The following is a 144,179-nucleotide window of genomic DNA, read 5'->3' on the forward strand; positions in this document are numbered from 1 at the left end:
GTCCCAATTACTTCTTTCTAGAGATATTACTGCACTTTCCTACTAACTGTGCCTGTCCCTGCAGCAAATAACATTTGCCTCCCTCAAACATTCCTCCAGGGACTCCTGTGCCCAGCTTCTGCTGTTGCTAGGCAGCTTGAAACACTAACCAGTTTAATAGAAAGACCTACCATAATAGTAAAACTATGCTTACCAGTTAACCATTTACAATCTTGCATCCATAGTAGAATGACCCCACAGGCTGCTGTTGAAAGCTCGTAGGAGGTCTTTACTAAGGAGCACTAAAAGCTGAAACGCTTATCATGGGGTCCTTTTACTAAGCTGTACAAAAAAGATGGCCTCTGCTAGTGTAGACGTGTATTGGACGCGCGCAGGTTCATTTTTCAGCGCACCTGCAAAAAAAAGGCCTTTTTATTTTGGCCGAAAATGGACGTGCAGCGAAATGAAAATTGGCCATTTTGGACCTGAGACCTTACTGCCACCCATTGACTTAGTGGTAAGGTCTCACATGTTAACCGGGTGGTAATCGTCATCTTGCATACAATGCCGATTACCGTAAAAAAATGAAACTACTGCCCAGGCCATGCGGTAGCCACGCAGTAGTTCCAAATTGGTATGCATTGGGCCTACGTGGCTTAGTAAAAGGGCCCCTCTATTCCTATGGGCGTCTCAGCATTTATCGCAATCTAAAAAAGCTAATACACCTTAGTAAAAGATCCCTTAGTTAGCAACGCTATATACTACTGGGATTTCTGTTTGTGTTGATGTTTAGAAGCTTACATATTCTCAGTCTCATTCTTTTCTAAGCTATTTCTCCCTTTCTTCTCTGTTCTTCACTTCTATTGCACTTTGATAGGTCTAGTTCATAACTTACCTTATTTTTCTTGCAAGACTTTGTTTACCATTGTTCTGCTTACATTTATATTGGGACAGAGTACCTTGCAATTATAACTAGAATCATTTCCTCATACAGTCTCTCAGATCATAGTTGTTGCTGGTTTCAGTTTTATCATAATTTATCTGCATTATCCTATTATCTAGATGGATCAGGTTCAGCGGACTGCCACAAAACATTTTTTTGTAAAGCAAGTGTATTCTTTTTCCCCCCCCCCCCCCCCCATTCAGGAGTCTCCATTTTCACTATACAGTAGTTGGTTCTTAGAAGACGACACATCTTCTATTGCCAATGTACTCTGGCATGACTGGCCTCGCAGCACATCAAGTCTGGCACAGATTCTCAGCATCTGCTCTTGGCTATCCAAATGGTACGATAAGGCATGGACAAATCAAACTCGAGTATACATATAAAGTATCACATACCATGTAAAATGAGTTTATCTTGTTGGGCAGACTGGATGGACCGTACAGGTCTTTATCTGCCGTCATTTACTGTATTACTATGATGTGTTCACTTTCTCTTAATTTCTTCCACACCAGTCTCCAGCAAAGCTGCTATTTCTCATGTGGATTGAATACCAGAGGAAAGATGCTCCTAGTTCTTCTAGTGCTGTGCATCTTCATCCTTAATTCACACTAGGAGGAAAGTCCTCATTTCTCATTAACTGGCTAGCTTGAAATTTTGGAAACCATTTACTAGACAGCAAGTTTAGATTTTAATTACTTAAAAAAATCCTGAAAAAGAATTATAACTTGGAATTTGGTATTAAAGACGGAGACAGCAAAAAGAAAGCACTTATCTTCAACAGTGGCTCTTTAGCACCCACAAAACTACCTTTATTTTCTCCTAAGAAGTACATACATATGAAAACACACAGTTATTACAGCTGTAGTGCAGCCATAATACACATTTCTTTAATTAGTACACAGAATAATGCCAGCCATTTTATATATGGGTTAAATTGGAAGATCACCCGCAGCAATCTTTTGTACATTTAAGGAAATTTAGAACGTAGAGGACAGATGTCATGGGGTCCAAACGCAACAAAAAAAGAATCCCAGGGAAGGGTAAGCATATATTTTACTGTGCTTTGACAGAAACAGGACCACATCTGACAACTGATGAAAGACTTACACTTAGGGCCTTGTTTACTAAGCTACGCTAGTGGTTTTAGCACATGCTAAAAATTATCACGCACTAACACTAGAGACACCCACAGGAATATATGGATGTCTCTAGCGTTAGCGTGTGCTAAAAATGCTAGTGCACTTTAATAAACAGGGCCCTTAAGAATTTATATATTTGCTTGCATCAAATACTGTGCAGAAAACGTGGAAATACTATGAAAAAAAAAGACATTTGGCAGAAAGGAAGTCATTCAGAACAGCAATATGGTTCACTGGATGTGGATAGCAATTAGATTAAATGCAACAAGACTACTTTGGTTCTTTAAGTAGGAGGCAGCTCTGTGAGTGTCGGCAAGCTCCTTCGCTGTGTCCAGGGATGGGTAATTTGTATAGTATTTGGCACGCCTAATCATTTGGAAGTGTTGGTGCCTGTGCCTATCCATTTCACAGGCCTAACAAAAAAGAAATTCTAAATGAAGGAGTAACAATGGCAAACCAGAGCAAAATATAATAAAAAATCCCAGAGGACAGAAACAATTCCACCGAACAGGAATGAGAAGGGGAAGGAGACCACCACAAACAAATACACTTGCACATTCAAGTGACAATACAAAGGGGGAAAAAAGGAAGAGAGGCAAAAGACAACTGCAATTTTTAGGCATAAAGAATTCAGAAAATGGATGGCGAGGAAGTATAAAGAGGGTAACAAAAGGAATATTGGATAAAGTCCCTTAATGAGACCAGAGAAAGCTGTAGAGCTACAATATCAAAATGTAGTGAAGACCAGTCATACATGCAAAAATGTTCTTGCATCCCAGTTACTGCTGATTTTCACTTCCCACAGTTATTACTGAAAATATATAATGTTTGAAATGATTGAAATTGGTTAAATTGCATCATACCCCAATATTCAGAAGCAATTAACCAGATAATGCTGTAATATCCAGGTAAACTGTCTCTGATCTCTCCAGGTAGTGCCAGGGCAGTCTGGAGTCTGAGTGGAACCAGGAGATACTCATTGTCATCCCCTAGGGGTGGACATTGGTAAGGGACCTGTTGTTACAGCGGGAATGGAGGAGCTGACTGGGCCATCTCAAACCAGAGGCTTTGAAACAAAAAAAAAAAAAAGTCAAAATTCAGGATTCATATATTACTGACTCAGTTCTGTTAAGCTAACAAATCAAATATGCTAGCTTTAGCAGGTCTCAGTAAAACAGCACAAAACTACAAAGTTCTTCTTTGCAATGACAAAAGTTTAAAGTTGGGACCACTTAGCACTTCGGTGTCTCGTTCAATTTCTTTCTTCCACTCCACTGCACTCCAGTCCAGGCAGCTCCGGTCTCTGAGCATGCTCTTAGCTCAAAGAGAATACCCCCCACCAAAAAAAAAAACACACACACACACAAAAAACGTTTCATATCTAGGCCAGTTGCCTGCTCTCAGGTGGCTTCCTCCCACTATAATTCCACAGTGTAGTGTTTTCACTTATTACACTTTACACCAGCAAACATTCACAAGCTTTAACTTCCAGGCCTTTTGCCTTATCACCAGCAGGCTCCTCAGTCTGCAGTTTCCCAGAGTAGTCTTTCCCTGAATAAATTTCCTAGGTTACACCCTAGCAAAACATTTATAAATACAAGTTTCCTTTAAAGTTCAGCTCTCACCTGGCTGGCCACATCCCTCAGAGAACCTTCATCTCCTCCAAAGGTGTCAGCAAATCTCCAGCTCTCATTCCAGGCTTCCTTTCTGGAGTCAGGAGTCTCCCTCCAAGACAATCTGGGAACTCCTCTGCCTCCCCAGCTGTATACTTGTGCCACTGACCCTTTTCTGCTTTCCAGAGTTCAAACAAGGTATCAACTGCTTGCCCATGGTCACCTCTCCTGAAACTCTCTAGCATATATCTCTACCTTACTGGTCACACTTCCTCTTCTGGGATACACCCTTTCTCTCTAGCATTCCCTCAGGCGGCTTTTAACTTTATGGTCCATTCCCCTAGGTCTCTCAGCCTGAATGCCTAACGTTCTGGGGTATTTTTTTAGGGTTCTCAGCCCTAGGAGATCATGCCACTACTACTACTACTTGACATTTCTATAGCGCTACTAGGGTTACGCAGCGCTGTACAATTTAATAAAAGAGAGCAGTCCCTGCTCAAAGGAGCTTACAATCTAAAGGACGAAATGACAAATTGGGATAGTCTAGGTTTCTTGAATAGTGGTTAGGTGCCAAAGGCGACACTGAAGAGATGGGCTTTGAGCAAGGATTTTAACTATGTAACTATTTCTAAACTATTTAACTATATAACTATTTCTAAAAATTCTGAATCTGTTAGATTCCTTAAAACTAAAGTCAACCATCAACCCCTCTGAAGTCTCCAAAGAAATTCACATAGAAGTGCTAAGTACAGCTATTTGTTTCTCTACTGCTGAAAGCCTTTGATCTCACAGGCTTGGTCTGAACTTACAACTTTAAAAAGGTCTGTTCTTTTAGATTATTTAAAGCCTTAACTCTGCATTACCAACTTGTAAGACTGCTGATCCACTGGGTGGACTATAATGCCACCCAGTGAAATTTTACCTATCTTCTGACTCAAAAAATGTACCTTGGTTCCGCAGACCACGAAACCTTGGAAACCATAATCCCCACCAACCATAATGCCCCCATCTATAAGCTTTTCTTCTTTAAGAGCTTTTCCTGTTCCTCTTTTGAACTGCCCAAACTGCCCTTTATATTCCCCAGCTGGGCTTGTGTAGGCAGGGCTGGTCTTAGCAGTAGCAGGGCCCTGTGCTGTTACTACTAGTACTATTTAGCATTTCTATAGCACTACAAGGCGTACGCAGCGCTGCACAAACATAGAAGAAAGACAGTCCCTGCTCAAAGAGCTTACAATCTAATAGACAAAAAATAAAGTAAGCAAATCAAATCAATTAATGTGTACAGGAAGCAGGAGAAGAGGGTAGGTGGAGGCGAGTGGTTACAAGTGGTTATGAGTCAAAAGCAATGTTAAAGAGGTGGGCTTTCAGTCTAGATTTAAAGGTGGCCAAGGATGGGGCAAGACGTAGGGGCTCAGGAAGTTTATTCCAGGCGTAGGGTGCAGCGAGACAGAAGGCGCGAAGTCTGGAGTTCGCAGTAGTGGAGAACGGAACAGATAAGAAGGATTTATCCATGGAGCGGAGTGCACGGGAAGGGATGTAGGGAAGGACGAGTGTGGAGAGATACTGGGGAGCAGCAGAGTGAGTACATTTATAGGTTAGTAGAAGAAGTTTGAACAGGATGCGAAAACGGATAGGGAGCCAGTGAAGCGACTTGAGGAGAGGGGTAGTATGAGTAAAGCGACCCTGGCGGAAGACGTTTTGAACCAATTGGAGAGGGAAGAGGTGACTAAGTGGGAGGCCAGCAAGAAGCAGATTGCAGTAGTCTAAACGAGACTAAACTGTGCAGACCAGTTTAGTAGGGTCCCCTGCCCCTTGTTGACAAGATGTGTTTTAACACTTTTTTTATTTCAAATAAAGACAAATCAAGCAAAACTTGTACAGAAAAACTAATTAAAATAAGCACAATGCTATCATAGGAAACCTTTGGGTTTAAAAAGCAAACCCATGTGCATGTAAGGACTGGTTAAATGAATTAAAACAAATGCCCTTAATATGTAATACTTGGTAGCAATAATGAAAGTGACTGAATATTCACATAGCAAGCAGCCTGAGCCAACAGATGTATTTTCCACTGAACATAATTAACATTTTATAAACTTGGTGGCTAATAGTGAGCTGAACTGGACAATATTGGCACATTTAAACTGACTCTGGACGGTTCTGCACGAAGGAAACCCCTCATTATTCAATACCTTCTCTGTCAAATAGTAGTAATAAAAAAAGGCAAGTGCATTTTTATAATATACAACTGCATTCCAAAAAGCAAAAGGAGCAACTTCCCACATGCCATCTTTTTCTTTTTATGTAGGCACTGGAAAAAAAGATGTTAAATGCAGGTCTCAACCTAATTAATGATTTTTCTAAACTGTACTTATAAATAGTAAGTCTGATTGTTAAGCACCTGATACTCATAACATGATATCTGTTTTGGTGGCCCTTTACTAGTTGAAAACATGAAAATAGAATGAGTCCCTATAAATCTGCCTCTCCAAATGATACAATTATGATTTGGAACTAATTAAATGAAACCAAAACTTCCTCTGTGTACATCAGTACATAAGTAGTGCCATACTGGGAAAGACCAAAGGTCCATCTAGCCCAGCATCCTGTCACCGACAGTGGCCAATCCAGGTCAAGGGCACCTGGCACGCTCCCCAAACGTAAAAACATTCCAGACAAGTTATACCTAAAAATGCGGAATTTTTCCAAGTCCATTTAATAGCGGTCTATGGACTTGTCCTTTAGGAATCTATCTAACCCCTTTTTAAACTCCGTCAAGCTAACCGCCCATACCACATTCTCCGGCAACGAATTCCAGAGTCTAATTACACGTTGGGTGAAGAAAAATTTTCTCCGATTCGTTTTAAATTTACCACACTGTAGCTTCAACTCATGCCCTCTAGTCCTAGTATTTTTGGATAGCGTGAACAGTCGCTTCACATCCACCCGATCCATTCCACTCATTATTTTATACACTTCTATCATATCTCCCCTCAGCTGTCTCTTCTCCAAGCTGAAAAGCCCTAGCCTTCTCAGCCTCTCTTCATAGGAAAGTCGTCCCATCCCCACTATAATTTTCGTCGCCCTTCGCTGTACCTTTTCCAATTCTACTATATCTTTTTTGAGATACGGAGACCAGTACTGAACACAATACTCCAGGTGCGGTCGCACCATGGAGCGATACAACGGCATTATAACATCCGCACACCTGGACTCCATACCCTTCCTAATAACACCCAACATTCTATTCGCTTTCCTAGCCGCAGCAGCACACTGAGCAGAAGGTTTCAGCGTATCATCGACGACGACACCCAGATCCCTTTCTTGATCCGTAACTCCTAACGCGGAACCTTGCAAGACGTAGCTATAATTCGGGTTCCTCTTACCCACATGCATCACTTTGCACTTGTCAACATTGAACTTCATCTGCCACTTGCACGCCCATTCTCCCAGTCTCGCAAGGTCCTCCTGTAATCGTTCACATTCCTCCTGCGACTTGACGACCCTGAATAATTTTGTGTCATCGGAGAATTTAATTACCTCACTAGTTATTCCCATCTCTAGGTCATTTATAAATACATTAAAAAGCAACGGACCCAGCACAGACCCCTGCGGGACCCCACTAACTACCCTCCTCCACTGAGAATACTGGCCACGCAATCCTACTCTCTGCTTCCTATCTTTCAACCAGTTCTTAATCCATAATAATACCCTACCTCCGATTCCATGACTCTGCAATTTCTTCAGGAGTCTTTCGTGCGGCACTTTGTCAAACGCCTTCTGAAAATCCAGATATACAATATCAACCGGCTCCCCATTGTCCACATGTTTGCTTACCCCCTCAAAAAAATGCATTAGATTGGTGAGGCAAGACTTCCCTTCACTAAATCCGTGCTGACTTTGTCTCATCAGTCCATGTTTTTGTATATGCTCTGCAATTTTATTCTTAATAATAGCCTCCACCATCTTGCCCGGCACCGACGTCAGACTCACCGGTCTATAATTTCCCGGATCTCCTCTGGAACCCTTCTTAAAAATCGGAGTAACATTGGCTACCCTCCAGTCTTCCGGTACTACACTCGATTTTAGGGACAGATTGCATATTTCTAACAGTAGCTCCGCAAGTTCATTTTTTAGTTCTATTAATACTCTGGGATGAATACCATCAGGTCCCGGTGATTTACTACTCTTCAGCTTGCTGAACTGACCCATTACATCCTCCAAGGTTACAGAGAATTTGTTTAGTTTCTCCGACTCCCCCGCTTCAAATATTCTTTCCGGCACTACACAAGCTGGCATCTTTGAAAATATAAGTGAGGTCCAATAAAAATGCTACCAACAATAAAGAACAACGTGGATAGAGCAGCTCATCGATTTGCTTGCTTTGTTTGGGTAAGGGGATCAGGGGTGCGCAGAGGAGAGGGAAAGGGAGACCAATCTAATGGGCTTCAGCAGCTGTCTCAATCTAACCACCTTCAGCTCTCTCCTACCTGCTCCTTTAGTTCCAGTTAGCAGCACCGCTGCCTTCTTCAATTTTCCAAACAGCCGGCAGCGTCAGTGAGGTAAGCACACTGCCTTTGGTGGCCCCAGAAGCTCTCCCTCTGTTGCAGCATCCCGCCTATGTGGGACAGGAAATTGCAGCACAGAGAACGCTTCCAGGCCACGAAGGCAGTGTGTTTCCCTCATTGACGCTGCCAGCAGCCCGGATTGAAGAAGACAGTACTGAAGGGAGCCGAAAGGGAGTAGGAGAGAGTTGACAAAGATGGTTAGATTTAGAACAGGAGACGGCAATGATGGCTGAAGCAGGGAGCAGGAGGGAGATGCTAAGGCTGCTGCGGAGCCCCGGAAATGCAAGGTCCTGTGCGCCTACCGCTGTCTAAGACTAGCCCTGCGTATAGGGTTTTGGCTCTACTCCTTTGCCTTAGTCCTGGGACCTGCATCAGAGCTGCTTAACTCCCTCTATGCTTCCTATAGCTGCCCTCCCCAAGGATTACAGCAGTTCCTTGCACACAACATTAAAAAAGGATCTGGCTGCTGCTTTGCAAGTTCAAGTAGGCAATTTTCCTTTAGCTTCTTTGCCAATTGTCCTTGATTATATGACTGGGTTTTAGGGGGGAGGGTTGAGGGGGAAATAACCTGCTTTTCTTGTGGGCTCAGGTTTTAATTCAGTTCCTGCTGTCCACTCATCCTAGGGAATTCCTGTCTAGACCCCCCCCCCCCCCCCCCACACACACACACACACACCCCTTGGGTTCTAACCCTTTCTGGGATTCCTCTAAGCTTCCCCCACAGGACAAGCGGAAGCAGGATGACAGTGTCACACTGGTTTGCAGCTTTTTTTTAGTCTGCTAACAGATATCTGGATAAGTTAAGACACCATAAAGGCTGCCCTAACATTATCTGATTAGCAACAGTATTAAGGTACCAGGCTGAATATCATTAGTACCCAGATAAATGTTGGTATATGCATTATATCTAGATATTTTTACTTTGACCTGACGGGAATGTGGATTTGTATATTTAGTCCAACAAAAAGATATTTCCGCTACAACATGCCTGTTGATCTTTATTTGCACATTAATGCCTTCATCACAATCTAATATGTGGGGCCTACACTAAAGAGGGGCTGGGATTTTATGGATTTATTGTTGTTATTATTTGTATCCCAAATAAGCTCAGGTTCAATGTGGCTTACATTCAAGAAAAATATAAAAAATATAATAGATAATTAATCATAACATTTTAACATATTAGGAATAATTGTGTTTTTGACATGATTTATAAAACACTTTCCAGCTTTCTAGTATATAGAAGGTCAACACTTCCTGGTGGTATAAGCAAAAAATGTTTGCTGCAGCTACTATTTTACTCTGAAGACTATGTACAATGACTGTTCACCTTTGTATTAAAAAAAATGAATGTTACAACCCCAAGAGGGCATGTAATAAGGTATGAAAGTCTTTATCCTCAATCAAGCCCTGAATCATACTTAACCTTTGTAATATAGAGTACCTACTCATTATTGCTGAAACCTGATCCGCAAAAGTAAGATGTGAATCTATCAACACCCCCAAATATTTAAATGAATCAACTGGTACCAAAATATCCAGAAGATCCATAACCACTGAGGAACATTCCATTTTCCCAGTGATCCAACAAGCCGTAGTCTTATTTTTATTCAACTCCAACTGGTGTGTCTCAAGTCAAGCTAGCAGACTTCCAGACAAGTCTGTAAAGGCTCTAAATCACAGGACAAAGGAGAAACTAGTCACCAATACATTATCAACCGCATGTACATATCCACCAGTAAAAAACTGGTCTATCACTTGGAGTAAAACACCATTAAAAAGTAAAGGGGAGAGGGCCAACCCCTATGGAACCCCACAGTTAAAACCACGGGGCCAAGACACCTCAATGCCAGACATCACAACAAAGGTACATCCCTGTAGAAAAGAGGAAAACCACTGCAGCGCTGTGTCACCCAGGTCCAACCACCACAGCTGATCCAGCAACAAATCAACCAGATCAACTGCGGAGACTAGGTCCAATGACACAGCCAATGCAATATATCTGGAATCTAAGATCTCTTTAAATTCACTGAGCAACTCCACTAACATCGTCTCAGTACTATATCCCACTCAATGGATGTAAAATTCCATGAGACTCTATAAAAGTTGTCAGTTGCAAAGTCACCACCTTTCCAATCACCTTCAATTTCAAAAATTTATTTTCTGTCAAACACATTTTTGAAATTGGGCGATAATGAGCAGGTTACAAAGGGTCCAACCAGGGAATACTCTCATTCACTATCATAGCTAAGTGGTGAGAAAGACCATGCCACGGAATAGTAAGCCACTTTGGCAGCACTGGGTCCAACCTTGAAACAGATTCATTGTTGGCAACAACTTTTTCAAGGCCACCAGAGAGAAAAGCTCAAATGTGTGCCACTCTGCTGGTGCTACCTGATCAACAATATCATCAGATGAACCAATAGGCGTTCAGCTTATAAAAAAAGGGCCCTTGTCAGAGACCTGGAAAAAGCTTTGAAAATTTGTAGCACATGTATGCATGCTAAGGGGGTAATTTTATAACAGGGAAGAAATTGAGTGGTTTCCTTTGATAACTGGCTGCAATGTTTTTGGGCTAAAACCATTTATAGACATGTCAAACAATGCAAGCTATTCAAAAATTACACTAATAGCTGTTATGGGACAAGTTAAACCTATTCCGGATTCATTTTCATTTTTTAAGCAAGTTATGAGTCCAAGTTAAAGCCATTGCCCAGCTTCTTAATAAAACAAAGACATATTTTTTTCAATTTAACAAATATAAAGAAAATAAAACACAGTAAGTCAGTGGAAAAGTTGAAACCCTGTGTTTATGAAAATAAATCTCTAATTTTACTATTTAAAAATGATTACATTTTGAATTTCATTTTTTTTCCTGCATACAGGCTAAGCACACTATTTTACCTAGCATCAGTACAAAGCACATGTTTTTATAAGAGCAAAATTATTCTTGTTGTCACCCAGTTCATTGGCAGATAATAGTCCCATTTCTTGGACAGACATTGACTGATGGAAATGCAATACTTGAGTCTGTAATTTTCACAATACAAAAATAGCTCCCAGAGGTACCCTGTAACATTGTCTACAGCAAGCTACAACTAAAAAGTCAAAAGTTTGGGCTCAGATCAGGTTACATCTTCATTACTGCCATCCACGTTGGGGAAGCCCCGTCTGCAATGAAAATGGTGTTCCAGATGCTGCAGAGTAATTGGCAAAGCCATCAGGCTGGGAAGAAAAGCTCTCCAAAGCTGGAGCTGAATGTGCCTGAAACAAAAATCCAGAAAATGGAAGCTTAAAGACTGAGGGAGATGCACCCTTGTTATATAATAAATACGATGGGGTCAAAAATTTGCTAGAATGTGTCCTCCATGATATTAAAGCGCACATCTACTACATGATCAAACTCATCAACACTGGACTAGTTCTGGAGTAAAAAACAAAGACTCTACAGGGCCTTTCAAAAGGAAATGGAGTGGAGGAGTGGCCTAGTGGTTAGGGTGGTGGACTTTGGTCCTGGGGAACTAAGGAACTGAGTTCGATTCCCGGCACAGGCAGCTCCTTGTGACTCTGGGCAAGTCACTTAACCCTCCATTGCCTGCCATGAGTGGGAAAGCGTGGGGTATAAATAAAATAAATAAATAAATAAAAAATGTCTACCTACTTTAAGGTTTAGTGGCAATGCTGCATTAAAGATATCCAAGGGCTGAAGACACCATGAAGTCTAGCTCCTTCAAGCTGACTCCTAAGCAGAACTATTTAGTTTAAAGAAAAACTGTTGCAACCCATTGAATACACCAGGCATAAACTGACCTGCAGATATACCATGTATATTTCTTCTCTCACTGAAGAAAATGCAGCACTGATATTGCTTTTCAAACTTGGCATAATTCCAAGCCAATGTAATGCAGCCTACTGGTAGTCACGCTAGTCCTGGTGAAAACTGAATTTTTTTCTTATGTTTGGTCCAATAAACTGTCATGCCTAAGACGTAACTAAAGAAGCAGATGTACACGAGCATCTAAAATCAGAAAAAGGAACCTACATGGTCTTAAAAGCTCAGGTAGAACTTAATCTTTGGAAAATTATTTATGTTGACTAATGACAAGGTGACAAACTACAGAGAAAGCAAAACATCACACATTCTTAACACAAGCATTTAACGGCTCTGGTGTGTATTTCTTAAACTGAATTTGCAATTACATTTGAAAAATAGGGAAATAATAGTTTTTTATATAGGAAAAAGCAGGTGTTTTGACTTCTCACTGTTTTTGTAACCAAAAAGATGCTAACTAAAATCAGTATGAAGTAGAATACCATTACAAACACTGAACAGCCAATATCATAAACGTTAGTCCACTTTGCTAAAACCAGAGGGGTAGCTGCTACTGGGCCACGGGGGCCTGGGCCCCCATAGATTTGGCCCTGGACACCCCTGCCGGCGACCCTCTCAATCCCCCCTCCCGCCGCCAACCCGCCGCCTGCTACCTTTGCTGGCGGGGAAGCCGAACCCCTGCCAGCCAAAGTCTTCTTCCTTCGTTTGGTTTCTGACTCTGACATCCTGCATGACATCAGACTCAGTCAGAAACCAAACGAAGGAAGAAGAGTTCAGCTGGCGGGGGCTGGGCTTCCCCGCCAGCAAAGGTAAAGGTATCGGCAATGGCGAACGGGCCGGGTCGGGAGGGGGGGGGGGGGGTCGGTGTTGGCAATGCCTGGCTGGCTGGCTGACTGGCGGGGGGGATTAAAATGTGCCCCCTCACCTCGGCTCTGGACCCCCCTACCGTTGAAGTCTGGCTACGCCCCTGGACAGATGAGCTGGTGCAGATGGAAACAAAAGCTGAACTGGAATGTGGCCCTAAAACCAAAATGTCTGTTAAAAGGGTTTTTAAGAAACAGCCAAAAGGCTGAGTTGGCAATAAATAATAATGGATTTATTTTGATTTTAGAGATGTTCAAATTCCCACTTTTAATAGTAGTCCTCTAAACTTTAAAAAACTACTTGTAATGTTCCTACTGAAAGTGGACATTTGTCACACGTTTTTGTAGGTTCCACAATTAATAGCTGAAAAGTCTCTTTACCTGCAATAGTGCAGACTGCGCTGCTGCTGCCACTGCTGTATTCTGCTGCAGGCCTTGCAGGGTTGACTGGGAGGGACTCTGAGAAAATCCAGGCAGTGCAGAGAGAGACAAGAGCCCAGGAAAAGAGGTATTGCCTGCTGCTTGAAGACCTGTAGACAAACTGAGAAATCAAAACAAAAAGTTATCTTGGAATATTTTGTATTGGAAATGTATTTAAAGAAGGAAGCTATGCTCTCTTTATGTGGAACAGTATTTCACATTACACAAAGCAAGCTGTAATGTGTGCACTGAATCAAGGACATGTTGCATTCTTTCAGCTGCTTCCAGGCATTTTCCGCAATCCCCAGGGAAACTATGCTCTGAATGGTGTCCTAAATCCATGGCAGGTGCTTGCTCACAATGTGGAATTTACTTATTTATTGCATTTGTATTCCACATTTTCCCACCTCTTTGCTGATTGATATCATATTCAACATGGACTAAACAGGTTCTAAAATTATGAAGTAAAACTGGGGCTCTTGCTTTAAAAACAAAGGGACTCTTCCACTAAGCTGTAGTAAGCACTACCATGCACTTACTACAGCTTAAAATGGCGTACTGTGGGATGCGCTCAGGTGTTCTGCAGTAACTGTCAAATCAGCACGTGCTAACCTCATGCTAAAAAATACTTTTTATTTTTCTTGGCGGGCATTAGCATATGGTCATTAATTGAAAAAAAATGGAAAATCATCCATTTTACTGGATCTTTGTAAACGGGGGGGGGGGGGGGGGGGAGGGGTTATGTGTTGAATTCGATATAATCATAAGAGCATAAGATTAGCCATACTGGGTCAGAACAATGGTCCATCTAGCCCAATATCCTGCATTCAACAGTGACAAGTACCTGGCAGAAACCCAAATAGGAGCAACATTCCATACTACCAATCCCGGGGACAGAAGTGGCTTCCCCCATGTCCAACTCAATAGAAGACTATGGACTTTTCCTCCAGGAACTTGTCTAAACCTTTTTTAAACCCAGATACGCTAACCGCTGTTACCACATCCTATGGCAATCAGTTCCAGAGCATAATTATTCTTTGAGTGAAAACAATATTTCCTCCTATTTGTTTTACAAGTATTTCCATGTAATTTCATTGAGTGTCGCCTGGTCTGTGTACTTTTTGAAAGAGTGAAAAATCAATTCACCACTCACGATTTTGTAAACATAATCACTCAAAAATACTTCAGTATCACAACTTTTCTCCACCTGGAAAGAGATTTTGGATAATGCAAATTGATGGTTAACTGAGTTTTACACCTATATGATCTCTTGCTATGCTGAAGATTGATTTATCAATTTGTATATAACATGAATAATGAACACATTATTTTGGTTTGCAACTTCCCTTTGCCCATGAAGGTTACACACATGTTGGCAGTGAAACAATAAATGCAGGAAGTTTAGATTCTGTAGTGACCTCCAGCTGGTGCTGAAACTCTCCCAAAAAGTGCAAGTTGGCAATACTGCACTTAAAAACACTCCTCCTTTGTGGCTTACAAGAATACAAATCTCAAAGACTCTTGTCAGCTCTCTGGCACAACAGAGCTCCAGGAGACACATTTATAAGGAGTCAAAGAGTGCAAAAAGGGAAATAAACAAAATGTGAAGTAAAATCCTGGATTAAGGCTCTCTGCCTACCTGGCCCTTCATTAATCCCCCCAACCCCCTACACTGAGGTTCACTACACATGGGTTAATGGATAATCCCTGAAACCAATTTATCAGGTTCTTCTATTCTCCTCTAGGATTCATTGCAAATTTTGGGATATCAAATTGATTCCAAATTGGTGTCCAATTCTCAAATTTATTCTGTTGCTAATGCTAGCTTTTTCTCCATACTATTAGATCTATACTTGATGCTAAAGAACTGTGTACTTTGCATTACAGCTACATTTGAATGGATTATTCTAATTCATTATAAATGTATATTAAACTTAGATTTAAAAAAAAAATACTAAATGAACAAAATGCAAATAAGGCTAGTTTATAACACATGCAAATTTGATCATATGTTACCACTTTTAGGAGCTTGGCACTGGCTGCAAGTATCATACCACAAAATCCTAATCTTAAAGAATAGGGCACGTCTGGAATTCCAGAATATTTGTCTAAACTTCCATATAAACTCTCCAGCTCTTCATTCAACAGAAGAATCTACTATTCTATCTCTGGTTTATACTCGATTCAAATGTACATGCAAAACTGCCTTATGTTATTTGACTCCAGCTCTTTGGAATAATTACCCTTGTATCTCTCAGAGAATTACTGTATCTCCAAGAAAATTTAAAAATTAGTCTAAAAACCTTTTCTTGAACAGTCATTTGATGGATTACGTGGTACCTAGTCCATAAGAGGTGACGAGTATTGTGTCTACTTGTATTTAATTTTATTCTTACCTTTGTTTTATTTTTACAAAAAAACAAATTAAGCGTAAAAGAGCATATGTAATATTGGAAACTGTTTTGATATGCTATGATGAAAGGCAGTTAAGTAAATGCTGAAATTAAAATAGACTACATGATTGAGGTGCAGGCATTGTTGTGAGAGTGGGTTACTGGAAAAAAAAAAAGAGGGTAGCCACGTTAGTTTGATATAACAAAAGTGACAGAGGACGGCAACTTGTACAGTAACCAATTTATTGAGGCACTGGTTAGTCTAGAACAAGGGTTATCAACCCAGGATATCCACAATGAATATGCATGAAACAGATTTGCATCGAGTGGAGGTAGTGCATGTAAACGTATCTCATGCATATTCATTGTGGATATCATGAAAACTTGACTGGCTACATGTGTCTCGAGAAATGGCTTGAGAACTCCTTGTCTAAAAGGTGCCACCTGCCTCTGCCAAGTGGGTTATTGGTTCATAGGCTTAAATCAAGAGACTACAGAAATGTTTGCCTCAAAAAATGTGTAAGCCTGCTTTTCCTTCCATTCTCGCGTAAAGAAAAGTCAATAATACTGATACCTGAAAAAATGTGATCTCTAAAGACACACTATAGATTTTGCTGAGAACAAAAGGAAAAGTTAGTTCTTACCTGATAATTTTCCTTCCATTAGCTCCAGCAGATCAATCCAGATGTGTGGGTTATGCCCATCTACCAGCAGATGGAGATAGAGAGAATGCCGGAGCTCAGCCATATAGCTCCCTGTATAGCAGCCTCACTCTCAGTATTTTCAATAACAAAGCAGGACAGACAGAAAGGAGACCAAAGAACTCTCCTGCCTATAACAGGAATCAATTAGCATAAAAAAAAGTCAGAAAATATCTCAAGGAAACAGTAACAATCATCATTGATCATGAAACAATCTGATGAAACTTGTGTGTGTGTGTTTTTTTAATCTGCAATTGCAAACACAGATCAGCTGTGGACACACAAGAATCAAGCAGGAGGCACACAGATATAGTTACACATATAGACAGCTTTCAATCTCCAAACACAGGGCGAGCATCTGGATTCATTTGCTGGGAGTAATGAAAAGAAAATTATCAGGTAAGAATGAATTTTTCTTTTCATGTCATCCCACAAATCAATACAGAGATGTGTGGGCCGTAACAAAGCAGTCCTCAAGTAGGGCAGGACCTGGTGATCCAGCAGTAAGGACAGGGGCACTGAAGGCCGAGTCACTCCAAGCCAATATGTCCAATCTATAATACTTTTAAAAAAGTGTGCACAGAGGACCACGTCACCAGCCTGCAAATAGCCTCAACAGAAATGGAATGTGATTCTGTAAAGGAAGCCGCCTGTGCTCTCATAGAATGCGCTTTCAGCTTAAGTGGTAGGGATTTGCCCGCTAACAGGTACTTATACGCCTGGTGAACTTTTTTTGGGACCAGAAAACAGAACAGAGAGATGGTCAGATCTCCTGAACTCATTGATGACCCAGGCATCTGAGGAGAAAGCGTTGAATATCAAAGTGCTGAACATCCAAACACCAAAGGGCATGAAAGTCCTTTGGGTAATCGTCCCTGCTAAAGGAGGGAAGAGAAATTAGCTGATTCAAGTGGAAAAGGAGACCACCTTTGGGAGAAAGGAAGGAACCATCCAAATCACTTCTGTGAAACAAAGGAACGGATCCCAGCATGACAATGCTTCCAACTCTGACACTCTGACAATAGTCGACGTAATAGCCACCAGAAACACTGCGTTTCAGCATGAGGCCCTTTAGGGTGAATCCTGAGGCTCAAATGGAGTCCTCTGCAAGGCGTGGATAATGACATGAAGATTCCAAGATGGACAAATCATCCACCTGGGAGGCTGCAATTGGTTAACCCCTCTAATAAAATGAACCACATCTGTATGAGCTGCCAACTAAGTTCTTTGCACCTGCCCCCGAAAACATTCCAAAACTGCCTCCTGGACCTTCAAACCCTTTTTTGAGACCTTCCTACAAAAAGGACAGAATATGTGGCAAGTGGGCTGAAAAAGGCGCAATATCCCTGGAACCACACCATTTTCTCAAACATTCTCCAAACCCTGGTACATGCCACTGAAGCAGACCTCTTCCATGCCTGGAGAAGCATAGCAATCACATCCTCCTGATAACTCCTTTCTTCTCAATTGCGACCTGTCAAGAGCCATGCCGTAAGACCAAAGGGGGAGGGATCCTCCATTAGTACTGGACCCTGCATCAAAAGCCCTTTCCAGGATGGCAGGCAGAGGGGGCTATCAATTTGCAGCCTGACGATGTCTGCATACCATGGTCTTCTGAGCTAATCTGAAGTCACTAGAATTAATGGTCCCCGGTGAAGAGGAAAGCTCTGTCGATCATGGGCTAAGTAGGAAACACAGAAAAGTGAGGCAACCGGCAAAGGCTGGAGAAAAGCATCTATGGCAGTGATGTTCAACCTTTTTTTTTATCTCGCGGCACACTGATAAGGTGCAAATATTGTCAAGGCACACTATCAGTTTTTTAAGGATACATATGTTGTTTAAGTATTAAGATTGTGTTTTAAGTTAAACAATTACCTTTTTAATCATTGTGTTATCTTTATAGTTGAATATTTTTATTGAAGACACAAGTGGGCAAAAGGGCAACAATACACTTCAAAGATAGTGAAACTAGCCACAAATAGCATGCATACAAAAACGTGGATGGCACCATGAAAAAAAATATTCCGATTCTCATGTCGTCTGAGCTATAGCAAAATAAATCTCTCCACTACTAAGAACATTGTGAAATACAAAACCTGAAAAAAATCCTAACATTCATGTACAAATATGTCATACAACAGTAGAACTAATTCCTATGATTCAAATAGCAAGAACCCTACATATGAATAGGCAGCACTTCAAATATTACACTGGGCCCAAAAACACCAATACACCTCCTCCTACTTGTAAAATAGAATAAGTGGGACAGCTACAGATCTCTACACAGAAGCTAAATGTCCAAAGAATACCATTCCTCAGTCACACACAAAACACAGACGAACCCTCACCAAATACAGAATGGGATCACAAATTAGAAATAGATATGCAAAGACAAAAATTGAACTGGGAACCCAAAGAAGTCAAACTAGGCATGTACCACAACATAGGAGAAATAAAACCAGAAATGCATTTCCTCTTATACTGAACATAATATAAAGACATCCACGATATACATTTCCTAAACTAACATAGTTAATAAATGCAAAATAAAACACTTTTTTCTACGTTTGTTGTCTGGACATTTTCCCCATTTATTTATTTTTGTTACATTTGTACCCTGCGCTTACCTGCGCTTTCCCACTCATGGCAGGCTCAATGGGGCTTACATATTATATACAGGTACTTATTTGTACCTGGGGCAATGGAGGGTTAAGTGACTTGCCCAGAGTCACAAGGAGCTGCCTGTGCCTGCAGTAGGAATCGAACCCAGTTCCCCAGGACCAAAGTCCACCACCCTAACCACTAGGCCACTCCTCCACATCATGTTGATTCTATTTTTTCTTTTCTGTTTTCTGCTCATTCCAGGGACTGATGTCCATTTCTCATCTCTCCTACTGTTTTGTTCCATTCCCTTATTATACCTGTCTCTGAGATATTGATCTTTCTGTTTTAGTTCTTTCCTCCCCTTCTTTTTCTGCCTATCAACTCAGATTTCAACCACTTTCTCACCCCTCAGTCCTCCATCTATTTCTTTTTACTTTTCAATTATCTATCTACTTTCCATCTCCTTCTCTCACCCCCTAGCTCTCCCAGGTGCCATCTCATTCCTTCCCCTGCCTCTTAATCCCTTCTATCCTTCCTCTATTCCCCATTACTGCATTTTTACCCTATGTACATATTATCCTCCTCTTGCTAATCTCCTTGACAACCCCCATGACATCCCCCTCATAGTTCCCCTAGTCCCAGTTTCTCCCTTCCTTTCCTCCCTTGTAGCCCGATATTTACATGTTTCTTCCTCCACTCCCCCCACCCCAGCATCTACCTATATCATTTATCTCACATCTCTCCTGCCCCTGTGGCCCAACATCTCTTCCTCTCTATTCCCTAACTCCCTTCCCTGTGGTCCAACATCTTTCTCTCTCCTTTCTACCTTCAAATACATCATTTCTCTCTCTCTATTCCCCTCCACCCCTCTCTCTTTCTTCCCTCCTTCCCTTCAGACCCATCAGTTCTCCTCTCCTCAGGTCCATCACTTCTCCCCCATGCCTCCCCCCCCCCCCACATCTTCCCCTTCAGTCCATGGCTTTTCTCTTTCTTCCCTAACTCCCCATGTCCAATATTTTTCTCTTCCCGTCCTCTCCCACAGATACAGCATTTTTCTTTTTCTTCCCTTCCTTCTCCTTCTCACGGTTCCAGCATTTTCTTTTTTTCCTTTCCCCCTCCACCCCCAGGTTCAACCTGTCCCTTTCTCTTACTCTCCAAACCCCCTCCCTCATCTACCTAAAACCATGTCTTCAAGGAAGTTCCCCGGCAGCAGCAGTAATTCACAGCTGATGTTGCAGCCTGCTCAGAGCCTCTCTTCTGTCCCGGTCTGCCCCTGCATAAACAGGAAGTTGTATCAGAAGGGGACAGGTTGCAGCAGAACAGAGGCAAACAGTAGGCTGCATGCAGTGGCTGTGAATTACTGCCACTGCCAGGGAACCTTCTTGGAAGATGTGGTTTGAGGTAGGGCGAAGAGGGAGGAGAGTGGGAGAAATGCTGGTTCACAAAAGGGGAGGCACTGGACTCATGATGCTCTGGGTTCTTGGGCACTGCTCAGCTGCCCGAACGGTCAGTCCGCCCCTGCCTGCTGCACACCTGGGGAGCAGTCACGGCACACCAATATGCTGTGGTACACCAGTTGAAAAATGCTGATCTATGGCCTCAGACCTTAGCACTTTCCTTCTGCTGAAAAACCTGGGAGCCCTGGCGTTGTCCTTTGTGGCTATCAAGTCCATGACAGGAATCCCCCACCTAGCTGTGATCATCTGAAAGGCATCCTTGGAGCGAGACCACTCCTCCAGATCTAAAAAATTCCTGCTTAGGAATTCTGCCTACACAATCAGCTCTAAAGATATCATATAGCAAGTCAGCCAAATAAGCCAACCCAGAATCCAAGGACGGCAAAGACTGGACCAAGTCCTCAGCCAAAGATGCCATCTGGACCTAACTTAAGCAAGATCGTGCTGCATAGGAGCCACACACTGTGGCATGTAAACACAGAGCCACCACCTCAAAGGTCAGCTTAAGAGAGGATTCCAATTTACGATCCTGAACATCCTTGAGGGCAGTCCCCCCTTCCACAGGCAATGTAGTCTTCTTGGTGACCGTCGTAACCAGACAGTCCACCTTGGGCAGCTGCACGGAGTCCAATTCCTAAGAAAGAAGAGGATACAACTGAAATATAGCTCTGGCCACTCTCAAGCCTGCATCTGGGATGTCCCATTGTGAAGATATCAGCACCCACATGGCTGCATGAATGTGAAAAGATTTGGGTGGCTTTTTGGTGCCAGACGTCATAGGGTGAGAGATAACATCCAAACTGAGCAGCTCAGGGGAAGAAATGTTTAGCCTTAGCGATGAGGAAAGGCAGCTCCGCCTTGCGGAACAACCTAGCAGCCACTGGATCATCCTCCTCAGGGCTGTGAGGGGAGTGGCCTCTTGAGCATGAAAAGAATGGAGAAAAAGAAGTGCCCAAAGTGCCTTGGTCCAATTCCCTCAGATCCGGCATACCTGCAGGATATAGGGGAGCTGTTAATTGAAAGGAACTCAGTAACGGGCCTGTGGGAGAGGAGTGTGCTAGCATCTCAACAATGGTGGCTGCCAATGCACGTACCTTTTGAGGTACTGTGGAGCCCACCAAATTTTCAGCCAGCGGGCCCTCCAACATAATGGGAACGGTCTGAAGAAAGGTCAGTTGACGGGGTCTGCATGGAGAGAGGAGTGTGCTAGCATCTCAAAAATGGTGGCTGCCAATGCATGCACCTTCTGAGGTACTGTGGAGCCCACCATATTTTCAGCCAGCAGGCCCTCCAACATAGTGGGAACGATCTGAAGAAAGGTCAGTTGACGGGGTCTGCATGGAGAGACACTAGCACATGACGGACACACTGCGATGCCAGCCACTGTATCCCACACCAGGAGCAGCGCTTTGCTGTTTCTGCAGGTGCAGCCATGCAGTAAACAAAAGAAAATACAACTCTCATAGTTGTCCCAGATGAACTTGTTGGCAGAGGCACTGCGAATGAAGAACAGTGCTATACAAAAACACTCCCAGGAGCTGCCAGCAGCAGCACTGCTCATTTCCTTAAGGGGCCAAAGCCCTGTATTTCTGTTTATTTAAATTGTTTTTTTTTTTAAAGAGGCAGGAGAGAAACCTTGAAAATAACCTCAGAGCAGAAGGAGCAGCAGGGGGAGGGACCTGGCACCACTACATGTACCCCAAAGCCCAAAATGGACACTGATCAACCTCCAAGCTCAACTAAGCCTGCGCGACAGACCAGAGCCAATACAAGAGAGCTGCACGGGATATCCAGCCACCTGCTGAGATAGAGAGAATACTGAGAATGAGGCTGCTATACAGGGGGCTATATGGCAGAGCTCTGGAGCTCCGGTGTTCTATGTCCACCTGCTGGTAGATGGCCATAACCCACGTCTGCGGGATGACATGAAAGTGACTGTACATTAATTTCTCTCTGATGCAATAACCTACCTTGCCTGAGCAACGAGTGCAGAGTTGAAGTTTGAACTAAATGCAGATGCGAATCCAGGGAGAACTGAAGCTGGAGATGGAGTCGGACCTGTTGAAGGTAGAGATGTAACAGATGCCAGTGTGGAAGGAGGCTGGAGCCCTGGGAAGGAGGGCAAGGTAGGTATGGCAGGAGGGGTGTTAGACACTGGCAATCCAGAAAAGGCTGAGCTTGATGAGACGAGAGATCCTTGAGTGGCAGAAAAAAGAGAGGGGACAGCAGTGGATAAGTCAAGAGGAAATGATGAAGCAGATACTGGGGTAGTTAGGCCAGAAAACACAGCCGATGTGGAGGGGATATGTGAAGGAGAGGGAGTTGAAGACGTAGCAAGAGGAACAGTTAATGTCCCCGAAGTACTGGCAGAGGTGGTAAGGTCTGAGCTGCTAGTAAAGGCAGCAGTACTTGAGAGAGATGTGAAATGAGGCAGTGCAGTAAAAATAGGGGGAAGAGGAGTTGAAGATCCATGAGGTGCTAAGGAAATTGAGGAAAGACCAGGACCATTTAAAGAAGTACCCAAAGAGGGCAGGTCAGGTATTCCTGCATTTACAGAAGTTGATAAACTAACTGGTACTGTGGTGGCAGAGGGAAAGACATGACCCAATACCGCAGACAGATTTAGAGTACCATGAGAGGGTGTAACTGAATGAGAAGAATCTTTAAAGGCAGATGGACTAGGACTAGTAGGTTCAGTTTTGACCTGGACAGAAATACTTGTGGTGGTAGGGGAAACTGAAAGCTGTTTGTCAAGATTAGAGGAAACTGGGTCCTGAAAAAGAGCTGAAACACAACTGGCTGGTACAGTTGCTAGGGATGGAGTGTTTAAAGGAGACTGAGTGTGCATTGCTGGAGGAGTGGAACTAGGGTTCATCAATGAAGTGGAAGGCAGGCTTTGGAAAACACTCAACCCTGGAGTGGAAGAATTTTGTAGTGTAGGAGTGGTAGAGGGAGTATAAGATTTGTTATCAGAGGAGCCAAGCTGGTCACTGCTATGATGAGCAGGAACTGCTAAAGAAGAGAGCCCAACTGGAATAGCTGAAGGCAATGCAGAAGAGTTCATTAATGTAGGATCGTTTGATGTCAGAAATCCCTTCAACATGGACAGCAGTGGATTGCCTAAACTAAGTGCTCCAGAAGCGCCAGCAGTGGAAGTACCCACAATGTCAGAGAGGGCTGGAGAAGACAACCCTTGTAAAACAGAGGGCAAGGGTAGACCTGCAAAAACCGGTGGCACTAAAGTAGGAGTACTAGCTGAGGCAGTAGAGAAACTGGTAGCAGGGAAAGGAAGCCCTGGGAAAGGAGTACAAACTGAAATTTCATTGGAGGCAGGAGTGGTACATGGTATGGAAGACCCTTGAGGAGCTGGAGTGACAGCAGGAGGCATACTAGAGAAAACTAATGGCATAGGGGTAGAAGGTGGATTATTAGCAGGTGCAGCAGCTGGCAGTGGAAGACTTTTGATGACACTGGGAGTTGGTGTTAATGGCTGAGCTGGTAAAAGAGTCAAGCCTTGACCAGAAAAGGCAGAAAGTCCTGAGGTAGACATGTTGATTCCAGATATGACTGGGGTTGTTGGTGTTGAAGGATGAGCTGAGGACTTTGCAGGAGAAGGATTTGGGGTGGCAACTGGTGTTGAAGAAGCAGAAGAATTAGAACCAGGGGGAGAGAAGAGTTGATTTGCTGATGCAGTAAAAGCTGCAAAAAAGAACAAAGATCATAATGAATACATCATGCATTATGGGGTAATTCTATAACTGGGCACTTGATAAGAGCCTACTGTATAAAGGAACGTAGGCACTTATTTTCCTTTACAGAATACTAGCATAGCAGCAAAAACATATACCTATATGCTTGTGTGACCACTTACAACAGCCACAGAGCTGACCCGAGTGTGCTTGCCTAAGTTCTGGTGACAGGCGCATAACTTATCTGTAAGTTATGCTTGTGTGAGTTCTGCCTTTCCTTCAACTATGAGTATGCCTACCTGTAAAATACACACTATATAAAATGTGCATATTTACAGAATAGCGATTAGGTGGATTCTGGCACTTATGGACCTATGAACACACATGCACATACATGCCATCATTCTAATCATTTACTATTACCTCATACTTCATAAAATTACCCTTTATACGCAGATAACACCTGCTAGTTTAACAGCAGTTCACAGCCACTCAAAGACATACAGTGCTGTACAATTTCTGGACAGACAGAATGGAATATTTCCCTGTATTCAATTTCACAATGCAACAATGATTTTGCTACTGAGAGAAAAACATGTGATTTATACTAAATTGAACCCGCCGATTCCAAATATGAACTCCGAATTTGTCTGACACGACTAGATTTTAAGTTATACATGCAAAGCCTATTCACTTATAATATTAATGCATTATATATTGGAAACATGGAGAGAGGTTCCATAAAGACATTTCTACAATGGAGAACAGATATCAAGGCCGCTGGAATCCCAACATGATGGGGGACTACCGCTGGTTTTTGCAACGGGAAAATATGACCGGTCAGAAACGCAAAAGCAGATGCCTGAAGCACTTTTAACAGTACTGGGCCTTGCTGAAGTAAGACTTTTAAACTGGAATACGAGCCTTTTTTAAAATTTTGTTATTCCATTACATTTTCATATACTGTTTACTATGAAAACTTTGATATAGATCAGGTAATTGTTGGAGTAAAACTCATTCTGTAAAAATTATTCAATGCTTTCCAAGTGATTAATTCATTTGGGCAAACTTATGCATAACAAAATTTCCTGACGTGTTACAATAATTCTGACTTCGGATTTGGAATATGCACACTGAACTTAGTATAGGACAAATGGTTTTTGCCCAGTAGCATACGAAAATATTTTTTTGTTGTGCTGTGTTTTTAATATATGCAAATTATGTAGATTAGGAGGCTTGTTTTTAAAGCACATAGACTTAAAGTTACACAGTAACATATGTAACTTTGTAAGTGTATGTGCTTTGAAAATGAGCATCTATGTAACTTTGTGAGTCTATGTCAGTGGTTTCCAAACCTGGTCCTGGAGGCACCACAGTCAGTTAGGCTTTCAGGATAGCCACCCTTAATATTCATGAGAGAGATCTGCATGCACTGCCTCCACTGCATGCAAATCTCTCTCATGAATATTCATTGACGATATCCTGAAAATTAGACTGGCTGGGGTGCCTCCAGGACCAGGTTTGGGAACCACTGGTCTATGTGCTTTGAATATGAACACCTAAATGTTTTACTTAACAGATAATCATTACCCCAACTTCCTTGCGCATAACTGCGGAGAAATAAATTTAGTCACAATCAAAGGGAGAGAAACTATTCTTTGCAGATACCTGTCAAAACACACAACTGATGAAGGTCCCCTGGGTAAGAAAAAATGTATTACATGCCTGTTCGTATTTCACTAACCTAATTTGACTCATCTTATCCTTATTAAAAGCTGATTAGGAAATTTCTGATGCACAAAGAGAAGAGGATAACAATCATATACTGAAAAGGCAAATGCAGTCTAAAAATGCATACATACAGACAGACATAAGGCTTCAAAAAATATCCTAAATCTCAGCTTTTCTACCAAAAAAAAAAAACATGCCCAGTAACATATGCAATTCTTGTACTGCAGCACCAAGTTCCAATAAAAGTAATATCCCATTATCCACTTGTTTTGGAAGACAGACTCTAGGCATCAGCACAGCCACATAAAATTTGGAATTTCAAAAGTTACAAATGTGATAGAGTTTTAAAAACACACTATAAGTCAGGCAGAGTGCCTGCAATTTTTATTTTTGTAGATGTGTGCATCCAATTTACAAAAAAAACAGACTAAAATAACATTTCAGTACAACAAATCCAGATATTGTCAGTTTGATGCTCAGCTACTTCCCCATGAACCCAACTGATCTTCTGACAGTAGCTCACCTTGATTTTGAGATGATTTTCCTTGACTAGTGAGATCTTCATTTTCTAGAACAGAACCATACATGCCTTTATTTAGGAGACAAAGCCCTTTTTTTGTCTTTAGTGCCAACATTTAAATATATTTACTTATTGTTTTCAGAAAATACACATTTATGTTACCTGCTCCTACTTGATTCAGAGTAAATGGACCTGGTATGCCTGGGGCTATGACATTAGCCAAGGGAACCAGACCAGCATTATTATAGGCACCTAAGTTAAAAGAAAAAAAAATACAAGCATCAGAAAATCTCTATAGGAAGTCAATGGATTTCATTCTTTGTATATTATTTTCTGATGACATCTTATTTGTGATGTCTTAGTTACCAATTTTATTTCTTATTTTTATACATTAATCTGCAGACCTCCTTCCAAAAAAGAAAATGTTATGAGATGGGATGATAAAGTCCGACTCTGTGATCTCAAATCATGTACAAAATCCAAGAACTCAAGCATGGGTAAAGGGGTTTCTTCAATTGTGGTAATATGAATCCAGGAAATCAGGATAAAAACTGCAACATGCCCGACCATTCAAGCACGAAGAAAGGACCACAGTTCCATAATACTTGCATCTTTGGTTGAACTTATAAAACGGTATCATTTAGCCAATTCCTTTCTGGGTTATCATCTCTATTTTGGTACATAAATGAGGTATTCCCTCGCTATTTGTGAATATCTGAAAGACTTCACACTTAAAAAGGAAATACAATTCAGCTTACACCCTTCTTCGGAGAGGGTTAAAGCACTGGACTCCTCTTTTTAAGAAGCAAAGTTTTTAGTCTAAGATAATGAGGGATAGCATCCCAAATTTCAAGGCTGCATAAACACGCTTCTTCTTCCATGCCACTGCAGCTTGACTGACTTGATTGGGAAGCTGGGGAGGAGAAGCTTTCTGCTTTTTTTTCTACTTTTTTTCTCCACTTAATTGACTATTGCTTTATTTGTGAAACACTCTGGTACTGATCAGGGTGACATATCAAGTACTAAAATAAATGCAAATATAAACAAACTATTTAAATTGATATCATCTGCATTACTATTACTACTACTACTATTTAGCATTTCTATAGCGCTACAAGGCGTACGCAGCGCTGCACAAACATAGAAGAAAGACAGTCCCTGCTCAAAGAGCTTACAGTCTAATAGACAAAAAATAAATAAAGTAAGCAAATCAAATCAATTAATGTGAACGGGAAGGAAGAGAGGAGGGTAGGTGGAGGCGAGTGGTTACATGTGGTTACGAGTCAAAAGCAATGTTAAAGAGGTAGGCTTTAAGTCTAGATTTAAAGGTGGCCAAGGATGGGGCAAGACGTAGGGGCTCAGGAAGTTTATTCCAGGCATAGGGTGCAGCGAGACAGAAGGCGCGAAGTCTGGAGTTGGCAGTAGTGGAGAAGGGAACAGATAAGAAGGATTTATCCATGGAGCGGAGTGCACGGGAAGGGGTGTAGGGAAGGACGAGTGTGGAGAGATACTGGGGAGCAGCAGAGTGAGTACATTTATAGGTTAGTAGAAGAAGTTTGAACAGGATGCGAAAATGGATAGGGAGCCAGTGAAGGGTCTTGAGGAGAGGGGTAGTATGAGTAAAGCGACCCTGGCGGAAGACGAGACGGGCAGCAGAGTTTTGAACCGACTGGAGAGGGGAGAGGTGACTAAGCGGGAGGCCATTGATTACAACTATTTAAATTGTAATCATCTGCATTATCCTTAAGTCTAATGCAGTGCCCTTCACTTGTAAAATCAATGGAATAAATCAAGTAAAAAAATGTAAGGAACTTTAAAGGCAGCCATTTATGTGGACAAGTAGCATTTTGCCAATGTGAACTGTTTGAAATTTGCCACCCTGAATATAACTAAAACTATACACACTCTTGCACAACATGTGAACTTTCAGCTACATTTATTGGAGGAATTATCAGGGATGCAGAGAAACATGAGAAGGAAAATTATATAACCTGCATTTTCAAATAGAAGTAGACTTTCCACCAAAAATTACACCAGCAAAAAAGGGATGCATATGACTGTATACACCAATGATTCCCAAACCTGTCCCTCTCAGGTCAGGTATGTTAGCTCTCAGGGGGACTTGTGGCTTTCATCAGCCGGGTCAGTACTACACTGAGATCCTAAGACACAGCAGATAGCTTGATGGAAGGTCCAAATAAAACACACAAAAATTGTACAGGGATGGGTTTACCTTGTTTTACATGGTGGTGATAAGCACCAATTTCACTAAGGTGAACTCAGACAGAATTGGTTATTAAGGCTTGCTCCAAAAAAAATAGAGTGTATTTAGTTTGTGCATAGGACTGGAAAAGGATCTAAGGCATGTCCATCACACCAAATAGTAAATCTTCTCCACCTGAAACCATATAGTAATGTAGTTCAGGCTCTCCTAGAATAAAGAACCTAAGACATGCTATCAGGCAGATACAAGGAACCTGTTACCCTCTCTACATTCAGGTTATGAGGGCTAGGTGACAGGATGCAACACAGTCCCCTGCATCTGTGTGATTAGTGTTAAGGAATTCCCCAACTTAATCAGTTCACGGGTGGACAGCTCCCAGAGAAGGGAAAACCAGATTTGTCTTGGTTAGTGGGGAGCTACAAGTATCATAGCCCTCACTCCTCTCTGAATTTTATAAGAATCCTTGCTTGAAGCAGGATCAAAATGATATACTAAAGACTCCCTTTTACCCTCTACTCCAATACTAGTGGAAGGCATCAGAGGCTAATGTGCTGCATGTTCTTTTCCTGGACCAAAACTGAGGAGCCTTCCTGTTCTGAAGAGATAACAAAGAGGGTCCATTACAAATGGACTTCAGTTACAAACATTTTTTTTTGCTACTCCTGAGTCCAAGGACAACTCATCCCGTCTCTCCCAACCAAATAGCCCCACGTCATCCTTTGAAAGATGGCCCAGTACCGTATTCTTACAGTTTTCTAACATAGGGAGCCATTAACCTGTTCCCCTGCTCGTTGACATAGTTTTGTGGCTAGCTGATTGTCAATCTGGAAGAGGACAGTTTTGCTGGTAAACCAATCTCCGAAGGCCTTTAGAGAGTGTTCCAGCTCATCCTTAGATTAAGGAAGTTTATATGATAATGTTTCCTGAGTAGACCAAATGCTCAGAGTGTGTGTGTGGCTGGAGAGCTTCTACATGAAGTTCTCCAGCCAATGTCCATAGTTAGGGCAATCTGGAAGGGAATTCATTTTGCCAGATTTGATTGGATTAACCACCAAGATAGAATGGGATGGGAGTCTTTGAGCTGCTTAGTGACCTGAACAACACCTTATAAGCTTTGGGTCATTTAAGCCCACTGGGAGCATAGGACCCGATGGGCTTGTCTCATTCTGAGACATGCCAAGGGAGTTACATATACAGCTGAAGCCATAACCACTAATCTGTTGTTATCCATCTGTAAATCGCTTTGATCTACTTGACTAGCAAAGGTGGTATAGTAAGTTTTAATAAAGCATATACAGCCTAACAGTCTTAACATGTGCTATTTTTGTCTGCTGATTCCTTGCCATCTTTATAACCCAAACATTTGCATTGATGATGCTGTCTGACTGGAGAAGGGCTTTTGCTTGAATTGTTTCTAGCAGCGCTCAAGGAAGGTGGAAGGTCCAAGCATTATTTTCTGGATAATTTATGAACGGTGACACCAGAAACTACATAAATTTGCCCTTTGATCATTGAGCTCCTTCCTGAGATGAGATCTTGACCAGCCAATAGCCCATATTGGGGAAAGACATGCACTCTCACTATACGAATATATGCTGCCATCATGGCTAAGCATTTCATGAACACACATGTAGACAGTACTAAGACCAGTATGTGATACTGATAATGGTGGTTCTCAGAAGCGTAGCCAGGTTGAGGCGTCAGGGGGAGTGGACTGCCAATGGCACCTATTTTTCACATGACAGATCGCGTGAAAATTAGGCGCCATCAGAAGTCCATTTGGGGTAGCAGTCGCTCCCCTGGTGGCCCACCTAGCTATGCCTCTGGTGGTTCTCTATTATAAATCCAAGATGCTTCCTATGACTTGGAAGGACCACTCTAAGTGTATGTTTCCTTTAAGTCCAGAGCTAAATGGGAAGAAAACATAGCATTCTGTAATAAAAAAAATAACACTTTCCGTTCGTGTCAGCCCAGTGTAGGAACATCCCTCCCTGGGGTTGCTGAGGAGTGAGTTGTCATATTTTTGTACCTTTTTGAGAGCAGATTCAACCAACAATGAATGATGCGACAGTTGCTGCTTTTCAAATTTGGAGCCTTTTGGACTCTATACATAAAGTCTACCTCCAACACTGTCATCTGTGTATCCCTGAGATTTTTACAGTCACACACCTTCCTTGGATGGGGGAGGGATGGAAAGGGAAAGGTCAGGAATTGGAGGATATCCAACACTACTGCCCTGGGTTCCTTCAATTTCTCTAACCAAAAACAATATGGTCTGTTAGCCATTTGCTTGATAACATTAGTGAAAGTGAGATCATCAATTGACTTGAAAAGGGGTCCAAGGAGAAACCAGTGAAACTCTCCTTTTCCTAGAGATCTGCTGGTTCATAGTTTGATCTCAGAATTGCTCTATAGAAATTTGAGTGTGTGTCTACCTAGCAGTCAAGACATCAGTAAGTGTTTCTTTTGACTGATTTGAATTGAATGACAAATTAATGCCTCAGGGATATTTTTTCCTCCAGTAGACACTGTGGCAGTTGACAGACTGAAGCCCTTCACTACAGGTGCTAAAGAGGCAGAATTCTTCACATTCTTTGATTCTGTTGGGGTCTACAGAAGCTTGATGTTGAGAGAGATAAATAGAGAGATCAAGTTTTCCTTGATGCCAATCCAGCCCCAGCTCCTTGATCCTTAGGGTCAGATTTTTTTTTTTTTTAAAGTTTGAAACATATGGATCAGACTTAAATGCACCACAGAGCCTTTCTGCTCTTAATGGTTACACAGATCTCTGTGTCTCAAACTGACGTAGAACTGTGATCTGGTCCTAGGCACTATAAGCACCAGTTGTATTGGCTCCTGATATGGTTTTGCTGGATTTCCGGAATTTTGTGAAGTTGCTATGGATCTCGTATCACTGCTAACAAATTGGCAGTGCAGTTTCTGGAAACCAACAACAGGATCCAAGGTAGCAAGGTTTTACCAAATATAAATTTTGTCAAAAGATTCTGATGAATGTCTTGGATTGGGTGACCACAGAGTTGGAAGAAACGGGGAGAACATTAAATGTGGTGTACTCAGTTTAGGCCTTGCACTAAAGACGTTGTTTATTTGTAAGTTGCTCATGCGAAGGCTTGTTAAGTTTTGCTGATCTGACTAGCTTAGAAATTGGTTAAGTGGGAGGCAAAGTGTAATAGTAAATGCAGTTCACTTTGAGAAAAGGGTCATTACCAATGATGTGCCACAGGTCTCCATCCTTGGTTCGGTTCTTTGATATCTTTTTGAGAGATAGTGTGGAAGACTGTCAGGAAAGGTTTGCTTCTTTGTAGATACCAAAATCTGCAACACGGTAGAGAGGCATATTTTCAAAGCACTTAGCCTTCCAAAGTTCCATAGAAACCTATGAAACTTTGGAAGGCTAAGTGCTTTGAAAATATGCCTCTAGATCTCTCAGAGTCCAAGGTATCTGGAAGGATGGCCTAGAGTTTGATAGCTAAAATTTAATGCTTAATTCCCCCCCACACACAAACACACAAACAACCAGGGTCATGCATTTGGGCTCCAAAACACCAAGGGAGCAGTACAGTATAGGACATGAAGTTCTGTGCACATAAAACAAAAAAGTGTGATGTATAAGTCATCATAGCTGAGGAACTTATTAGCCAAATGTCTAGGTGGGGTCAGTCCAGAGAACAGTTACTAAAATGATCAGTGGTCTGTTCTGGAATAAGAGGTAATATAATGAGGGTGAAAGTTAAACTCAGGAGTAATCTAAGGCAATATTTCTTTAAATAAAGGATGGTGGATGTGTAGAACAACCTCCTAATGGAAGTAGTGGAGAAAAAGGACAGTATCTAAATTTAAGAAAACATAGGACAAGCACAGAAGATCTGATGGAGACAACAAAGCTGAGCAGCTGGTATGGATGGGAAGACTGTATAACCATATGGTCTTTATGTGCTGTCATTTTCTATATATTTACAACAAAAGTATAGCCAAGGAAAAAAATCAAACAACTCAATACTGGTAGCCCTTACCAAACTGCCCAGGAGCACGAGATCTGGTGACAACAATGAATGGAGAAAAATAAAACAAGACAAGAAAAGTTAAATTCAAGAAAGGAAAATGTTTGTGAAAAAGAGGCAACCAGAGCATGAAACAGAGAAAAAAAAACCTGCAAAGAAGAGAAAGGGATAAGTCTCACTGGCTCCATGATAAACAAGAACCAAGGAAGACCCATGTGACATCACAGTACAGAAGTACTGTATATGCATGGTTGAAATCTAAGGTCCTTTAGAACTGTAAAGCTAGGGAAGGTTCTCCTGCACCTGCCTCTACTAGATAACACCATCATTAGTATTTACTATCCTGCTTGTCCTTGGAGAACAGTACTTGTACCTTTGCCAGTTTGATAATTGTCACCAATATGCGTTAAGGCCCTAAAACTTGCCAGTACAATTAGACAGAACATGCATATGGATAAATGTACCCCAGACAATTCAATATTTGAAGCAGAAAAATCATCTGATTTGCCCATGACAAGCTAGTATCTGAAAATGCAACCACTTTACCATAAAAGCTAAAATTAACCGACATCAGCTACCAAGTATTAAGTATTCTTTAACTATGCTCGTACTATAAAATTATTGCAAATAAATATTCTGCTGCCATTTGTTTTCTGATGAAAACTCAAATGTAATTCTTGATGAAGCAGCCCCAAAAAAAGTTACAAGAAAAGGACCCTTACTTGGTGCAATTGTTGCATGTGGCCGACAAGGAGGAATGGGATATGGAACAGGTTTATGAGGATTGTAAGTTGTAGGAGGCTATGTTGGAGAGAAAAAAATGCATAAAAGTGTTACATTTTTAAGAACAGAAAGGTGAGTATCTAAAACCTGAACTGTTTCTACTACTACTACTTATCACTTCTATAGCTCTGAGCAGTTGTCTAGCTGTACACGAATACTGTACATGGGGAGGGGGGTAACAAACAGGATGCCTAAGTAAAAAGTCCAAAAAGATGCTTGGAACCAGCACCAATAGCATGCAAATTTACATGCACAAATTTACCCCCCCCCCCCCCCCCCCCGACACCATGGTATAAATTTATGTGTGTTTTCTGTATGCACACATAATCAGAACTCTGCCTCATCTCAGCTGAAACTATACACCCAGGGCCATCTATATGTAGTTGCATAAAAATAGAGGCACACTAAGTGCAATTACTTTTTAAACACATATAACCTGCACAATTGTATACGAGCCCTTTCTGGAATGTAAAACATGCTTTCCATGCAGAAAATCCTTTATAAATCACCCACATGAAGTACATATTCAGAAGGCCCATGTGACTAACTTTGGGAGACTGACAGACTGCCTGGGGATGGAGAATTTCAAATCCCAGCAGGTACAAATTTTTGCCATGTAAAGAGGCAGTATTAGGGTGGTTCTACTTTAGCCAGGCAGCACTGATCTTCAATGCTCAAAATTACCCAAATAACTCTGGTGGGCCAAATAGCAGGTCTGAAGCTAAACAGTCAATTTATTTTGGTTAAAGTTAGATCAGATGTTCAGCGCACTGCTTTAGAAAGAATATCCAGGTAAAGATAACCTAAGTTGTCTGGATAATTTTTTCTAAACATGACCCGCTGAATACAGGCGTCCTGATAAATGCAACCTTCCTTTCTCACAAACTATCCTCAGTCAAGTCTACTTATGAACAGAATTAACAAATTTAGTTAATATTTTACATTTAAATTAAACTCGGAATAAAATGCTAGTAAGTTATGTTTAATTTAGGAACAAACGTTAAGAACATAAGGTTTTAGGTGTGTCTGATGCCATCAGAAGTGTACTGGAGAGTGAGTATCATGACTATCTAACTCTCAGCAACAAAGCCTGTTTCACTTCCAGTGGTTTAAAGGAAGCCATTCAGTGTTTACTTGCTTTTAAAGCTGAAAATATGTAAGAAAAATATCTTCCATTTGTGCCTCTACACGAGTCCAATGAAACCCTGAAAGACTGGAAGAAAGCCATTTAATTGTGTATAATGCAAAAAAAATGATGCAGAATGTAAGCATATGATGCAAAACAAAAGCAAATAACAGATTAAATTTCTGTTTATTAACAATGTGAATGAAGCCTTAGTGGTCTTAAAGAGTTGCTAAACATGAACAGAACTCTCCAGTGGTTTCATTCAAATGAAGAATGTCAAATATAGTATACTAATTTCTTGCAACAAATTTTGGACTGTTACCTCTTGTGCTTCTAATAAGGGAAGATTTGCTTATATCATTGAAATGTGAAAGGTAACTTCACTAATTTAGGAGGGCTTTACATGGCTTCCACTGAAAATTCAAAAAACAAACAAACAAAAAGCAGGATTTTAAAAAAGTGGCTAAGGCACCACTTCGAAAAACAGTTATTTAGTCTTCAAGGATTCACTTTGCCAAAACAGTTTTTCAATTGTTCTTTCTAGACATCAGAAAAATTTTTTGTGATATTACAGTTTGGTCTAATTCTTCATACATACTGGTTTGCAGGGTCCAAGTATCCGTGCTGCTGTCCCCTTGCCCTCATTAGTGCATTCTTCACCATCCTTTTTCACAGGGGTTCCCTAAACCAAGGGAACATTAGTACATCTTACAAAATATGAAAAAAAGGTTGAGAAAATGAGAATAATCTAAAAGATTAATTTAGCTGCACAGTTCCCGGATTACCTCTCAGGTCAAGGTTAACTCCTTTTATGCAATGAGACCCTGTGCTAAAATAACCCGATTTAACAGTAGCCCATGATAAGTTTCCCCCCCCCCCCCCTTACTCCCAGATTCTATATATTGCACCTAGTGTTCTGCATTGAAATCCAAAAGTATTCTATAACAATGCACATAACTTAATTGGCTTAACAAGCTAATCAGCATTGATAACAGAATTTAATGAGCACTAATTAGCAAGAATTAGAATTTACATGCACAACTCGCTAAGCATATTCTGAAATGCAGAGCGCTTCAATTTAAATGTGCGCTGCCAAAAAAGGGCACGGTTATGGGCGGAGAAATGGGCGTTTCAAAATTTACATGCACTGTTATAGAATATGCCCCTCTGCACCTAAATCTACATGCCGGTATTTACACCATAATTTCCCTGGTGAAAATGAATGCACGTAGTTCTAGGCACTAGGATATCAACTAAGCATATTCAATATACCATGCCTAAATCTAGGCACCACTTACAGAACACACTTAGGCAGAGATTTGCTTTGCATGGATTTTTCAGGTGACATAAATAGAATCTGGACCTTAGTGTCTAGTTAGGTTCAAGTGCCTGTCAGACTAGACAGTACGTTTTTGACCCAATCAAACTCTCTGCTACAGAACCCTTTTATCTCCAGACCATTCTCAACCAGCAGGTATATGCCCTCCTACCAGCAGATGGGGAGACTGAGAACAATTGAGTGACGTTACCCAATAACATAGTTAGCAACCCTGAACCAGCCAGTATTTCTCAGTCTCCTCATGGTGCCATGTTTAATTACTCAGGCCCTGCAGATCTTGAGCTTAGAGGATGACCAGCCTCGGATGCCAAGGAAAGGTGATCTCCTTCTGAAAGGTGTATGTCAGCCCTCCAAAATCTTTCCATTTAATGCTGATCTCAAGGAAACAGATAAGGAGGAGTGGCAATATCCTGATTCTGCTCTCTGCATTGGGAAGCTATGGATCAGTTTTACCAGCTTTCCTTGGTCATGACAGTCGCTAAGAAGACTGCTATTCCTGTGGAAGGTGGCATGGCTCTGAAGGATCCACAGTACCACCATTTGGAGGTGCTTTTGAAGTGCTCCTTTGATGACTCTACCCTGGCCTTACAGGCAGCCATTTGTGAAGGTTGCGTGGCCAGAGCCTACTTTTGCTGGGCAGAGTGACTCTGATTGTTCTGGGGAGAGTTCAGATGGACATTAATTTGGAGAAGGACGTGGCTTTCTTGGCAGATGAATACTATGACTTGGTCCACACCTCAGCCAAAAACCTGGCACTGGCTGTGTCTGAAAGACATTTCCTTTGGCTCAGGAATTGGTCTGCGGACATGGCTTATAAAGTGCAGCTCAGTCAGCTTCCTTTTCAGGGAAAGCTTTTGTTTGGTGAGGACTTGGAAAAGTTAGTGAAGGATTTGGAGGAGTCCAGGAGGCCTTGGCTTCCAGAAGGTAAATCTCGTCTGGCAGCTCAAACTGCTGCTAGGTGTTGCTTCAGAGAGGCTCGGAGGTACTGCCCCGGCAGATCAGACGTCCTCCCCCAGAGGGGGCATTTTTTGGTTAAGAGGCCAGTCCTTTCAGTCTATGTTTATTTCTTTACTTGATATACCGCTTTTACATAAGTAAGGGCAAAGCGGTTCACAATTTAATAAAAAGGAGAAAATAAACTCCAAAAATGACAGGAAAGGGGACTAGTGCTACAGATATGAATGCATACATACAGTTTAAAAAAAAACCTAAAACAAAACAAAAAAAAGTAGAATTAAAATACCAATAAAATCACTAAAAACAATAAAAATTGATTTCTTCTCAAAGTCAGCCCCAGGTCAAGTTTATTCAGTGGTGCCTAATGCCTGGCTAAAGAAGTGAGCTTTAAGGGATGCTTTCAATCTAGGAAGGGAAAGCTCAGATCAAAGAGAAGGGGGCAGGTCATTCCAAAGTTTAGGGGCCAGAAAGAAAAAGGCAGCAGTCCTAGTTGATTCAACTAGGCAAGGTGAGGGGAGGGTAGGACCAGACAGTGCCCGTCCAAGGAGCAAAGGGGGTGTGCAGGGGTAAAGGGAATAATAACTGAAGAAAAATATGAGGGACAACCAGAGTGAAAAATGTTATGGGTGAAAACTAAAATCTTAAATCAGGGCCTAAATAGGGAAGGAAGACAGTGTAACTGGAGAAACAAAGGAGTTCTTTCGAGGGGCTGAGAGAAGTGCTTGGGAGACTGGGCAGGTCAGTTCTACCCCCTCCTGTTCTACCAATGAAGGTTTGGGCGCCCATGCTCTGATCGTTCCCATCAGAGGTTGTTTCATCGGAGATGGGCCCATATCACCTCAGACCAGCGGGTGTTAAGAGGATGTTCAGTTGCAATACACATTGGATTTTGTCCACCCACTTTGAGATGCCTCCTGGTCTTTCCCTGCAAATTACTGGCGAAGATCTTTGGCAGTCTGCAAGACCCTGGACAAGCTCTTAACCTTGGAAGTGGTGGTCCCAGTCCTTCCGGAAGAGAGAGGTTCTGGCAAAAATTCTGTTTATCCACTCCTACCCTAGCTGACATAATATTTAACAATTTCTCTGACCGCATGTGCAACTTTTTTTTAAATTAGTCACCTTACTTTCTAACTCTTCTTATTCTCTTACCTATCTATATGTTCCATCTTTGCTTATACCTTTCAGGACCTGAATGCAATTATGAGATTATATTTCAAATCAACTAACCGTATTTTTGCAGGTCAAAAGATTTGGCTTTACCCCGACGTGACAAAATCAACTCAAGAAAAAAAGAAAAATGTTTCTTTCTACGAGGTCAAAAGTTGTTGATAAAGGGGGAACTTTCCTCTTGGCTTACCCGTGTAAATGTCTCATAAGGCTAAATCAGACAAAATATGTTTTTTATGTTCCTGATCAGCTTAAATCCTTTCTGGAAGTAGAACAGAGTCAGAGTTAAAAGAAATGTAGAGAAATACGACACCATAATTTTGGAGAAATTAATTGATAATTTGAATTTTGTTAAACTTCTCTAATTCCTGCCCCCCGCTTTTCTTCGCCTCATTAGGCTTTGAGGTCTAAGGAAGCCAAATTGTAATGGATTGCAAGTTTGAAATGACTATATTTGTATGACTGTTCTGGCTGTGTCTAACTTGACAGTTTGTTATATCTGTTAAAGTATAATGCAAATAATAATAAAAATTATTATACATAAAATGTTCTATTACATATTGTGTTGACATAGTAAGTAGTATACAATGCCATACTTTGTATTGTTATTTGACTATTGCTCATGTTTGATCTATTCTTACTGTACACCGCCTTGAGTGAATTCCTTGAAAAAGGCAGTAAATAAATGCAAATAAATAAATAAATATATGTTGTGATGCCATAGAAGGAGGGATCCTTCAGACCTATTCTGGACCTCAAAGTAGCCGACAGGGCCCTCAGGATTTCCCCCTGCCGCACAGAAACTCTCAGATTGGTCACTGTGGCAATATGGTGAGGAAAAGTTTTGACCACCTTGGATTTTTTGGAGGCATATTTTCACTTTCCCATTCGCCCGGGTCGCCAAGGATTCTTATGTTTCGCAATCCTAGGGCAGCAATTTCAGTTCAAGACTCTTCCCTTCAGGCTCACCACAGCAGCTCCTCAAACCTTTTCTATGCTGATGGTGGTGGTGGTGGTGGCCAACTTCCACGAGGAGGGGCTCTTAGTCCACCCCTACCTACACAATTGGCTGATCTGAGCAAAGTCCTATGAGAAGAAGAGACAAACCACAGAGCAGGTGGTGGCTGGGTAGTGAATTTTTCCAAAAGCTCTTTGCTTCCTGGTCAGTCCCTAGAGTACCTCGGGGTTCAATCTGACACCCGCCTAGCCAAGGTCTTCTTTCCAGAGGCCAGAATCTGCAAACTTCAAGACTAGATCAGAACTCTTCTTCAGAGATCTAGGCCATCGGTTTTGGAGATTCTCCAGGTGCTTGGGTTGATGTTGGCTACCATAGAGGTGGTACTTTTGAGCAACAGCAAATATGAGATCCCTTCAAGGCATTTTAGCCTCTTGGAGGCCCCAGTCAGATGACTTGCATTGTCTGATTCTCCCACACTCAACCAGATGGGATCTCACATGGTGGTTGGACAAAAATCACCTGGAACACAGGATGGAGTTGGAAACACCAGAATGGACGCTGGTCACTACAGATGCCAGTCTTTTTGGTTGCATAATTCACCAACAGGGCCAGTTGGCGCTGGGCTCTTGAACTTCAGAGGAGAAATTGCATATCAATCTCCTAGAGACCAGGGCCCAAAAAGGTCCCTCAGATCGGACATGCCAGGCGACTGCCTTTGGATCCGATAGTTCAAACTCATTATGCAGAGACTAGAATATCTGATTTTACTGTGGCTGCGACACAATTATGAATTGCCCTTTCCGGGCACCTGCAGTTATGCAGTAGTGTGGCTCAGTTCAAAAAGCAGTACAAAAAACAGAAGAAACCAGTCTTCGCAAGGAAATCAACAGGAAACAAAACAGCGAAGATGACTAACAAAAACAAAAGCAAAAAACAAAAAATAAAAAATATTAAAAACATAAAAATTTAAAAATAATCATAAAATAAGTATTTAAAAAATACATAAAGATTAAAAATTACATAAACAAGATGACACTTTGGATATAAAAATTAAAAAATCAACTTTATTAGCCAAATGATAGCAGGGAGAAAGGGACTCGACACAGCTGTGTTTCGGCCGTACTGGCCTGCATCAGGAGTCTATACAAATCAAAAAACATAAACAATGTGAAATAAACAATAGCGTATAGTAACGTAAAGAGACAATACAAATATCTAAAAAATTGTACTATTGCACGAGATATCTCAGACTTGAGATAATAGTATTTGATCACTGTGTTTGGTTTTATGTCGATTTAACTATTATCTCATGTCTGAGATATCTCGTGCAATAGTACAATTTTTTAGATGTTTGTATTGTCTCTTTACGTTACTATACGCTATTGTTTATTTCACATTGTTTATGTTTTTTGATTTGTATAGACTCCTGACGCAGGCCAGTACGGGCGAAACACTGCTGTGTCGAATCCCTTTCTCCCTGCTATCGTTTGGCTAATAAAGTTTTTTTTAAATTTTTATATCCAAAGTGTCGTCTTTTTAATGTAATTTTTAATCTTTATGTATTTATTTTTTAAATACATATTTTATTATTATTTTTAAATTTTGATGTTTTTAATATATTTTATTTTTATTTTTTTGTTTTTTGCTTTTGTTAGTCATCTTCGCTGTTTTGTTTTCAGTTCAAAAAGCTACTGAAGACACAGTTGTTTGTGGCAGCATTCTGTTGAGATTGTGATATGAATTTCTTTGTCTTAGGGTCAGCATGAAGAAGTATGTCTTTTGTGTATAATCTTTACGTATTAGATTTATTGTTAGGTGTATTATGTATGCTATTTTGGAAACCATTTAGCTTTTTAGGTGGTATATACATTTTTTAAATACATAAATAAATGTTTTATTTAGTGAGACACTTCAGTAGAAAACATATTTAATAGATACTACATCATCTATAGGCCAAGAACAAGAGGGAAACAATGCCATAAAAAATCTTTAAAATTATACATACTGGGAAAATTCCATTAATGCGACTTGGCTTGCCCTTGGGATATGGGTTTCCAGGAATTGTTCCACAAGAGGATATCATAGCATGAGGAGCTTTACAGCCTGCTTTATAGGCCTACAATCAAAAATCACAGAAATTAAGATGAAAGAACCTACAGAGTGATAAAAAAAAAAAGCTGATCTGATTACAAAAAAAATGGGCATAGTAGTAACCACATGAACTTGAAATGGGGAAAAAAAAAACAACATAGTACAGAAATATATTTACTGCCTTTGGCAATGGGTCTATAAGTTTAAACTACAGTGTTGACTGTTAAGGATCATCAAACTCACAGATGGACAACCATAGTCCTCAAGGGCCACAAACCAGTTATTAGATATATTTGTTTACAATAGAAGCAGCATATGCAAATCAATCTCATGCATATTCACTGTAGGAAATCTTGAAAACCCAAATGGGTTGAGGTTCTTGAGGAGCTTATGTCATTTGTCTGAAAAACTCCTTTTAACGTAATACCAACTACTAATTTTAAACACTAAGTGCCACCAAAAATACTTACCTGACTTCAAGATCAGTCAGCTATAAAAGCCAACACTGCCAGTATCTGCCATCTTGCTGCATCAGGAACTTATAACTTTTGAGATATGCTGTAAAATATATCTCACCGATTGTATAGGCTGGAGAAGGACAAAGATCTGGGAGGGGTGAAACAGTGTTGGGAAGCAGATCTAGGTAGGGAGATAGGCCATTGGTCATTACTGAATAATATCAAGGGCATACCTAGGCTTACAATTAGTGCACAACTTTGGGAATGTGATTTTTAGAGTACTACAAAGAGCATACTTTGCTTAAGTACAGATGTATAAGGTGGGTAAGGCTGCAATCCCTCATATTCATTAAATGCAAGAGAGAAGAAAACATTTTCTATCTTTCTTCTTGGGGCTGTCTAGTGATAAAAATGTTTCTAGACATCACTGGTTTGTTATCCCCCAGATTCTATATAGTGCAACCTGGGCTGTGCGTGCAAATCCAGGCGTATTCTGGATTTGCTTACACAACTTAATTAGTTTAAGTAAACAAATATTTAGATAGTTTTATAATTGATCCATATTCCAGTTACCTGTTATTGTTTGCTGATTGCACATTTTTTGTCCACTGTTCAAGTTCTGACAATAAATAATTTTAGTTTGTTGACTTTGCTGTCTGAACTGATAAAGAATCCTGGCAGTTTGTGTGCTGGGTCTTTGAGTGCTTTCTGGGAACTGTTGGACCACTGGGAGTGTGGCCCCAGTAACCTAGAAATAACTGGGGATAATTTGAGAGTGGGAGACTCACCCAGAGGCAGTTGGGACCCAGTCGGTGGGAGGAGGGTGCTTGTACAGAGCACAAGCAGCAGGTGCAGGCGGACCTCAGCTGTGCTGGGGATAGACCCTCTAAGTGGCCACGGGGTAGCCCCACACAGGTGGCTAGGTGTTTCGTGACACCACTGCATGCAAATTTCTTTCATGAATATTCATTGTGGATATCCTGAAAATCTGACTGGCTTAGGTGCCTCCGGGACCAGGTTAGGGAACCACTGTGCTAGAGCTTTTGCTTTATGTTTTTTTACCCTTAGATGAGGAGACAAATCAGCATCTTACCCAAGATACAGAACTTGAAATCTCATCCAATTATATCAGACAGCATTTTAAAGTCCTAGCCCTGCTTCACACTGGTTGAACATGCTGCCTCCCCCTAGGAACTCAAAGTAGCTGCTCTAGCATACCAAGGTGGGGGGGAGGCAGTGGAGGCGGTCCGCCTCGGGTATAGACAGCAAGGGGGTGCATGGAGCAGTTGCGTGGCTCTCGGCTCTGCCAGTTCCCTACCCCCTCTGATGTTACTTCCTGTTCCGGGGCAGGGGACCAGTGGAGCCAACAGCTGCATGACTGCTCCATGCAGCCCCAGGTGGTGAGGATGATGAGCTTCGGAGGAGGAGGGGAAGGTGGGTGATGCATTTCAGGGAGCAGGGGGCGTAGTAGTGACCCACCCCGGGTGGCAGCCAACCTAGGTACACCACTGAGTAGCTGTACCACTTCTCGCTGTGGTTTCTCAATCTTGGCTCTCTATTGTTCTAGTCCAACTGTCACCCAGATCACCCATGTCTTTTATTCTACCTGTCTCCTACCCCTGCATCAATCCCAAGCATGCTTAAATACTGTTTTTATTTGGTTCATCATAATTTTATTAAAAGCATATTAACAAGTAAACTCCACTACATTACCTGGTCAAGGATTCTCCGGCATCGCTTCTTTTCAGCTAAGTTTGCCTTAAAAAGGTCTTCAATAAGTCGATAATTCTGAGGATCGAAGATATTTCTATAAAAGAAAGTCTTAGATGAGGACACTTGATGTTGGAGTTGTAGCTTCATAAATGCTATAGTTGACAAAAGATATTAGATGTAGTTTTAAAATACAGCCATCCTACTTACTCAGCCACTGGAGAATGCTGCAGTTATTAGATTATAGTAAGCAAGCATGCTAAATAGAACTAGATAGCAGTAATGCAATGAGGATCTCTCTCAGAAGAAGAACTTACAGTAAACTGAGACAACTATAACATTATAGGCCAAGCAATACAGGATCACCAAACCATTTGTAAAAGGATCATTTTCAAAACCCATTTACATGGTTATATGTTCAGACTAATTGTCTGAAGATTGCAGGTAAAGCTACCCACCATGTTCCACAGCATACATGTTTTTACTTACATGCTCATGGATACATTAGATAGGAGGCAGAATCAAAACATTGTGGTCATGTTTTTTCATAGCTGTGTATGTGAAAATATCAAGTATTTTGTGTACATATGCCAATACACACTTGTAAAAGGCCTCTTATAAAATTACCTCATTCATAAAAGTACACATGATGCAATTAGTTGCATGTTTATATGTGACTTTAGAATAGGAGGAGTCTGGCCAAACTTAAAATTAAGGCATGTATTTTATGAAATATGCATCTACTTTATGCATTAACATTTATGTCTCCTCTCAAACATGTAAGTAAAAGAGGCTTTCTACATGCAAAACCTAAACAAATCAGGAATTAATGAAAAGCAATTGGGATATTGCAGTTTTCAGGAATTTGCCCACTCGTTACCTTCCATAATGTTACATTCGGCAATAATCAAAGACTGCTTAAAAGGAATAAAATCAGCAACCAATATAAAATAGAGCTTTAACATTTTCAGTCTATCAAGGAACAGAATGAAATTCTCATTCCAAAAATTCAGTAAAATTAATTTTTTCTAGAAAATTTAGTTCCTATGTCAACTGCTGGATCAAGCTCAATGAAAAATTCATTTCCCCATTTACTCAGAAAGCAGTTCTAGCAGGGGCAGTTATAAAAGTACATCAACTTGTCAAACCATCTCAAACATTTTCTGAAATGTCTAAGGGGTCCTTTTACTAAGCTGCAGTAAAAAGTGGCCTGCACTAGTTTTGGCACGTGAAATTGCCATGTGCTGAACCACTTTTTACCAAGGTTGGGAAAAAAGGCCTTTTTTTAAAACTGGCAGTAAATGGCCATGCGCTAATATTAAAATTAGGGTGCGGCTATTTACTGCTTGAGCCTTTACCGCCACATCTATTTAGAAGGCGGTAAGGACTCACACGCTAACCCCGTGGAAATGTGGCCACACTGCCCATTACCACCAGAAACATCCCCCACAGCAGAAAATAGAAAATTATTTTCTAATGCGGGAAACTACGCATGCCAAATTCCCGCCGAACCCCATGCCTTCTTGCACCACGCCTTGGGTAAACCTCTTTCATAAAGGCAATTTAAAACCTTTAATAAATACAATAACATTATAAGCCCTCCAGAGACAGGGGAATACCTAGCGTTCCTGGATCCAAGTCACCTTGCATTACTAACGAAAAGGTGTGACATAAACCAAAAAAAAATTGAGCTGAATTTCAACCAGCAAAACCCGACAGGCCTTATATGGCTATCCCAAGTTGCTGAGACAGCCAGTCCCCCGAGATGTAAACCTTAATAAGTTCAATGCATATTACGTCAAGACTGGAGAATAATTAAACTCAGGAGGTACTTATTGTAATTACACTTCCATCTATAAAAACAAGATAATGAGTGATTCAGTCCTCTTGCCACCCATTTTGAAGCAAGATCTGCAGAGGGCTGCTCTGGCTCCTGGCATAGTTCTGTGACTTATGAGATGCTAAGAAGTTTATGATGTAAGATTTCTACTACCAGTTTATTTGAGCTACCAGATTTCTGTCCCATTGCACTGGAAACTACACCTTACTGTGGCTGCTACCCAGAAAATCAACTATTTTCTCACAAACAAGCTAAGCTTCCACTAGGAGTTTAAGGCACAGAATCTGAAAAATTATGATCACATGTTCGCACATCCTCACTATTTTTAGGATATTGACCCACAAGTGGATTTTTTGTTCACATAAAAGATGCAGTTGAGAACATGATTGCTTGGGCTGAAATATCAGCAGTTAGGATTCAGATAGATCAAACAGTGGCTATGATGATGTTGCATCCCAGGTATAAATTTTATTACCTTTCCACCTACACACCAGTATTTGCACGTTGGCAACAAATGCAATACAATGTACTACAATTCACTAGTCTTGTTCTGTCTTTACTCAAAAAACCCTTCAAGCAATGCAGTGCCTGTATTGGTTAATGTAAGGATTAAAGTTTATCCTTTATTGTCTCTGTGATAAAGGTCAGTGCGCACAATGAAGCAAAACATGGGCAGCTCTGGCTATCTCAACCATCATGAAAAGTCTCTTGGGTTCAAAAGAGACACTGCTCACTTAACCACAAAACAAGGAGCCATGCTATGAGCCAAGAAAGAGAGAACTTGCACATCTCTGAAATACAAATCTTGTTATTCTTTTGTTACCTTCTGCCATCTATTCAGTCATGCAATGCATTTCTTTTAGTCTGTGGTCCACTTTATTTATAATTAACATATTTTTATGGCAACAAATTAATCACCAGAATAGAAGGGAGGATGAGAAAAGATGGATAGAAGAGGGGTACAGACAGAAGATGATAGAAAGATGGGGAGAGAAAGAGGGGACATGCTGGATGGAAATGGGCTGGAGAGAGAGAAGATGCTGATGGAGAAAGAAAGGGGAGATGCTGGAAGGATGGGACCAGAAACAGGGGAGATATTAGATGGAAGGATGGGGAGAGAAAGAGGGGAGATGTTTGGATAGAAAGGGGGGAAGGATAGTTAGTGAAAAACTAGAGAATAAGAGGAAGGGGCATGGGGAGAATATGGGTGAGGGAAACACGAAAGGCTGTAGGTAGATGAAGTAAGAAAAAAAGAGGGAAATTAAAGACTGGATAGTAAAAATGAATTAAATCTGGACAGACAAAAAAAATAAATTGAAGAAAACTGAAAGAAAATGACAAATGGATAGGAAACCCAGCAAGAGAGAGAAGTGAAGATGGAGGACAGCAGAAACCAGCAACTGGAACCAACACAATTAGAAAATCATCAGACATCAACTTAGGTAGAAAAATGTGGTACCTGTGTTAATAAAGGTTGATAAATAGAAATAAAACACAAAATGGAAAATAAGGCAATACCTTTACATTGGACTAATTTTAATATATTTTTTACTAGCTTTCAAGACCAACACTTCTTTCTCAGGTCAGTAGAATATATCAAACTGCAGTATACTATCCTGACCTAAAGCAGGTAGTTTCAGCCTATGAAAGCTAATCAAAAATGTATTAGGCTAGTCCAAAAAAAGGTGTCATATCAAAGTGCATTGCTGACTTCTGCACTGCTCAAACAGCAAGGTAGGGGTAGAGCCATGAGGTAGAGTGGGTGGGGCTGGGATGTGTACTAAAATCTCCCTCTCAATAACTGGTTCCCCTTGGCAGCTCTAGCACTGTCTTGCACTTCAATCACACACAAACCCTATGCAAGTACTCTCATTCTTCAGACACACACATATGCTCTCCCCTCTGGTGTTGATTTGCTGCCTGTGTTCACACCCAGTGCGAGCCTAAGCTCCCCTCTCCCAAACAGCTCTGCCCAGAATCATGGAAATTTCTTGCATTTGCTCCCAACTCTTTTTCTCAGCCTGGAGCAGAAGATGCCTCCTGATTTCCCCTATTCATCTTACAGTACTAATCCTTCCCAAAAATCTCTTCCCCTTCAAAGCACTCACTGGTTTCACAGGTTCTCTCCAACGCCCCCATGCAGAGCTCAGTCTTCCCTACAGCACTTGCAGCTTAATCCCTGCTTCCTGTGATTAGAGCAACTTTCCCTCTCCCTGGATCCTACAAAAAGGGGGAGGAATAGAGAACTAAAGGGAGCTAAACTCTGAACAACATCCAAACAATTTATTTATCCTTCTGGCTTTGAAAGAGTTAATTTACAAATCTGTAGAATACTGAAAAACCCTAGCTCCTATCTCTGACAGGCCCCTCTAAACCTTTGAGCTCTAGCAACCTGTCTAGTTTGCCTATGTCTTAATCCGAGGGGCGCCTACATTTAGGCACATAGATGGCACCTAATTGGTGCCTATTTCTCTTTATAGAAACGTAAGGTTAGCAGGTATCTACGTGCATATAAGGTTAGGTGCAAGAAGTTATGCCAGCCATAGAGCTGCATCCAGACCCCAGAGACAGGCGTGTAACATAGTATTCTTTAAGTTATACGTGTAAGTGCTCACCTGCAAACTACGTACTATCAACGATACGTTTGGATTTACAAAATAGTGTGCAGCAGGACTGGTGGCATTTATGAATGTATATGCCATATTCTGTTCGTTTTAAACGCACATTAGCATGTAAACAGCAGTGCCTTCTTTATAGAATTACTTCCCAATGTGTCTCACTGCACTGGTGTGGCTTCACCTAATTAGCAATGCCATTGTGACAGTTTTCAGTAATTATAAGACTGTTTACTTTCCATTTCCATCTCCTTTGTGACACCCAGGTCCCTAGGAACTTCTTGTATGCACACATTCACAGATCTTGAATCCCCTTGCTCTCTTGATGTAACATTCAGAGTTTACAATGGGTTATCTGGAGTGTTACTGAAGCACATTGGAGCAATGCCTTTCCAGATGGGCTGCAATCTGGTTTAGGATGGGCTGTAGAGAGCTTCAACGGAAACTCGAGTAATTTAGAACGCGAGGACAGTGCCAGGCAGACTTTTACGGTCTGTGTCCTGCAAATGACAAGACAGACTCGGATAGGCTTTGATGGCAACTCCAGTAGTTGGAACATAAGGACAGAGCCGGGCGTACTTATACAGTCTATATCCCGGAAACAACAAAGAAAGACCATGATCAAGTATATAATATCAGTTAAGGTAAAATTATGTATAATCATACCTGATAATTTTCTTTCCATTAATCATAGCTGATCAATCCATAGACTGGTGGGTTGTGTCCATCTACCAGCAGGTGGAGATAGAGAGCAAACTTTTGCCTCCCTATATGTGGTCATGTGCTGCCGGAAACTCCTCAGTATGTCGATATCAAAGCTCCATCCGCAGGACTCAGCACTTAGAGAATTACACCCACGAAGGGACACTCTGCCCAGCTCACCACCGCCGAAACGGGGGAGGGGAATTAACCCAGCTCATCCCCACACAAGTGGGGGAGGGGAATCCGTCCAGCTCATCCCCGCGGAGCGGGGGAGGGACACCACACCCGCCGATGCGGGGGGATCTGGCTTATCCTGCAACCGCAACCGCGGGAGGAGCTGACTGACCCTAACACCGCCGAAGCGGGAGGGGTACAAAGCTGCCCTACAGCCGCACGAAGCGGGAGGGAGTGCCGGCAGAATTTTAAGTCTCAATCCAGCCCCGTAAAACGGAGGGGAGAGGAATGCAGCAGCTCACTGTAACACAAACTCGTCTTAACTCTTGAAGAATCCAAGTGAAAAACTTGAACACGAAGTCTTTCTGAAGTAACTGAAGACTAAACTTGAACCTGAAATGCAACCAGAATAAAAACAGTACAGATATCTGGGAGGGGCTATGGATTGATCAGCTATGATTAATGGAAAGAAAATTATCAGGTATGATTATACATAATTTTACCTTCCATATCATCAAGCTGATCAATCCATAGACTGGTGGGATGTACCGAAGCAGTACTCACCCAGGGCGGGACATTGAAATCCCTGACCTCAACACTGAAGCTCCAAACCGGGCCTCCGCCCGTGCAGCCACAGTCAAACGGTAATGCTTGGAGAATGTATGAGCCGAAGCCCAAGTTGCCGCCTTGCATATCTCTTCCAAGGAGACGGACCCGGCCTCTGCCATCGAGGCCGCCTGAGCTCTAGTGGAGTGAGCCTTCAGCTGGATAGGCGGCACCTTCCCCGCGGCCACATAAGCCGCTGCAATGGCTTCCTTGACCCATCTTGCCACTGTAGGCTTAGCAGCCTGCAGACCCTTACGAGGACCTGCAAACAGGACAAACAGATGATCCGATTTCCGGAAATCATTGGTCACTTCCAAGTATCTGATGATGACTCGTCTCACATCCAGATATTTAAGAGCAGAGTACTCCTCTGGGTAGTCCTCCCTACGAAAGGAAGGGAGACAGAGCTGCTGATTCACATGGAAGCGAGAAACAATCTTGGGCAGGAAAGAAGGCACTGTGCGAATAGTCACTCCTGCCTCAGTGAACTGCAGAAAAGGCTCTCGACATGAGAGCGCCTGGAGCTCGGAAACTCTTCTGGCTGAAGTGATAGCCACCAAAAAGACTGCTTTCAACGTCAGGTCTTTCAGAGATGCCCTCGACAAGGGTTCAAAAGGCGGCTTCTGCAATGCTCTTAGTACCAGGTTGAGATTCCACGCAGGCACCACTGAGTGCAGAGGAGGGCGCAGGTGATTAACTCCCTTGAGAAAGCGCACTACATCTGGCTGCGAAGCCAGGGAAGCACCCTTCAGGCGGCCCCTGAAGCAAGCCAGAGCCGCTACCTGGACTTTAAGGGAACTGAGCGACAGGCCTTTCTCCAGACCTTCTTGCAGGAACGCCAACACTGAAGCAATTGGAGCAGTGAAGGGAGAAAGTGAGCCTGCTTCACACCACGCTGCAAAGATACGCCAAACCCTGGCGTAAGCAGTAGAAGTAGAGCGCTTCCTCGCTCTCAGCATAGTGGCGATGACCTTGTCTGAGAAGCCCTTCTTTCCTCAGACGCTGCCGCTCAATAGCCAGGCCGTAAGACCAAAGGGGGAGGGATCCTCCATCACCACGGGACCCTGATGTAACAGGCCCTGCTCCACTGGCAGCCGCAGAGGATCGTCGACTGAGAGCCTGATCAAGTCCGCATACCAGGGACGCCTGGGCCAATCCGGACCCACCAGGATTACCCTGCCGGGATGCTTTGCCACCCGGTCTAGCACCCTGCCCAACATGGGCCAGGGCGGGAACACATAGAGAAGCTCTTGTGTCGGCCACTGTTGGAGAAGAGCATCTACTCCCAGGGATTGAGGGTCCCGTCCTCTGCTGAAAAAGCGCGGCACTTGGCAATTGGCCGATGACGCCATCAGATCTAGGCTCGGCTGGCCCCAGCGCTTCGTGATGTCCAAGAACGCCTGAGCAGATAGCTGCCACTCTCCGGGCTCCAAGGTATGGCGACTGAGAAAGTCCGCCTTGACATTCATGACTCCGGCAATGTGGGCCGCTGAAAGCTGCTCCAGGTTCGCTTCCGCCCACTGGCAAAGATTCATAGCCTCCTTGGCTAGAGGGGCGCTCTTGGTACCTCCCTGGCGGTTGACATAGGCCACAGCCGTGGCAATGTCCGACAGTACCCGTACAGGCTTCAACACCAGTACCGGGATGAACTCCAAAAGCGCCAACCGAATGGCTCTGAGTTCCAGGAGGTTGATAGACCACTTTGCCTCTGCAGGAGACCAGAGCCCCTGCGCTGTCCTTCCCAAGCAGTGGGCTCCCCAGCCCGACAACGAGGCGTCCGTCGTGACGACAATCCACTCTGGGGTCACCAGAGGCATTCCCGCAGACAACTTGTCTGTCTGCATCCACCAGCTCAGCGCCTTGCGCACTGCTGGGTCCAAGGGAAGGCGCACAGCATAATCCTCCGACATCGGAGTCCAGCGCTGCAGCAAAGAGTGTTGAAGTGGTCTCATATGCGCCCTGGCCCAGGGCACAACTTCCATCGTGGCCGTCATAGAGCCCAACAGCTGCACATAGTCCCAAGCCCGAAGGGGAGAGGCTACTAGGAACTGGTCCACCTGAGCCTGAAGTTTGACAATCCGATTGTCTGGCAGGAACACTCTGCCCACTTGGGTGTCGAATCGAACTCCCAGGTACTGCAGGGACTGAGTCGGGCGCAGCTGGCTCTTCTCCCAGTTGATGATCCATCCCAGGGACCTCAAAAGAGCAACTACCCGGTCCACAGCTTTGCCGCACTCTGCATAAGAGGGGGCTCGGATCAACCAGTCGTCCAGATAAGGATGGACTTGTACCCCTTCCTTTCGTAGGAAGGCCGCGATGACCACCATTACTTTGGAAAAGGTCCGCGGAGCAGTAGCCAACCCGAAAGGGAGGGCTCTGAACTGGAAGTGTCGTCCCAGGACTGCAAAACGCAGAAAGCGTTGATGAGGAGGCCAGATGGGAATATGCAGGTACGCTTCCTTGATGTCCAAGGATGCCAGGAACTCTCCTGCCTTCACTGCCGCTATAACAGAGCGGAGAGTCTCCATGCGAAAGTGCCGCAGTTTCAAGGCCCGATTGACCCCTTTGAGGTCGAGGATAGGCCGAACAGAACCTCCTTTCTTTGGTACCACAAAGTAAATGGAGTAACGTCCCTTGCCAAGCTGACTTTCTGGCACCGGAACGACCGCGCCCAGGCGGATCAGATTGTCCAAGGTCTGCTGCACTGCCACAGCTTTGACCGGAGACTTGCAGGGAGAGAGTACAAACCCGTCTTTTAAGGGTCGGCAGAACTCTAGTTTGTAGCCGTCTCTGATGACTTCCAGCACCCACGCGTCTGAAGTTATTGTGGTCCACTCGCCCAGAAACGAGGACAGCCGTCCTCCAATCTGCACTGGGGCGTGGACCAAGACCCCGTCATTGGGTACGAGACCCTGGGGGAGGACCGGAGGGAGCACCTCCGGGACGGCGGTCTCTACGAAAGGAATGCTGCTTGGGGGAGAAATTCCTCTTGAAGGAAGAGGGGGCAGAGGAACCCGACTTGCCCGGGCGGTACCGACGGGCTTCCTGCAACCGTCCTCTGGAGGTACCGGGACGAGTACTAGCCCGAGCCCTGACCTCTGGTAATTTCTTGCCCTTAGACATGCCGAGATCGGTCACGATTTTGTCCAGCTCAACCCCAAAGAGCAGCTTGCCTTTAAAAGGCAACCTAGCCAGGCGGGATTTAGAGGCGTGGTCAGCAGACCAATGTTTCAGCCAAAGCCACCGCCGCGCAGAGATTGTCTGAGCCATGCCTTTCGCTGAGGCCCTCAAGACATCATACAGCAAGTCTGCCAAATAGGCTAAGCCCGATTCCAGGGCCGGCCAATCAGCCCTCAAGGAATGATCCGAGGGGGAAGCCCGCTGCACCATAGTCAGGCACGCCCTGGCCACATAGGAGCCGCAAACTGAGGCCTGCAAACTTAAAGCAGGCGCCTCAAAGGACGACCTTAAGGCCGCCTCCAATCTTCTGTCTTGGGCGTCCTTTAGGGCCGTGCCACCTTCCACCGGCAACGCCGTTTTCTTAGTCACCGCAGTGATTAAAGAATCCACGGTAGGCCACAGATAGGCCTCACGGTCACTCACAGCCAAAGGATAGAGGCGGGACATAGCCCTAGCCACTTTAAGGCTCGCTTCTGGGACATCCCATTGAGCCGAAATTAAGGTGTGCATGGCATCATGCACGTGGAAGGTTCTAGGCGGGCGCTTCGTCCCCAGCATAATGGCAGAGCCAACAGGGGCTGAGGGAGAGACGTCCTCCGGAGAGGAAATCTTCAAAGTGTCCATGGCCTGTAACAACAGGTTGGGCAAATCCTCTGGGCTAAAAAGCCGCGCTGCAGAGGGGTCATCCGCTCCATCCGAGCGGGGATCCGTCTCCTCCAAGGAATCCGCAAAGGACCGTTGGGAGACCCGAGGGCGTTTACCTCTGGGAACCTCAACCTCTTTACCAGACGAGGGAGCAGGGGCAGCGTTGTGCATGAGGAAGGCCTGATGCAGCAGCAAAACAAACTCGGGGGAGAAACCCCCCAGACTGTGCACTTCCGCAGCCTGGGCAACAGCCCTAGACGCACCCTCAACCGGCGCTCGCAATAGCGGGGGAGAGACATGCTGCGCATCCAAAATGGCGTCCGGCGCGAAACTCCGCGAAGGAGCCGCGCGGGAAGAACGGCTCTTAACTTTAGCCGCTTCTGTGCCGTCGCCCAAATTAATGGCGTTCATGGCATTAAAGTCTCCAACCTCAAGGGCGGCCCAAGAAGAAGCCGTCCGAGCCGCGTGGCCGGCCAAGATGGCGGAGGCGAGGAGCAGGGGATGGGCGTTTATGGCGGGAAAAATCGCCACGCCGGAGGAAGGACCGGGACATTCATCGGTCACGAAACTGTCACCCAACAAGGGCGAGTCAGGCTTTAAGACCCCCGCATCCCCTCTAGAAGCGTTCAAGCGACCCGGGGAGCGACCCTTTGCGCCCTCGCCCTCCGACGCCATAAGCCACGAGGAGAAGAATCGGGGAACCCCCTGCCCGCTATAAAAAGGTAAAAATTACCTGCTGTCCGCTCCGAGTTGTAACGACCTGGTGTCCCAGTGAGTAGCTGCAATAGACGCTTAAATAAACGTCAAAATAAACGCCTTTAAGGGTGTTCAAAATTTTTTTTTTTTTTTTTAACGGAGCCAGCGGGAGGGGGGAGAAAAGGAGGGACCTGGCACCACCAGGTTTGCACTTGCTCAAAAGAGCCCTCAACCCCAGGCACTCAACAAAACCTAAAAATTAGGCTTGGAGGCCTAGCCAGAGCTGCTGCTGTGTGTGACCACCACCTGCTGAGATAGAGAACATACTGAGGAGTTTCCGGCAGCACATGACCACATATAGGGAGGCAAAAGTTTGCTCTCTATCTCCACCTGCTGGTAGATGGACACAACCCACCAGTCTATGGATTGATCAGCTTGATGATATGGAATTGTTGATTTAATCTAGAATTGAGATTGAATGAGACTATTGGGCAGACTGGATGGACCATTCAGGTCTTTATCTGCCATCACTTACTATGTTACTACGAATGATGCATGCGTCTTCTGATTGTTATGGATACACTGCCTGACCCTTTGAACATGGCAACTAGGGGTGTGCCTATGCAGTATGCCTATTGCCTCTAATATAACTTCCAATATGGGTGTGAGACACTTACACGTGTAGAGTACATACAAGGGTAAATGGTGATTTCAGAAAGCTGCTATTTTATATGTGGAGATCCAGACCATGCAGATATTTCAAAGGGTTGCGGTGGGGACATGGGTGGGATGTATTCCACATGCATTCCCAATTTTATAATAAGAACGCATGTACATGCAAAATATTTCCCTGTCAGGTGCTGCACCAGCTCAGAATAATGCACATTTTTCAAAGTGCTTCTATCAGCCTGAGCTCTATATGAGGGATTAAGGGAATCATTCTCCCTAATGCTTCCTTTATTCCCACCTCCAAAATGAAAACAAATAAAAATTGGAGTCTCACGACTATAGCTCTGGCACTTCTATAACAGGGTGCCCTCTTACAGGTGCTCCAATGCTGCGCAGGGAGCACCTGTGCTATAAGCAGCACCTGGAGGAATAAAAAATTATGTTCTGACCTGATAATTTTCTTTCCTTTAATCATACCAGACCAGTCCAGACTAATGGGTTGTGTCCATCTACCAGCAGAAGGAGACAGAGAAAATAGTTCCAAGTGAACCGCCCCTTAAGAGTATCGTGCAGCCTGGAATATTCAGTATTTCAAATAGCCAAGCAATGGTGCTCTGAAGTCTAGAAGAAAACACAGTTAATACAAACAGGCAAACTGTTGGAGCCAATATGCAGAACCTCACTGTTCCTGCTTGGTCGAAGGCAACTGCAACCTCCCCTCACAGTAAAGTAAGCGGGAGGGAATGGTCCATACCGAGCTTGCCCAAGCACATAGAGATCTACCCCTGAATCTGGGGAAAGAATTCCGTGATCCCAAGTAACAGGAGTCATACAGAGCTGGCACAACAAGTGGCAGGAGATTGAATAGAGAAGATGAAGTAGGCAGTGCTGTAGGACATCCCACCGTATTGAAGTGTCGTGGTAAAGAAAGGGATACCTAAACGAAAGAATACTCTGACAGACATTAGCCAGGGAGGGCATCTGGACTGGTCTGGTATGATTAAAGGAAAGAAAATTATCAGGTAAGAACGTAATTTTTCCTTCCTTGTCATCTATACCAGACCAGGGGATGTAGCAAAGCAGTTTCCCAAAGGGGGGGGGGGGGGGGGGATAAAAGAAGAATGCAGAAGGTTGAAAAATCAACAAACCTATACACACAGCAAAAACTGATCAGCAGAAAAGGATTTGAATATCCGAACCACCAAGCTACCAAAATGGAAGAGAGTTAGACACTAGAAAAGGAACTGAAGCTGTAGGACGTAAAACAAACGTCCTGAGCAAAAGAAAAACTACGTACCCCGAGAGTAGCAAAAGAAGCAGCAAAGATACTCATGCCAGAGGACCCCCCCTTGGAAGAGAGGCAATATTCGTATCCGAGTGACAAGGAGAAGAACTCTCTCCTAGACCAGGATCCACTTCTCTGAACCCTGACAGGACAAAGGCTAACTCCCAAACCTGCCGGTCTGCCTTGAGTACAAGATGGTCGGAGGAAGCGACCCTAACAAGTACTAGGAGTACGCAACCCCAAACAGTGTGCCACACTTCATAGAAGAAAGGAAGCAAGGCCCTGGAACCACCCAGACCCATGCCTAGTGAGAGAATCAAACTCCACAGAAGAAGAAGAGACTCCAGAGAACCAATTAAGTGGAGCGCTAGTTTCTCCAGGAGAACCATGAAGAAAAAGGCAGCAGCATACCAAGGTACAACCGTAGAAGGAGCGTACTCCTAAACCAGCTCGCTCTGGACTTAGGGATGAAAGAACAGAGCCAAGAGAACAAAAGGAGACAAAAAGAAAGAGTTGAGAGTCACACTGCGGAGAAAAGACCCCTAAAGTGTCAAGACGACACAAAAGGAACAGAGACGATACACCCCTTTGAACTTTGGCCATCCCCGCAACGGAGTGCAGTTGGGGACGTCCAAAATCGGCTTTTGATTATACCGATTTGGATGTTTCTGTGAGAAGGATGTCCATCTTCCGATTTGTGTCGAAAGATGGGTGTCCTCTTTCGAAAATAAGCCCAATAGTAGCCCATGTAACTTTGTAAATATATGTGCTTTGAAAATGAGCCTCTTAATATACAGACTTGATGGTCTCACAAGTCTAATCTTAATGGTTTTCTAACTTTTTAAGTTGAGAATTCCTCCCCCAGCAAAGGTGTCTCCGCAAGCTGAACCCCTGGTTCAACTTCAGCAATGCCAGCAGCGCCTGCATTCATTTTCTCTTATTTCATCTAAAGACAATTAAGGCTTTCCCCCCAAATTCTATATATGGCGCCTTAAGTTGTGTGCACTAATTTGACCACTTGGCCAAATTGCATGCACAACTTAATTAACAAGCCAATCATTTCCAATAATTGGTACCTACTGGCTTTAATTAGAATTTATGCCCACTACTTTCTAGGTGTATTCTAGAATGCACTGTGCGTAAATTCTAATGTGCACAGTTGAAAAGGGGGCATGGCCATGGGTGTGGAATAGGCAGGTTGTGGGAGTTTCAAAAAAATTATGCGCACTATTATAGAACACACCTGATCTATGCTTAACTTAGGCGCAGGTATTTAAGCCTGGTTTTAGGTGGGCTAAATGGGTGCGCCTAAATTTTAGTTGCATGAATGGCACATGAGCGTATTCTAGAAACTACGCCTAACTTTAGGCACAGTTTATAGAACCACACTGTGTGGTTTTACGATACCGATTTTTAAGGTGTCATACACAGAATTTCCTTCTTTGTAGATTATCTTCACAGTGCAGATACAAGACATTTGTTATGTTTTATGCTGTCTCCATTGATACTCAGCAAGTCACTTCCACTTTTTGCATTCTGGGACTTTTTCCTTTACCACTGTTACTTTTCTTTTATCTTGCCAACATTTCTGAATTTCCTTTATGAAGGAAACTTGTCTGTATTAAGTTTCTTCTCTTTCTGGAGACATCTAAGGATTACAATTTAAATCTTTTATGCTTCAATCTGTTTACCTTTACTGCTGTACCACTATCTACAAGTGTCAGATTTTCAAACTACTTTTTTAAACCAGCCCTTGCCCGTGCACATAATTTGTGCATGCCATTGTTGTATAAACCTTTAGGAAAGGTAATAATTTTGGGCCCTGCCTTCAGATGGCCGAGCACAGTCCATTGGCTTTTGTAATCCCCACCCATAAGGTAGAGCAGTGAGCACTAGTTATTCTGTCTGTATTTTCCAATCCAGTCAACCAGAATATTTGCAATCATGGCAAACATTAGCTGTGATATCACAGGGGATTCCATAATTCCAAAAAAATTCATTTTAGCTGCACCACAGTCCTCATCAGCTTTAATGCTACTCCACAACTAATTTCCCAGGTCTCTACAATAGTAGTAAAATTTTGGGGAAAAGCACAAAGTCCTAGAATTCATACCCTTTAGGACCTGTCCCACAGCTTACAGCCCTCAATGACTGCAATGCAACTGTCTGCTTGCTGATGTTAATTTCTGCAACTTCAACCAAACAGAGTGGAAAATTTAATTAAACTTGGTAAAAAATGCAGAATCAAGAAAAAATAAATACTTACAGTGACAAAAGTTCAAGAGCAATGAGTCTGTCCTTGCTGAAGGTGAAGCAGTTGAGAATATTGACCACTTGAGAAGCTGGAACAGCTACCATTTTCTAGGACAAGAATTAAATATTATATTTAATAAGTAAATAACACTGCCCAGTAAAGAATGAGCAAAAAGCATTCCTGTTTTAACATTTACAGAAATCCCACACAAGCTTGTTAATTTCCTCTGTTTTCACTTTCAGCCTAGGTTGCCATTTCTAAACATTGACTAAAAATAATTTTCACACTTTTCAATGAAATTGAATCTCAACTTCCAGCACCAAAGGGCTCAAGACTGCAGATAGCTGAGTCGTGGCAGGAGAATCAGGAACACGGCTGAGCTGCTGAGGACAAAGTAAAAGCACTTGGCAGGCTGGGTTCTGGCCTGCAAGCTGTAGTTTGAATAAGCCTGGTGTAAAAATTTTTATTATTTGCCTAATGTTTATATTTAGCTTATGGAGAAATTAAATCTTACCTGATCATGTTCTTTCCTCTAGTCCTTTACACAATTCCAGAACTTGTGGGTTAGTCATGTCCATTGACCAGCAGATGGAGACAAGAGAACACAGAAGTGAGCTGAAGCATAAAACCCTAGCCTGCTAGGTGAGCCCTGTGGTATGTATCTAAACATACTGGAGACAACAAAACTGAAGCAAAATCAAACAACAACTTGCAGAAACTGATGCTATTGCTCCACCCCAGAGCAAGGAGCAAGTTAGGCAGTGCAAAATAATGACGCCTTTACTGCACACTGCTGCAGAAATAAAAATCATTGGGAGGGCTTCTGGAATAGTGTTTAAAGGACTAATGAAAACAAAATTAACAGGTAAGACCTAATTTCTCATTCCATATTGTCCTTACATTATTCCAGAACTTGTGGGATGTACCAAAGCAGTTTCTACTGAGGGTGGTCCCCACAGCCTCAGACAGAGATGCCACATCCACCCTGTAATGCCTGACAAAGGAATGGAGGGACGACCAAGTCGCCGTACTGCAAATCTCGGTCAACAAAAGAGATGCTGCCTCTGCCCTAGATGAGCAACTTGTCTCTTAGACTGCGCCCTCAATGCAGCCAGTGGCTGCCTTCCTGCCAGAATACAGTCACTTCATTGGCTCCCTATCCATTTCCGCATACAGTTCAAATTTCTCTTATTGACTTACAAGTGCATTCACTCTGCAGCTCCTCAGTACCTCTCCACTCTTATCTCTCCCTACACTCCTCCCCGGGAACTCCGTTCACAGGGTAAATCTCTCTTATCTGCATCTTTCTTCTCCACTGCTAACACCAGACTTTCACCTTGCTGAACCATATGCCTGGAATAGACTTCTTGAGCTGGTACGTCAAGCTCCATCTCTCGTCGTCTTCAAATCTAGGCTAAAAGCCCACCTTTTTGATGCTGCTTTTAACTCCTAACCCTTACTCACTTGTTCAGTACCCATGTTTTTATCATTCCCACCTTGTAATTTCCTTATCTCTTATTTGTCCTGTTTGTCTGTCCTAATTAGATTGTAAGCTCTGTCGAGCAGGGACTGTCTCTTTATGTCCAGTGTACAGAGCTGCATACATCTAGTAGTACTATAGAAATGATAAGTAGTAGTAGTAGTAAATAGGCCAAAGAAATGGACTCCCTCACCCATAGTGCGATCAAAGGTTTAGGCCCTGTTTCTGCTTACTGAAGAGCATGAAGAGATGACCCGTTCTTTAACATTCATTAGTGACCCCGAGATAATGCAGAAGAGACTGCTGCACATCCAGGAGACTCAGAGACAAAACCTGCTCCCCACAATCCTCCCTCTGAAATGAGGGGAGGTCCACTGACTGGTTAATGTGAAATACCAAAATTACCTTAGGCAGAAAGGATGGAACTGCCTATAATAAAATCCCCGCCTCCAAATAACAGAGAAAGGGATCCCGGCACTACAGGGCCTGCAAATCCGAAACACGGCGTGGTAACGGCCACCAGAAAACCTGTCTTCAATGTGAGATCCTTTAGGGAAGCTCGAATGAGAGGTTCAAAGTGAACCTTTTTCAACGCCCAAAGAACTATGTTGAGGTTCCAATCTGGGCAAACCAGACAGAAAGGAGGCCACAGATAGCCTACCTCTTTCAAAAAGTGTACAATGTCCAGGTATAAACCAAAGCTGCCACCTGCACCTTCAGCAACCCCAGTGCCAAACCCAACTGAAGAAAAGGCTAAGATGTGACCCAGCGAGGCAGAATAAGGAGAAATTGCTCCGTTTGCACACCAATTCTCAAACATCCTCCAAACCCTAGCATAGGCCGCTGAAGTAGAGTGCTTCCTAGCCTACAGAAGCATTGTAATCACAGGGTCTGCACAACCCTTGCGCCTCAATAGCCAAGTTGTAAGACCATAGGGGGACGGATCCTTCATTAAAACCGACCGCTAATGCAGTAACTCTCAACAACAAGGAAGAGGAAGAGATCGCCTGTCGAGAAGCCAAATGAGGTCTGCATACCATGGGTGCCTTGGCCAGTCCGGAACCACCAGGATGACTTGACTGAAATGAGATGTGATTCACTGGACAACAAAGCTCACCGTTGCCCAAGGAGGGAAGACAAAGTACATAAGTTACTATATTACTATGTACTTATGTACTTTGTCTTCCCTCCTTGGGCAACAGTGAGATTTGTTGTCCAGTGAATCACATCTCATAAGTACATAAGTAATGCCACACTGGGAAAAGACCAAAGGTCCATCCAGCCCAGCATCCCTGTCCACGACAGCGGCCAATCCAGACCAAGGGCACCTGGCAAGCTTCCCAAACGTACAAACGTTCTATACATGTTATTCCCAGAATTGTGGATTTTTCCCAAGTCCATTTAGTAGCGGTTTATGGACTTGTCCTTTAGGAAACCGTCTAACCCTTTTTTAAACTCTGCCAAGCTAACCGCCTTCACCACGTTCTCCGGCAACGAATTCCAGAGTTTAATTACGTATTGGGTGAAGAAAAATCTTCTCCGATTTGTTTTAAATTTACTACACTGTAGTTTCATCGCATGCCCCCTAGTCCTAGTATTTTTGGAAAGCGTGAACAGACGCTTCACATCCACCTGTTCCACTCCACTCATTATTTTATATACCTCTATCATGTCTCCCCTCAGCTGTCTCTTCTCCAAGCTGAAAAGCCCTAGCCTCCTTAGTCTTTCTTCATAGGGAAGTCGTCCCATCCCCACTATCATTTCAGTCGCCCTTCGCTGCACCTTTTCCAATTCCACTATATCTTTCTTGAGATGCGGCGACCAGAATTGAACACAATACTCAAGGTGCGGTCGCACCATGGAACGATATAACGGCATTATAACATCCTCACATCTGCTTTCCATACCTTTCCTAATAATACCCAACATTCTATTCGCTTTCCGAGCCGCAGCAGCACACTGAGCAGAAGGTTTCAGCGTATTATCGACGACGACACCCAGATCCCTTTCTTGGTCCGTAACTCCTAACTTGGAACCTTGCATGACGTAGCTATCATTCGGGTTCTTTTTTCCCACATGCATCACCTTGCACTTGCTCACATTAAACGTCATCTGCCATTTAGCCGCCCAGTCTCCCAGTCTCGAAAGGTCCTTCTGTAATTTTTCACAATCCTGTAGCGAGTTAATGACTTTGAATAACTTTGTGTCATCAGCAAATTTAATTACTTCACTAAATCATTTATAAATATATTAAAAAGCAGCGAGCCTAGCACTGACCCCTGAGGAACCCCACTAACTACCCTTCTCCATTGTGAATACTGCCCATTTAACCCCACTCTCTGTTTGCTATCCTTCAACCAGTTTTTAATCCACAATAGGACTTTTCCTCCTATCCCATGACCCTCCAATTTCCTCTGTAGCCAAGAGAAGAGTATTGAGTCCCTGCGAACTAGACTCCCTCTGCCGCTGAAGAATTTGGCCTCTTTGGCATTACTCCTGAAAACCATCAGGTCGAGAGACAGGAGACCCCAGGGACTCACAACTAGCTGGAAGGCTTCCTCGGACAACTCCCATTCCCCTGAATCCAAAGAGTTCCTGCTGAGAAAATCCACTCGCACATTCAAAGACCCTGAAATGTGCACTGCTGATAGGCAACGCAGGTTTCGTTCTGCCCGGAATATCAATAGCACAGCCTCTACTGCCAGCTGCGAGTGCCTCTCTGCTTGTTGACATAGGGTACCAACATGGTATTGTCAGAAAACACTTGGACAAAGATGACCTCAGGAAGGAAGCGAATGCCTCTAGGGCATAGCAAGTCGCTCTGAGTTTGAGGAGATTGATGGGCCAAGATGCCTCCGACTGAGACCATATGCCCTGGGCCAGATGACCAAGGACGTGTGCTCCTCATCCAGACAGATTAGCATCCATCGTCACTATCTCCCAACACAGAACTGGAAAGGAGACATCCTTGGACAAGTTCCTCTACACAATCATGACAATCAAAACTGAGCAGCAATTGTTGAAGTGGGCACAAGCGAGCCCTCACCCACAGCACCACTTCCATCGCTGCCATCATAGTTCCTGGGCATAGTCCGAAGTCCGAGGCCTGTTCTGATGAAAAAGAACTTGCACCTGGTGGATCAGTTTTTCTGGTCTATGCTGGATGATAAAAGATCTTCTCCTGCCCCCTGTCGAAGAGCACCCCCAGATGCTCCAATGACTGAAAGGGAACCAGTCTGCTCTTCTTGAAACTGATCACCCGGCCCAATGACTGAAGAAGACAGATCACCATAGCTATTGCAGACTCGCTGTCAGCAACGGATGAGGCCTGAACGAGCTAATCATCAAGGCATGGATGAACTCGTATCCTCTGACGTCACAGGTAGGCCGCAACAACCACCATAACCTTGGAAAATGTCCGTGGAGATGTGGTGAAACCAAGGGGATCGCCTTGAACTGAAAGTAGCGGCCCAGCAGTGCAAACCTCAGAAACCGTTGGTGAGGAGGCCAAATGGGGATACGAAAGTACACCTCCTTGAGGTCCAGTGCTGTCAGGAACTCCACCAGTTGCATCAAAACTATCACAGATCGCAAGGTCTCCATGCAAAAGTGCAATGGAGGTAGAACATTGGACTAAAGGTACCCTCCTTTTTGGTAACTACAAAGTACATCGGTACCTTCCCTGACTTCCCTTCTCATGAGGGACCGGAACCACTGGATCCAGGGTGAACAAGGACTCCACAGTTGCCTGAACCGCCAACACTTTGTCACCCTTTTGATAGCGAGCCTCCAAGAAGAGGGGCGCGACTGGGCAGGAGAATTCTAGTTTGTAGTCTTCCCTAAGAATATCTAAGACCCATTGGTCTTACGAAATGGAAGCCCCACTCCTTCAACAAAGCGTTGAAGATGACCTCCTACCGGCAATGGGGAGGCGTGGGCCTGCCTTGCCTCATTGGATAGTACAGGAGGCTCCCCACTGACCTCCCCGACTGGAAAGCGGACTGCCTGTCTGAACGAAAAGAAGACTGCCTACCCTGAAACTGCGACCTCTGACCAAACTGCTGGTGGAGTGGTTTGAGCACCTGCTTTCCCGAAATCTAGACCAGGAGGACTCCGCATTTGCATGAGCTGAACTTCTTGCTTTGTCCTCAGGCAGGTGCTGCAGTTCACACTCTCCCAGCTCCTTGACCAGGTTACGCATGTCCTCCCCAAAGAAGCATTTGCCCTTGAAAGGGAGTTTCAGCAGCTGAGACTTGGAGACCACTTGCACAGCCCAATTCCGCAACCACAGTTGCCTCTGAGCCACAACTGCCAAGGACATACCCTGAGCCAAGGCTGGAGCATATTGTAGATCGTGTCCACTAAGTAAGCCAGCCCAGCCTTCAACTGGCCAGATTAGTGCGTCTCCTGCATCACCGATTGCCGGTGTCACTTCAAGAATGTTTGTGCAACAAAGGAGCTGCAGATTATCACCTGCAGACCCAGGGAGGCCACCTTAAAGGACTGCTTTAGAGCGTGCTCAATCTTTCTGTCCTGTAAATAGATCCTTTAAAGCAATACATCCCTCCACTGGAAGGGTGGTCATTTTCATGACTGCCGTCACCAGCAAGTCCACACATAGTAGCTGGAGCTTTCCTTTTTCCTCCAGTAACAAGCCATGGCACGCTCCACTTTCAACCCTATGTCTGGAGACATCCATTCACCTCCTCTCTCATCTTCCCCAACTTAAAGGAGGAACAGCAGCCAGATGATTCACGGCAGGCTCCACAGCAGGAGCACTGCTTGACCGACTCAGTGGGAGCCGCCATCACCCCCTGGGAATACCGTGTGTCCGATATGGGAATCCTCACTGGCCTGGCAGAAGCCCCCCTCCAAGACACTGCCGAAACAGCCTTGGGTATTGCTCCAGATAGGAAAATAGAAGGGAGACTTACTGGCACTGAGCTGCACCAGCCCCTCTCCCTGCACTGAGCTGCACACAGTTGTCTCTACTAAAGGGCAAAACATTGCCGGTTTCAGGAACTAGCTGTTGAGCCTTGCTTCCCAGATCAATGAGAGGAGCACAAGGGCTGAAGGAGACAGGATTCTGGAATCTCCAGAGATGACCTCCTGAAAGGAGACTGCCGAGAGCCAGTTGACCAACTGGACTAGGAGCAGCCTATTCAGAGCTCAGGGCTGAGCTATGACCATCCACCTGCTGGAGATAGAAAATAATGAAGGGCTGAGCTAACAGGCTAGGGTTACAGTTAGGTGCAGTTTTGTCTCTCGCTCTCCGAGTGGTCCCTATCTTGCTCCTTAACCTTTCTCCCTCCCCCCTCCCCATTGTTATGATGAAGTCTAACTGTTGCTAGTTTGCATGGCTTGAACTGCCCTTTCCTATTCACCATCAATCAATGTATATAAAAGGCGAGTGTCGTACTCACTCGCAAATGCGCAGTACAGACCTTCTCTGCCCCGCGCCCGCGTCAATACGTGATGACGGGACGCGGAACAGAGAGGGTCTGTACTGCGCATTTCTGAGGGAGGGACACCGCCGTCTAACGCTCCCCCCACCTGAGTCGCTGCCGCCACCCACCTTCTACCCGGTCGGGCCCTCGCTCCACTATTGAAACAGTGAGGGTCCGGGAACGCAGCACTGAGCTCTGCTCAGCTGCCGACATTGCCCTTCCTTCTTCTTCTCTGCCTCTGTCCCGCCCTCGACGACGTTACGTCACACGAGGGCGGGACAGGCAGAGAAGAAGAACGAAGGCCGACGTCGGCAGTTCAGCAGAGCTCAGTGCTGCGTTCCCGGACCCTCGCTGTTTCAATAGCGGAGCGAGGGCCCGGCCGAGTGGAAGGTGGGTGGTGACGGCTCGGGGTGGGGGGGGCAGCGGCGAACTCGGCGGCGGGGGCGGGCCTTTCACCCCCCCCTTCCTATAATAGCCCGTTTTTACGGGCTCAAAGGCTAGTTATAGCTATGTTCTTTACTCTGTTCATTATATTTTTACACTTTATTGTACACCTTTTTGAACTGCTTCTTAGCAAAGGCGGTATATCAAGCCTAAATAAATAAATAAAATATGCTTCAGTTCACTTCTGTGTTCTCTATCTCCACCTGCTAGTCGATGGACATGATTAACCCACACGTTCTGGAACGGTGTAAGGACAATATAGAATTTATATTATGCAGTTTGAGTTAGAACATAAGAACAAAAGTGTTGACATACTGGGACAATCTGAAGGTCCATCAAACCTAGTATCCGGTTTCCAACAGTGGCCAATCCAGGTCACAAGTACCTGGCAAGATCCCAGAAACAGTAAAACAGATTTTATGCTGCTTATTCTAGAAATAAGCAGTGGGTTTTCCAAAGTAACATAGTAGATGACGGCAGAAAAAGACCTGCACGGTCCATCCAGTCTGCCCAACAAGATAAACTCATATGTGTATACCTTACCTTGATTTGTACCTGTCTTTTTCAGGGCACAGACCGTATAAGTCTGCCCAGTACTATTCCCCGCCTCCCAACCACCAACCCCTCTTCTCCCCACCTGCTCCACCACCCAATTTCGGCTAAGCTTCTGAGGATCCATCTTAATAATGGCTTATGGATTTTTCTTTGAGAAATTATATAAATCTTTTTAAAACTCTGCTAACTGCTTTTACCACATTATACAAGCTATTTCATTGGACTATATCATTTACTTGCTTGCAATTTTTTTTACATATTAAAATTGATTTGTTTTTGCTGATTTTCTACCTTTTGGTAAGGTGAGAAATAAGTATTTTCAATGTGCACTGTCCTTCACTGGGCATATTTCCAGCTGCATTGGAGAGTAATATTCTGTATGAATGATTTACACATGTAAATGGATAAAAAAGTGTCCTTGCAATGAACAGGTAAACAATACTACTAGATATACAATTCAGAAATTTGGCAACTAACATATCTGGATACAATTTCTGGCATAAAACTGAAAATCTTACATAACAAGATCAGAATTTGGCACTTCACCACACCTAACCAAGAGTGTAGATGGAATAAGGAAGAGAATCATTAAAAAGCCCTAACACTACTTACATGTTGTAAAGCTCGCATTGCCTTTAGCTGGGGTTCTGCCCAAGAAAAGTATTTTAGTAATTCAACAACCTAAAAACAAAACAATGCATCAAATGAAATTCTACAATAATCTCAAAATTTTAGATGCAATTTCCAGTGCGGGATTAGCTTGCACTCAGCAGAACACTATCACAGGATGCCTCAGCGCTTCCCACAGTAGTGCTCTTTTACCATGTGGTAGGCAAGTGTTAGGCCTACAGTGCCTTAGTAAAAGGACTCTTTAATGCGCGGTTTACCAAGTAGTAACTGCTAAATTGCCGCAAAGCCCCTTAATGTGATATTGTGCTAGCAGTTAAAGGGCCCCATGGGATTTTTTTAAAAGACCCAGGGAAAATGTTTATCCTTACTTTCACACTTGTTACACTTTCTTGAGCACTTTGCTGCTATTTTGCTTGGCTTTTTTTTCCTTAAGGGGCACTTTTACTAAGCCACGTAAGCATCTATGCACACCCAATGCGCGCCAAAATGGAGTTACTGCATGACTACCACATGGCTCTTGCAGTAATTTCATTTTTGGTGCACGTCCGATACGCGCGTCTGAAAAATAATTTTTATTTTCAGATGCGCGCTAAGTGGCACTTGATGTGCGTAGGTTATTACCACCCTATTACTGCGTGAGTCTTTGCCGCTAGGTCAATGGTTGTCAGAAAGGTCTCAGATCCAAAATGGACGCGCACCAATTTTGATTTTGCCACACCTACATTTTCGGAAAATTTTTTAAAAAGGCCTTTTTTTACAGGCGCGCTGAAAAATGGATCAGCGCACGCCCAAAACCCCTGCCTACACTACCGCAAGCCATTTTTCAGCGTGCCTTTGTAAAAGGACCCCTAATTTAGCTTTTTTTTTTTTTTTACTTTATTTTTATTTTTGTTTTTTATAAGCTCTATAATCCAAGTGACAAAATTGAGGAGTCTGACCAACAGCTCCTGTGTTGTTGTTAGTTTGGGTTTGTTTGTTTTTTTTAAATCCTGGATATCAAATTTTTTAAAAATAATTGGAAATATATTGTCTACAGTGATTCCAGTCATAGCATTCATATCCAAGTTGGGGGGGGGGAGGGGGTAACAGAATTGCATGAGAATGTATGAATTAAATTCAGGACTTGATCTGAATTTACCATCCCCAAATATGTAACATGATACTGAACATTACCTGTTCACTAGAAAAATATCCATGTACATGTTCAATAGCTTTTAATTTGTAGTCTGTCAGGATAGCCTGGAAAACAAAAACAGCAGAACCAAATTAACTTTGAAGTTCCTTATTTCAGGGGAACTTATTTTCTACAATTTCTCTGAATTGTTCTTATATGACCCAGGCTGACCATCCATTGAATACTATTCAGCTGGAAATGATCCTATTAACCGGCCTGTCTAATAAAGAGAAAAGCAATGATTACCAAACAACTCAGATTTCTCTATGTACAGAAGGAAACTCATTTTGTTCAAGGACATGATCAGGATCCTTCCAAAAATATTCCACAGACCATCCCATTGCAAACCAAATGATAACAAGAGGTTGCTTTCACATACATTCACTACTGCCATCACATTCACTGCACAGAAGTCATTTCCTCCAAAGCCAAGTTTGCAGTGAGGGTTCAAAAATCTCATTGAATTAAGATAACTTTTTATTAAGTTTTATAAATATCAGAGATACCCAATGTTTCCCAACGATAGAAATGTTGTATAAATATCCAAATTAAAGTCTCTCATATAGTAAAATTTCAAACATAGCCAATAGTTAGGAAGAGGTATTACATATGCAGTATATGTAAGACGGATATACATATGTTAGATTGATAGTCTCAGAGATATTTGTAATGAATATAAACTTTCCCTCCCAGCACTCCCAAAATCCCACTTTATTATGACACTCTTCATAATTAAATATAAAAATAAGGGATCCGTTAACTAAGGTACACTAATGGATTTAGTGTGTGCTAAATGACAGGAAGCCCATTATCCCCCAGATTCTATTTAGTGTGCCTAGAGATCTGCACCAAAATTCAAGCATAACTTAACAAGCTAATCAGTGTTGATAATAGCTCTTAACAAGCAATAATGAGCACTAATTGACAATAACTAGAATTGACGCGCACAACTCGCTAAGGGGCCCTTTTACTAAGCCATGGCAAAAAGCGGCCTGAGGCAGTATGAACACGTCTTGTGTGCGTGCCAGGCAACTTTTTACTGCGTCCTGGAAAAAGGGCCTTTTTTAAAGGGACCTGAAAATGGACGTGTGGCAAAATAAAAACCAGCACACATTCATTTTCGACCCAAGACCTTACTGCCGCCCACTGACTTAGCAGTAAGGCCTCACACGCTACCCAGACAGTAGGCATGCATCTCTCAGATACTGCCATCTACTGCTGGGTAAGTGTCACACGGTAGAAAATAGAAAATATTTTCTACCACGTCTTTTCAGCGCTCACCAAATTCAGAATTACCTCCTGGGGCACACGGTAGCCAGGCAGTAATGTCAATTTGACGTGCAGGCCCTTATGCACCTTTGTAAAAGGGCCCCTAAGCGCATTCTGTAATGCAGTGTGCCTCACTTCTAATGTGCACAGGCAAAAAGGGGCGTGGTTATGGGTGAGGAAATGGCCATTTCGTGGGCATTTCGAAATTTACACCCATAGTTATAGAATATTGCCCAGTGAGTCTAAATGTACGTGCTGGGATTTACGCCACGTTTTTGTTGGATTATTTGTAGTAAATAATTAGCAGATTTTAGTACACACAGCTTCAGCTTTAGAAATGTTAATTTCTTTCTTCATCTCTCTCTCATTCACCCCAGAATAATTCACTGCTGAGTCACTTTAAAGTTGAAGTAACAAAACATCTGTTTACTCACAGTTTGCAGTTAGATTATAATCAGACAGGCTTATATATACATATTATTATACATTTGTATTATCAGCTCCTTCCATGTGCTTAGATGGTAATGGATGCTCACACCACCATAGATCCTCTCAGGTTAGGAGAGATCATGAGCTCCATGTGCTCCATGTGCTGCATGTGCTGTGTCTAACCCCCACAGGAAGTTGCATAGCTGTGTGACCTCTCTAAGTAATTCACATCAGAGGTCACAGAGTAATCACAGAGAAATAATAGGTGACAGGCAATGCATGTAAAAATACAATACATTCCAACAAACCCCTTCTCATGCATAACTGTCATGCAATTATTTATTCATACAAAGTCCAAGCTTTATACGCAGATTCACAAAACGTTCTCTGGGTAACGGTTTGGTCATGATGTCAGCTGTCATCTCACTGGTGTGACAATAGTGTAGACTGATGACCCCTTCTTTTGCCAACTCTCGCACGTTGTGGTATTTCGTTGCGATGTGCTTGGTGCGTGACTGAACCTTGTCATTCTGTGACAGTCGGATGCAGCTCTGATTATCTTCCATTATCTGGATTGGTCTCTTTTCAGCTATTCCGAAATCCAGCAAAAGTTTTTCAATCCACATCAGTTCTCTGCACGCTTCCGATACGGCCACATATTCAGCTTCTGTAGAAGACAGACTCACAATACTTTGTTTATGACTGGCCCATGAAATTTGTACATTTCCATACATAAACACATATCCACTTGTGGATTTATAATCAGAATGATCCCCTGCCCAATCTGAATCACAGTAACATATTAGTTTTGGATTACTATTGGCTGAAATCTTTAATTTACAATCAATGGTACCCTTTAAATACCTTACCATCCTTTTAACTGCAGTCCAATCTGATTTGGTAGGTGAGCTGACCCTTCTGCTCAAAATTCCTACTGCATTTGCTATATCAGCCCTGTATGTGGTAGCTAGATATAAAAGCTTACCTATGGCTGATCTATATTGGATGTTATCTGGTAAAGGTTCTCTTACTGTTTCATCCTTCAGAAAATCAGTGATCATAGGAGTGCTTACAACTTGGGCATCTTGCATACCTAAACTTTCAATAAGCTCATTTATTTTCTGCTTCTGGCTTAGAAGATAAGAACCATCATTTTGTTTCTCAATTTCTATACCAAGATAGTATGACACATTACCAAGTTCTTTTATCTCAACATTGAGGTTTAAACACTTTACAATGTCCTTGTACTCTTGCTCACTTTTGCTTGCAATGAGCAGATCATCAACAAAAGCTAAAATGTATGCATATTGTCCATTTGTGCACCTAGTGTACAAACATTTATCTGCTTCACCTTGCTTAAATCCTAAATTTGTCAATATTTCATGCAATTTTTCATTCCAACATTTTGCACTTTGCTTTAATCCATAAAGACCTTTGTTTAATTTACACACTAGCTGTCTTTGTTTTGTATTTATGAAACCTGTTGGCTGTTCCATGTACAAGTCTTCAGTTATATCTCCGTGAAGAAACGCTGTTTTCACATCAATGTGGTTGACTTGCATGCCTTTTGAGACTGCAATGCTCAGAAGTGTTCTGATTGTCGTGTGTTTCACTACAGGTGCAAACACTTCATCAAAATCTTCTCCATATTTTTGAAGATATCCCTTTGCCACTAATCTGGCTTTATACCTTTCCACTTTTCCTTGTGCATTCCTTTTTAACTTGAATACCCATTTGCATCCTATAGCTTTCTTGCCAGGAGGTAATTTTGTAAGAATCCAAGTATTATTTTTATCCAATGCATCAATTTCTTCTTGTGCAGCTTTATGCCATTCAGCAGCTTCTTCTGCTGGCATTTTCTCAATCTCATCCCATGTTAAGGGCTCTTGAGCTTCTGCTGACTTTGTTAGGTAAGACAGTCTTAGGGGTGGAACACCTTTGTTTTCCCTGGATGAGCGTCTGACAACAGGTTGGTCTGACCTTTCCGCATCCTCTAAATCTGAGAGTCCTTCTCCAATTGATTCCCCTTCTCCAACTGTACTGTCTTCTTCAATGATCCTTTCTGTGTCTGCTTCCTCTGTCTGTTCCTCGTTAGATACAGATGAGTTGCTTTCAGACATCTGCCTTGGTATGGCATTTATATACACTGGCATGTCTATTATGGTTCTAGTTTCATATTCTGGATGATAAGGCTCATCTGGGATAATCCAGCCTTTATCAACCCTTTTGTTTTCATCAAAATATGTAACATGTCTTATGCCAACAATGCCAGTTTTCAGATTCAAAATTCTATATCCTTTGTGTCCTGGAGCATAGCCAACTAAAATGCCCCTTTCTGTTGTGGAATCCAGCTTATGCCTTCTTTGCTTTGGTACATGAGCATATGCTGTACTTCCAAATGTTCTTATGTGTGACAGGTTTGGCTTCCTACCATGCCATGTCTCATGTGGTGTGCGCTCAGCGCCTTTAGTTGGCATTCTGTTTTGTAGGTACACTGCTGTGAGAATGGCTTCCCCCCATAGTCTTTTAGGGAGATTGCTATCTGACAGCATACATCTGGTCATTTCCACAAGTGACCTAAATTTTCTCTCTGCAACAGAATTTTGCTCTGGTGTATAAGCTACTGTTGTGATATGCTGAATGCCTTCTTGTTCTAGAAATGTGCGCATGCTTTGCGAAGTGAACTCACCACCATTGTCGGTCTGAAGAACCTTTGGTTTTCTTTCAAATTTATTGCTCACCATGGCTACGTATTTCTTCAGCATGTCTGTGACTTGACTTTTTTTTTTCAGCAAATAGGCCACACAATATCTAGAGAAATCATCCAAGAATATTAGCACAAATCTGTTATTTCCCAATGATGGGATATTAAACGGTCCACATAAGTCACTGTGTATTAAGTCCAGCACTTTATTACTCCTATTTCCTGTGTATGCAGGAAATGAGGGTCTCACACCTTTTTGAGTAACACAGTCTATGCATTTCTCCATTTTACCAGCATCTGCACTTATCTGAATGCCGGTGGCCAGTTGCTTACTGTAAAGATCCTGGATCACCTTAGAATCACGATGTCCCAGGCGGCGATGCCAGATTTCCAGACTACATTTACCATCATTCTTCCTTACTTGCGCCATATGTGAGGCTTCACCTGAAATGCTCAGTTTATAAACATCATTATGCATAAAAGCTTCAGCATACACTTCATCATTTTTAGAGATTGTGCACTTACTGTTTTCAAAATGAATCACAAATCCCTTCTTATCTAATGTAGATACACTAAGCATATTGCAAACTGCTTGGGGAATATACAAGACATCACTTACAGGAATTTCTTTAACTTCATTAGACACTTTGCATTTTAAGAATCCAATACCTTTTGCTTGGATCTTAGCAGTCCCTGCGTTTGCAGTTTTAAGAATACCTTCCTCTGGACACATTTCCTGAAAGAAATCCTTACAATTGGTTAAATGGCATGTGCTCCCTGAATCCAAAATCCAAGTACTTTCATTTGAATTATTATTTACCATAGTCAAAGATTTTTCTGCCATTAGAAAGCCCTTGTGTTTATCTTTGTCCTTCATACATTTCCTGGTTTGAAAATTCTTTAGTTCCATTGGCTTAGGTGAGCTAGAGGGAGTGTTTTGTGTTTCCTTACACCATTTAGATACATGTCCCTCCTTTCCACATGAGTAGCAAATCAGCTTGCCCTTGGGTGGAGTTTTCCCATAGCTCCGCCTTCCTCTGTTCTTTGCCAAGAAATTTGTTTCATTTCTCTCTGACTTGCTTTGAGAACACATCTCCTCAGAATCATTTATTATGCATTCCTGCCTTAGTTTTGATGTTGCCTGTTCAAAAGATTGCCCTTCAATGGCCTCATTTACAGACCTAAAAACATCAAACTTCTTTGATAGTGAGGTAAAAAGAAATGCTCTTTTCAATGCATCACACATGGGAATTCCAGAAAGTTCTAACTTTTGAAATGAAGACATAAGATGCATAATGTGATCATTACATTTACTTTTATCCCTTAATTTGGTTTCATTCAACTCTGCCAGCCAAATTGGTTGCTGCTTTGCATATGTAGTTGCATACATAGTTCTCAGTTTATATAAAATGTCCTTTGGTGTATCTTTTCCCTCCACTAATATGGCTTGTTTTTCTGAGAGAGCTTCCAAAAGCATGCACTTCACATAATAGTTTGCATTGTCCCATTCAGCCATATTTTCAGCTGTTCTGTCTTGGTCTAAGCATATATTTAATCCTTTTGCTCGAAGGAGACATATGAATCTTAGTTCCCACTGCCGATAATTAAACTCAGTTAATTTAGGCACCTTGAGAGAATAGAAAAATGGTGAATTTCCTCCCTCAGCCATTTTCTTAGCCTTCTGTCTGCTGTGTGGGGGGAGAGAGAGACAGACTGAATCTTTCCTTTAAAACTTAAGAGAAAAATGTGGCTTTTTTTTCTGCCTGGTAATATTTCTCTTCTTTTTCAATTCCTGGCCCTGGGCCCATAACCCTTTTGTTGGATTATTTGTAGTAAATAATTAGCAGATTTTAGTACACACAGCTTCAGCTTTAGAAATGTTAATTTCTTTCTTCATCTCTCTCTCATTCACCCCAGAATAATTCACTGCTGAGTCACTTTAAAGTTGAAGTAACAAAACATCTGTTTACTCACAGTTTGCAGTTAGATTATAATCAGACAGGCTTATATATACATATTATTATACATTTGTATTATCAGCTCCTTCCATGTGCTTAGATGGTAATGGATGCTCACACCACCATAGATCCTCTCAGGTTAGGAGAGATCATGAGCTCCATGTGCTCCATGTGCTGCATGTGCTGTGTCTAACCCCCACAGGAAGTTGCATAGCTGTGTGACCTCTCTAAGTAATTCACATCAGAGGTCACAGAGTAATCACAGAGAAATAATAGGTGACAGGCAATGCATGTAAAAATACAATACATTCCAACAGTTTTTGCTGGTGTAAATGGATACGTGTGGTTTTACATGCCGAGATATCAACTAAGTCTATTTTATATACTGCACCTAAATCTAGGCGCCACTTATAGAATACGCTTAGTGAGCACTGATTTCTGCGCCAATTTTTTAGGTGCCATATATAGAATTACCCCCTATATTCCTATGGGCTTCTTATCATTTAGCACATGCTAAATCTGCAGCGAACCTTCGTAAAAGGGCCCCCCATTACACAATTATAAAAATTGAACAGCTGATGTTTCTAAACAAGGTCAGATCACCTAACTTTCATTTCCCCAAGCATTTCTCATATGGTAACCATATAACCTGTAATTTTTCTACTTTCTTTTTCATTTGATAAGTGAGTTTTTCCACTACATAAATTTCAGAGAGCTTGCACAACCACATTCTTCAATAAAAGAACTTTTGGCTAGAGCATATCTTGCTGCAATTAGACAATGGCAAAAAAAAAAAAAACACTAACATATGTTCTTGAATTAAACCATAATCTTCCTTACCCAATACATATATTTCATATTGAAGTGGAAGAAGGGTATTAGTAATGGATAAAATATATTTCTGTATTTCTTTCCAAAATTATTGGATTTTTGGGTAATTCCACCATTTCATCAAAATCTCCCAAACTGATCACATTTTCGCCAACAAACTGATGAAACATTGATTCTATTTATGAATCAAGTTAGAACAATAATACATTCTCATTAAGATCTTAGGGGGTCTTATACTAAGCCATGGTAGCGTTTTTAGCTTACATTAGAAATCAGCTGGCGGTAAATGCAGAGACACCCATTATATTCCTATGGGCGTCTCGGCGTTTATTACCAGCTGATTTCTACCATGAGCTAAAAAAACTACTGCAGTTAATAAAAGATCCCCTTAGTTTGTATGGCAACCACATTTAAAGAGATGGATATTTTAGTTGTATATAATCAAATCGTAGTTGTAGGTAATCAAATCAAACCATGAAAAACGCGTACGACCACCTCTACTTCCAGAAATCACTAAAGACTTACCTGTTCGAAAAGGCATATCCTAATGACCCAACTTAATTATCTGAATCCAGCAACTCAAAGAAACCCAAACTTGTTATGAACTTAATGAACTTTATATAACTTCCCTCTCTCTGTTTCCCTAATGTGTCTGTACATATCTATTTCATTTAAAATAACATCACTCTATATTTGTTTCTTCACCGGAAGAGGCTTTCGTCCCACGGCGCTATGTAAGCCACATTGAGCCTGCAAATAGGTGGGAAAATATGGGATACAAATGTAACAAATAAATAAATACATCTTTTCCCAATCATCTTTAGTCATGGTTCCAACAACAGATTCCCGTTGATATTTAAATAATTGGGTTGGTCCTAGATTTATTAATATATTGTATAATTTTGAGATGAGGCCTTTATTAATCTGTAGAAATAGAATTTTTTCAAATAATAAGGGTTCTCAAGTGTTTCATATGTGGAGGAGCAGCTTGGTAGTTACAGCACCGGTCTTGACATCCAGAGGTGCCCGGTTCAAATCCCACTGTTGCTCCTTGTGATCTTGGGCAAGTCACTTAGGGGGTATTTTACTAAGCCACGGTAGCGTTTTTAGCTCGTGGTAGAAATCAGCTGGCGGTAAACACCCAGATGCCCATAGGAATATAATGGGTGTCTCCATTTACCACCAGTTTATTTCTACCGCGAACTAAAAAAAGCTACCGTAGCTTAGTAAAAGATCCCCTAAGATCTTAATGAGAACATATTATTGTTCTAACTTGATTCATAAATGGAATCAATGTTTCATCAGTTGGTTGGCGAAAATGTGATCAGTTGGGAGATTTTGATCACGTGGTAGAACTGCCCAAAAAATCCAATAATTTTGGAAAGATACAGAAATATATTTTATCCATTACTCGGTGTTTACCACCAGCTGATTTCTACCAGGAACTAAAAACGCTACCGCAGATTAGTAAAAGACCCCCTTAACCCTCAATTGCCTCAGATACAAACTTTGGGCCCTGTTTACTAAGGTGTGCTAGCGCTTTTAGCGCATGTGCAAAATTAGCATGCACTGTGTATGCATCCATAGGAATATTGTGGGTGCCTACACTGTTAGCGTGCGCTAAAAATGCTAACGTACCTCTAGCGTGGCTTAGAAAACAGGGCCCCTAGATTGCGAGTCCTCCAAGGACAGGTAAATACCCAGTGTACCTGAATGTAACTCACCTTGAGCTATTACTGAAAAAGGTATGAGCAAAATCCAAATAAATAAATATTAATAGTTTTGGTAGCTAAATGTCAAGACTTGAAAGAATCGATATCGTGTTATATTTTTTCCGAGTTTTTTCTAGATAGGATTGCAAAAACAATTATTTAAAAATTCAGAAATGAGAGAGCTCCTAGTCTCCTGTCCTGCCTCTCTACATAGATTTTTCCCCATATTTCTAATAAATGTTCGTGTTGAAATATGGTTAAAAGGTGAGAGGTATGGGGAGGTCCCCGCTTGTTGGTGTTATAAGGACTTGTAGGGCTCATGCAAAAGACACAAATTAACAGCTAGATCATAGAAGGAGCATGTTGCAGACAGCTTAACAGATCTGATGGAGAGGAAAGAGGGGAGCTAGTAGCCCAGCATGCTTAGAGAATAAGGTAAGCCAATAAAACGAGTCACATAAGACATAGGGATCTGGGATATGTGCTGTGAAAGAGCTTATCACAGGGAACTACAGGATTATATGGATTTGTAGTCTTATCCATTTTAAAGATACAGACATTGTGATCTGTTACAGACAATTAACATATTCACATAAACAACAAACAGCTTGCCTCCATGCAAATAGGGCAGAACAGCCATCAAATTGGTTACTAACAACCAATTAGTGACGCTACATGGCACAGGTTTGAATCTGTGTATGCATCTGGATGCACAATATTCTATAAGCCAGTGCACCTAACTTTTATAGTGTGTATCTCAAAAGGTGTGTGTAGTCATGGGGCATTCCAAAAGGTTGCATGCATAGCTATAGAATACTAGTTCAGCAAGCCAGCTTACACCTGGTTTCAGCAGGTGTAAGTCTGGAACTTAGTCTGGGTGTGGAAATTGGTACTAAATGCAATTCTATAAAAGGCAGAAGACCATTTTAGAATAATGTTTAGTGCCAAATTTTTCTGACACCCATTTTTGAGCATTATTTATAGAATCTGGTCCTTAATGTCCAAAGATAAAAGCTGAAATTGCAGCAGAATACTGCTGAAAGCTGTTGGACTCCATGCCTGAACATATCCTCAGGCTTCTGAAGAACAAAGGACACCAATGCACATACTAAAAAAAAAAAAAAAAAAATTTCTGTAAATGCCACCTTGCAATGCAAAAATTACCTGTTTCCATGTTTTGCATGGATGTTTGTATATAACATATTCCCTAAGCCTTAACTTGCATGTTAAAACTGGAAAAAAAATTGGACCACTAAATTAAGCTTTAAAAAGTTTTGTTTCCAAAATTTTGGCCATGACTGTAGTAACTGTGTATAATCATATAAAGATAAGACAATATAGATATATGGATACATTGAAACACTGTGCGGTCATCACGGCCTTTTGTAGCTACAATTTTAACTGGAGTACTGCACATCTCTCCGCCTCAGGTTTCTGGGTATCACTGGGGCAATATACGTTGTTCCCTACCTTTCTAATTTCATCAAGCACCGTCTCAAATGATTTCTTATCCATGTTAATCCGTTCACAGCACCAATATATCGGGGACTAAGATAGGTATGCACGGGTCACTGCATTGATACAGAAACCATGGGGAAGGGGACTAGGAAGACAACATTACCACCGCCACAGCTGCTACTGGCTGCAGATGTCCACACAGCAGCCAGCCAGTCCTTCTTTGTTATGAGGCGGCTCCAGGCCGGGGCAGGAAGTGCTTCCTGCTTCGAGCGCTTCCGGGGCACAGAAAAAAAAAAGGGCCCGAAGGTTGGTGGAGGGGGGCTCTGGAGGTCGACCGGAGGGACCAATTGCCCTGCTGCTAGGCAAAAGGTAAAAAATGGATACAGCGGGATCCTCGGGGAGTCGGGATCTTCCCGGATTCGATCAGAAAACTTTTAAAAGTTCATTTTTTTGCCAGTCGTTTAAATATTCACGTTTTACATATATCCTCCGAATTTTTTTTTCTCTGTTGATAGTATTTAACGCTGGAGATCATTGATTATTCTCCCGGACGATCCCGCAGATCTGGCTTTTGCACCGTCCCGTTTTGTGCTTACAGTTAAATACTACTGATGATTTATTGATTATATATTGGCTTGTTTAGTTTCTGGTCATATCTTGGAAGCACAAAAGGCATTATGAATGCACAATTAAGAGAGTTTTCAAAGCAGTCAAGCATATAAAACTTGAAGTATTTGCTATAATGCTTTTTTTTTTTAACAACAAAAAGAAATTTGTTCGTGCTTCATTCACTCACATATTTGCTCATCACCCCATCTGGGAGGACAGAATTAAGCGTTTAGGATTGTAACGTGGTGTTTTGTTTTGTTTTTAAGAGGAGCGGATGGGGGTTGTGATTAGCTATACGAATAGCCCTCGAAGGAGTGTGTTTGTACAGACAGCACCAGGAACATGTTTTACTAACAAAGAAACGACCTTCTTTTTTTTCTTTCTTTCTTTCATTTTTAGATGCGCGTGTGTACGGAAATAAATGTAATGGTGCTCTGCTCTTTTTTTTTTTTAGGCTTGTATCTGGAGGAGAGCGGAACATCCCAACTGGGGTTGTGGACATTGGCAGCCTGCCGAGTCCTGAATGGCTTCTGGTGGTGGTGACGCTCAGCAGCAATTCCTGGGGGGCGACCGGAGCACTGGGACGTGATGAAAGCCAGGTCGGCGCTTTGCCTGTGCGCGGTGGTGATCGCCGGCGTCTCGTGCTCGCTGCTGCTTTTCGGCTCGCCCTCTTCCGGAGAGGCTCAGCAGCAGGTACTTCTTCTAACAGCCCGTATGTTGATAGCTCCAGCAATGCGTGCAGGTGCAGGATTGAGTAATGTGAAAGCCCCCAGAGGGTAGTTACCATATGGCTCCAGAAAAAGGAGGATACATTGATCCAGTCCAGGTTTTGCTTCCATCGAAAGCAATGGAAGTAAAACCCAGACTGGCTTAATCTGTTCTTCTTTTTCTGGAGCCATATGGTAACCCAACGGGCGCAGGAGCCTGTGTCATGGGGAAGTTGAAGCTGAATGCCTTTTTTGGAGTATGCAACTATGATTGTACACAGCCGTCACTGGGTTCATAATTCTTCCCCCTGTTTGAACTAGATTGTAAGCTCTTTGAGCAGGGACTGTCTCTCTATGTCAAGTGTTCAGCGCTGCGTGCATCTGGTAGCGCTATAAATGCTATTAGTAGTAGTAGTAAGTAGAATTGGGGGGAGGGAAGGAATTGTGTTTGCTGTTAGTGTTGTGCATTGATCTGTAAAGGGGTCCGTGTATTCCTGATTACATGCCCACAAGAGCTATGCAGTAGGCATAGCTTTTGTGTATGTGCCCAAGGATGTGTACACATCCTCCTACCCCTCCCCCCCTCCTCCCATGTCCTCCACCACTGGTTTTCTGGAGCAGCTCCCTGCTGGTCCAGCAGACTCCTCCCGACCCACCCATGCACTAAAAAAAAAAAATCCCTGGTGGTCCAATGGATCCCCCGCCCCCCTAAGAACATCGTTTGAGGTCCGGTGGACCCCAACCAACCTGACCCAGCAGACCCCCAACCAGGCCGGACTGCCTACTAGCCACTAAAAACCCGGATGGTCTAGCGGAATTCCCCTCCATCCTTCCACAAACCTTAACGTAGGAGGCAGGAGGACCATCTATTCCATCCTGCATCGGGCCAGCTCGCTTTCAAAATGGTGGTGCCTAGCTCCTGCCTAGTGCATCCTGAGATGGTGCTTAGGCTCCTTCTGTGCATTGCACAGAATTGTTAATGAGCTTGTTGGCATTGGAGGGAATCACTAATAAGCTCATTTTGATGCTAGTGAGCTCATTAGCAAAGGACTTTCTGACACTGCTTCTGTGCACATTAAAGCACTGGCTGAAAGCATGTGTGCATTATCCGCACAATAGCGTTTCATTTAGACTGGCTAAAACCGGTCTAAATGACACATTGCAAGCCCAGTTTCCTTTGAGCATTGGCCCCTAAGTCACTGTTTTGTGCACCCCATTTGTTTTTTTCTTCTCTTCCCCAGAGCAATTAATACCATTGAAGAAAATATATACTCTTGCCCCATTCATCCCTCCCCTTTTCTTCCATGCATAGTATCATCTGCTGCAGAACACCTCACTGTTCCTTCCTTTGGTTGAGTGTCCTGGGCAAGGAAGGAGCGAGCACCTGTCTAAAGTGTTCTCTACAAAAAAAGATTCACACTGTACATCAGATTCCTTCTAGTACTATACAGTTACCTGTCTAAGGGGCTCATTTTCAAAGCACTTAGACTTACAAAGTTCCATAGGTTACTATAGAACTGAATATGAAGAAGTGCAGAAATCCAAAAGAGATGTTCCAGATAGGAGGGGAGAGATTGGTAAACTCGGCTCAGGAGAGGGACCTGGGGATTATGGTGTCCAACGATCTCGAGGTGACAAAACAATGCAACAAGGCGGTGGCTGCGGCCAGAAGGATGCTAGGCTGCATGGAGCGGAGTAGAACCAGAAGAAAGGTTCCAGAGCTTCAATGAATTCTATAAAAATGAAACCAAATCTCCTGCATATACCAATTCAGTAGAGAAGAGAACCAACAGCACAACGGCAGGAAATACTTTTTTTCCATGAGCAGTATTTCCTGCCGTTATGCTGTTGGTTCTCTTCTCTACCGAATTGGTATATGCAGGAGATTTGGTTTCATTTTTATAGAATTCACCTTTGTTTATAATTCTACTTAACATGGGTACCCTGTGAATATCCTGTGTGACCCCTGAGGCAGACGCCTGTGTGCGTTGAAACACGGACCGTGTCGGGTCCCTTGAATTATCAATAACATTTTCCATTATCATCTCCCGAGATGGTCTAGTCTGTGGTCGGCCTCTACTTTCTTTGTACTGTGATGCTTAAGTACTGCAGATGGTAACGTAGTGCAACTGTTTTTCTTCAGTTTGATTTATATTGTTGGATGGTAGTATTCAGATGCCTAGGATTTCATATTCTACATCTCTTTTATAAATGACGCATAGCGGGAGTCACGTCATGAATGGCGTGATATCCTGTTCAGATATATATTGAGATACTGCTCATGTGCTTATTTTTGGTTTGGCGGTACTTACTGACCGAGGGCGTTTTTTTAAGCAGTTTGTACTGTCAAGCTAGCTGCTAGTGTTTTCTGGTAAGATCTAATATTAGTTTGATAGAAGAGTAGAAGATTTGTCATTTGCACAGAGGTAGTGTGGAGGTTAAGTCACCAAAGTTTCCCTTTATTTGCATTTATGCAGATATCTATATGAAGGATGGAATTTTAGTATTGGTAAGCTTATTTAGTGCTCTGTTTTTCTGCGTTATAACACCTTGCGCACAGAGGGGGTCTTTTTCAAAGGTGCACTTAACGTTTTTAGCGCATGCTAATGATTGGCATGCAAACATATAGTGCATGCTTATTTTTAGTGCGCACTAAAAACGGTAGCACGCCTTTATAAAAGGACCCCTGAATAACTTAATAATATTAGGGGGTCTTTTACTAAAGCTTAGCTCGACTTATCTGCAGCAAGGCCCATAGGAATAAAATGGGCCCTGCTTAGATAACTAAGTTTTAGTAAAAGACCTCCCTTAGTTGGCACTCTATACGTATGAATAGTTCTATTAAGCACTGCTGACAATAACAGCACTGATTTTTTTTTTTTTACACACCGTTGATGGTAGCATTCTGATGTAAGTTATAGTGGACTGTCATACATTCTCTCTGGGTTTGTGTTTAGATTAGGATTATACATAAGAAACGTCTTTTTCTATCACAGGAGGGTTTTTGTAATGGCACATGGTACTTATTGCATTTTTGCACCGAGCAATTAATGATATATTTTTCATTGAAGGTCATTTGACCATTTGTTTCACTTTTTTTCTGTTTATTGCCAATTTATTGTTTGTTTGTTTGTTTTTTGCCCAGTTTATTAAGGATTTATTTGCAATACTCTTTAAAGAAGTTTGGTTGTTTTTATTGGTAAGATAGGCAGCACTGTTTGTAGTGGTTTATTTTAGCCTTATTACATACCTATTATTTTATTTTGCATATTTATGTATGATTATAATTATTTATTTATTTAGATTTTGCTTGCACCTTTTTCAGTAGTAGCTCAAGGTGAGTTACATTCAAGTACTCTGGATATGTCTCTGTCCCAGGAGGGCTCACAATCTAAGTTTGTACCTGAGGCAATGGAGGGTTAAGTGACTTGCCCAAGATCACAAGGAGCACCTCTGGATTGCAAGACCGTTGCTCTAACCACTAGGCCACTCCTCCACTATATGTGTTAGAATTTTGGGGGGAAATAGTTTTTTATTTTTAATTTACTCATTTATTGTGACAAAAGTGTTATTTGCTTTTATGATTTTTAAGTCCAGTTTTTGGTTATATGATTAGATTTTTTTAATATTGATGTGATTTCATGATCTATTTATATAATTTAATTACTCCTGCTGGAATTCTGCGCAACTACAGAGCTCAGAATTCCACATTTTTGTGCAGAATCTGCACTCCGAGAGGAATTGATTGGCTGGCTGACTCCCCCCCCCCCCCCCCCCCCCCATCAAGCCTTGTTGGACCTACCTGAGTACGCCCTGGTGGTTTAGAGGCCTCATCAGGGGCAGGAAAGAACCCGACTTTTTCCTGCCCACTGCTGCTACTCTGGGCTGGTGCCGCTGCTTTTTCAAAATGGCCGCTAAGTCTTCAAGCGGTAATCTCGTGAGACTGCTGCAGGAAGTCTCAGCGGCCATTTGGAAAAAGCAGCAGCACCAATCCAGAGCAACAGCAGCGGACAAAAAAGAGGGGGTTCTCTCCTGCCCCGAAGAGGTACTCCTACATAGCTCCTCCTGCTCCCACCTCATCGGTGAGAGCAGGGGTGACTGAAAAAAAAATATGGATGGCATGTGGGTGGAGAGAGGGAGGGAGCTGTAAGAAAAAAAAAAGTGGATGCTATATATGTGGGGGGGTTCTGTAAAAAAAAAAGATGGATGCTGTGAGGGGGAGGGGGCTGTAAAAAAAAAAGGTAGATCCTGTGGGGGGAGGGGGCTGTAAAAAGTGAATGCTGTGGGGGAGAGGGGGTTGTAAAAAAAAGTGGCTGCTGTGGGGGGGAGGGGGCTGTAAAAAAGTGGCTGCTGTGGGTGGGAGGGGGCTGTAAAAGGTGGATGCTGGTGGGAGGAAGCTGTAAAAAAAGGTGGGGCGGAGGGGGTTGTAAAAAAAGGATGCTATGTGTGGGTAGGTAGTGGGAGAGGCTGTAAAAAAGGTGGATGCTGTGGGTTGAGGGAGGGCTGTAAAAAGGTGGATGCTATCTGTGTGGATGGAGGGAGGGAGGCTGTAAAAAAAGGTGGGGGCTGGGAAGAATATGGATGGTATCTGTACAGGGAGGGAGGTTGTAACATTGGTTAAATTATGACTAATAAACTTGCAGAATTTGCAAATGTGCACAGAATTTTGATATTGGGGGGGGGGGGGGGGGGGGGCAGAATTCCAGCAGGTGTAATTTATGTGATGTTTTACAGGGCTCACTAAGCATGGGTTGTTTTAATAATATACATGTGATATGTTTGTAATTTTATTACTGTTTGATGAGATTATTTATATGAATATTTATTCCTTGTTTTCTATGTTACTTCTGTAGACCCCTGACATAGGTGGACTCTCGCCAAAACACGGCCTTTGTCGGTCATTTTTGAATAAACAATTTTTGATTGTCCCAGTCCTGAAAGCCCTTGTGTGCTTTAGTTGCTCTGTTATAACATGATCTTCTGTAAGTCGAAGAAAACAAATAGAAGCTATTAGAAGTCAAGGAGGATAACGTGTATATTGATTTGTTTTTAATAAAAGGTACACAATTTGCATTCTTTCATGAAGACTAAGGAACTGATGTACAAGCTGGATGTGAGTTGGCCAAAATATTCTGAATACTTCACTGGACAGGCATTTGGTGTTGCTGTTGACCCTCATCGTTCAATGGTATATGTCGCTCAAGTAAGTAGCAACAAATTATTTGTGTGATTCTTGGATAACTGTACAGTAGCTTTTGCTTTCATCAGAGCAGGAGCGTATCTGCGTGGGGCCACAGGGGCCTGGGCCCCCGCAGATTTCACCCTGGCCCCCCTACCGCCGTCAACCCTCCCCTCCGTCGCTTACTTTTGCTGGCGGGGGGCCCCAACCCCTGCCAGCCGAGATCCACTTCCTCCTCCGAGTCCTACCTTTAAAAATATTTCTTCAGCTGGCGGAGGGACTCCAACCCCCGCCAACCGACCCGAGATCGTCTTTAACTTTCTTCTATCTTCATCTTCTGCGTGGCCGATGTGTTGCTGCTGTTGTGCAAAGCTGAAATCCAGTTTCGGAGTCTGACTGACGTCGTAACGTGCTGCGACGTCAGACTCCGAAACTGGATTTCAGCTTTGCACAACAGCAGCAACACGTCGGCCACGCGGAGGACGAAGATAGAAGAAAGTTAAAGAAGATCTCGGGTCGGCTGGCGGGGGTTGGAGTCCCCCGCCAGCTGAAGAAATATTTTTAAAGGTAGGACTCGGAGGAGGAAGCGGATCTCGGCTGGCGGGGGTTGGGGTCCCCCGCCAGCAAAAGTAAGCGACGGCGGGGAACGAGGGTTGGCAGCGGAAAGGGAGGGGGGTGTCCGGCAATGGCGGGGAGGGGGGGTGGCAGAGGGGAGCTAAAATGTGCCCCCTCCCTCTGGCTCTGGCCCCCCCTACCGCCGGAGTCCAGATACGCCCCTGCATCAGAGGCTAATCCAACAAGGCCATCTAGTGTTGGCTCCCCACCAACCAGAGGCTCGAAAAGACATACATGCGATTGAAAGTGTGTTGGAAGATTTCAGCAACCACAACGGAAGAAATAATCTGAGAATTCTGGGTTTACCCAAGAGTGCTGAGGGCACTGACTTGGTAAGTTTCTTGAATCTTTGATTCCAAAAGTCCTACATTTGATCGCCCGTTCGAGAAAAAACACGCACATTGGGTCCCAGGTAAATTAGTGGTGGGAAAGGCAAAGCCTAGGCTGCCGATCCTCTCCCCTTTCCTCAGGTGACTGAGACATTGTAACCATGTTTAGAAGCCCTGAATGCAAAGAACGGCCTCCTTGCGCCAGCCCAAATGAAAGTCATGCACCTCAATACCAAAACTTATACTGATCTAACTGATTTGGAAAGGTATGTGGGAGATGAAGATGCGTCAGCACAAATGATCACTTGACTTTCTGAGTTTTACTATGGTTTACGGTAACTTCTATGAGTTCCCGTGTACAAATTTTGCTTACATCTGCTGTGTTATATATGTATTTTTTTCACTGCAAAATGCCTTTTATTTCTGTAAAGCTTAACACTTTCTTCCTACCTACAGCTTAAATGCTAGTATTTATTATGGGTCTGTGAAGTTGGCGTCAAGCATCTCTGATGGCTAATCACACCCTCCATTTGGTTGATCTCTTATGAGAGAATTTACTAACAGCCATTGCTGTTATGAGTGATTGTATGAATGTTTGTATGACTGTATGTCTTAGTTTAATGGCATATAGAGTTTTAATTTGGTTTTTGATACTAATTCCAGACATGATGTGAGTACAAGACGTGGTATATTTTTGGGAAAGATGTTGTAATCTGTGGCATTCCTAGACACAAGTTCTTGATAACACTGTCATGTTTTTGCATGCAGTTGTTATTTCTTCTACAACTAATGCTTACTAATGACTACATGTGAGATCTTGTCCCCTAATGTGAAGGGTATCACCAATTTAGTTGAATGAAAAAAAATTATTGCTCTACTTTAAACATCTTGGGGCCCAGATAATATTTCTACAGGAAACCTATTTAGGATGCAGTGAATCACTTAAACTCAAGCATGAGTGGGGGTACAAGATTGCCACACCTCCCTTTCTACCATCTGCCACTGAGAAATAGCAATGTTGTTGTCTAAAAGCTAAAATACTTATCTTACTCCATTCAACAGATAGACAAAGCAGATGGATAATCCTTCACTTACACCTGGTCAATATCACATACACTCTGGTCAGTGTATATGGCCCAAATATAGATGATGTTTCCTTCTTTTAATAATTAGCAAAGCAGCTTTAAATAAATCTGAATATATTAACTTTGGTGGGGACTTCAGTATTCCAATAGATTCTGTCCTAGATAGGAATTCCTCAGTCAAGTACAAACCTTCAAAATTGCATTACCTATTATGTCAAATGTTACATGGTCAAGGTTTGACCTACTCCTGACAGCTGCTTAATCCCTGTGAAATAAACTTTATATTTTGTTGTATCCCCATAATTCCTACACACTCTCATTCTCACACACACCCTCTCTCTCTCACAGACACATTTGCACCCAGACTCACTCTCTCTCACACACTCGCACATTCACTCTCTCTCTCTCACACACAGTCACTTTCACATACACTCTCTCAAACATACACACTCCGAGGAAAACCTTGCTAGCGCCCGTTTCATTTGTGTCAGAAACGGGCCTTTTTTACTAGTATATATATATTAGCCGTTAAGCCCGTTATTCACTCTGCTGCTCCCCAGTATCTCTCCATACTCGTCCTTCCCTACACCCCTTCCCGTGCACTCCGCTCCATGGATAAATCCTTCTTATCTGTTCCCTTCTCCACTACTGCCAACTCCAGACTTCGCGCCTTCTGTCTCGCTGCACCCTACGCCTGGAATAAACTTCCTGAGCCCCTACGTCTTGCCCCATCCTTGGCCACCTTTAAATCTAGACTGAAAGCCCACCTCTTTAACATTGCTTTTGACTCGTAACCACTTGTAACCACTCGCCTCCACCTACCCTCCTCTCTTCCTGCCCGTTCACATTAATTGATTTAATTTGCTTATTTTTTATTTTTTGTCTATTAGATTGTAAGCTCTTTGAGCAGGGACTGTCTTTCTTCTATGTTTGTGCAGCGCTGCGTATGCCTTGTAGCGCTATAGAAATGCTAAAAAAAAAAAACGGGCGAAATTTGTAATTCTCACCTCCATGTCCAGCAACCCTCCTCTCTCCCCTCCCCTCCATCGATCCATGTCCAGCAGCCCTCCTCTCTCCCCTGCCCTCCCACAATATCCAGCAACCCTCCTCTTTCCCTTGGCCTCCCCCCCCACCCTGTTCTCTCCCCTGCTCTCTCCCCATGTCCAGCTACCCTCCTTGCCGCCGCTCCCTCCCCCCTCCGTGCCGGGCCCCCTGCACTGACAGAGTGCCTCTCACCTCCGTGTGAAAGCGCTGCAGGCAGCAGCAGATCGCTCTGCTGCTGCCTGCAGCGCTTCCAGACGGAGGTGAGAGGCACTGTCATGTCAGTGCTGGGGGCCCGATACGGAGGGGGGAGGGAGCGGCGGCGACGTCGAGGATGGGGGGGAGGGTGGAGGTTGGTGTGCCGGCGATGTTCCTTTCCTTCGTCTCCAGGCTCTCCAGCGGCAGGCCGGCAGCGTCCATTTTCCTCTCTGTTCCGCCCTCTGACGTCATCACGTCTTGACGCGAGGGCGGGACAGAGAGGGAAGTCTCTACTTGTCTTTTATATGTTTGATTTTATATATATATATATATATATATATATATACACACACTCTCACTCTCCTCACTCTCACTCTCACTCTCACTCTCTCTCTCTCTCTCTCTCTCTCCTAGGTGCCCCTTTATAGAATTGCCTTCTAAGTGAGCAGTTGCATTTAATTTCATAGTGAAATGATATTTTGCATCTTTTCAGAGAGGGGAAAATATATCTAAGGTCTTAGTGTTCACAGAAGATGGAAGTTTCATGAATGCTTGGGATACTCCAACAATTGAAATGCCTCATGGTATATTTGTGGTCAACATGGGCTCGGAGCCATCCATTTGGATTACAGATGTAGGCAATGGTAAGTTAAGTAGGAAGTTGATTTTTGCGATAGATCTGGCAAGCTTTACCAAGAATCTGAGCTTCCAGGACTTGTTTTAATCCTACCAGCTGTAATTTTTGAATGACTGTGGGGCAAACTGTTGAACCCAGGTGTCTTCATCCAAGCTATGATTTTTCTTTCCTACTAGAGGCCCAACTTCTCTGAAAAAAACATCCATCTTTATAGTATTCCTCCAACCAACAGACGTGATCCAGCACATGGTTGTCAGTATCATTCTAGAATATCGGTAGGCCACAGTTGTTGAAACTATGTACAAATTGTACATGTGACAACTAGAATACTGTGCTGGCCACCTTTGTCTTGAAATTTTGGAAATCTAAATGGATGCTGGAAATTATTAGGAAAGGGATGGAAAATAAGACCAAGAATGTTGGTGAGAGGTTATATGTGTGTGCTCGACAGAGAATGAGTCCATTCTCTTGAGGCTAAAGTAGCAGACTTGGAGGAGATGCGAGGGATATAAAGAGGCACATAGAGGAAGCCTACAGGGATGTTATAGAGAAGTCCCATGTCCAGTCTGGCAGCCCTTGTGCTGCCTTGGAGGAGGGAGCTCTCCTAAAAGGAGATCTTCATCCTGGTAAAGCTGGAAGCATTCCTGTAGCGAGGATCATCCCACCAGGGGATGCAATATCCTCTCATACCGAGGATGTGTCTCCAGGAGCTTCTACCCAGGAGAGAAGGGTTAGGATGGCTGTTGTAGTTGGTGATTCAATTATTAGGCATGTAGATAGCTGGGTGGCTGGTGGACGTGAGGATCGCCTGGTGACTTGCCTGCCTGGTGTGAAGGTGGTGGACCTCACGTGCCATCTAGATAAGATTTTAGATGGTGCTGGGGAGGAGCCGACTGTCTTGGTACATGTGGGTTCCAATAACATAGGAGAATATGGGAGAGAGGTACTGCAAGCCAAATTTAGGCTCTTAGGTAGAAAACTCAAATCTAGAACCTCTAGAGTAGCATTTTCAGAAGTGTACCCGTTCCCTACACAGGGCCCATGAGATAGGCAGAGCTCTGGAGTCCCAATGCGTCGATGAGATGATGGTGCAGGGAGGGAGGTTTTTAGATTTATAAGGTCTGGGGTAGGGGGAGCCTATTCTGGAATGATGGGCTCCATCTTAACTAGGATGGGGCCAGGCTGCTGGCATCAGCATTTAAAAAGGAGATAGAGCAACTTTTAAACTAGAAACTAGGGGAAGGCTGACAGTCATTCAAATGCTCATAGTTTGGAACAAGGTATCTTTCACAGATATCACCAAAACAGGGAAGATAGGGTATCCCGATAGCGAGGTTGCAGTAGAGAACATAGTAGACCAGGTGTGTTTCAAGATTGTAAATTATCACTGTCAACTGCTGAGCAAGGTGTAAATAGGAACAACAAACATAGTTTGAAATGTCTATATGCAAATGCCAGAAGCCTAAGAAATAAGATGGGAGAGTTAGAATGTATTGCACTAAATGAAAAATTAGATATAATAGGCATCTCTGAGACCTGGTGGAAGAAGGATAACAAGTGGGACACTGTCATACTAGGGTACAAATTATATCTTAGTGATAGGGTTGATCGAATTGGTGGAGGGGCAGCATTTTATGTTAAGGAGGGCCGTGAATCGAATAGACTAAAATTTCTTCAGGAAACAAAACACATCTTGGAATCCCTATGGATTGAAATTCCATGTGTAAAGGGGAAAAGGAAAAGGATAGTGATAGGAGTGTACTACTGTCCACCTGGCCAGGATGAACAGACAGATGTAGAAATGTTATCAGAAATTAGGGAGGCTAACAAACTGGGGAACACAATAATAATGGGTGATTTCAATTATCCTGATATTGACTGGACAAATGTAACATCAGGGCATTCTAGGTTGGTAAAATTCCTTGACAGAATTGAGGACTGCTTTATGGAGCTGCTGGTACAGGAGCCAACAAGAGGAGAAAAAATTCTAGACCTAGTCCTTAGTGGAGCGCATGATCTGGTGCAGGAGGTAATGGTGCTGGAGCCGCTTGATAACAGTAATCATAATCTGATCAGATTTTATATCAACTTTGGAGTAAGTACACACAGGAAATCCAATATGTTAGCATTTAACTTTCAAAAAGGAGAATATGATAAAATGAGAAGAACAGTGAAAAAAAATATTTAGAAGAGCAGCTGCAAAGGTAAAAAATTTACATCGGGCATGGATGCTGTTCAAAGAAGACCAAATGACAGCCAGCATGGTTAAAAAGTGAGGTGAAGGAAGAAAATCCTTCAGAAAATGGCTATAAAACAACTTAGAGGAGAGGCTTCGAGGGTAAAATATTTACATCAGGCATGGATACTGTTCAAAAACACCATCTTGGAAGCCCAAGTCAAATATATTCCGCGTATCAAAAAAGGTTTTTCTCCAATTTTTGGAGTTTTTTCCATTTGCCCATGAACACTTGGTCCTATTATTTATATATATAGATATAGATAGATAGATAGATTGAGCATGCTAAGTTTCTACCACAGCGACCAAAGGGGGAAGTTATCACTGTTGGCTAATGCTAAATTGGGTTATTTTACCATTAACTCATGCTATGTTAGCACAGATCCCATTTTATTCAATAACACCCTGTGCTAAATTAGCACGATTTGTGGTAAAATAACTCAATTTAACAGTAGTGTTAATAACTCTCCCTCCCCCCTCCCAAGTGCCCTTTAGCACCAGTTAACTCCTGTTATCAGAAATTATTGGTAGTGCTAATTAGCAGCTAATTTGTCAATTTACACACGCAACTGGCACTTTTCTATCACCTGTGCACATAATTGCTGGTATAGAATTTGCACTTGGCACGCAGCATCTTAGCACCTAAATTTCTACAACTTTTTCAAAAGTACCCCAGATATGCGCACCAGTAGATTCTCAAAAGGCGAATGAACTTACAGGATTTGTAAACTGCACAGAAAGTCTGAAAATTGCCCTGTAACAAAGAAAAGATAGCGAGGGACAATAAAATTTTCCAGACCTCTATTAAATTTCCCAAAAGTGAAGTGGGTCCAATTAACTTCATCCAGCTTTTGGAATACAGTTCAAGGTAGCATCTCAGTCTCTTTGGCTTATTGAGCTTACCCAGATATAAACAATTTACTTTGAGTTGATGATCTGCTAGTGTTTTCTATCTTTGTGCACTGCATGAACAAATTCATCATGCCAACAAATGGGAGCAGTGGGGTGGCTGTACAGAGCAGTTTTCCATTACCATTATTAGTTTCTTCTGTTACTTTGTGAAAGCAAAAAAAATTGTTAAAAAAATATGTATTTTGGTGGGGGAAAAACTGTAGTATATGCCAGTACTAACATTCAGATCAATTTGTGAAAACCACGTAAATGTGATGTGTCAAATTTGTTTTTCTGTGTAGTTTCAACTTGTTGCTTGCATTAAATTTTTTTTTGTGTGTGTAATATTATAGAACTGTAGTATTTTGTTTTCAGAAAGGATTTTAGTTTGATGTCATGTTTTTGCATTTTTGTTGTGAAGCCTCTCTACATTTTCATCTATTTAGGCGCACATGGACACACAATTAAGCAGTATTCATCTTCTGGCGACCTTCTTCAAGTTCTTGGGACTCCTGGCAGAGCAGGCTCCAATCTGAATCCATTACAGTTTGATCAGCCCGCGGAGATATTTGTGGACACAACTGGGGAATTCTACATTGTAGATGGCGATGGTGGACTAAATAATAGGCTTCTCAAACTGTCAGAAGGTATAATTTATTTATTTATTTAGATTTTGCTCACATCTTTTTCAGTAGTAGCTCAAGGTGAGTTACAGTCAAGTACACTGGATATTTCTCTGTCCAAGGAGGGCTCACAATCTAATTTTATACCTGAGGCAATGGAGGGTTAAGTGACTTGCCCAAGATCACAAGGAGCAGCAGTGGGATCTGAACCAGCCACCTCTGGATTACAAGACTGGTGCTATAACTACTTGGCCAGTCCTCCACTCCAATAATAAAGACTCAACACGCAAAATCCCGATAGACGGTACCTGGAAAAAGTATACCCGGAGAGTTTATTGACAGACTTATCATTTCCAGCATGTATGATATTGCCAGTTAGTGACACATGCTCATTCAGCATGAGCCGGCACAATACATGGTTAAGCATAGAAGGGATACAGCAACAAGTTGGGGGGAGGAAGGTACCAAGCAGGAATGGAGCTCCCATCATGCTTACCTTGAGCATGGCCCTGGTGCTGCCATGGTAACCAAGCCTTGCCATGCCTCTCCTCTTCTACAGGAAGTTGTCAGAGGGGGCAGGACACAACAGCTGGAAGGCACTACATCGCACTGATTTTTTCCATGCCCAGACAAGGTAGGGTAGGGGCAACGGTGGCAGGCCCATTGTGGGGAAGGGATGGGGTAGGGAAGGAATGATGACCTGCTAGACACGGGAGGGAAACCCTAGTTCTGTGCCTGTATTAGCTGCAGTAATTTTGCACTCTGTATCAAAATCATTTATTTTCTTCTCAAAATTTCTTGTTACTACTTGAAACAGTAGGCTGCTTTGGGAGAGCAGGATACCATTAATTAACATTGATGCAGATTTTAAAAAGGATGTCAAACTCATAATAAAAATCTCCAAGTCAGCGTGTTACATATGAATGTCCATTTCTCATATATTTTCGAAAAGGATCTTCTGACATACATCTTGTTCTAAAATAAATGAGAAATGGATGTCCAAATGCTGGCTGCATCCAGCGTGAACATCCATTTTACAAACTGAAATGCCCAAAGGGGGCAGAACAATGGACTTATGTACTCTAGTTCACAAAATCATCCACAGAGATGCCCCAGCCTACATGTCAGACCTGATAGACCTACCACCCAGGAATGCTAAAAAAAATCATCCCGCACATTCCTTAATCTTCATTTCCCCAATTGCAAAGGTGTAAAATACAAACTAACGCATTCGTCCACCTTTTCCTACTTGTGCACACAATTCTGGAACGCACTACCATGCAACTTAAAAACGATCTATGAATTAACTAACATCCACAACTACTGAAGACCCATCTCTTTAACAAGATATACCACAAAGACCAACAAATGTGAACCCTTCACACTTATATCCAGAATTGTCCTATAATATCTGCTCGTTACACTAATACCATGTTTTAGCATTATCATGTTACCCAAGTTCCTTCTGTAATACTATATGTTTACTTCTCATGCATTTCCACTATTCATGATGTATTGTAAGCCACATTGAGCCTGCAAAGAGGTGGGAAAACGTGGGATACAAATGCAATAAATAAATAAGACTTAGATATATGTGTGGCAGCAAAGGAATGTTCAGGTTATAAAATAGCCAGATAGACATCCATGTGGAGGAGCAGCCTAATGGTTAGAGCAGCCAGCAGAGAACCAGGGGATGCTAGTTCAAATCCCACTGCAACTCTGTGTGATTTTCTTTTTTAACTGTGAGCCCTCCAGGGACAGAAAAATAGCTGCTGTCACTTCCTTACTCCCTCTGGTGGAGAACTGCTCAATTGGAGCGTCTTTTTCTAACCTGTATGTACCATGTCTAAATACTGACGTCCATCTTTTTGAACATAGACATCCCTTCCCCTTCTGAAATCAAAGTTGGATGTCCATATTTTGGCCCCTCCCTATTTCTACCCAAGACACACCCAGGCCACACCCCTTTGCCATAAGGACATACTGCAGTTTTAGACATCCATATCCTGGCTTTATAGAATCAGGATTTGAACCTCCGTGCAATATGGATGTCTAAATGCCATTTTCCGCCCTAAAATAAGAGCCATTATTAGCATCCTAGGAGACTGCCCCTTTTCAGTCTCATTACCCTGCTGGACCTCCAGAGAAATTAAATATTGAAAAATGGTATTCAACAGTTTTTTCTTCTCCTTTGTTTTCGCACATTAGATTTCAAGATATTGTGGTTCCGTGGAGAAAAAGGTACAGGGCCTGCCCATTTCTACATTCCACACAGTGTAGCAGTGGATTCGGTTAATAGGGTAAAAGTCTAAACTACCGTTCTTAATTTTACATCTTGTGTGATTTGCTTAGTAAGAATGTGCAAAATAGCAGCCAGTGCATTAATACAAAATGTTGGTTTCCAAAGTACTTTCCAAGCAGATTGAATATATAGGGCTAGATTTACTACATATGTAAGTGTATGCGTTATCACAGGTCCCAGTTTATACAGTGGTACATCTTTACTGATACTGTAGTTTAGTAAATTTATCCCTTAATGTAACATAGTTGTAACTGGTGCCTATTTGATTTGCCTCCAGAATAGGAGAGGCTGAGTTAGCTGTGCAGTGGCCTGAAACCAGGAAATGGATGTCCTAGGTTGCGCTTTCCATCCATATATGCATCATGTTTCCCAATTAAAACCATTTTTTTAAAAATTGTATTTATAACAACTTAATTTTACAAGCACTAAAATAACTTGCCAGAAATACAGAGAAAATAACACACAAGAATTATTTCAGTCAGGTAATTCTATACTCTTCCTTAGACCACAAAATAGGGAGAGTGAAACAAGACAAGGCGATCAATTAAACAACAGTAAACAAAGAAAACGTGGTATTAACCTGATTATCCCCCGTTATTATTTATCTGAATCATTATTCCACATTGATCGTCTGGTTGGCTTCTTCAAACCCAAAACGGTGTATAGTCAATTTATTTAGTTGGAAACATACATATTGTCCAAAATTAGTGGAAATAATACACCTGATTTCATTTTCTCTTTTAAAACCAGAAATTATTTAACAATACAAACGCTTGAGTCTCTAATCCAATTCCCACTGATTAAGGTAATCCCAGTTTCAGAGGCTTCACTCCTTTTGAATTAATATACTAAGAGGAATCATTTCAGAGGAAAAAACTTTAGGAGTCATACCCGGAACTCTGGGAAAACAACAATCTCAATATTAATAATCTCTAATAATATTCATTTTGTTCAAATTTTTCTGGTCTATTACCATTTTCAAAATCTTAACTGTTTCTTACTCCTGTAGAACTTCATTTGCTGTATCAATTTTTCATTCTGAAAGGATTCGATTAGATTATCCATGTGGCTCACTAATAAGATCATATCTGAAGCAAAATTATTTACTACCACCGCCTTCCAGATGATAGTCAATGTATCCTCCACGGGAGCCAAAAACTCCAAGCTGATAGCTCTTACGGGTTTAGGAGTGGCACCACCGACACGGGTTCAGCTGTGAATGACTTCCGTTTCAGTATACACTCCTAACTCACTCCTCCACTCCTTTGGACAAGGTGGTTAAATGATTCGGGAGCGATGAAGTTGTTTCCAGGTCCAAGAGCATTGACACTCCTTCGCCGGCGCTAATCAAAGGACTCACCAACCCAGTCATCTGTGGGCAGCTCATCGCGCATCAGTCCCACACTTGCTGCACAGGGGACAAAACGGTGGCCATCAGCAGCTGACCCCCCCCCATTGTCCCCTTCCTCTCAGTTAAGGTAACTGCAAATGCAGAGAGGAAATTTCAAGTAAACAAAGACAGAACTTCAGAGGATAGCTGGGCCGTTGAGCGTACGAGCTTCAGGTCGCCATCCTTCCATTCTCTCTAGTTTGGGACACTCTTTGTCTGATTTCTCCTCAGAGGCCTGTCTAATATGGGTAACACTTCAGCATAGCCCTCTGAGTCATTGAAACACAGAAGCCCCTCCACCACTACAAGGTGGTGTCCCTTCAGAGGGGAATTAAAACCATTATACAAATACTCAGAGAAAACTGGCAGATGTGAGGGTTAAAAAAGAGAACTTACAGAAATTATTACATGGTGCATTTTTTTCTTGTTTTCTTTTTAGAAGATTTTTGTAATATGGTAAACCACCTTGGTTGTATCACAGAAAGGTAGTATATCAAGAATCTAATAAACATAAACATTTGGTCGAATTTTGGATATCTTTGTTATTCTTAGTGGCGGTTCAAGTTGTTTTTATTTGATTAGCCGCTTAGGAAAAGCCATCAAAGTGGAGGAAGGAAAGAGAGATACCAGTTTACAGGTGGAGTGAGGAGTGGAACAAAGAGGGAGAGATGCTGGACTGCGGTTGGGGAAAGGGGTGAAGAGAAATTTTGTACCCACCCACTTTGGGCTCAGGCCAAACTAAAGTTGGAATTCTGGCTATACCACTGATTAAAAAGCACCAGCTCCAGTACAGGTTTCTGTGGTAATTCCCCTTCCTCCATTGATAGAATTGGCCATTTAACCTTAATCTCTTGTTTTCTGTCTCCTAACAGTATCAGTCCATAGCTTTTTAATTTCCTCAGGGGTCTCTCATGAGAGGTTTTTGGGTTTTTTTTGTCTTCCTGAAAATCCAGAACTACTTCATCAACTAGCTCACCTTTATCTGCATTCATGCCTTCAGAAAAAATGTAACAAGACTCTGACCTATTAAGCCATGTTAGTGTTTTCAGTACAGAAAAAACACACTGTCTCATCCTCTCATCCCAAAACAATACGAACATACCCACAAACTTAGTTACCCAGATTACACCCTCCCTATCCTAGATAGCCTGAAAATCCTCAGTGTTACAATCGACGTAACCTCACACTCGATAACCAAGTTAACTCTACAACCAAGAAAATGTTCCACTCAATGTGGAAACTCAAACGCGTGAAACCATTCTTCCTGAGGGCCACATTCCGCAACCTGATACAATCAATGGTACTAAGCCATGCTGACTACTGCAATGGAATTTATGCGGGATGCAAAGAGCAACTCAAAAAGAAACTCCAGACCGCTCAAAACACAGCAGCCAGGCTTATCTTTGGAAAATCATGATACAAAAGCGCCAAACCCCTTCGAGAAAAACTGCACTGGCTCCCAATCAAAGAACAGATTACTTTCAAAATCTGCACCCTGGTCCACAAAATCATCTATGGCAAAGCCCCGGGTTATATGACTCACCTCATAGACCTACCAACCAGGAACACAATCCGATCAACACGATCATACTTAAATCTTCACTACCCTAGCTGCAAAGGTCTCAAGTACAAATCAACTTACACATCCAGCTTCTCCTACATAAGCACACAATTGTGGAATGCACTACCAAAAGCCGTGAAAACAACATACGACCACCTTAACTTCCGGAAATTACTAAAGACCAACCTGTTAGAAAATGTATACCCTATCGACCCAACCTATAAGCACGAACCAAGAAACACAACAAAACCAAAGCCCGTAATGAACACTATGAGGGGCATTTTCGAACGGGGACGCCCATCTCTGAAGACGTCACTGCAAAGGGGCAGGGCATCCCGTATTATCGAAACAAGATGGGCGTCCATCTTTCGTTTTGATAATACGGTTGGGGACGCCCAAATCTCAACATTTAGGTTGATCTAAGAGATGGTTGATCTAAATGTTGAGATGGTAGACCTTAGAGATGGACGACCTCGGTTTTCGCCGATAATGGAAACCGAGGACGCCCACCTCAAAAATGACCAAATGCAAGCACTTTGATCATGGGAGGAGCCAGCATTCGTAGTGCACTAGTCCCCCTGACATGCCAGGACACCAACCGGGCACCCTAGGGGGCAATGCAGTGGACTTCACAGGTGCATAGCTGCCTTACTTTTGGTGCTGAGCCCCCCAAAACCCACTCCCCACACCCACAACTGTACACCACTACCATAGCCCTAAGGGGTGAAGGGGGGCACCTACATGTGTGAGTATAGTGGGTTTTGGAGGGCTCCCATTTACCACCACAAGTGTAACAGGTTGGGGGGGGGATGGGCCTGGGTCTGCCTGGCTGAAGTGCACTGCACCCACTAAAAACTGCGCCAGGGACCTGCATACTGCTGTGATGGAGCTGGGCATGACATATGAGGCTGGCATAGAGGCTGGAAAAAAATGTTTTTTTTAAATAATTTTTTTTGGGTGGGAGGGGGTTGGTGACCACTGGGGGAGTAAGGGGAGGTCATCCCCGATTCCCTCCAGTGGTTATCTGATCAGTTCGGGCACCTTTTTGAGGCTTGGTCGTGAAAAAAATTGGACCAAGTAAAGTCAGCCAAATGCTCGTCAGGGACCCTCTTCTTTTTTCCATTATCGGCTGAGGACACCCATCTCTTAACCACGCCCCCGTCCCGCCTTCAGTACACTGCCGACACACCCCTGTGAACTTTGGTCGTCCCCACGACGGAAAACAGTTGAGGATGCCCTAAATCGGCTTTCGATTATGCCGATTTCGGTAACCCTGAGAGAAGGACGCCCATCTCCCGATTTGTGTTAGAAGATGGGCGTCCTTCTCTTTCGATTATGCCGCTGTATGTAACTCTTCTTCTCTACGATTCCCTAATGTGTCTATAACACATGAATCTTATTCGACCACAACATTGCTATCCTGCTTATTTTCGAAAGTGAAAGACGGCCATATTTCGACCCAAATCGGGAGATGGGCGTCTTTCTCGCATGGGTGCCCAAATCGGTATAATTGAAAGCCGATTTTGGACGTCTTCAACTGCACTCCATCGCAGAAACGAATAAAGTTGACGGGGGTGTGTCGGAGGCGTGGTGAAGGCGGGACTGAGGCGTGGTTATCGGCTGAACAAAGATGGGCGCGCTCGGCCGATAACGGAAAAAAAAAAAGAAAGGCGTTGTTAGCGAGAATGTAGGTCACTTTTTTTTGGACCCTTTTTTTATCACGAACAGGTCCCAAAAAAGTCCCCTAAATGACCAGATGACCACCGGAGGGAATCGGGGATGATCTCCCCTGACTCCCCCAGTGGTCACTAACCCCCTCCCACCAAAAAAAAGAACTTTGACAACTTTTTTTTCCAGCCTGTATGCCAGCCTCAGATGTCATCCCCAGCTCCATCACAGCAGTATGCAGGTCCCTGGAGCAGTTTTTAGTGGGTGCAGTGGACTTCAGGCAGGTGGACCCAGGCCCACCCCCTCTACCTGTTACACTTGTGGTGGTAAATGGGAGCCCTCTAACCCCCCCCCCCAAAACCCACATGTAGGTGCCCCCCTTCACCATTAAGTGCTATGGTAATGGTGTAGAGTTGTGGGGAGTGGGTTTTGGGGGAGATTTGGGGGGCTCAGCACTCAAGGGAAGGGAGCTATGCACCTGGGAGGTAATTTAATGTTTTTTTTCTATTTTTTAAAAGTGCCCCCTAGGGTGCCCGGTTGGTGTCCTGGCATGTGAGGGGGACCAGTGCACTACGAATCCTGGCCCCTCCCACGACCCAAAGCCTTGGATTTGGTCGGTTTTGAGCTGGGCTGCTTCGGTTTCGATTATCACTGAAAAACAAAAACGCCCATATCCAATGCATTTGCCTGGCACAAACCGTATTTTCGAAACTAAAGATAGACGTCCATCTTTTTCAAAAATACGGTTCGGCCCGCCCCTTTACGGACCCGTTCTCAGAGATAGACGCCCATGGAGATAGGCGTTCGCGTTCGATTATGCCCCTCCACGTATTTGTTTCATCACTGGAGCTGGCTAACGCCTACACGGTACTATATAAGCGACATTGAGCCTGAAAATAGGTGGGAAAATGTGGGATACAAATGCAACAAATAAATAAAATTATAGGGTTGGGAAAAATTGTATAGACCAATGTTCAGTGTAAGGCCCTGGGGTCAATGATGGCCCTGGAGATCTCGGGGGTGGCCCTCATCCTCATTCTGGCTATTTTTTTTTTTTTTTTTTTTTTGCTACACCCAGCCTCGTTACTAGAGAATGACAGGGTTACTGTTACTGCGGTAAATCAGAATTACAGCAGATGCGGAAACAAAACATTTTACCACCTCGCAGAAAAAGTAAAAAGCCTTGTTCCCATGTTAAAAAAAAAAAAAAAAAGCCAGCAAATCAGTCCCTGAGGAAAGCTGATTTGAAACCCACGGTGTCGGGCGTTCCGTTATACTTCAGGGGAGATATGAAAGTTATTACAACATCGGAGCCCTTAGCATCTGGTTTACCGGCACAGGGCTCAACAGATAAGTCAAATTATTTATGACTACTTGCTTATTATTCATGTTCAATTTGATGCGATAGTCATTTATGCCAGATGAATTGGTTCACGGCAGTTCATTTATTTGGTTAGCATTTATGGGGCATACAATTGCCCTAAGCACAGAAAAGCACATTATTGTACAAAAGCACTATTATAACAAGTGAGCGACCCAATGAATGAAGTGCAATGTTTCACCTGTTAGTGGTCTTAAATGACTACCATATGGGTGTTTAAATCTCTGAGGGTGCTCCTCTCTTATGGTTAGACTAGGTACATTTTCCTGGTTATGTTTGGGTGTATTGTAGTAGTTTACCAGTGAGGAAGGGGATTTTTTGTTTGAAGATTTTGTTTTACATTCCAAAGAGCATTACCTTGCACATTGTCTGTGAGAGAGAACTGCACCTTTCATATGAATATTTGTTTCTTGTACATTTAGGTCTGGGTGGCCGACAGAGGAAACAAGCGAATCCAGGCTTTCAATAAAGTCTCTGGTGAGTGGCTGGGATCTTGGAATGGATGTTTCTCAGAAGATGCTCCTTATTCTGTCAGGTAAAGAAAAGCCTATAGCAGTCTGTCAGATAAAACAAGGGTTGTGCCATAACTTCAAATAGTCATTGGTTTTCTATATAAGTATTAAATATCATGGCACATGCTGAGCACAAATTCTGTAACAAATTTTAAGAACATAAGAATAGTCGTACTGTGTTAGACCAATGGTCCATCTAGCCCAGTATTCTGCTTCCAGCAGTGGCCAGTTCAGGTCACAGGTACCTGACAAAATCCTAAATAGTAGAAGGATTCATGCTACTGATCCCAGGGACAAGCAGTGGCTTTCCCCCAAGTCTATCTCAATAGCAAACTGTAGACTTTTCCTCCAAGAACTTGTCCAAACCTTTTTTTAAACCCAGATACACTAACCGCTGATATCACATCCTCTGGCAATGAGTTCCAGAGCTTAATTATTTGTTGAGTGAAAAAATATTACTTCCTGTTCGTTTTAAAAGTAGTTTCATGTAACTTCCTTGAATGTCCCCTAGCCTTTATACTTTTACCTGTTCTACATATCCCCCCTCAGCTGTCTCTTTTCCAGGCTGAAGAGTCCTAACCTCTTAAGCCTTTCCTCATATAGGAGGAGTTCCATCCTCTTAATCATTTTGGCCGTCCTTCTTTGAACCTTTTCCAATACTGCTATCAGTGATGTACCGAGGGCAGGGCGGTGGGGATGGTCCACCCCGGGTGTAAATAAAAAGGGAGGTGCTCTGCTCCAGACCCATCCTTCTATTCAGGCGGCCGGCGCCGCTGTTGCCTCTCCTCCGCAGTCCCCAGTCTCTACCTGCCCATCCTCAGCTTCCTCGCCAGCCCCCCTCTCGTTTCTAACGCCTGGTGCCCTGCATTTTTATAATCTAATCTTTGAATCGGCAGTGCATCTGTGAAAGAAGCAGATCACCTCGGGCTTTCCCTGACTGTGTCCCGTCCTCCTCTGATGTAACTTCCTATTTCCGTGAGGGCGGGACACAGTGAGGGAAGGCCCTAGGTGATCTGCTTCTGTCACAGAGCCAATACACTGCTCGCTGGCAGTGCACTGCCGATTCAAAGATTGTAAAAATGCAGGGGGCCGGGTGACAGAAACGAGAAGGGGCTGTTGAGGGAGCTGAGGGTAGGCAGTTGGGGACTGGGGGCTGGGGCTTGAACTAACAACTAAATAGGGACTAGGGCTGGAACTTGGTGGAGGGGGGGTGCTGAAAAGGGTGGGCTCAGGTGGGAGAAGGGGACTGGAGCTGGGGTTTGAGAAGGGGGCAGGAGAGAGAATGGGACTATGCCTGGGGCAGGTAGGAGAATGGGTCTAGGGCTGAAAAGGGGGGCAGATGGGAGATTGGGGCTGAAAAGAGGGGACTGTAATGCAAGGCAGGTGGATGAAGGGGACGAATTGGGGGCTGAAAAGGAGGGTGGGTGGGATAAGGGGGCTAGTACTGGAACTGGGGGCTGAAAAGGGGCAGGAGCTGAAACTGGATGGACTGGGGGCTGAAAAGGGGACAAGGACAAAGGGTCTGGGGCTGAAGCTCGGGACTGGTGGGAGAAAAGGGCTGGAGCTGAAACTGGGGACTGGTGAGATAATGGAGCTGGAACTGGGGGCTGAAAAGGGGGGGCAGAGGGAGAGGGGACAGATCCTGGCTGGAAAGGAGAGAGAGGGAGGTCAGACCCTGGATGGATGGGAGAGGGAGGGCAAATGGTGGATGGAAGGGGCAGGGAGATAAGGTAAACCCTGGATTGAAGGGAAAGGGCAGACAGTGGATGGAAGGGAGAGAGAGAGAGAGAGCAGGCAGTGGTTGGAAGGGGGAAAGAGAAAGGGCAGACGGGCAGAGATAGAGGGCAGACGCTAGATGGAAAGGAGAGAGAAAGGGCAGATGGTGGATGAGAGAGAGGGCAGACGCTAGATGGAAGGGGCAGGGAAAGAGAGGGCAGATAGTGGATGGAGAGGGCAGAGAAAGAGAGAGAGGGCAGATAGTGGATGGCAGAGAGAGAGAGAGAGGGCAGACACTGGATAGCAGGGGCAGGGAGAGAAAGAAGGCAGATGCTGAATGGGAGAGAGTGAAGAGAAGATGAGGAAAGCAGAAACCAGAAACATCAAACTGTAAATAAAATATTTTTTTCTTTTTTTGCTTTAGGATAAAGTAGTATTGTTGCTATGTTAATAAATGTTTATGAATAGAAAATGGAAATAAGGTAATCTTTTTATGAGACTAATTTTAATACATTTTGACTAACTTTCATAGAACAAAACCCTCTTCCTCAGGTCAGGAAAGGATAGTGTAGCAGTATACTGTATTGAAGGAAAGGATACTGTAACAGTAGTATACTGTATTGACCTGAGAAAGGAGGTTTTGGCCTCTGATAGCTAACGGGCTCGTTTTCGAAAGAGAAGGACGCCCATCTTTCGACACAAATCAGAAGATAGACGTCCTTCTCACAGGGTCGTCCAAATCGGTATAATCAAAAACCGATTTTGGACGTCCCCAACTGCTTGCCGTCGCAGGGACGGCCAAAGTTCAAGGGGGTGTATCGGAGGCGTAGCGAAGGCGGGACTTGGGCATGCCTAACACTAGGACGTTCTCGACCCATAATGGAAAAAAAAGGACGTCCCTGACGAGCACTTGGAAGACTTTACCTGGTCATATTTTTCTCACGACCAAGGCACAAAAAGGTGCCCGAAATGACCAGATGGCCACTGGAGGGAATTGGGGATGACCCGTTACTCCCCCAGTGGTCACTAACCCCCTCCCACCCTTAAAAAATATCTTTCAAAATATTTTTTGCCAGCCTCAGATGTCATTCTCAGGTCCATGACAGCAGTATGCAGGTCCCTGGAGCAGTTTTAGTGGGTGCAGTGCACTTCAGGCAGGCAGACCCCACCCCCCCACACACACCTGTTACGTTTGTGGAGGAAACAGCGAGCCCTCCAAAACCCATATGGTAGTGGTGTACATTTGTGGGCAGTGGGTTTTGAGGGGGGTTTGGGGGGCTCAGCACACAAGGTAAGGGAGGTATGTTCCTGGGAGCAATTTGTGAAGTCCACTGCAGTGCTCCCTAGGGTTCCCGATTGGTGTCCTGGCATGTCAGGGGGACCAGTGCACTAGAAATGCTGGCTCCTCCCACGACCAAAGGGCTTGCATTTGGTCATTTCTGAGATGGACGTCCTTGGTTTCCATTATCGCCAAAAATCAGAAACGACCAAGTCTAGGGACGACCATCTCTAAGGCTGACCAAAATTTCAAGATTTGGGCGTCCCTGACCGTATTGTCGAAACGAAAGATGGACATCCATCTTGTTTCGATAATGCGAGTTTCCCCGCCCCTGCCTTGGGACGTTTTGCGAGGACGTCCTCATCAAAACCTGGATGTCCCTTTCGATTATGCCCCTCTAAATGTATTAGTCCAATAAAATGGTATTATTTTATTTTCTATATTTGTTTTATTTCTATTTGTTAATTTGTAAAGTGGTGATTGGTATTTGCTAGTTTTTTCACATTTACATCTGCTATCTTTATATTTTGCACAGTACTAGGGGACATTTTCTGTTTCTGTGGTGTTGCATTGTATGCAGAACTTGGTTTCTTGAGGGTTCAGTTTAATTTTTGTCTAAATAGAAAGTTGTGATTACTTATTCTGTAGTGGATTAGGGTTTATCTGTATCTGTGAAAAAGACATGGCTTCTGTTGGCATTGACTGTGCAGGATTGACGATCTGTGGTATTGTGGCTGGTTTAGTTTTTAGGTGAATTGATGTTCTAGTGCTCACTGCAGTGTTTAAGATGCTTCCTTTTCCTATTTACACCCTTGTGTGACTCGTAGAAATTACTGCTTATGGTATGGTAGAATTGCTGTATAGGTCCTGATTGTTTTGTATTCTCGGTATGCCTAGTACAAGATTTTGGAGGGGGGTGTTAATACTTCGTGAGTTGTGTCCGTAAATCTCAATTAATGCCAATTAGTGCTGATAGTTGCTTGCTAACTTCCAATTAACAGTTCTGATTAGCTAGTTAACCAATTAAGTTACACGCATTGTTATACACTTCAGTTTCCGTGCGGATTTTCAGGCACCACATATAGAATCCAGGGGATAATGGGGAGACCTGTCCATGGTCCCCCGTGCTCCACCCGTGTGCACGCCCTCCTCAAACTTACTTGCAAACCCCTGGGTTTTATAAATGTTGCCCAAATTTGAGTGCACTGGTCAGATGCATGCACAACTTATTAGATAATGAGTCATTAACAATCAGTTATTGGCATTAATTGGCCCAAATTTGAATTTACGCACACATCTGCCTAAGCACCATTGTGTAACTGCGTGCCCAACGTATCTTGCGTGCAACCCAAAAGGGGGCATGGTCATGGGACGGACATTGGCAGGTCAGGAGCATTCCCAAAATGTAGGCGCAATGTTATAGAATTCCTTGGGTTGTGTGCCCAGCATGCATGGCAGGATTTACATCAGGTTTCAGCAAGGTGTAAGTCCTCGTGCCCAAAGTTGGGTGCAGAAATCGTTACTAATCATTATTCTATAAAGAGCGCTCTGCGCGGAGCACCCTTCCGGCACCTAGATTTGGGTGCCATGTACTGAATCCACGACTTGTGCTTGTAAGTTGTAGAATAGTATTTAGCACTTGACACGTGGAACTGTGCATTATCCCCCGGATTCTATATATGGCCAAATTGCATGCACAACTTAATTGAATAATGAGCCAATTAGCATTAATTGGCATCCTAACATCAATTATTAGCGCTTATTGGATTTAATTTGCAGTTACATGTGTAAATTTAGGCACGATTCCGGAAATGGGAGGGTCATGGGCGGATCGAAGGCATTTCTAGAATTTACACGCATAGTTATAGAATAAGAGGGATATGCACCTAATTTAGACACATAGATTTACACCACTTTTCAGTTGATGCAAATGTCTGCGCCTAACTTCCTGGGTATAAGATCTAGTCTATAAACCGCACCTAAATTTAAATGTGGTTTATAGAATAGCACTGAATAAATTTTTTTTGGCACATTTCAATACCATATTTAGAATCTAGTCCTATCTGTGCAAAAAATGCTAGTACACCATAACTTTAGGTGCCAAGTTAGAGACTGAGGGAATATGACTTGGGCATTTTTTAATCCATTGTTTCCAGTGAGACAGCGTGGGTACAATAGCGAGCCTATACTGCATAACCTTTTAATATTGTTGGTTTGCACCTTTTTTTTCCTTTTTTTTTTTTTACTCATTCCTTCTATAGATTTTGCAGGGCATTCAGTGGGAAAATTAGTATTGTAACATTCTTTTTAACATAGTTCTTTTAATAGTTTTCAGTTGTCTAAATGGAAGCGCAGCAGAGAGGTTTGATCACATCAACAAGAGTGCAAAATTTGAAACCTGGAATTCCACCCGATTCTTAGTCGTAATTGATGACACGTCTGTCTTTTTTTTATTTCATTGATTTCAGGTTAACCTCGGATGAGAAATATATGATTGTAGCCCAGCTGAATATTAACAGAATAGCCATCTTGGCTGTACCACCAGTGGGAGATATCGGTGACTGCCACGTGGTGAACAGGATTCAGCTGGCTGATGAAGTCAAGCCACATCTTGTGGATGTTAATTTAAAGACTGGTGCGGTTTACGTGGCTGAAATTGGGGCACAACAAGTACAAAAATTTGTACCTTACAAGTTAATAAGCAGCAGTTAACTTTTAGCTATTTTATTTCAAATCCCCTTTTGTATCTCAGAGTCTTGAGGTCTTTCTACTGTTTACAGAACATTAACTGTACAGGGCAGGTAGAGTTATAGTTGTAATCTGTGGAACTGCCAGCTAGCCTTGTATGGCTCTATGATAAAAAGATAACATCTCCATCTTTATCCTCATGTTAAGAACTGCTGTCTGATTACTTGAAACATTTATTTTTAAATGAAACAGAAGTTGAATATTATTTCTTCCATAAGAAAATGCCATATATCAAGATTCAGTCAAAACTGTCTAGCAGTAAATAGCATTTATTTATGGGAAAACGATTGATAAGATAGTATGTTTGGTTTATTTAGAAAAGGAGATTAGAAGATAGAGACCAAGAGAATAGTACAGTAGTACAAATATCAATATTATAGAATTATACAGGATTAATATAACCCACAGGAAAAAAATATAGCTGGAACCCTCAGTGGCAGTAAAGTAGAATTACTTAGCAATACTCTGATGATAAATTGCAATTTAAGCATTCAGTTTAGATTTTAATATTATTAAAAAGTCGCCTCAAAAGCCCAGGGTACCTTTAGAATAGGACACCTCTGTAATGGCTAACATCATTGGCTCCTCCTCCAACCGCAAAAACTACCACAGAATAAAAAAACTTCCAAAAAACCTTTTTAATCATGGAAGAAAATGTCTGTGGTGGAAAAAAAACGGAAGGAAGGGTCATAATGAATCTATCCAATCTAAATGCTTAAAGAAGCAATAATATGTTCAAAATATTTTCAAAGATTGAAAATTATTATTATCAATCATAAGATATTGAAAGTAGCATAGGACTAAAATTCTAAGATATTGAATGTAGCATAGGACTAAAATGCTTCTGAATTCACTTTAGTTGTACTCTCGTATTGATTTAGTAGTTCACATACTCGTGGCTAAATATTACTGTTTTTTCATATATACAGCTTGTATTTAAATCTAAATTGTACTTAGCTTCAGCCAAAGGTGAACCATGATCATTCATCTATAGCCACTGTTGTTTCTACTCATGAAGACTTAGCAAACATGTCCTGATCTTTCATTCTTGTTCGATCCCCTAGCTGGATCTGTATAAGATTTCTCGACAGTAAAGGGACCCGTCTGTTTTCGCTGTTTGCTCAGGAGAAAATCAAAAATATAAACCAAAGTTTTCAATCCTAGCGAACAGAATGATTCAAAATGGCGATCGTTTAAATAGGACGCCTTAAGGGATTCCTTCTCCCTAATTTGACGTCATTTGAGGAAACATCCAATAGAAACCATGACCTACAGACCTATCAATCATCAGGAGAGAGCCTCCCCTCTTTCTTACTGTAACATCTAGAAGTCAAGTCAATCAACTCTAAACTCTTTACTCAGTAAAATGCCTCCCATTCCAAAGGTCCATTTAATCCATTTGGAGTAACTGTTTGAAGGTAATGGATCCATCTTTGTTCCTTTTGATGTAGGACACGGGAAATGTCCCCTCGTCTACCATTGTTTTTAAGATGTTCTATAACCATGCACCGTAGTTAGCTAAATGTATGACCTTTATTGACGCAATGTTTAACCAGAGGCATGTGTATCTTTTCTGATAGAATTGCATGCTTATGTTCTGACATTCTGGTTTTGAACATCCGTTTGGTTTGCCCAATGTATCTTTTATCACATGAGCATGTGATCATATATATCACGGCTTTTTTTTTTGTTTTTTTTGTTTTTGTTTTTTTGTTACATTTGTACCCCGCGCTTTCCCACTCATGGCAGGCTCAATGCGGCTTACATAGGGCAATGGAGGGTTAAGTGACTTGCCCAGAGTCATAAGTAGCTGCCTGTGCCGGGAATCGAACTCAGTTCCTCAGTTCCCCAGGACCAAAGTCCACCACCCTAACCACTAGGCCACTCCTCCAATCAGAATGGTGTTTTAAAAAAATCCATTTCTTTTTTATTGGATCCCAGAATTTGTTTCCTCCATTACATCACACATAATGCACTTGCCACATTTCATATGGCCTACTCGGATTTCATTTTTGTTACTCCATATGTCTGAATGACATAGGACATCCCCCAAATTGGCTCGTCTAGAGTAGGACACCATACATTTTTGATTTGAAAAAACTTCATGAGCTAATAGTATATTCCAGTGTTTATAGATAATTTTAGCAATTTGTGGAGATAACATAGTGTATTGCATGATGCATGGGATATTTTGTTTTCTCCCCAATGGTTATTGTTTTAGGTTCCAACAGATATTCCCGATGATTAAACAGCACTCGTTTATAAGCATGTTTAACAATCTTTTTAGGGTAGCCCCTGTCATGTAATTTATTAGTTAGCATTTCAGCTGATTTTCTATATTTTTGAGATGAATCACATATATGCCTATAGCGTAGAAATTGCGCAAACGGTAAGTTGGTTCTGGTATGGAGTGGATACATACTGTCATATGCTAGAAGTGAGTTGCGGTCTGTGGATTTAACAAAAACATCTGACTCCAATTTGCCTTGAACATTCATAATTTTTACATCTAGAAAATTAATTTCTGTTTGATGTACTTGATATTGAAATTTAATAGCAGGATGACATGTGTTTAGATCTGAGACAAATTGGTGTAACTTATCCTCACTAGCTTCCCAAATGACAAAAATGTCATCTATAAAGCGCCACCAGCATACATATTATTGCTTCTTTAAGCATTTAGATTGGATAGATTCATTATGACCCTTCCTTCCATTTTTTTCCACCACAGACTTTTTCTTCCGTAATTAAAAAGGTTTTTTGGAGTTTTTTATTCTGTGGTAGTTTTTGCGGTTGGAGGAGGAGCCAATGATGTTAGCCATCACAGAGGTTTCCTATTCTAAAGGTACCCTGGGCTTTTGAGGCGACTTTTTAATATATATTAAAATCTAAACTGAATGCTTAAATTGCAATTTATCATCAGAGTATTGCTAAGCAATTTGATAGTTTCTGATTTCTTATACTCTGTACAGTTTTGTGAATTTTTGAGTAAAGTAGAATTGCCATATCTTTGCAGTACTTTAAATAATGTGAGTCCAGGGCTGCCGAACAACAGAGCCGGGGCAGGGCTGCTGCCCCCCCCCCCCCCCCAAACTCAGGCTGCCGCCACCACCCCCTTACCTTTCTGCATCTGCTCCTCCTTTTAGTGTGTCGCTCTCCTGCTCCTGTGTTCCGGGACATGAGTTATTGTGTTAGATTGTAAGCTCCTATGAGCAGGGACTGTCCTTCTTTGTTAAACTGTACAGCGCTGCGTAACCCTAGTAGCGCTCTAGAAATGTTTAGTAGTAGTAGTAATGCAATCACCCGGGTCCCAACACAGAGGACCAGGAGAGATTGAGGGAGCAAAACCTCCTCCGGGAGCCTTGCTGGGCTTGGGAAATCTTGCTCTTCCACCCCCCCCCTCCCCCCCCGTGGTTCTGTTGTGTAACTTTGTGCATCTTATTTATAGTCTATCGTCTGCACTAATGTACTTTTCATCTCATGCAGATGACGATCAAAAATAACAATAATCAATATTGTTGTACTAAAAGTAGCATATTATTCAGTCTCTCTCTTTAAACAGAAATAGCAAACTGGGGGTTACACATGTGACTCTACTGTGATTCCAGGTCTCATATGCCCAAGTTTAAAGCACACTCTTCACACACGTCACAACAGTACAGGGGAACTGTAACCAAGAGCTCAGAATATGTAGGATTGTTCGGAGATGGGTTTTTTTTTGTTTTTTTTTGAGTAGTCATTATCCATTATCTAGTTTGTCATCTGATATCCAGGCCAGAATAGTTATATCTAAATTTATTTTTTTTTATGTCCAAACATTGTGTCCTTATTTTTCCAGTGAAGTATGTTGGGGTTAGAATATAATTTTACTGAGTACATGTATCATGGAAATTATAGACCAAGTATATGCAGGCAACTCAAAAAGGTCTCCTTTCCAAATGAATTTCCTCGCAGGTGATTGTTTTTTTTTTGTTTTTTAAGATCTAGGGCCTCTTTCACTAAAGTGCCTTGAAGTTTTGCAGCTAACCCTCAATAAGTGCCCAAATTACTATGTAGTAACTATTGGGTGTGTTTCCAACATTGCCCATTCAAATACCACTGAGGAAAAACCTATACCGTACGAATACACTTACCACCTCCTATATGCTATCTGCTTTGCTGACAGCGTGCAGTAAGTTTACTGTATGCTAACTGCATCTATTGCACAAAGAGATACAGGGAGGACATGCTGCATAAAGGACCCTTTTCCAGAATTAATGTGGGGAAAATTAACAAAAACAAATGAGGAACTGTGGAGTGTAGAAGTTCTATGTGTTCTCTATTCAGGCACTGAAATGGAAGGACATTTTTTAAATATCTTAATTTATCCTGATTTCAAATGTGCCTTTAAAACTTTAGAGGCCAAGATGGTAATATGTTCTAATTTAAAAACAACATGTTAAAAAAAAAAGTGCGTATCACGTGGAAGTGACTACATTTATACATGCATAAATACTGGTTTGTGCAAAACTATGTGTCCAAACAGAGCTAAATTCTGGCACTCAAATGTTTTTGATTTTTAAGGTGTTTTTTTTAATATCGGAGAGGTCAGCACAGTTTCCCACGTGATAATAGGTAACTGAAAGGGATGGGCCACAGGAGCCATGTGTGAGCCAATATTTTGCCCACCACAGAATCTGCACCTAGAGAGCTGGGGGTGGGCAGGAGACTTGCTATTTTTGGCCTCTCCAAACATAAAGGTGTTCTGCGTCTCCTGACCTCAGTCGCTCACCCAAACAACTTAATGCATAACTTGCAGCAGGCTAAAAAACCAATAGGGAATACATGCTCCCTTTAAATCTGTGCATGCCACAGATATTCATGTTTAAGTAGCAGCTTTTCCAGAATTGCTATATGCATATGTATGACCATTGACACATGTAAATCAACTTTTTAATATGTAAATAGGGAAAGGGAATGGGATTTGATATACCACCTTTCTATGGTTAAAATAAAAGCAGTTTACATATTATATATAGGTACTTATTTTGTACCTGGGGCAATGGAGGGTTAAGTGATTTGCCCAAAATCACAAGGAGCTGCCATGAGAATCGAACCCAGGTTCCCAGGCCACTGCACTAACCATTAGGTTACTCCTCTACTCTTAATAGCCCCTCTACAATGTGTTCCCCTAAGTGTATGTTTCTGGGAAGGAAAAATAGAAACAGAGAAAATGAAGATTAATGAAGACCATGGGACCTATCCAGTCTGCTATCCATACCATCTACTCTCCCTTTCACTCTCTTGGAGATCCTATGTACATATTCCAAGCTTTCTTGACTTCAGATACTGTTTTTTACTCTACCACTTCCACTGGGAAGGCCGTTCCACACATTCCCCATCCTTTCCACGAGAAAGTATTTTCATAGGTTACTCCTGAGTCTATCCCGTTTTACCTTCATCCTATGCTTCTCATTCAAGAGCTTCTTTTTAATTGAAAGAGATTCGCCTCGTATGTATTCATGTCCTGGAGGTATTTTTAAAATGTCTCATCAAATTTCCCTTCTCCAGCCTTTCTTCTAAAGTATACAAATTGAATTAATAAAAGAAATGCTTCATATTTTCCACAGCCATGATTACTTTGAATGGACTGTGTTGGCATTACCGCACAGGCAGCCGCTAGCGTGACTTTGTAAAAAGTGGGGTTAAGCATCTGTCATCTGAATCCCAAATCAAAATCTGAACAAACAACTGGAAAGACCAGAATTCTTAGCTGAAACAAAATGGGTCAGCATAACTTTAGCCCTAGAATAATTTTTCAAAGAATTTCTACAGGAAGTGGACCAAACTAAATATTTGTAGATTCCTGTATTGTCTTATTGAGCTTATTTTAAAATTTCTGTGTACTCTGAGTAAGAATACTGGGCCTGATATTCAGCTGGTGGCAAGCAGCTGTCCGCTGCTGGTGTTAAACCCAGATATTCAATGCCGGGAAATATCTGGTGACCAGCATTGCCTGCTAAAGAGTTAACCAGCTATGCTGGTATTCAGTGCTAACCAGTAGACTTTTTTAGTGGTCAAAGAGAGGCCTGTTATTTAAGCGGCCTATTTTGACCACTTAACATAGCCGGTTAGGCGCTGAATATCTGAGCCTAACCGTCTATGTCACACGATATAGCTTTTTAGCTCTTAACCAGGATATTCAGTGGGAGATAACAGATTATCTCCCACTGAATATCTGTGGTTAGGTGATTAAATGCTATTTAACCAGCCAGGAGCTGTTCCTGGCCAGTTAAATAGTACCCCAATATTCAAAACTATCTCCAGACTTTTACCCTAAATTTGAATTATATCTCCAATGTGCCAAAACATTTTTCTTTGAAAGTATGATCTGTTTGCTTTAATAAAATTGTTCCTTTGGAAGGCCAGATTGTGTTCTTGTTTTTCAAGTTGTAATAGTCTAATTATTCATGATTATATAGTGACTCATGGTACAATTATGCTGAGGAACAAAAACTACTGAGAGCTAAATTAGGATAACCTTTTCTACACCATTGTTTAAACACCAGTCTGAAACAGAGAGATTATACAATTTGCAAAAACCAGTGTAACATGAATTTTCTTCAGTTAATGCATCCCCCCCCCCCCCCCCCCCCCCCAAGAATAAATCACTATGGGGTCCTTTTACAGATTTAGTGTGTGCTAACAATTAGTGTGCACTAAACATGGGCTGCATGGCAATTAATGCACACTCATCAGGGTGCATTAAATCCATTAGTGCACCTTAGTAAAAGGACCTCTACGGAAAACAATGTTGGAGTTAAAATAAACACAGATACGAATCACGTGCCAGTGTGAAATTGCAACCACTTTATCTTTACCTTAGGGGTTCTTTTATTAAGCTGCAGGAAGGAGTGGCCTAAGCATGCTCTTACACAGGTTTTTCCTGTAAGCTAAGGTCATTTTGACCGCAGCTGGAAAAATGACCAATTTTCTATTCTTCCCATTAATGGCCATGCACTTATGTTGCCATTAATGTGTGGCCATTAAAAAAAATTAGCACGTGAGCACTTACTGATACCTATTTTGAAGGCAGTAAGGGCTCATGCAGTAATCCTTTTCTAAGCAGTTAGTTGGTGGTAATGCGGACGCTCTGCTTAGTGCAGGAATGCCTACACACTGCCCCCTTACATGCCCCCTCCAACAAAAAATAAAAAATATTTTTTTGTGCTCGGTTAGTACGCGCCGATTTGAAACTTACTGCAGAATGCCTGAGCATATCCTGCGGAAAGTCATTTTTAAGCTGTGGTAAGTGCATGCTAGCAGTTAGCTTGGCTTAGTAAAAGGACCCCTTAGTATGACAACAGGATATCCTCAGTAATGCTGCAACCAGCTGGTAGTGGTGGGTATTAGGTGGAGCTTCTGATACTTGAAAGGTGTTACAACCCTATTACAGTCAGCCAAGAGCACAGTTATGCTAAGTTGAAAACACGTGTGGGTGTTCAATTTTGGCTTATCTCTTCCCCTGACTGACTCACAACTTGCATAGAAATACCTACAACCCACCAATTCTGCACCCATGACTGCACCCCCTTTTCAACTTGTTAAGTGGCAGTTATCGGTGCTGATTGGCTTGTTAAGTAATTAAGTTCAACACACAAATCCAGAATACGACAGCATTTGCATACACAACATAGGTGACGCTATATAGAATCTGGAGGGATGGAATCTGAGCACTTTTATAAGGAGGAAAATAAAAAAATATATACCCAGAAAGAGGAACATTATAACATTCCATGCTTCACTTGCTTCTTATATGGCTACCATCAAAATTCACAATAGAATTATTCACCATCAAATATCAAGTGGCAAAAATCAACTAATCTTGTAGACAATAATAAATCCTATATGAAATCTGGTCACTGTTAACATCCCGACAGACGCTTCCTTTTCACTTAGGCTGCATCAGTGGAATCTTCCATTCGTCCGTATCTCATGGATGTTTCAAAAGAGTTTCTTTTCTATAATATTGGTTTGTGAATGGAGTTTTTTGACTGAGAATGATAAAATTCAAATTTTTGAATATGTCTATTATGATTGGTTATTATTTGAGGTCTTTTTTTTACTCCACTTTTTTTTGTGTAGTCTCACAAAATAGTGTTTGTATATGAACAATTGGGACAGATTTTTTAGAACAAACATTTCTATACAATATCTGGGTATATATATTTTTTTTAATTTTCTTTATTGTATTTGCCCAGTTCTACATATCATTGGTTGTGTGACAATTTTATAATGAACTATCCCTTAACCTCTGTTTTATGCAAATAAATAGCTTTTAAAATTACACTCAAAAGAGTATAGATATACAGCCAGGGGTAGATTCAAGAAAGTACCCAAAAATTAAGTGCAAAAAATATGGGGACTAAGAGCCAATTCTATAACTGCAATTGTGTACAAAATCACCGTTATAAAATAGAGCATGAGTCAGGATGTGTGTGTATAACTTTAGGCGAGAATACTTATGGCTGGTATAAATGGTCATGCCTAAAGTTGGCAGTTGCATGCATAAGTGATAATTTTCTATAATTTACAAGTAAACCTGCAAGACCCATCCTTGATCCACCCATGTACACACCCGCTTTGTAATTGTGCGCTATAGCATTTAGGCGCTAAGCAGTAGCGTATCAAGGTGCATGTGTAGCAAATGCACCCCCTGTCAGTCCCTCCCTTCTTCCTCTTGCTGCATCTCTCACTTCTCAGCCCAGCCCGATCTCGCAAATTCCCTCCCCCTCCCCCCCATGCCTTAAAATCACATCTCGTCTTTGCCTGAGCAGTACCAGTGGCAGCAGCACCCATAGCCTTCCTGCAGCTTCCACCGGGGCTTTCTCTCTGAAATGTCCTGCCTCTTCTGATGCAACTTCCTGTTTTCTGAAGGGGGTTGATGGTTCTGAGAGAAAGCCCTGGAGCAGACCGCAGGCAGCCCAGAGAGTGGAGGTGAATTTTAGTTAGTGGGGAAGGGGGGAGAGGGAATTCCCAGATCTTTGCAGGGCTAGGCTGGGAAGAGAAGGTAGAGATATGGCGGGACGGAAATGCAGAAGCCCCCCCCCCCCCCCTGTTGAAAATTCCTGGCAATGCCATTGGCATAAGGTTTATAGAATAGGGCGTAAAATGCAGTTATATGTGTAACTACAAATTAGTACCAATTAGCACCAATTAATGCCTCTTAAGGGCTATTATTGGTACTGAAAGCTAATTGGTGCCTAATTGAACAATTGAGGGGCCTTTTACAAAGCAGTGGTAAGCTGGAACTACCGCCGGTCCAACGCGGGCACCAGTGGCAGTTCCACCCCCAGTGTGCGGCATTTCCGGTTCTAACAGAAATATATGAAAAATATATTTACACGGGGTTACCCGGTGGTAATCGGGCAGCGTCGCACGCTGGCTATTTACTGCCAGGTTAGTACAGGACCGCTTACTGCCACCTCAATGTGTGGCGGTAAGAGCTCCTCCCTGCTTAGCCACAAGGTAAGTGCAATCTTACCGCATGGCCATTTCTTTTTTCAGCCTTTTTACTTGTCGCACAGGGCCCTTTTTACCCCAGCTTAGTAAAAGGGCCCCTGAATTAGGCATGTAGCTCAAATTTGCATGCAAGTCAGAAATTTGGGTGTGCAACTGGCCTTGAATGGGAATTAGGCAATCATATGGAGGAAAGTGAGCTCCAGGGAAATAAGGAAGCTTGTGCAGGTTCATGTCAAGGTGGCCAGATGGTATTTGCATTCAAGACAACATGAGGTATATGTAAGAGAATCTATAATAGATGGGAAGAGAACATGGAGAGAAAGCTGGGTGGTTCTAAAGGTCATTACATGCTGTCAATTGCTTTGCTTCTATGAGACTTGACCTATACATGGTTCAACCATGTAGAAGACAAGAAGTAGAATTCAAGTGGGCATGGGGTAGACACAGAAGGACATGAGTGATGAATGAACACAAATCACATGACCTCTGACTACACAGTAGGCAAACACACATGAGCAGGCTGAGCAGAAGAGATTCTGTGCTGGAGCTACACCCGTGCTGTTTGGAAGCCAGCAGGGTGCTCCAGCTACCGGTGCTGGCTCAGTTTATTTATTGAACTGAGCATGGGCACCAGAAGCTGGCGCACCCTGCCGGCTTCCTTGCTGCTTCAGCAGCACAGACTCGGCTCCAGCAGAGAATCTCTTCCACTGGTGGGGCTTGAGCATCCCTGCCAACAAAGGCATGATTCGGGGTGGGGGGAGGCGTAGTGACAGGAAATACTTGGCCCCTCCCAGTCCACCCCCATGCGCCTCCAAAAACTGAGTTTTGTATATGCCCTAGTTTGGCTCCTATGGCCTTTGCTAGACTGTGAAGTCTCTGTGGCTGTAAAAACTATGTCAATGAAATGCTTCTTGAGGTACCTAAAATTCAGCAGTACAAGAGTGGCTCTGGCAGAGAAACTAATTGACGGGCGGGGCTTGGACATCCCTACTCGCCTTTTCTTCTACTTTTCCTCAGTAAACTGTTACTGGACCTCAATATGGGAAAAAATCTCCACCATGTTATCTTTGACCCCGGACAATCCATTGTCATGTAAATTGATTATTCTTCATTCGTCAACTTCCAGATTAAATATTGTGGAACCACATAACAAACTACTTGATATTTAAAGAAGATCAACCAAAATGATAAAGGGGTGGAACTCCTCTCATATGAGAAAAGGTTAAAGAGGTTAGAGCTCTTCAGCTTGGAAAAGAGACGGATGAGGGGAGATATGATTGAGGACCACACAATCCTGAGTGGTGTACAATGAGTAGAAGTAAATCAATTTTGTACTCATTCGAAAAGCATGAAGACTAGGGGACACTCAAGGAAGTTGCATAGAAATACTTTAAAAACAAATAGGAGGAAATATTTTTTCACTCAATGAATAGTTAAGCTCTGGAACTCTTTGCCGGAGCATGTAGTAACAGCGGTTAGCGCATCTGGGTTTAAAAAAGGTTTGGCCAAGTTCTTGGAGGAAAAGTCCATAGTCTGCTATTGAGACAGACATAGAGAAGCAACTGCTTGCCTTGGGTTTTGTACCATGGGTTTCTGCCAGGTACTTGTGACCTGGCTTGGCCACTGTTCGAAACAGGATACTGGGCTAGATGGACCATTAGTCTGGCCAAGTATGGTTACTCTTATGTTCTTATGCAATTGCAATCCACCTGATTGTTTTTCACTGGAAAAACAGCTCCAATCTCAATATGCATGAAGGGTGGAGTCACTTATATGTTATTAGAAAATATAAGGAAGCAACTGCTCATAAAGACCCATAATTACTCTCACTTTAAGAAAATTTGAGCTCATTTAGATGCTCATATTACAACTTGTACTTTATTTTAATTTACTTTAATTGGATTTATACCCCACAATCATCCGAGTCGAAGACTCAGTTCTGTGGCTTAAATAAAATCAAGTAGATTATACAAATATAGGTCAAAGATGGATGATAAGGCAGTGAGCAGATAGGCTGGTGGAAACAAGATTAGGAAAGGAGACCTAGTGGAGGGTAGATAGCTCCTTGGTATTGGGTATGAAGGCCATAGGTAAGTTAACAAAATTAGGAGAGGGGAGGTATATATGATCAGGTTGTGGTTATCGGGGATACCTTGCAGCACAGATTTAAGTCACATCTATCAACAGGAATTTCTTATATAAAAATGTTTTCAGTTTTTTATGAAAACTTTCGTAGGAGGTGTCGTGTCGTATGTCTTTGAGCAATGCATTCCACCATGTGGCTGTGATATATGCAAAGCCAGCAATATGGCTTTGCATACCACCACTGCAGCTGAGGAAGTAGACAATTAGGTGGTCTCTCAGTTTCTCCTTGAGGTTTGGTAGCGGTAGCGCTACTGACATCATATAGCTGTTTAAACATTTTACAACGTATGTCTACTCACTAAATCAATGTCACTTAAATTTCTTTGCATTGCATCTATACCTGTTGAGGTTCTATTATGTTATTTTATGTTACTCTATCTTATTTATCATGTTTTACTCCCTTAATTGTTTCTTCTACTGCCTTGTTAAAATTCATAAAAAGAAATTGAAAAAAATGATCATAATGGGTGCATCAAATAATTGCTAAGCTATGAATTGAAAAGCATGTTTCTGTTATTTGTTTCGAACACTGGAGGGCACTAGAGCCATAACTTTCCTGATCATTTGCATCAGTTAAAAAAAGGTAAACACCAGTTTCATCACATTTGGAACATTTAATCCCAAACAAAATGACATTTTTGTCCCTGTTTACTCAGTGTACCCAAAAGCTAGGCAATTAATGTGAATAATCTCATTACGACCACCTAAATGCATCATTAAAGGATTTAAATTTGGTTTGGATTTTATGTTCTCATTTCAGCCTCTAGTTAAAATGAAATCGATCTGAGAATAGAATTGTAGCCAGAGGCTGCCTGATGACAAAGCTAATTAGGTGAGCTATGTGCAGTTACTAATGCTACCATGAGTATAGCAGAACTGCAAAAATACCATATAAACCCTGTATTTTATACTGCCACTGAAGGGTCTTGGAAACTCATCACAAGGATGGTAGGTTTGAAGCTCTGAATAGCTTTACTATGTCATTTCTGGGTTAGCTATTCTGACCAAATTTTACTGAGGCTCAAGTAGGAAGCTGAAAAATTCCAGATTTTTGTGAAAAATCTTTAGATACTCTAATACTTCCAAACTGGGTGTTGGAGATAGGAGTAATTAATGATTTATATGTATTTGTAAACCTACTGTGTGATACTTCAGGAGGAAATGAAGTGAAACCCTCAAGCTATGGCTGCATCTGGGGTAGTGTAAATAGATCATTTTGCCACTTAGCTTATATTAATCTTGTTTTCTATAGAATAAAGAGCAGCAAAATTATAATAATGTCACACTGCCACCCACCCGAAAGCGTGGGCTGAGTATCCGTATTGCCACTCACCTGAAGATGTGGCCTGAGTATCTGTGAATCCAAAACAAAGGCAATAATCCAAAGCCCAGGGGAGTCCACAATTACTTGTCAAAAAAATCCAAAAACAAAGGGTAGTCCACATTCCTTCATCAGAAACAACCAACAGGCAGTTCATGAGCCTCCTCTGAAATCCACCAACAGGTAGGTAGTCCACAATCCTCTCCCAGAAAGGCCTCTCATCTTCAAGAAGAGGAGAGAATCATCTCCAACATTTCAGGTCAGCCTCAGGGTCTTGCCTCACCCCCTATAGATCCCCTAAGTGCCTGCAGGAAAGAATATTTATTTATTGGGTTTTATTAACCCCCTTTATGAAGAGATTCACCCCCCTCCTTGTATCCAATAGGGGTCTTTCCTCCCACAATCTTATTAACAAGGAATGTCCATAGTCTAACTTGCCTATTCAAATCTTATGCAAATGAAAATCCTACATTAGTTACTGGATGCTTGCCACTCACTTCCAGTGTTCAGGGAATTCCAAACCAATCCCAGAAGGGTTAGTTCCACCCCCCACCCCCCAATCACCTCCCATGTAGCTACCCCAGACAAACTACTATCTCCCACACAGGGGTCCAAGGTCTTCACCTTAACTGTATTGGCGGGCTACGGGACTAACTTCAAACGCAGGTTAGCGATTTATAAGTTCTGGTTCTAGCACCAGTCTGCTGCTGTGGTTCCTCACTTTCTCATAACAGGCTATATCCTCTCACAAATGAAACAGTTACAGTATGTATTACTCAGAGAAATACAATAATTAGGAAAATAAAGTATGCTTGTGTACTGATCAATCCAGTACCTATGTACTACAAAGTAGCCCTTAACTCCTGGATTCTATAAAGGGTGTGATCCTGAGATGTGTATGCAATTAAATTGGGTAATGAGCCAATTAATGTCAATTATTGGGCACTAACAATTATAGATGTTAATTGGCGCCAGTTCGGATTTGCTATGTGCTGTTCTATAAAACTGAACAATCTAATTAAAGAGACCTTATATTTCTAGTGTGGAGATTATTTCAATATACAATTTTCATATTATCCCAAACACTTTACTTTCATGGATAGTAAATATTCCCACAGTGTGCCCACAGTTTTCATTTATAAATCAACATTGTTTAGTGAACGGGGATCCTCAAAATTTTTAACAACATACACCATCTAGGAACGCTGTTCCAATATAATAATGGTGCTGTTCACATCGTCATTGATCCACCCGTATACCTTCCTCTATCAAGATCTTTTTTCAATTTTTTTCAACGTTTTCATATAGTTTTCCTTAAATAATTTTCTTCTTAAATCAATATCTTGAAGTTACTGTAATTTCAAACTATAGTATTCTAAATACTTGTCATAATATCACTTAGCTTTAGCCAATTTGGAGTTACTGCCCGGCTACCATGTGGTCTTTGCGGTAATTTCATTTTTGGTGCACATCTGCTACACGTGTCCGAAAAAATACTTATTTTCTGATGCGTGTCAGCTACATGCGTCAAGTTGCATTTGACGTGCGTAGGTCATTACTGCCCAGTTACCGCATGAGACCTTACCGCTAAGTCAATGGCTGGCGGTAAGATCTCAGACCCAAAATGAACTTTTATTTTGCTGCACATCCATTTTCAGCAAAAATTTTAAAAAGGCCTTTTTTACAGGCGCACTGAAAAATGGATCTGTGCGTGCCCAAAATCCATGCCTACACTACCGCAGGCCATTTTTCAGCACACCTTAGTAAAATGACCCCTGAATAATACACACTGTTGCTTGAATAGGGAACCCTATTGGAGGGGAAGGAATTTTGAATTTAGCTCGCACCTTTTTCATTTGTAGTTCAAGGCAGTGGCGTAGGAAGGGGGGGCGGTCCACCCCGGGTGCACGCCGCTGGGGGGTGTCGGCTCCGCGCTGGTGCACTGCCCTCTCTGCCCCGGAACAGGAACCTGTTCCGGGGCAGAGAGAGCAGTGAACCAGCGCGGAGCCGACACACCCCAGCAAAGTGCAGTCGGGGCGGATCGGCCCTCCCGCCCGTCCCTCGCCACAGGTATGCGCTCCGGGGGGGGTGCGCTCCAGCGGGAGGAGGGTGCGCCATGCTGCACCCGAGGGGGGTGCGCAGCGGCGACCCACCCCAGGTGTCAGCTCCCCTCGCTACGGCTCTGGTTCAAGGGAAGTTATATCCAGGTACTGTATGTATTTTCCTGTCTCCAGAGGGTTTACAGTCTAATCCGCCTGTTTACTAATCTGCGCCGCAATGCCAACACAGCCCATTCAAAGTGAATGGGCTGTGTCAGCAATAGTGCATGGCAGCCACTAGCACAGCTCAGTAAACAGGGGGGGGGGGGGGGTAAATTTAAACCTGAGGGTACACAGGGTTGTGTCTTACCTAAGATCACAAAGAGCTCCACAGTGGGATTTGAAACAGACTTACTTTGGTTGTCAGCCCCACTGCTCTAATCTTTGACTCCCCTCCTACTGCACAATTGTGTGCACTGTTGCACAATATGGTACTTCTGGATAGTGTGCATTATTGAGCAATAATGCTCACTACTGAAGACATGGGGGAAAAATGAAATTTCTGCTTTTTCTTGTCATTTTGGCTTTAAAACTACTTGGGACATTCCCATGTCATTTCAAATAAAGCACATCCCTATTTTGTAGATTTTGGATTACGCTCAAAGCAAGTTACATACAGCCACAATATGAAGAAGAAATGATGGTGCAACTATTGGCACTGCTCACAAGTGAAGCCTGTGCAATAGTGAAACCAGCAAGTGGAGATTACAGGAGATTAAGAAAAGCAGTAAAATCACTTTATCTTGCTCTAATCTTTCCTCAGGAATAGTTCTTTTCAAGCAGCAAGTCATTTTGTAATTTATGGGGCTGTTGTTTTAAAAGCTGTTCTGTGGGTAAAGCCTGTTTTGTACTCAGAAAAAGGCTTTTATAAACTTGTGCGACCACATACAGGCATTAAAAGTGTGCATACAGAAAGATAGATTCTGAAAATGATGCCCAAAGATAGGCCAACAGTCAGGAGTGAGGGAACAAAAAAGAGGAAACCAAAGCCAATCCTAATAATCAGGTCTTTATTGCCTCAAAAATGATGTAAGCCAATTGTCAAAAGGCTCAACACAGCCGTGTTTCGGCAGGCGTGCCTTTGTCAGGAGCCTTATCTGCAAACATAAACAAGCAGCATGATGCTGTAAAAAATAACAGCGTAATCTGAAAATGGGCTGAGATGTGTCAAGTGGTAACACCCAGAATTGGGCTCACAGCCCATGCTGGAAGCAGGCTAGCAGTCACTTACCACTGCAAGCTGAATATTACCCCAGTGGTGTTTAATATCATGTCTGTGTTAGTTGATTCTTGTCTTTAGCATTTGTCCTGTCTCTCCAACATAGCATCCTGCTTTACATTTTCTGCACTGAATGATATATGCTACATTTGCATAAGTAGGATCCCTTTGTGTTGAATGCTTCAGATACCGCATTCAATTCAAGCTTCTCCTTCTTACCTACAAATGCACTCAGTCTGCTGCCCCTCACTATCTTTCTACCCTCATCTCCCCTTACGTTCCCGCCCGTAACCTCCGTTCACAGGATAAATCACTCCTCTCAGTACCCTTCTCCACCACCGCCAACTCCAGGCTCCGCTCATTCTGCCTCGCCTCACCCTATGCTTGGAACAACCTTCCTGAACCCTTACGCCAAGCCCCCTCCCTGCCCGTCTTCAAGTCTTTGCTTAAAGCCCACCTCTTCAATGCTGCGTTTGGCACCTAACCATTACCGTTCAGTGAATCCAGACTGCCCCAATTTGACTGCCCCTATCGGACCGACCGTTCACTTGTCTATTAGATTGTAAGCTCTTTGAGCAGGGACTGTCTCTCTTTGTTAAATTGTACAGCGCTGCGTAACCCTAGTAGCGCTCTAGAAATGTTAAGTAGTAGTAGTAGTAGTGCTTGAAATGACATTCACAAGAGCACCCTACCTGATTTTGGACTTGAAACTGGGTCACAGGCAAACAGACAGGCCTGACCTACCCATTAGGTCTTTTCTTTAGCTTTGTTACTCTGTAATTTTCCAAAGGAAAGTCTAAAACCCAGTGGGTTGACTGAGACATTTCAGAAGGTATGTGGAATTCCCAAAAGTGAAGTAGTTTGGGGCCACAGCATTGCTTTTGCATCCAAACATTCTAGCACAATTTAATGAGTCTGTGCAGTCCATTGAAGATTGCATTAGATCTCTGAAAGTTCCACATAAGTAAATTAATTTTCAGGTGAATGAAATTTACAGGTTTTGGGAGCTGCTATATAACAGGTGCAGCAGCTGTAGCGAAATTAACATGTTTTCCCTAAACACACAAAATGGACAGTGATGTATAGTTATAACATCTGGTAACTCAGCCATCCCCTAGTCCTGCTTTAATTAGCATGCTCGTGCATATGATGGAAACCCATGTTAACGTGGCCAACATGATAGACAAGAAGAATGACAATCTCTGTCACCATTTACTCCAAGGGGAATGTTGGAGTGAGGGGGACCCTGCCGGAGCACAAGTGAAAAGTCATGTTTTATATTTTCAGAAAGGAAGACAGCCAGTTTTTGAACCTTGTTAAGCAGTAGAAATCTGATTCACAAACTTGATAGTGACAGTTTCATATGGCTGCCCTTGTTTTATTCCTCATTGTTTATACATGAAGCTCTGTGAGCAGGAAAATAGGCTTACATAAATCAACCAGGCATTACAGTTCTGGCAAAACAATGAATCAAGTTTTGCTGTGAATTCAAAGACAAGCCAAAAAAAATGGACATCTTGACTCTAATTTCAAAACAGCAGAGCACATCGCATATTCTCATCTGAAAATTCCGGTATGTGAAATAAGGGACAGGATAGACACAATCAAATGCTGTAGTCTGAATGGATCATAGTAACAATGCAACAGATGATAGCAGATAATGACTGTAATAGTCTATCTACTCTGCCTAGCAATGTGATTAGGGTTCTAACCAGGGCCAGCATTGGGGAGTGAGGGGAGGGGGTTAAAGTAAAAGTAATAGGGAGGAACAGGACTTGATATTCTGCCTTTCTGCGGTACAACCAAAGAGTTTCACATTTATTAAATGTAAGTACTTTTTCTGTCCCTAGCAGGTTCACAATCTAAGTTTCTGTACCTGGAACAATGTAGGGTTAAGTGACTTGTCCAGGATCACAAGGAGCAGCAGTAGGAACTGAACCCAGTTCCCTTGGTCCTCAGCCCAGTGCACTAGCCATTAGGCTACTCCTCTGAGGAAAGTACTCAACCAGGAGAAGTAACCTAGTGGTTAAAACAACAGCCTGTGAACCAAGGAGGCCAGAGTTCAAACCTCACAGATGCTCCTTCAAACCTTGAGCAAGTCATCTAACTGTCTATTGCATTAAGTATAAACTCAGACTTTAAGCCCTCTAAGGACAGACAAATACCTACTATTCCTGAACGTACACCACTTCAATAACTTGCAAGTGGTATATAAGTAAATAATAACAATTGCCTTGGGACCTAATACCACAGGAGGTCCCAAGGGGATGTTCTAGCCTTGCATTACTCTTTATAGCGCTGCTCTAAAATATGTTTAATGTTATTCTGACTTCTTATGATTTTAGCTGCAGTTACCTCCTGTAATGATATATGAGCAATGCAGTCCCAGATATACTGCAGCCACTACTGCTTTGTGTATAAGCTTTACTTCTAGTAGTATTTTCTTCTGCAAAGACCTCCTCTTTTCCTCAGCTGAGCTTGAGCCCTTTGACTATCTGCTGCTATTTCCTGATCACCTTTACTCTCTTTGTTCTGATCGGTCAGCCATGGTATGACCTTCTCTGTGACCTGGTCTCAAGCTCTGCTCCTACTGGCCCCCTCGCCTTTCCCCCTGGCCTTGTGGGTGTTCTTGCTCTCTTCTGAACCTGCAAGCCAGTCATGTCCTCTGCTCCCCTAAAGTGAATTTGTCTTTTTATCTACTACTGCATAAGTCAGCATCTCACTTCTGAAACTACTTCCCTCTATCTGCCAATTCTCCCACCTCTGCCATAAAGCCTTTTCTCTTCAGATCTCCACCTTCGTCTCCATCTACAGCCTTCAGAAATTCGAAGACTCTTGCCTTAGAGCATCAAGCTTCTGAGAATCTATAACTGTGAATAAATGAGATACATTTATTAATAAAGTAAATTTCACAGAGACTTCTTGTGTGTACTGATGTGCAAGGTTATACAGCCTGGATATTAGAGCATGTGTCCCAACTTCTTTCCTGGTAACACTAGCATCCCTGGCGATGAAGAACAATTTTTTTCAGTATGAAGGTAGGATATTCCAACAAGTGTCCGGCGTTGCAATGGGAGCAACCATGGCACCGTCAGTTGCAAATCTTTTCATGACCCACTTTGAAGAAAAATATGTTTATTTTAGTCTGCATTTCGAACATGTAATTTTGTGGGTCAGCTATATTGATGATGTGTTTGTGTTATGGCAGGGGAACAGAGAAGATTTGGACAAGTTTTGTTTTTATTTGAATCCCTGTCATCCTAAACTACAGCTCACCATACACTGCACTTTGGACAAGATTTCCTATTTGGATGTGCTAGTACAGAAGGAAGACACTGTGTTTAGGAAAGAGACAGATAGAAGCACATTATTATTCTAGCTGCCATCCAAAATCTTTAAAAGACAGCCTTCCGTTTTCTCAACTATTATGATATCACTGGATCTGTTCGGATGAGAGTGATTTTAAAAATCAGGCTCACTCTCTCTGTAATAGATTGGTAGACAGGGGGTATCCTAAGCCGATGGTTAAGAATGCATACAGAGGGCTTGTTACAATAATAGAGATCTCTTGTTTTTGCAAAGGACCCCACATACCGAGGAAGCATCTGTTTTGACATGTATATTACGTTACACTGCTACATCAGCCAAATTTGTGGGTATGATTAAGTGACATTGGGAGATCCTGACCACACTTTCTGAGTTTGAAAACTCTAAAATTTGTTTTGCCTTTAGTAGAAGTAAAAATTTGAAGGCATTATTGTACTCAGCGACTTCCCCTATGAGACCTGCTGATTCAGATTTTTTAGGACATAAGAGATGCGGTACCTGCAATATGTGTGATATGATGTTGGAAACCAAAATTTTCAAAGATCCACAGTTTAAGAGGGAATATGTTCTACATTTGAACACCACCTGCCAATTTGATTATGTGTTTTTTTTCCTTAATCTGCCCCTGTGATAAGCTATATGTTGGGCAAACTTCCAGAAGACTTTCTATACGCTTGACAGAACATAAAAGTACAATTAAGACAGAAAAGAAATACTTCCCCTCTGGCTCTACATTGTGTAGAAGTGAAGCATGAGTTTGAAACTTTGAAATGTGTAATGTTACAATGGGTTGCACTTTTTAGTCGAGGCGGGGATAGGCGTAAACAGCTATTGAAAAGAGAACAAGAATGGATTTTTTGCGTGAACTCTGACGCCCTTGGATCGAATGCCCGAATTGAGTGGAATCATTTTTTCTGAGCTTTTTGTGCATATTGACTCTTTTTTGCATATGGATTCTTTGAATAGGGTAGTTCTGAAGGCGAGTTTGAAACCCTATTGGATGTTTTGATTGGCAGCGTCTGACATCATTTTTGCGTTATATACCAAGCTGTTCCGGTTGTGCAATGAGTCTGCCTCCCCTTTTCTATGCAGTTCTGGAAGAGTGTCATGTGAGCAAGTTTGAGTTAAGTTTGATAATATTACTATTGTTTTGATCTTTATTGACTGGCTTTTTCCTCTTTTAGAGTTATTTGGACCCTGTGACCCTGACACAGTTATCGAAACGCTGGCCACCGTCGGTCCTGGTCTACACTGAGAGAGAATCAGACTTGTATGCTGTTAACAAAATTGTAAATTTTATGTTAAACTGTGCCTGCTGTACACCGTCTTGTGTGATTCTCTTCATAAAGACAGTTGATAAATCCCAATAAATAAATATAATAGGGAAAGGGGGTTGAGAAAAAAAATCAAAATCTGTTCATTTTCTTCTTCCTTGTGCATCTAATTTGAGGAGAATGCCAGAGGCAGGTCTGCATCCTGACTTCCAAAGCCCAATTATGTGAAGTATGATATGTTAGACTCATTTTCGGCAGCAAATCTATAAAACATAGGTCCTTTCAAATATGTTAGCTGCACTGTAATATCACAATATTGATTTACAAAGAACCATTGTAATATGCAAGTATGTGAGAAGAATAGATTAAAGTTTGTTTTAATCATTAGCTGTTGCTGGAGAAATGATGTTAGCAGCCATGGGTTTCTAACTGCCTGCTACTTTACTCTGACTTCTAGATGTCTGTCTGCAAATCTGGCTTCTTCACAAGTAAAATGAGTGGTGCCGTTCACGTGACTCCCTACAATTTGGTCTGGTGGCAGATTCGCCTCAGGAGATAACTGTAACAGCGATAGTGTAGTACAGTAGAACTAAAGTACACTGATGAAATAGATGTTTGCTCCATTACATTACGGGGACACTGTCTATGTAATAACACGATGTGCTTTAAAGCCCTGAAGAATGACTGTGATGTCCCTTTGGTGTTTGTGAGTGGCCTCTAGAGTTCTCTTACCTCAGAACTGCAATGTTTACTATTTTCTATTTCTATTCTACTCTTTCACAAAAGACCCAAAGCAACTTACATCATAAAGTGATAAAAAAGCAGAGATAATAAGAAAATATTGCTGTTCGTATATTCACAGAAGAAAGCCTTAGAGAGGGAGCACAGATAACTAGCAAAAGTGCATATCAAAATGGAGTAGATAGAGAACCATTCACAGAAGAGAACATTTGGGAAGAAGTTACAGGGATGAAAGTGGACAAAGCCATGGGACCGGAGGGAATATATCCCAGGAGACTGAGGGAGCTCAGAGAGGTTCTGGCAGGTCCACTGAAGGATTTGTTTAACAGATCGAAGGGGGGCAGACTCAAGAAAAATGTCAGGTAGTATTTTTTCACAGAGAGAGTAGTGGATGCTTGGAATGCCCTCCCGTGGGAGGTGGTGGAAATGAAAACAGTAACGGAATTCAAGCACGCGTGGGATAAACATAAAGGAATCCTGTTCATTAGGAATGGATCCTAAGGAGCTTAGCCGAGATTGGGTGGCAGAGCCGGTGGCGGGAGGCGGGGATAGTGCTGGGCAGACTTATACGGTCCGTGCCAGCGCCGGTGGTGGGAGATGGGGCTGGTGGTTGGGAGGCGGGGATAGTGCTGGGCAGACTTACACGGTCTGTGCCCTGAAAAGGACAGGTACAAATCAAGGTAAGGTATACACAAAAAGTAGCACATATGAGTTTTAGCATATCTTGTTGGGCAGACTGGATGGACTATGCAGGTCTTTTTCTGCCGTCATCTACTATGTTACTATGTTACTATTCCTGGAGACAGGAGATATTTCATGCAAATGGAATAGAAGATGTGGTCCCTCCTCGCAAAAAAGTGGTAACAAGGAAGAAGTGAGAAACTATAGGCCAGTAAGCTTTATCTCAACAGTGGGAAAAGTAATGGAAATGCTGCTGAAGGAAAGGATAGTGAGCTTTTTATAATCCATTGAGTTGCAGGATCCAAAGCAACATGATTTTACGATCCTCCTTTGCTGCAATATGGATGGGAGTGAGAAGTTGGAACCCCTCGTCATTGGATGACCAGACTGGCAAGGATAAATGTGCTGTTGAACTGGCTCGTACAGATGCAGAAAGAAGCCTGGAATCATGTTACACAGGCAACCATTGTGAACTGATACAAGCAGGCAAGCTTTGTTAAGGATGTGGAGAGGGACGAAACAGATGCAGCTGTTGCAAACGAGTCAGGTGAACAGGCTATTGACATCCCAGCCGGTGTTACTGAAGAGGAGTTTCATTACTACGTAGCTGTTGATTACGATCTACAAACAGCTGACGACAGCACTGATGTCCAGATATGTGCCTACACGCAGGCAACGGCTGATGATGAAACAGATGATGAAATGAGCAGTGAGGCACATGCTGACAAAATTCAACAACCTCCTGTCACTTTTGCAAGAGCGCTGGAGAGTCTCAACCTATCTGGAGGCCACTGGATGTCAGTGCTATGACAGTTTTTACCATCTGGCAGACGTAGTCTATGGAACTCACAAACACAATATTGTACAGAGGACTATCACTGGTTACTTCAAGTAAGCCTAACATCAGTTAACGGAGACTGTATACTGTACGTATAATAAACAGTACTGTACATATGTTTATCAGGTGTCAAGTTTCTTTGGGCCACAACGGTTAAATGCACGCTCCGGTTAACTGCATGTATTTCTTTGGTCCCAGACCCTTGCACTTAAGCGGATTGCACTGTATTAATATTTTAAGTCATGAAATAAGCAGGAGTTTAGCTATTAGGGGACACTTTTGTTTTTAACAGGGACCATAGGGCAGGGAGCTGAATTCACATATTAACCCCCAGATTCTGTACAAGGCGCGGCAAGTAGCGTGCATTAAATTGTGCACATGCCCAATTTACATGCGTTACTCAATTGAGTAACAAGTCAATAAGTGATGATAATTGGCCAATAACAACCAATTATTATCACTAATTGGCAATAATTGGAATTTATGTGTGCTTTTTTTTAGGCATATTCTAAAAAAAGGCACATGTAAATTCTAATGCGTGTAGCTTAAAAGAGGTTTTGGCCATGAGGAGTGTGGGCGTGTTTGGGCGATACTTGAATTTATGCACATTGTATAGAATTTGGGGGAATGCGCCTAAAGTTAGGTGCAGGTATTTTAACCAGGTTTTCAGTGGTGTAAATGACAGCATCTAAATTTATTTTTATTTATTTATTAGGATTTATTTACCGCCTTTATGAAGGAATTCACTCAAGACGGTGTACAGTAAGAATAAATCAAACATGAGCAATAGGCAATTTCAGCAGTAAAATGATTCAAATGGCATAGAGGGGCATAATCGAACCCGAACGCCCATCTCCATGGGCGCCTATATCCGTGGGCGCCTATTTCCATGAACGGGACAAACCGTATTTTCGAAAAAAGATGGGCGCCCATCTTTTTTCCGATAATATGGGTTGTGCGGGGTAAATGCCTAGGAGTTGGCCATTTTTCAGCTGGGCACTATCGGTTTTCAGCGATAATGGAAACTGAAGGCGCCCATCTCAAAAATGAACAAATCCAAGGCATTGGGTCATGGGAAGGGCAAGGATTCGTAGTGCACTGGTCCCCCTCACATGCCAGGACACCAACTGGGCACCCTAGGGGGCACTTTTACAAATTAAAAAAAAATAGTAAAAGAGCTCCCAGGTGCATAGCACCCTTCCCTTGTGTGCTGAGCCCCCCCAAATTCCCCCAAAACCCACTGCCCACAAGTCTACACCATTACCATAACCCTAAGGGGTGAAGGGGGGCACCTACATGTGGGTATAGTGGGTTTGGGGGGGGGGTTTGGAGGGCTTAGCATTAACCAGCACAAGTGTAACAGGTAGGGGGGATAGGCCTGGGTCCGCCTGCCTGAAGTCCACTGCACCCACTAACAACTGCTCCAGGGACCTGCATACTGCTGCCAGGGAGCTAGGTAAGACATCTGAGGCTGGCATACAGGCTGGAAATAAAAAGTTTTAAAAGTTTTTTTTTTTTGGTGGGAGGGGGTTAATGACCACTGGGGGAGTCAGGGGAGGTCATCCCCAATTCCCTCCGGTGGTCATCTGGTCATTTAGGGCACTTTTTTGGGACTTCCTCGTGAAAAAAATGGGTAAAAAAAAAGTGCCCTAAATTCTCGCTAAAAATGGCTATTTTTTTTCCATTATCGGCGAAAGCAGCCCATTTCTGTTCAGCCGATAACCACGCCCCAGTCCCGCCTTCACCACGCCTCCGACACGCCCCCATCAACTTTGGCCGTTTCCACGATGGAGTGCAGTTGAAGACGCCCAAAATCAGCTTTCGATTATACCAATTTGGCTGCCCACAGGAGAAAGACGCCCATTTCCCGATTTGGGTCGAAATATGGGCGTCTTTCTCTTTCGAAAATAAGGCGGATAGTATACTACTTACAATGTCAACACAATACGTAACAGAATATTTTAATTGACAGTGAAGGGTATAAGCAAAGATGGAACATATAGGTACCCTTTTACTAGCCGTGTAAGCGCGTACACTTGCCCAACACGCATCAATTCGGAATTACTGCCCGGCTACCGCATGGCCCGGACGGTAATTTCATTTTTTACATGTGTCCACTACGAACGCTGGAAAATAATTTGTATTTTCTGGTGCGTGGCAGAAACCGGATGGTAAGCGTCATTCTATGCGCATAGATGATTACCGCACGGTTACCACGTGAGACCTTACTGCTAAGTCAATGGGTGGTGGTAAGGTCTCAGACCCAAAATGGACACACGCTAATTTTCATTTTACCGCACGTTCATTTTTGGCAAAAATAAAAAAAAGGCCGCAGGCGTGCTGAAAAATGGATCTGCGCGCGTCCAATATACGTGTCTACAACAGCCCAGGCCATTTTGGCGCACCTTAGTAAAAGGACCCCATAGATAGGTAAGAGAGTAAGACAAGGTATCATCACATCATGTAATGTCTTTTGGAGAGGGTGTGGTTAGTGATAGTCCTTGAGAGGCATGTTCCCTGGTCCTTTGCACTGTTCTATACACCACACCTCACTTTAGGTGCTTTAATCAGACATTTCTAGATTTTAGTCATGGTCAAATCTTGCTGCCAAAGCTATGGGCACTTAGCTTTCTAATGATCTCTCCATTGTCGTTCTGGGCAGTTCAAGGAAAGAGTTGTTTAGCCCATAACAACAATATAGAAGAAATTAAATTGGATTAAGAGTGCCTGGTCCCTGACATCTTTCCAGTAATTGAGTGGGGTTACCAGAACGTGAATCATACTGTGCATTTGGAATGCAAATCAACATAAAACAAAATTTGGCCAGAAATCCTCAGAATACTTTACAGTCTGAATTTATCTGATATGTCAGCAGAGGGCACTGTGGCATACCACAGCTGTAATTCATATCATCTGAAATCAATGTTTCCTTCCAAAAAAAAAAATTAAACCCAACAACTCCATATTGTTTTCATTATAGCAGGAATATTGTGCTGCCTGATTTGTTTATAGTTCTGTAATCAAATGGAAAACTTACCAAGAGACATTTCTGTAGCTAAGCTGATAAGAAATGATCATCACACTGATTCTGTAAGAATGAGCAAAAGATTTATAGACCAGGCAGGGTTTGCACCACTTAGTTTATATATTTACACCACAGATCGTCTGCTTCCTGCCTTACATGAAATAATTTGGCATTAAATATGCCTCTCCCTAAACACAGCTCTATTATTGTATTCATCTTATTGATAGTGAAAAAGAAAACCAAGCCTGGTAGGGGGTAAATTAATGTAGAATTTACTCACAGAAAGGACAGTGAACTATCTTAAATCATTTAGGAGGATAGAGAATCCAAGGTCACATTGTTTTACCAAAGGGAGATCATTCAGACAGATCAAATCAGTTTGTTTGATTAGGTGACCAGATAATTAGATCGGTGACAGGCTTTAGATATGGTTCACTTGAATGTTAGTAAATCTTCCCATGCTATCCCCATAGGACACTCCTAAACAAACTAAATAGGATGGGTCTGGGTCTGGGTCTGGGTCTGGGTCTGGATCTGGATCTGGATCTTGAGGTGGTGAACTTGATTAGAAACTGGCTGAGTGGTAGACAAGACAGGGCAGTAGTAAATGGAATTCACTCTGAGAAAAGAAGGGTGATTAGTGCAGTGCCTCAGGGATCTGGCCTGGGGCCAGCTCTGTTCAGTGTCTCAGTGAGCAATATTGCAGAAGGATTTGAGAAAAAAGTTTGTTATTTTCAAGATGATACTAAGATTTGCAACAGAGCAGTCTCCCTGAAGGCACTAGACAGAGAGCGAGGTCATCATAGGCATGGTTAAGTGTTTGGCAGTCAAGATTTATTGCAATATATAATGTTTATAAACATATTTCAGCCACTTTTTCCAACTAGCAGAAGGTGCCGTACAGAAAGTAAGCACATCCTTAAAATAATATAAAACATTTAAATTTAAAACAGATTGTTAAATAATTGGGAAAACCTAGGGGCCAATGCTCAAAGTCCAGGCACTAAAGCCCACAACACAACCACATAGTGCAACAACAGTGCAGAAAAATAGCTAACCAATGCTCAAAGCAAATAACATTCAAATTTATGCTCAGATAATTTGTCCTGTTAAACTGAAAGCAAGGAAAGGAACGTGCCTGGCACATGAGGACAAAAGTTTCACAGTAAACGCAGCTCTTGTGTATATATTTAGACACAACCGGAAGTCCAACAACAAGTCAGCACCAGGGGTAGACTGAGAGTGCTCTGAACCCCTGGGCAGTGAGAGTACTCTGGGCCCCCCCCCACACACACACCATGGGCGTATCTGGACTCTGGCGGTAGGGGGGGCCAGAGCCAGAGGGAGGGGGCACATTTTAGCCCCCCCCCGGTGCCACTGACCCCCCCCCCGCCATTTCCGGACCCCCCCCCGCCACTGCCAGACCCCCCCCTCGCCACCAATGACACTCTCCACCCCCTCCCACCGCCGCCAACCCTCCCCCGCTGCTGTCACGTACCTTTGCTGGCGGGGGACCCCAACCCCCCCGCCAGCCGAGGTCCTCTCTTCCATGCAGGCTGCAAGGTGCAATGCTTCCTGTTCTTCTGAGTCTGACGTCCTGCACGTACAACGCGCAGGACGTCAGACTGAGTTCCAAATTCTGAGTCTGACGTCCTGCACGTTGTACGTGCAGGACGTCAGACTCAGAAGAACAGGAAGCATTGCAACTTGCATCCTGCACGGAAGAGAGGACTTTGGCTGCCTACTGGACTGTGTTTTCAAAATGGCTGCCAAGATTTCCCTCTGTAGTCTCACGGGTCTCGACAGTCTCGTGAGACTGCCACAGGGAGTCTAGGCAGCATTTTTAAAACACAGTGGCACCGGGGAGAATAGTGGCAGCAGACACTAGACCACCAGGGACCCAGGAGGGCTGTAGTGTGCGGCAGCGGCGGGCAACCAGGCAGAGTCTCTAGGCAGTTTGGAGAAGAGATGGTTGAGGGGAAATATGATAGAGTCTATAAAATAATGAGTAGAGTGGAATGGGTAGACGTGAATCACTTGTTTACTCTTTCCAAAAATACTAGGACTAGGGGGTACGCAATGAAGCTAGACAGTAGTAAATTTAAAACAGAGTAACATACTAAAACATAGTAAATCATGGCAGATAAAGACCCAAATGGTCCATCCAGTCTGCCCAACAATCAGAGAAAATATTTCTTCACTCAATGTGTAATTAAACTCTGGAATTCATTGCCAGAGAATGTAGTAAAAGAGGTCAGCTTAGCGGTGTTTAAAAATGTTTGGATGGCTTCCCAAAGGAAAAGTCCATAGATCATTATTAAAATGGACTTGGGGAAAATCCACTGCTTATTTCTAGAATAAGCATATAAAACGTATTGTACTGTTTTGGGATCTTACCAGGTACTTGTGACCTGGACTGGGCACTGTTGGAAACAGGATGCTGGACTTGATGGAACTTCGGTCTGTCCCAGTATGGCAATACTTATGTACTTATGAGTGAGTGATGGAATTTGCTGGGGATCACAAGGGATGAGAGGCAGAGAAAAGTGGATGAGAACTGAGTAGGATTGCATTAGAAGATGAGTATTTCATATGGAAATGGGATTTTAGTGAGTACATGAAAGACAAGGGGGAGACAGGAAGCTGTGGATAAAGTAAGAGAGAAGGGAGAGCTATGGTATGTGCGAGAGACAGATCGAGGGAGACTGAATAAGATGGAAAGTCGGCATAAAACAGAAGTAAGATGGGGTGGAGGAGTAAGCAACAAGGTGCGGAGGGTGAAGCAAGGCAGAAGATGTCCTGCTCTATTGTACTGACCCTAAGTGGACTGATTGACAATTTTGGCAAATTGACTTCTATAAAATAAACTGGACCAAACTGGAACTAATGCTGCTTAATCTGCATTGGGCTAAAGACTCAGTAAAGAAGTTCCCATCAAATGGCAGATACAGAGATGTATACTTAGGCATACATTTGCTACCAGACTTTAATGATACTTTGGTAAAAAATGAAAAATCTCTTCTACTGAAAGTGAAAGATCTCTGTGCTTGTCAGTCTCCTTTATTCTTCACTTGGTGGGGCAAAATGGAAACCATTCAAAGTGTTTATCGCATCAATATTAATGTATAGTATGAGTATGATTCCAATACTTTTTCCAAGAGACTTTTCTACTATGATTGATAGGCTACTGACTAATCACCTGATATTGAAAGTGATTTAAATGGCCCAGAGGCCCCTGTCCATTTAAATAGCTTATCCATAGCTAACCAGGACTATTCAGTGGCACTTAATTGGTTAGTACCGCTGAATATTTGCGATTTGTGCCTAAACCCAAAACTGACTAATTTGTGGGCATTCCAGGGGTGGAGTTGGCACATATGCGATTAAGTGCTGATATTCAGCTCTTAACTGCATCAGATACCCCGCATAAATTGGGTCACATAAAAAGCAGTCTTATGTCTATGAGGTTCATCTTATGCAACTACGTGGTGTATATTGCACTTAACTGCATAAGTTTTAGCCATCAACATATAACTGGATATTCACTGCTGTTATCTGGACAAGGCCCGACAATGAACAGCCAGTGGTGGAAATAAAAACGCTGGACACTGCTGGCTGAATATCGGCCGGTAAGTTTCCATGACGTCATTGTCAGCCTAGAATTGCTTTACTTAGCTAAGGAGCTTAGTGACATTAATTTCCCACACTAAGTTTGTTATTGTGGTGCCTTCATACTGAGGCAGAGGCTTTTATGGCTGTGCAGTGCATCTCCTACCTCTGACCCTTCCTGGCTTCGATTGAAACACTCATTAGCTAAACCCTTAAAGATGCGCTCTTTGGTGGGTGCTGTGTTATCAAAGCAACTTAGTCAAACCTTGATTATGAAATCAACCTCCAAGATGCTGAACTTGATTGATAAATCATTCCCTGTGCAGATAAAGTACACTAAATACATGCTGCTATCATGTAATGTGGCCATTCTCATTGATAAGAAGAATTTCTGGAAGGAGTGGGCCCAATGTGATATCTGGATTGTGGGAGACCTTATGATATCTATCCAATATCTGACTTTCCTAGAGCTCTGACGTCTATATGGTCCTGTTTTCTCTCAGTGTTTCAAATGGTCCCACCTAAGTCACTTGCTTTATACCTGGTGTCTGAATCCAGGGTGGCCAATGTAACACCGATTTTTAAAAAGGGTTCCAGGGGTGATCCAGGAAATTACAGACTAGTAAGTCTGACTTCAGTGCCAGGCAAAATAGTGGAAACTATTATTAAGAATAAAATTATGGAACACATAGACAAACATGGTTTAATGGGACAGAGTCAACCTGGGTTCAGACAAGGGAAGTCTTGCCTCACCAATTTGCTTCATTTCTTTGAAGGCGTAAATAAACACATGGATAAAGGTGAGCCAGTTGATGTGGTGTACCTAGATTTTCATAAAGCTTTTGACAAAATTCCTCATGAGAGACTCCTGAGAAAATTAAAAAGTCATGGGATAGGAAGCTATGTCCTTCTGTGGATTAGGAATTGGTTATTGGAAAGAAAACAGAGGGTAGGGTTAAATGGGCATTTTTCTCAATGGAGCAGGGTGAATAGTGGAGTTCTGCAGGGATCTGTACTGGGACCGGTGCTGTTTAACATATTTATAAATGATCTGGAAAACGGAAAGGTGAGTGAAGTGATTAAATTTGCAGATGACACAAAACTATTCAAAGTTGTCAAAATATATGTGGATTGTGAAAAATTGCAGGAAGACCTTAGGAAACTGGAAGATTAGGCATCCAAATGGCATTTTAAAAGAACTCTGATTGCCGCTAGCTGAGTATTGACCAGTATGTTTCTATGTAAAGGAAATGTTCAAATGTATTTACTTGCTTTATTAATATAGACTAATAAGTCATTTGATTGTTGTAACATAAAGTTGAAGGATATATGCTAAAGTGAAAACCAGCAAAACAAAGATGTGACTAGGGTTAGATTCAACAATACCATCAAATAATATCTTATTCCTTAAAAACCTTTCTCATCCAATTGAATGTACCTTAAAGATCTTGGAAATAACAATAGACGATGCTGTCTTTGGAGCCACAGATTAATCTTTTAAGAAAAAAATCTGGAAACTTAGGGATCCTTTTACAAAGGCATGCTAGCGTTTTTAGCACACACTAAAAATAAGCACACGCTAACTGTTAGAGACACCCATATATTTCTATGGACTTCATTAGTATTTAGCGCACACTAATCATTAGCGTGCACTAAAAACACTAGCACACCTTTGTAAAAGGACCGCTTAAACAATTTCATAGAATGAGAAAGTATTTCTACTTGGATCACTATAAAACCATAGCTCAATTAGACTACTGTAACATAATTTATATACACGGTGTCTGAGAAAAAACAGGATCCTTTACATAGTTTCAAAATACAGTGCAATCCGCTTAAGTGCAAGGGTCTGGGACCAATGAAATACATGCAGTTAACCGGAGCGTGCATTTAACCATTGTGACCCAAAGAAGCTTGACATCTGATAAACATATGTACAGTACTGTTTATTATACGTACAGTATACAGTCTCCGTTAACTGATGTTAGGCTTACTTGAAGTAATCAGTGATAGTCTTCTGTACAATATTGTGTCTGTGAGTTCCATAGACTACGTCTGCCAGATGGTAAAAACTGTCATAGCACTGACATCCAGTGACCTCTAGATAGGCCCGCACGGTGTTGAGACTCTCCAGTGCTCTTGCAAAAGTGACAGGAGGTTGTTGAATTTTGTCAGCATGTGCCTCACTGCTCATTTCATCATCTGTTTCATCATCAGCCGTTGCCTGCGTGTAGGCGCATATCTCAACATCAGTGCTTTCTTCAGCTGTTTGTAGATCGTAATCAACAGCTACATAGTGATGGAACTCCTCTTCAGTAACACCGGCTGGGATGTCAATAACCTCTTCATCTGACACGTTTGCAACAGCTGCATCTGTTTCGTCCCTCTCCACATCTTTAACAAAGCTTGCCCGCTTGTAGCAGTTCATAATGGTTGCCTGTGTAACATGGTTGCAGGCTTCTTTCTGCATATGTAGGGAATCCAACAGTGATAGATTAGGAGCCAGTTCAACAGCACGTTTATCCTTGCCAGTCTGGTCATCCATAACGCTCATCAGACGACGTAGCACAAGAGCCTGATAATGTTTTTTGAAATTGGCTATTATGCCCTGATCCATAGGTTGGATCAGAGAAGTAGTGTTTGGTGGCAGGAAGACCACCTTGACGTTAGACAGCCTGACATCATCCCTGTGTGCAGCACAATTATCACAAAGCAGCAAAATCTGACGCTTTTGTGCCCGTATTCTAGTGTCTAACTTCTTTAGCCACTGCTTCCAAATTTCCCCAGTCATCCATGAATTTGCATTAGCCTTGTATGACACAGGAAGTCGCTTAACTTTCTTGAAGCAATGGGGCTGTTTGCTCTTTCCAATGACGAGGGGTTCCAACTTCTCACTCCCATCCATATTGCAGCAAAGGAGGATTGTCAGTTGGTCCTTCGATGTTTTACCTCTAGTAGTTTTGGCATGTTTGAATGCAAGTGTACCATCAGGAATCACTCACCAGTAGAGACCATTTTCGTCAGCATTGAAAATGTCACAAGGTGCAAACTCGTTCAAGATGGTAGGAAGAACTGAAAAAACCCAATTTCCAGCACCAAAGTCATCAGCGTCTTGTTTCTCAACATGCTATTTCTTGAATTTTATGCTGTTCCTCTCCTTCCATCTTTCCAACCATCCAACAGTGGCTTTGAATTCAGTTAGTCCAAGACTTTCTGCTAGCTGGTTAGCTTTTTCCATAAGCAGTGGACCACTGACAGGAAACTGTCTGCTCCTGACTCGAGAAAACCACTGAAGAAGAGCATCTTCTACCTCCTCAGCTTTTCCCGCCTGTTTTCGTTTCCGTTGTGGATTTGTATTGTTTAGCCAGTCTTCCAGAAGCTGATCTTTCTGCTTCAAGACACGTAAATTTGACTGGGATTGACACCATATTCTTTAGCAATAGATGCTTGACTTTGTTTGTTTTCTAATTTTTTAAGAACTTCTATTCATTCAGCCAGTGTTAAAGTCTTACAGTTCCGCTGCGACAACGACCCCGGTGTACGCTCTAACAACATTATTTCACTTATTCTGCCTGTGGCAGTTAAAGAGGCAGTAAATTTGAAATCTCGTGGTTGTCACGCACCAATCGGCTTCCATGTTCCATGTGCGCGCTTATGTGGAGTCTTTCCTGCAGAGGAGCGGTCTTGAATCATGCATGTAAGCGAATCTTGCACTTATCAGTGGTGTGCTAAACCGAAGTTTGTCCCCATAGAAATTGATGGTGCCAAAAACCAGGACTGAAGTACGGCATGCAGTTAAACAGAGCATGCGCTTAGCCAACATGCACTTAAATGGAGTGCACTGTACTTTGCAATTGTTTAAACATTTAGTATGATCATTGAAAATACATTAGTATAATGGGTTTTTTAAAGTTAATTCATAATTTATGTTCAAAGAGTCCTCCTTCAATGCTGACACATTCATGAAGTCTTGGTTCAATGAATTCTGGGGGTTCATTAATTAAGAGTTCAATTGTTTTGCAAGCTGGATGCCCTGGAGCACCATCCTGTTGGAAAATAAAGTGCTCAGAAATGTCTGCAATTTCAGACAGAAGGTTCTGCTGCAGTAGGACATTTTGGGGTTATTTAGAAAAATGTTGGATGTCCTGTTTTTTTTTCCCAGACACTGTGTAGGTTGTTCTGAGAAAATTAGGAAACAATTACAAGCATTACAAAATGTCTCAGCCAAATTAATTTGTCATGCAAGTAAATGGAAACCAGTAACACCTAAAAACCTTACACTGATTAGCAATACAGGCTCGTATATTATTTTAATTGTGCGCTCTAGTTTTTAGAAGTGCCCATAGCAAATTTATCTGTATTAGTTCATTTTTACCTTTCTCTAAGAATGCAGCATACTAGGAATCAATTAACCATTCACTTCCCATTTTCTACGAATATAAAATGCAAATGGATTCACACCTCTTTCTTCACATCTCATTGAGGTCTTTGAGTTCTTTGATTGGGTGACAGGAGAATTGAATCAGGGACGAGCTATGGATGTAATCTACTTTATTTATTTATTTTATTGCATTTGTATCCCACATTATCGCACCTATTTGCAGGCTCAATGTGGCTTACATAGTTTTGTTAACATTGTCATTGCAAGGTGACATATACATTTAATGTTGTGTAGAGGTTAAATGAGGGTAAAAGAAGAAGGAGAGGAGTGATTTAGGTAGCTATAGTAGATGAGATATCTTAATTGAGTGGATTGTCGGGTGGATTATTGTGGCTATTGGTTCTCATTGTATGCCTTGCTGAAGAGATATGTCTTAAGAGATTTGCGAAAGATAGTTGTTTCGCCGATTGTTCTTAGGTCTGTAGGCAGTGCATTCCACACTTGCGTGCCCAAGTACGAGAATGTGGTCACATGCATCTGTTTGTACTTTAGTCCTTTACAACTGGGGAAGTGCAGGTCGAGAAATTTGCGGGATGATCTTGTGGTATTTCTTGGAGGCAAGTCTACAAGTTTTAGCATGAGATTGGGGCGTCTGTGTGAATGATTTTGTGTACAATCGTGCAGATCTTGAACATAATGCGTTCTCTAAGTGGGAGCCAGTGAAGCTTCTCTCTCAAGGGCTTTGCACTTTCATATTTAGTTTTTCCAAATATGAGTCTGGCGGCTGTATTCTGGGCAGTTTGTAGTTTTTTGATAGTCTGTTCTTTGCAGCCTGCGTATAGTGCGTTGCAGTAGGCCAGAAGACTTATTACCATTGACTGTACCAGGGTCCGGAAGATGTATCTCGGGAAGAAAGGTTTTACTCTTTTAAGTTTCCACATGGAGTAGAACATCTTTTTTGTCGTGTTTTTCACGTGGTCATCGAGAGTGAGGTTTTGATCGATGGTGACTCCAAGAATTTTTAAGTTTTTTGAGACCAGGAGAGAACAGTATGGTGTTGTTATGGTAGAGAGGTGTTTCGTGTTATGTTGTGATGTGAGTACAAGGCACTGTGTTTTTTCTGCATTTAGTTTTAGTTGGAATGCATCTGCCCAGGTGTGCATTATTTGGAGGCTTTGGTTGATCTCGTTGGTGATTTCACTTAGATCATGTTTGAACGGGATGTAGATTGTGACGTCATCTGCATATATGTGGGGGTGGAGGTTTTGATTGGCTAGAAGTTTGGCAAAAGGTATCATCATCAGGTTGAATAAGGTTGGTGAGAGGGGGGATCCTTGGGGAACTCCACATTCAGGTGTCCATAGGGGTGATCTATCCGCGTTCGTTGTTACTTGGTATGATCTTGTGGTCAGGAATCCTTTGAACCATTTGAGAACTGTGCCTCCTATTCCAAAGTATTCTAGTATATGAAATAGTATTTCATGATTGACCAACTTAGATTTCAGCAAAGCTTTTGACATGGTTGCCCACAGGAGGCTCTTAAATAAACTGGACGGGCTGAAGATAGGACCTGAAGTGGTGAACTGGATTAGGAACTGGTTGAAGGACAGACGCCAGAGGGTGGTGGTGAATGGAATTCGCTCGGAGGAGGGAAAGGTGAGTAGTGGAGTGCCTCAGGGATCGGTGCTGGGGCCGATTCTGTTCAATATATTTGTGAGTGACACTGCCGAAGAGTTAGAAGGTAAAGTTTGCCTATTTGCGGATGATACTAAGATCTGTAACAGAGTGGACACCTGGGAAGGAGTGGAAAACATGAAGAAGGATCTGAGGAAGCTAGAAGAATGGTCTAAGGTTTGGCAATTAAAATTCAATGCGAAGAAATGCAAAGTGATGCACTTAGGGAACAGAAATCCACGGGAGATGTATGTGTTAGGCGAGGAGAGTCTGATAGGTACAGACGGGGAGAGGGATCTTGGGGTGATAGTATCTGAAGATTTGAAGGTGACGAAACAGTGTGACAAGGCGGTGACTGTAGCTAGAAGGTTGTTAGGCTGTATAGAGAGAGGTGTGACCAGCAGAAAAAAGGGGGTGTTGATGCCCCTGTATAAGTCGTTGGTGAGGCCCCACCTGGGGTATTGTGTTCAGTTTTGGAGGCCATATCTTGCTAAGGATGTAAAAAGAATTGAAGCGGTGCAAAGAAAAGCTACGAGAATGGTATGGGATTTGCGTTACAAGACGTATGAGGAGAAACTTGCTGAACTAAACATGTATACTCTGGAGGAAAAGAGAAACAGGGGTGATATGATACAGACGTTCAAATATTTGAAAGGTATTAATCCGCAAACAAACCTTTTCCGGAGATGCGAAGGCGGTAGAACGAGAGGACATGAAATGAGATTGAAGGGGAGCAGACTCAAGAAAAATGTCAGGAACTATTTTTTCACGGAGAGAGTAGTGGATGCTTAGAATGCCCTCCCGCGGGAGGTGGTGGAAATGAAAACGGTCACGGAATTCAAACATGCGTGGGATAAGCATAAAGGAATCCTGTGCAGAAGGAATGGATCTTCAGGAGCTTAGTCGAGATCGGGTGGCAGAGCCGGTGGTGGGAGGCAGGACTGGTGGTTGGGAGGCAGGGATAGTGCTGGGCAGACTTATACGGTCTGTACCAGAGCCGGTGGTGGGAGGCAGCGATAGTGCTGGGCAGACTTATATGGTTTGTGCCAGAGCCAGTGGTTGGGAGGCGGGGATAGTGCTGGGCAGACTTATACGGTCTGTGCCCTGAAGAGCACAGGTACAAATCAAAGTAGGGTATACACAAAAAGTAGCACATATGAGTTATCTTGTTGGGCAGACAGGATGAACCGTGCAGGTCTTTTTCTGCCGTCATCTACTATGTTACTATGAGGGGCATAATCGAACGTCGCCGGCCAAATAGATCGCCGGCGATCTATGTTGGCGGCAGCGCTACAGCTGGCCGGAACCTTATTATCGAAAAAGATGGCCGGCCATCTTTTTTTTCGATAATACGGTTTAGCCCGGCCAAATGCAGTGGAATTCGCCGGGTTTGAGATGGCCGGGTTTGTTTTTCAGCGATAATGGAAAGTTATGTTGGCCATCTCAAACCCCGGCCAAATTCAAAGCATTTGGCCGTGGGAGGAGCCAGCATTTTTAGTGCACTGACCCCCCTGACTTGCCAGGACACCAACCAGCCACCCTAGGGGTCACTGCAGTGGACTTCAGAAAAGCTCCCACCACGTGCATAGC

General features: G+C 42.6%; 2 protein-coding genes across 3 annotated transcripts; one reads left to right on the forward strand and one right to left on the reverse strand.

Moving 5' to 3' along the window:
- Nucleotides 1-10,075: 10,075 nt before the first annotated feature.
- Nucleotides 10,076-78,282, reverse strand: PROSER1 (proline and serine rich 1). Its single transcript, XM_030200411.1, has 13 exons — nt 78,060-78,282; nt 67,686-67,751; nt 66,495-66,563; nt 57,969-58,063; nt 43,294-43,387; nt 41,037-41,147; nt 35,209-35,292; nt 33,424-33,502; nt 26,618-26,707; nt 26,459-26,503; nt 22,486-24,214; nt 13,322-13,481; nt 10,076-11,509 (listed from the first exon to the last, which is right to left on the reverse strand). Exons 1-13 carry the CDS (start codon nt 78,102-78,104, stop codon nt 11,387-11,389), a joined length of 2,790 nt encoding a protein of 929 aa, XP_030056271.1. The 5' UTR covers nt 78,105-78,282; the 3' UTR covers nt 10,076-11,386.
- Nucleotides 78,283-79,160: 878 nt separating this feature from the next.
- NHLRC3 (NHL repeat containing 3) lies at nt 79,161-107,200 on the forward strand. 2 transcript variants are annotated; one of them, XM_030200413.1, is made up of 7 exons: nt 79,161-79,349; nt 84,423-84,566; nt 88,304-88,454; nt 92,021-92,221; nt 94,406-94,497; nt 100,922-101,034; nt 106,475-107,200. In XM_030200413.1, the coding sequence occupies exons 1-7, from the start codon at nt 79,245-79,247 to the stop codon at nt 106,716-106,718; spliced, it is 1,050 nt and encodes a 349-aa protein (XP_030056273.1). In that variant the 5' UTR covers nt 79,161-79,244; the 3' UTR covers nt 106,719-107,200. The 2 variants fall into 2 exon arrangements, with proteins under 2 accessions (XP_030056273.1, XP_030056274.1); XM_030200414.1 differs by having other exon boundaries at nt 84,450-84,566.
- The last annotated feature ends 36,979 nt before the right edge of the window (nt 107,201-144,179 follow it).

This window comes from Microcaecilia unicolor, chromosome 4, assembly GCF_901765095.1.
Source record: "Microcaecilia unicolor chromosome 4, aMicUni1.1, whole genome shotgun sequence".
NCBI classification, from domain to species: Eukaryota; Metazoa; Chordata; class Amphibia; order Gymnophiona; family Siphonopidae; genus Microcaecilia; species Microcaecilia unicolor.

Bases quoted from the DNA above. Each gene is read 5' to 3' on its own strand.
- PROSER1 (XM_030200411.1), bottom strand. From the start codon at position 78,104: ATGGATAAGAAATCATTTGAGACGGTGCTTGATGAAATTAGAAAG. The intron at 41,148-43,293 runs GTAATGTAGTGG...TTTTGATTGTAG, and splicing joins GCCGGAGAATCCTTGACCAG to GCCTATAAAGCAGGCTGTAA. The intron at 13,482-22,485 runs GTAGGTTATTGC...TTGATTTCTCAG, and splicing joins GCACTCGTTGCTCAGGCAAG to TTTGTCTACAGGTCTTCAAG.
- NHLRC3 (XM_030200413.1), top strand. From the start codon at position 79,245: ATGAAAGCCAGGTCGGCGCTTTGCCTGTGCGCGGTGGTGATCGCCGGC. The intron at 79,350-84,422 runs GTACTTCTTCTA...TTTTAATAAAAG, and splicing joins CCGGAGAGGCTCAGCAGCAG to GTACACAATTTGCATTCTTT. The intron at 88,455-92,020 runs GTAAGTTAAGTA...TCATCTATTTAG, and splicing joins GATTACAGATGTAGGCAATG to GCGCACATGGACACACAATT.